Genomic DNA, 144,179 nt, shown 5'->3' on the forward strand with positions numbered 1-144,179 from the left:
GAAGTAGTTTATCCATATTGCTTTCATTACAGAAGGAAAGAGGAGATGGACAAAGTAGAAAAATACTTGAAAGTAGAAAAACATTCTCTCTTTTTCTTGTCTGAATGAGAAATACCATCCCAGTCTTTGAAGATATGACACTGAAATATTCAAAACAGTTCAGCAGCTACTCCCCTGAATTACCCACTTATCTGTAACTGTTTTGGTGAGCTCCTCAGGAACGTCTGTTCCTTCAGTAGGAATAGATGAGTTGAGCTCAGTGGGTGCATAGAGAACCACATTTTGCCACCAAACCATCAAGCTCAAGCTGTTTGATGTGTAGCTGGGTGTGAATACAGATCTTAGATGGAACTTTTTTTGTTTCCTGACAGCTCATTTTCTTGGTCACATTTAAAATAATTCCACCAATGTTCACATTAAGGTGGGATCAGTTATCCAAAACAAACAAACAAAAAATAGTGACTTTAATTAGCTTGCTTACTTGCAAATACCTATGTTTTTCCGGATACCATACCCAAAGTGAACAGAAGAAATGACTGAAAATTTGGTAACATTTACTAAGACTTCACACTTGAATGTACCTCCTGTTTTGTTAATTCTTTATAGATCTGTAAATCTGTTCTTACAGATGTTACAGATATTGTCCTTGATAGCTCTATCAAAGCCATCACTTCAGCCAGAAACATCATTTTATTAGGGTTAGCCAAAATCTTTATAGGCACTTGCCATCTACTGGACTGTGAGGCAGTTGTGTTATGGTATTAGGCAAAATGATATACAGTAAATTTAGACTCACTTGCAACAATACAATAGAAAATAAAACATAATAGTAGTAGTAGTAGTAGTAAAGGAAGATTTGCATAATACATGTTGTTATTTAATAGAGCCTGCTAATATTTAATATGTAGCTTCTGATAAACCTTTTCTTCCTTCAACAGCGGACATCACCTGTAACAGCTGTAAAGGAATAAGACCTGCATCTTTTGTACAGTTGCTTCAGTGTCAGAACTCAGACAAAGCAGGGTAAACTGGGAACCTGTATCTTGGAACTAGTATCTGAGCTGACAAACAATAAATTATGTACAAGCGCAACCTGTAAAGGTGTACCAAAAAATGGTGTTTCTGCAGATGTTATATTTATTTTATTCCTACTTATAGTAGGAATGATCTACCTATTACCACCATGAATAGGGACTACAGAAGACAGTTGAAAGATAGCACAGATCTGTTCTTGTTCCTTTGTCTCTATATATTTTATATACATAGCACTGCTGTTTTAGAGTAGATGCCTGTAGCATATTATGTCTTTACTAGATGCATAGGCAAATACTCACGTATCCCGCAGTTTCTTTTGTTCCTCCAAAGAAACAGAGAGGGCCAATCTCTCATCAGCTTCCATGCAGAGAAACAAGGAAATACAAAGGCACAGGAAAATGCAGTTTGCCACTTGTTTTTATTGCCACCTGCACTGCAAAGCCCTGAATTTCATATTGCACAGCAGTTATAAATTGGAGAGTAACACCTGGTGAATGGAGAGTGAAGTAAATGTTACAGCTCTGCGCATAGGACAACACAAGATTTATTATTAGCATGCACACAATACAATCTGCAATTACATTTAAAATGTGAATGGTGAGAAAATACTGTTAATACTCAATAAGCTGCTATTAGTGATTCTGTACGTTAATAAAGACCATAACAAAAAGAAAGGGTAGATACAGAATGAGGCACAGTCAGTATGTGGTCAGCATGTGTCAATTTATCCAGTTAGGCTGTATTGGCATGCTGATTCTTTTTTCATTTTCCTGAGCAGAAACAGGCTATGCATCTTCAGAAGAATAGTGACATAGCACCTTGGCATATTGATTGAATGAAGCGAAGCATGGACAACAAGTGGCTTTACAGACTCATGGTGCATGAGCATAAACCTTTATAAATAACCAGAGCTGCAGAAATATTCTGGGCATAGGTATCTTGCTCCCCCTTGTTGTGTGACCTGAGACTTTAGGATCTCATGAATCTGCCAAGAAATTAAACACAGATATTCATTAGCACATGCAGGGTTAATTAAAAGCACAAATAAACTGTAAGTGGCAGAACAGGAGGGTCTGAAATTCATTACCTAGGACAATGCAGACACTCTAGGAGGCACTGCATGGTGCAGTGGCATCTGAGCTGGTTCCTGTGCTCCATGAAAATATGGATCAGTGCCATGCAGAAGTAATGACTTTGCTTTTAAAGCTAATATGGGTGCAACAAGGCTTAGCCACAGCAGTGCAATGAAGGCAGCAAGACAGAATTGTTCACATTTTTCAAATGAGAAACCTGTGCAGATGTTTTTGTGCTGTTACAAATCTGAATCAAGAGTGGATGGGCAATGGCAGAGTTACAGTCTGTTAACTCTAGGAATGGCTGTATACTGTTCCTATCATCACAAACATGAGTAGCCCTGTTTCCAGAGTGACCTATACAGGACATAAGCAATCTGGCCAAGTGCATTGAGCAATACTTAGCTGTCCTCTTGAGACTATTGTGAGGCTCCTGCAGTATTCACACACACAATGTTGGAATAACGCATGCTACAGTTTTGCAAGGGCCTTCTGCACAATTAAAGGGAGAGGTATCATTTCAAACTGTTTAAAATTCCTCCCACCCCCTGCTAAGACCATGGAGAATACAACAAAACTGTACCCAGTTAGCATGGAAGGGGCAGCATTGCAACATAACACTGAATCAGACTGTACTGTACTGGAGATCTTCATCAAACTGAGACCAGAATGTTTCATAATCCATGTAACAAGAGATGTACACCAAACTCAAGGAAGCTATTGCCTTTTGCAAAGCATGAAGAACATAACACAAACTGTTGTATAAATAGATTATGGTAAGAACATTCTCAAGTTCTGCCTCTGTTATTATGACGGGATAGTTCATGTATTAAATAGCAAACGGAGAAAATAAAGTGGAAAAATGTGGAAAGAAAGAGCATAAATAAAAAATGAAAGGAAGAAAAAAAAAATGTTGCTTCAAACTCAGGGGAAGGTTGTCAATAAAAACTGAATACCTACCCAAGTCACATGTATGTCTGAAAAGCACGTATTTGGTATGAACTGTCTGCAAAAGTAGGATATGTTTCATTTTGAGGGAGAAATTCACCTTTCAGCAAAGTTTTGGGGTTTTTTTTGTTGGTTTTTTTTTTTTTTTTTTAATTCTTCTCCAAAGCTGAGTAGTAACAATCATAATTGATTCCTTACACCTGTCTATCATCTTGTCATACAATTGTCAGAAAAGAAAAATCTGCCATATATTTATAATACTTTTCACTTATAAAGCCTCCTTCAGCCAAGATTTTCAGGGGTTTTTACAATTACAGAAATACATTAGACTATGGATAGGAAAACGAAGGCATAGGAAATGATGGTTGGGACAACAGTGTCTCCCTGTGGCACCATGGCTGTTATTGTTAACATTTGTTAGTTAAATGTCACCAGTGAAAAATTCAATACCCAAGAAAGAAAAGAAGCTATCTTCCTTGCCTTTTGATTTATAGACAGTGACCTAGTTTATCAAACACATCAGAATATACAAAATATTCCACAAAGTGTTACACTTTTTAAATCAACACAGCTTGATGAGTTTTGTTATATGGAAGGTATTTGCTTTGAAGATCTTATTATATTTAAGACCTTTGGTTTATCCTCTGATTCACACAGGACAACCCGTATAGCAGCAAAGCATCTGCATAAAATCAGGGCCATACTGGTCTGTAATGGTATGTCTCAGTGTGGAACCAGTGGCACAAATTTTATTATGGTAGTGGACAGAACACTAGAGTATGTGTTTCATCAGTCTTTTTGAATGTTCAGACAATAAATTCCATTTGGGTTAAAAGTGGAGAGATTCAGACAGTGCTCAAAGCACTAAAAAATGATGAGACTGTTCCAAAATGAACAAGATTTGTAAGCCAGCACTCAATACCCCTCCCAGTTGTAAGATCTTGCCACCATGAAAAAAAAAAAAAAAAGGCATAGGAATCCCTATAAAATTCTCAGCTTAGAAAGGGCAACGAGGCCCCACCACATGCCAAACTACATAGTCAGTGAGTGGAAAAATTCAGATCTAAGAAGCAGCTGCTCCAGAGGCAGTTTTCTCTGCTGTATTTGTAGAAACTGAAGTACTCGGTAGCATCTCTAGTTTTGTTTTATTTTATTTATTTATTTATTTATTTATTAAGATAGAGCTGTTTTCTACGACTTTCAGTCTGCAAGTAGACCTATGATTATCGTCCAGATAAAACCTGGAAGACTGCACATAACCACATGCTACCTTGAGGTACTGATCTGGATGGAAATATAAGTGGCAGCAGAAAAAAAAAAAAAAAAAAAAAAAAAAAAAAAAAAAAAAGTTTAATGTTAAAATGCTTCTGTTTTACCTTAAAACTTTTTAAAACTTTGTTCTGCTCCTGGTATTAGCCAACTGCTCCAGTTGTCCATTCACCCAATATATATTACACCAACCTATACTCACTTTTCAAACTATAACTTGCACACAGACACCTTCTCTGAATTAGGGCAACAATGCATGAGTGGATGTAATTTTTCAGTTTTTATTTTCAGTGGCTGTTGTTTCTACGAAAGGTGGAATTCTTCAATGTGGAGTTGAGCAATTTCTTTTTTTTTTTTTTTTTTTTTCAGAGCATTACAATGTAGAATTATCTCTATGCAGCTATGCAAATTCAAAAATCACTTGTTTTCGGTGTAGAAGATCACACTGGTATCAGTTTTAGTAGACAGTTGTTTATTGCTTTGAGTACTGTGAGAAAAAAATGATGTTCCTAAAGTTTCCTCTTTGTTAGCATCCGTCCCTAATGCGTCCAGCTCTCATGTGCTTACTAGCAAAAGATTTCACCTTTGTCAGCACTGCATAGCCCATGCTGTTGTCAAAATGCAAACTGCAACCTATTCAGACTCTTGCACAATCAGCAAAGCATTGGGCTGGGTTCTCCTGATTGCGATTCTCAGCTATCCTGTACAGTCCCTTGCTTTAGAACATAGATTGTGTTTTCACCCATGATAGTACGAGCTCTCCAGAGTTTAACCCTTCATTACAACCATTTGCTGGAAGGCAATTTCAGCATTCAAAGGAATAATCAATAGTGAGTAATTGATCCCTTCTAGTCATCACTTGTGAGGCTGCAGCTGGTATACTGCTCCCAGTCTTGGGCTCCCCATTACAAAAGAGATGTTGATACTGGAACGAGTCCATCAGACAAACCAAAACAATAAGCTTGCCAAAGCATATGGCAATAACAAAACACTGGAAGAAATTGGCTTGTTCAGCCCTGAGATGGCAAGATTTGGAAGGGCTGAGGAGGTGAGGTGTGAAGCTGCAGCAGGAGATCTCAATGTTGTCTTCAACTACCTCATGAGAATGCAAAGGGAAACAGAGAGCCAAACCCTTTTTGAAGGGGTATAGAATAAGATGTAACAAAGATAAAGCTGAAACACTGATTAAAGTTTTTCTTCACTGATTAGATAAAAGTTTTTCTTCTTTGGTTGTTGTTGGTTGTTGCATTTGTTTGTTTGTTTGTTTGTTTGTTTTGGGGGGTTGTTTGTCAAAAGGAACCAAACATTGGAATAAGTTGCCAGGAAAACTTGTGGTTTTGCCATACTTTGATACGCTCACAACTTGATTGGAGAATACCCTGAGCAATCTCACATAGGTTAGCCCCTCTTTGAGCAGGAATGGTGTCAGATAACCTCCCCCACCTTCCTTCCAGCAAGAATTTTTGTATTTCTATAATTTTCTGATTTTAATTTAGAGATATAACTGAGATTATGAAGAGATAACTTCTTGTATTTTCATTTTCTATTAACAATTCCCAGAATGAGTCCTTACACATGAAATAAACAAAGAAAAAAAAAAAAAAAAAAGCTTACTGGCATTTAGTAATGACATCTAATGATTCTGGGAAAGAGAAAGCCTACAGATGGAAGGACATTATGCTGTGTTAATAAATAAACCCAGCCTGGCTCTTTATGGGTCAAACCTCTATACCACTATTCACCTGCTGATCTTCCTGAGAGTATTTGTCAACACCGATACACTCCTTTCAGTTTTCAGATACAGCCACATGTTTAGCAATTGCTAAATTGAGTGCTAGATCATGTTTACTAAATAGCGTCCAAGGAAATGGCAGTTCTACTCCATGGGAAGATTCATTTCCACAAATGTTGCCCTTCATTACTACTAAAGGCTGGCACCCACTACTATATTAGTTTTCAAGGTCCAGTCTCATTAGGATTGAAGAACAAGTGCCAAGAAGCTAGAGCTATATGTCTTTGTCTGCTTCTAGTGCTATTTCAAGCACCACAACAAATATAGTCAACAGTTGTTGGGTTTCCCTGGCTGCAATCTTTTGACTTCAGGAAGGAAAAAATAACTTACTTCCTTTTCCTCCCCTTTTCCTTCAGACACCTCACCTCACATATAGGCAAAGCGAAACCTAGACTTATGTTTACATTTCAAATATTTACACAGATTTTGAAAAGGTTAGGAATAAATTTATTTGCAGTAGTGTCGGCAAATACTCAATTATTTCACCAGAGATTTATGCAGCTAAAGAAAGAACTTCAGGAGAGAGAAGATACTTGCCTTTCATATCCTGTATGCAAAAGTTTAAGGTGTGTATACCAAAACCCCAAATTTTTTTTGGCTAAAATGAAGTACAATTATTTCTGGATTCAATGGCCAAGGGTAAGATATGAACTTTTCTTCTCCAGTGGTCTCCATGGCAAATCAACTGTATCAAATAGTATAAGTATTGCAAACTAATACGCAGAAAACCAATCAATTGTTCCATTTTCACCTGTCATTCCTAGATCTCATGTTAATTCTGTAATTTTATTGAGTCTACTATTTTGTTTAAAATTTATTATCTTCTCCTCAACAGAATTTTTTGTTTATTATGATATTTAATACTACTGTTTGGCTGTTGTTGCTAAACTAGCAACTGCTATGTATGAGCTGTTTGGCATTATTCGAAGGGAATACAGCAACTGTGTCATCAAACATGGGTTTTATATAAAGCCTGAAGAGGACCATCATGTATGCAAGTCTTCTGTTTGTGTTTTGATATTGTTTTGGTTTTTATTTTAATAACTAAGTCTTCTGTTCTAGACTATTTCTGTATTGCATTTATGATTTATACAAGTGTATACATTACATAATAGTACTGTTGAATAAATGAATATGTTTGAAGTGAATTACATGTATTTGCTGAAATAGAGAAAATGTAAAACAATACTTATATGCAAAATCATACGTGAAAATACATGATACATACAAAAATTAATAGTATTTGTATCCAGAAAGTGAGATTCACTCTGGTCAGCAGAGCAGGATGAGTCTATGAGACAACTGAGCAATTATCACAGAATCACAGAATTGTAGGGGTTGGAAGGGACCTCAGGAGATCATCGGGTCCAACCCCCCTCCCAAAGCAGGCTCCTGAGAGCAGGCTGCCCAGGTAGGCATCCAGGCGGGCCTTGAATATCTCCAGAGAAGGAGAGCCCACAACCTCCCTGGGCAGCCTGTTGCAGTGCTCTGTCAGCCTCACCGTGAAGAAGTTCTTTCGCACGCTGCTGCGGAACTTCCTGACATCCATGTTGTGGCCATTGCCCCTTGTCCTGTCCCCACAAACCACCCAAAAGAGGTTGGCCAAATCCCTCTGCCTCCCACGCTTAAGATATGTGTAACATTAATACCATCCCCCATTCACCTTCGGGTGAATGCTTGCAAAGTTCACACTTTATTGGCAGGCAGGAACAACCCTTGATTCAATTTCTGAGCTAACTTTTATGAAGGAGCTGAGAAACCAATGGCTTTGGAGAGTCCAAACCTGAAAAAACAGAGAACAGAGTTGAGAAGCTATGAAAAGAGACATGTTGAGCCTTTACTCTTCTAAGAGTATTATAATGGATACAAATTGGAGAAGTATTTTAAATTGTAAAACCCCATTCCTTTAACATGCCAAATACCATTGCTTTGGATCTTCTGCTGTGAGACTTGGGGAAAATCAGGTAAAGAGCTGTGCGGGTTTCAGCCAGGATAGGGTTCTTTTTCTTCCTAGGGACTGGTATGCGCATTTTGGAGGAAAGTAACTCCAAATCCCAAATAGAAACAAATTCTAGAGATAAAAATGTGAGGAGTCCAAAGTCGTGAAATCTGAAAGACAGCTTACTTTGCTAGGCTTTCTATGAAAGAGGTCATTCTTAATGCAATATTAGAGATCCTTCGATGGAAAGCAAGAACATTATTTAATCCAAAAGCCAGGTGCCACAAAGAGTAAAGAAATTTGGTGTAAGGGTATCTAACAGATTGAAATGTGGGTAAATATTTTGGTACTACCATAGCATTCAGTCATAATGAGTTGCATGCAACTTTTTGACCTCCTTTTTTTTTTCTTTTTTTTTTTTCTTTTTTTTCCCCCAGTCATTTACCCACCAACATACAGTGCAACGAAAACAGATTTAGTAATAAAAGTAAGTATTCAGATAATCTTATAAAAACGTTTTGGTTATTCCAGCTTGTTATAGAAAAGCACCAAAAGTTCAAAACATGCAAAATAGCACAGAGAAGTTGTGCAAATAAGTCTCAAAAGTGCATGACTGCTTCGCATGCAACCAAGAATCGTACAGCAGTGTTCTAGGTGTCTTTGCTGAAGTGCATTGTGTTACATCATACACGATCAGGCTGCTGGAGGCTTTGCCTTTGGTCATTCCATTGCACCAAGCATCTCATCACTTGTCTTAATGTTGGCGTTGTCCAGTGCCTGTTGGCTGTCGATTGTGAAAGGGCATGGAAGACAAGCTGTGCTAATGCAGAAATGAATGAGTTCCTCTTGATGTAGCACATTCCTAGGTGTTATTTCACAAAATAAATAAATAAATAAATAATAAAATAAAATAAAATAAAATAAAATAAAATAAAATAAATAAAATAAAATAAAATAAAATAAAATAAAATAAATAAAACTTGATTATTTAAATTCTAAAGGAGGCTAATGTTTTAATGTGTGAGATAAACAAAAACACTATGGAAACTTGCCTCATGGATATTTCTTTTCCCGTTCAGCAATGAACAAAACGGCTCCAATCATCTGGCCAAGCTTTTTGTTCGAAATGATGCTGCTACTATCTTGAGAGAGCTGGAAGCGAGTTTTCCTAGAATAAGATAGTTCAGTTGGAAGGGACCTTCAAAGATCGAGTCCAACTGTCTGAGCTCTTCGAGGAGAATCAAAAGCTAAAGCCCATTCTTGAGGGCATTGCCCAAATGCCTCTGGAACACTGGAAGTCCTGGGGTGTCAAGCACCTCTCAAGGATGCCTGTTCCAGGGTTTGATCGCCCCACAGTAAAGAATTCTTTCCTAAGGTGCAGTCTGAACTTAACCCTTGCAGCTTTTCACCATTTCCGTGCATTCTAGCATTCTTGCTTCAGAAGCCTTCAAGGCTGTAAACTACTGTTTCTCTTAGCATGGGTCCAGACGGTTCTGGATGCTAACTGGAAGTGTGTCACCCTGCCAGAGGACTTGTGTATGCCATTTTGTTACATTCTTCACTGGATTGGAGGAAAGTAAATGAGCTCTATCCAGCATGGCCATCAAGCAGATGCAGAAGACGCTTAGTCATTGGGTACTTTGTTCTCCCAAACCACTGCAGATTTAGAAGAGAGTACGCCTAGACAATGCAGTGTTTGGAAAACTGACTGAAATAGCTGGTGTATTAATCTCCTGATGTTGGTGGTTGCCACGTTTTGTCTGCCTACAATATGGTAATCAGAGAGATGAAGCTGGGGATAGAACAGCATCCTCTTCTGAATAAAGTCAAGTCAACATTGTGGAAAGACTGACTTCTAGCTTCTTTCTCATACTGTGCAAAGCGTGTCTATATTACTATGCAAATAATACTGAGTTCTACACTAGACAGAAGATCTAGACACATTTCTAGACAGAAATTATTTTCTAGGATAATCATCAAGAAAGCTGGCCAGCTGTAGGACAGCATCTTCAAAGCAGTAGTAATTCCTTACTTAATGTATGCGGTCTAAGTAGGGCTAGTACGGAAGTCTCCATTCTGATTTTAAAAAACAATAAAAATCTGAAGACTAGTTGCTTAATCTAATGAAGTCATGCACCTTACTCTCTGGCATAAGGTGACACTTGCTCCAGTTATTTTCAAGAACGTAGTGTTGTTATTACACTTTGGGGAAAAAAATACGTAAAATTGGTGTGAGATGAGTACATTCCCAGGGGAGATAAAACACTAGAATTAAACTGTAATGTAGAGATCTTGTTCGTAAGACACACATATGTGAATTCAGCTTATAGGTCTAAATTCAGGCTTCTCTCATGTTGCAGAAGCGACAGTGAAACCTCTGCACGCTGTCAAAATAGCACAGAACCAATAACAAGGATGTCCAATGTATGTTGCAGGGGAGACGTTCGGGTCTTTGTGATTTTTTTTTTCATAGATGTTTGTCGTTTTGGCTTTTAGAGAACTGACCCAGTGATGTTAATCCGCATTGCTTTCTTTTCCTACTTCATGCATTCAGCGTATCTTTAGATATAGCTTGAAATTCGGGAGCTCATACTGGACGCACAGGAAAAACCAGGAGCTGCAGTCCAGGTGAGCTGTTAGTGACCAAGATGTGTGACTGCTTTTCAAGGTCCAGCACCCTACTGCAAAAATACTTGTGAAGGCTTCCCACATGCAAGAGCAAGAAGTTGGAGATGGAACTAGCTTTGTCCTTGTTCTTGATCAAGTCCTGCAGAAATTAGCCTTCTGAGGCTGGGGTTATCAGTCTCAGAGGCAAGCTCTACTGTTCCTGCCGCTCTGGAGATTTAGTTCACACTGCCATTGGTCATAGAACTGTGACTAGTCTGCTTTCTTCCAAATGAATTTTTAGTCAGAGGTGTATGGAGAAGAGCACTGTATGTTTCTGTTGCTTGTGATTGTTTGCTTCCCTTGTAAGCTTTTCCATTTGTTTATGTTGTATGGCCCTTTTCCAAGGAGGTAGAAGCAATACGAATGCACAGCCAGGTGAAATATTTGCTCTTTGCTGCACAGGTGAGTGAAAGATATGAAAACGTTGGCAAGGAAGCCCTAGACATTCTTCCAGACGGGGTGTGCTGTTCGCAATGAACCTTGGAGATTTTGAAGTGGCATCTGTGTTGCGTCTTTCAGTGATACGCAGAAAGGATGGCACTGAAGGCTTCTTTTGTTGAAGCTTATTGCTCAGGCCTGTAGCAAGTGGATAAGAACATACCTGTGCACGCGTCTAAAGACTTCAGTGGCTTGACTAACTTCTTCATAGAAGACAAAAGTTGTGGTTAGTTTATCAGGGTAAACTGATGGAATACATCAGTCTCTGAAATTAGTATGACATTGAACTCTTTGCTGACACTGTGGCTCAGAAAAGACCTGTACTTTCTACTAAATCTTTACGGAAATAGCTTCCTGCTTTTATCTTTCAAGCAGAAAACCCGTTTTCGTAGACTTTGTTGGCATTGCGAGGATACATGAAGAGAATTCTGCAGAAGGGGGGGGGGTGTGATTTAAAAGGCTAAGAGAACACACTGAGTGTGTTGGCTTGCTTTCTCAATTGCTAACATATCCAATCAAAGCATAGGAACTGAATCAAGAAAGGAAGGGTTGCACATCTTCCGTTTATGGCATTCTCAAAATGTACGTAGTGTCTTGTTCTAGTTGGACCTACAGAGCAGCCTCTGGCAGACCACTGGCATTGCAGAGCATCACCTTGCTGAAACAGCGCTATTGAAGTCCCTAAGCATTTGCAAGGAACAGTGACAAACTGGTAAGAGATTGCTGTTTGCTTGTGTTAACCTTGCCTGCCTGGGAGCCTGATTTCCCTCCCCAGCTGGAGAAGCCGGAGGGACATCAAGGAGGCTGGAAGGGGGCTATTCAGGGGACCACACAGGGAAGGGGAAGCAACGGCCAGCTGAGGGCTGATGCCTTTTAAATGGCTTGATTTGCTTCTTGGCTCTTGAGTCAAAACACCCATAGCTACGTTGCAGGACCAGCAATATGCCTGCTCCGGCTGCTCCAGACAGAGCCACACTGTGATGTCACTGTGATGGTGACACTGGGTCGTCACGGTGACGTTTGAGCTTCCCCCACCAGAACCCCCAGACAGTCCGTTGAGCCTCACTGGCTGACTGGCAGCACCAGCAGTAGCCTCTGGCAGAAATGGCTGCAGACGGAAACTCGAGTGACAACGAGATAAATGACATCAAACAGGAGCCACTGCCAGAAGACATGTCGTACGGTTTTGCTCCAGACGAGCTGTTTGAGTCTTCGGACTCCCCTGCTCCTGAGCCTCTGGCACAGGATAAAGGAGCAGCTTGTGATGCTCCTGGAGCATCAACAAGGGGAGAAAAAGATCCCCAAGCTCTCCCTGAGGACCCTGAGACCAAACACCTTCCTCATCATTCTTCTGAGGAGGACGCTGGCCAGGACAACGTCTTCTCATCCCTCGGCTTCCCAAGGAAACTCTGGCAACTGGCTGAAAGTGAGGAATTTAAGGCCATCTGGTGGGGTCCCTCTGGAAACTGTATCGTGATCGACAAGGAAATGTTTGAAGCGGAAGTGCTGGGAAGGACAAGACCTCCGAGAGTTTTTGAGACTGAGAGAATGCAAAGTTTCATCCGTCAGCTTAATCTCTATGGATTCAGAAAACTGCAGCAGGACCCGCAAAGATCTGCCTCGCTTCCTGATCTTCCTAAAGAAGAGGATGCATTTTCTGCTCCTAGGAAGGTACCTCCATTGCTCCACGCGTGAACCAATTCTCACAGTATTCTGATAACAGCAGATGTTCTGATCTTACTTGCTTGTTCAGGCTACTTCCAGGTGTTTTAGAGCTAGCATTGCTGAGGGGTAGAAATGCAGATAACGTTCATTTGGGTGGTACCCAATGAGTTTGAACCCATGGAACACAAAGATCAATAAATCAGGCTCTGAGGAGTCTCTTTATTTTCAGCCATTTGCAACGCACCAGGACTGTATCATCAGGACTGGATCATTAAGTTGTAGGCTTAAACCGACCAATAGATCTTGCTAAGCCAGGATTGCCTTTACCAATTAAAATCCTCAGTTCTTGTCTCTTGCTGTTTCTCAGTCCCAAACACGGAGCAACTAATTCTTCTCCTTTGCATTTTTTAGCTACTCTACTACTATAACGCCAACTTCAAGAGAGCTGCTCCCCACCTGCTCAAGAACTGCAAGCGACGAGTTGCCCCCAAGAGGAAGGCCCTGCAGGCGGGGCTGGATGAGAGCTGCCCCAGCAGCAGCCTAAATTCCCAGCCTGGCTGCAGAGACGTTGATATGGAGGAGGACGACCCCATGGCAGCAGCTCCAGCAGAAACACAGCCAGCGGCACGCGCAGGGTCCCCAGTCCCCAGGCACTGGGCAAAAGCCACCCCTGAAGCCAGCGGTGCCCCGACAGCCTCGCAGGGAGCTTCTCCCACCCTGCCAGATCCTGCTGCAGCAGCAGGCAGGGCCAAGCAGCAGCGTCTGGACCCCTCCCTGCTGCTAGCAGGCAGCAGCCACACCTCAGCTGCCGCTCCTGCTCCCTCCCCACACCACGTCCTCCCTTCCCACATCCCCCTGTGCCCAAACGCAGGAGCTCCGCAGGCTCCCCCGGCTGCCCTGCCTCCGTGCCGGCAGCTACCCTTTCCACTGGCCTTGCTGGCAGTCGCCTCGGCTGCAGCCCTTTTGCAGCCATACAGCTGGCAGTGCCTGGCAGCCCCACACTGCCCGACCTGCACCTGCGAACAAGACAGGGCAGCTGCAGGCCACACAATGGCACCCAGGCATGGCACCCGCTAGACAGAGCACGGATAGCAGCACCCCCTTACACGTTCATAGTCTCTTAGTTCATAGGTTGATAGTGCTGGAGTTCATCTGTTAGAATAAGAAAACGTTCCCAGTTCCACTTAGTTAGGTCATAGATTGATTGCTCTGCAGTTAGTCTGTTTGCACAATAAAACTTTTGCCGTTCCAGTTGTCTTTTTTGTATTATTCTTAAAAGGGGAAATCTCCGATTGAATTGGTATTTTGTCTCTCAAAAGGAAGTAGAAGCAACTGTTCTAACATCAATTGGATCGTTTTCCAGAACAGACCAGCTCTCTAGGTTCTTAGCCACAGAGAGTAAAAGACTGGAAAATGTCTGCATGCCACATGCACTGCGGATGCTCTTCCTAATGATGACTTCTAACGGAAAGATAGGAGAGAGGAATTAAATAACAGCATTTGAATTATGGAAGACTCAGAAAGGGAATGTCACAGAATCACAGAATTGTAGGGGTTGGAAGGGACCTCAGGAGATCATCGGGTCCAACCCCCCTCCCAAAGCAGGCTCCTGAGAGCAGGCTGCCCAGGTAGGCATCCAGGCGGGCCTTGAATATCTCCAGAGAAGGAGAGCCCACAGCCTCCCTGGGCAGCCTGTTGCAGTGCTCTGTCAGCCTCACCGTGAAGAAGTTCTTTCGCACGCTGCTGCGGAACTTCCTGTCATCCATGTTGTGGCCATTGCCCCTTGTCCTGTCCCCACAAACCACCCAAAAGAGGTTGGCCAAATCCCTCTGCCTCCCACGCTTAAGATATGTGTAACATTAATACCATCCCCCATTCACCTTCGGGTGAATGCTTGCAAAGTTCACACTTTATTGGCAGGCAGGAACAACCCTTGATTCAATTTCTGAGCTAACTTTTATGAAGGAGCTGAGAAACCAATGGCTTTGGAGAGTCCAAACCTGAAAAAACAGAGAACAGAGTTGAGAAGCTATGAAAAGAGACATGTTGAGCCTTTACTCTTCTAAGAGTATTATAATGGATACAAATTGGAGAAGTATTTTAAATTGTAAAACCCCATTCCTTTAACATGCCAAATACCATTGCTTTGGATCTTCTGCTGTGAGACTTGGGGAAAATCAGGTAAAGAGCTGTGCGGGTTTCAGCCAGGATAGGGTTCTTTTTCTTCCTAGGGACTGGTATGCGCATTTTGGAGGAAAGTAACTCCAAATCCCAAATAGAAACAAATTCTAGAGATAAAAATGTGAGGAGTCCAAAGTCGTGAAATCTGAAAGACAGCTTACTTTGCTAGGCTTTCTATGAAAGAGGTCATTCTTAATGCAATATTAGAGATCCTTCGATGGAAAGCAAGAACATTATTTAATCCAAAAGCCAGGTGCCACAAAGAGTAAAGAAATTTGGTGTAAGGGTATCTAACAGATTGAAATGTGGGTAAATATTTTGGTACTACCATAGCATCCAGTCATAATGAGTTGCATGCAACTTTTTGACCTCCTTTTTTTTTTCTTTTTTTTTTTTTCTTTTTTTTCCCCCAGTCATTTACCCACCAACATACAGTGCAACGAAAACAGATTTAGTAATAAAAGTAAGTATTCAGATAATCTTATAAAAACGTTTTGGTTATTCCAGCTTGTTATAGAAAAGCACCAAAAGTTCAAAACATGCAAAATAGCACAGAGAAGTTGTGCAAATAAGTCTCAAAAGTGCATGACTGCTTCGCATGCAACCAAGAATCGTACAGCAGTGTTCTAGGTGTCTTTGCTGAAGTGCATTGTGTTACATCATACACGATCAGGCTGCTGGAGGCTTTGCCTTTGGTCATTCCATTGCACCAAGCATCTCATCACTTGTCTTAATGTTGGCGTTGTCCAGTGCCTGTTGGCTGTCGATTGTGAAAGGGCATGGAAGACAAGCTGTGCTAATGCAGAAATGAATGAGTTCCTCTTGATGTAGCACATTCCTAGGTGTTATTTCACAAAATAAATAAATAAATAAATAATAAAATAAAATAAAATAAAATAAAATAAAATAAAATAAAATAAAATAAAATAAAAAAATAAAACTTGATTATTTAAATTCTAAAGGAGGCTAATGTTTTAATGTGTGAGATAAACAAAAACACTATGGAAACTTGCCTCATGGATATTTCTTTTCCCGTTCAGCAATGAACAAAACGGCTCCAATCATCTGGCCAAGCTTTTTGTTCGAAATGATGCTGCTACTATCTTGAGAGAGCTGGAAGCGAGTTTTCCTAGAATAAGATAGTTCAGTTGGAAGGGACCTTCAAAGATCGAGTCCAGCTGTCTGACCTCTTCAAGGAGAATCAAAAGCTAAAGCCCATTCTTGAGGGCATTGCCCAAATGCCTCCGGAACACTGGAAGTCCTGGGGTGTCAAGCACCTCTCAAGGATGCCTGTTCCAGGGTTTGATCGCCCCACAGTAAAGAATTCTTTCCTAATGTGCAGTCTGAACTTAACCCTTGCAGCTTTTCACCATTTCCGTGCATTCTAGCATTCTTGCTTCAGAAGCCTTCAAGGCTGTAAACTACTGTTTCTCTTAGCATGGGTCCAGACGGTTCTGGATGCTAACTGGAAGTGTGTCACCCTGCCAGAGGACTTGTGTATGCCATTTTGTTACATTCTTCACTGGATTGGAGGAAAGTAAATGAGCTCTATCCAGCATGGCCATCAAGCAGATGCAGAAGACGCTTAGTCATTGGGTACTTTGTTCTCCCAAACCACTGCAGATTTAGAAGAGAGTACGCCTAGACAATGCAGTGTTTGGAAAACTGACTGAAATAGCTGGTGTATTAATCTCCTGATGTTGGTGGTTGCCACGTTTTGTCTGCCTACAATATGGTAATCAGAGAGATGAAGCTGGGGATAGAACAGCATCCTCTTCTGAATAAAGTCAAGTCAACATTGTGGAAAGACTGACTTCTAGCTTCTTTCTCATACTGTGCAAAGCGTGTCTATATTACTATGCAAATAATACTGAGTTCTACACTAGACAGAAGATCTAGACACATTTCTAGACAGAAATTATTTTCTAGGATAATCATCAAGAAAGCTGGCCAGCTGTAGGACAGCATCTTCAAAGCAGTAGTAATTCCTTACTTAATGTATGCGGTCTAAGTAGGGCTAGTACGGAAGTCTCCATTCTGATTTTAAAAAACAATAAAAATCTGAAGACTAGTTGCTTAATCTAATGAAGTCATGCACCTTACTCTCTGGCATAAGGTGACACTTGCTCCAGTTATTTTCAAGAACGTAGTGTTGTTATTACACTTTGGGGAAAAAAATACGTAAAATTGGTGTGAGATGAGTACATTCCCAGGGGAGATAAAACACTAGAATTAAACTGTAATGTAGAGATCTTGTTCGTAAGACACACATATGTGAATTCAGCTTATAGGTCTAAATTCAGGCTTCTCTCATGTTGCAGAAGCGACAGTGAAACCTCTGCACGCTGTCAAAATAGCACAGAACCAATAACAAGGATGTCCAATGTATGTTGCAGGGGAGACGTTCGGGTCTTTGTGATTTTTTTTTTTCATAGATGTTTGTCGTTTTGGCTTTTAGAGAACTGACCCAGTGATGTTAATCCGCATTGCTTTCTTTTCCTACTTCATGCATTCAGCGTATCTTTAGATATAGCTTGAAATTCGGGAGCTCATACTGGACGCACAGGAAAAACCAGGAGCTGCAGTCCAGGTGAGCTGTTAGTGACCAAGATGTGTGACTGCTTTTCAAGGTCCAGCACCCTACTGCAAAAATACTTGTGAAGGCTTCCCACATGCAAGAGCAAGAAGTTGGAGATGGAACTAGCTTTGTCCTTGTTCTTGATCAAGTCCTGCAGAAATTAGCCTTCTGAGGCTGGGGTTATCAGTCTCAGAGGCAAGCTCTACTGTTCCTGCCGCTCTGGAGATTTAGTTCACACTGCCATTGGTCATAGAACTGTGACTAGTCTGCTTTCTTCCAAATGAATTTTTAGTCAGAGGTGTATGGAGAAGAGCACTGTATGTTTCTGTTGCTTGTGATTGTTTGCTTCCCTTGTAAGCTTTTCCATTTGTTTATGTTGTATGGCCCTTTTCCAAGGAGGTAGAAGCAATACGAATGCACAGCCAGGTGAAATATTTGCTCTTTGCTGCACAGGTGAGTGAAAGATATGAAAACGTTGGCAAGGAAGCCCTAGACATTCTTCCAGACGGGGTGTGCTGTTCGCAATGAACCTTGGAGATTTTGAAGTGGCATCTGTGTTGCGTCTTTCAGTGATACGCAGAAAGGATGGCACTGAAGGCTTCTTTTGTTGAAGCTTATTGCTCAGGCCTGTAGCAAGTGGATAAGAGCATACCTGTGCACGCGTCTAAAGACTTCAGTGGCTTGACTAACTTCTTCATAGAAGACAAAAGTTGTGGTTAGTTTATCAGGGTAAACTGATGGAATACATCAGTCTCTGAAATTAGTATGACATTGAACTCTTTGCTGACACTGTGGCTCAGAAAAGACCTGTACTTTCTACTAAATCTTTACGGAAATAGCTTCCTGCTTTTATCTTTCAAGCAGAAAACCCGTTTTCGTAGACTTTGTTGGCATTGCGAGGATACATGAAGAGAATTCTGCAGAAGGGGGGGGGGTGTGATTTAAAAGGCTAAGAGAACACACTGAGTGTGTTGGCTTGCTTTCTCAATTGCTAACATATCCAATCAAAGCATAGGAACTGAATCAAGAAAGGAAGGGTTGCACATCTTCCGTTTATGGCATTCTCAAAATGTACGTAGTGTCTTGTTCTAGTTGGACCTACAGAGCAGCCTCTGGCAGACCACTGGCATTGCAGAGCATCACCTTGCTGAAACAGCGCTATTGAAGTCCCTAAGCATTTGCAAGGAACAGTGAGAAACTGGTAAGAGATTGCTGTTTGCTTGTGTTAACCTTGCCTGCCTGGGAGCCTGATTTCCCTCCCCAGCTGGAGAAGCCGGAGGGACATCAAGGAGGCTGGAAGGGGGCTATTCAGGGGACCACACAGGGAAGGGGAAGCAACGGCCAGCTGAGGGCTGATCCCTTTTAAATGGCTTGATTTGCTTCTTGGCTCTTGAGTCAAAACACCCATAGCTACGTTGCAGGACCAGCAATATGCCTGCTCCGGCTGCTCCAGACAGAGCCACACTGTGATGTCACTGTGATGGTGACACTGGGTCGTCACGGTGACGTTTGAGCTTCCCCCACCAGAACCCCCAGACAGTCCGTTGAGCCTCACTGGCTGACTGGCAGCACCAGCAGTAGCCTCTGGCAGAAATGGCTGCAAATGGAAACTCGAGTGACAACGAGATAAATGACATCAAACAGGAGCCACTGCCAGAAGACATGTCGTACGGTTTTGCTCCAGACGAGCTGTTTGAGACTTCGGACTCCCCTGCTCCTGAGCCTCTGGCACAGGATAAAGGAGCAGCTTGTGATGCTCCTGGAGCATCAACAAGGGGAGAAAAAGATCCCCAAGCTCTCCCTGAGGACCCTGAGACCAAACACCTTCCTCATCATTCTTCTGAGGAGGACGCTGGCCAGGACAACGTCTTCTCATCCCTCGGCTTCCCAAGGAAACTCTGGCAACTGGCTGAAAGTGAGGAATTTAAGGCCATCTGGTGGGGTCCCTCTGGAAACTGTATCGTGATCGACAAGGAAATGTTTGAAGCGGAAGTGCTGGGAAGGACAAGACCTCCGAGAGTTTTTGAGACTGAGAGAATGCAAAGTTTCATCCGTCAGCTTAATCTCTATGGATTCAGAAAACTGCAGCAGGACCCGCAAAGATCTGCCTCGCTTCCTGATCTTCCTAAAGAAGAGGATGCATTTTCTGCTCCTAGGAAGGTACCTCCATTGCTCCACGCGTGAACCAATTCTCACAGTATTCTGATAACAGCAGATGTTCTGATCTTACTTGCTTGTTCAGGCTACTTCCAGGTGTTTTAGAGCTAGCATTGCTGAGGGGTAGAAATGCAGATAACGTTCATTTGGGTGGTACCCAATGAGTTTGAACCCATGGAACACAAAGATCAATAAATCAGGCTCTGAGGAGTCTCTTTATTTTCAGCCATTTGCAACGCACCAGGACTGTATCATCAGGACTGGATCATTAAGTTGTAGGCTTAAACCGACCAATAGATCTTGCTAAGCCAGGATTGCCTTTACCAATTAAAATCCTCAGTTCTTGTCTCTTGCTGTTTCTCAGTCCCAAACACGGAGCAACTAATTCTTCTCCTTTGCATTTTTTAGCTACTCTACTACTATAACGCCAACTTCAAGAGAGCTGCTCCCCACCTGCTCAAGAACTGCAAGCGACGAGTTGCCCCCAAGAGGAAGGCCCTGCAGGCGGGGCTGGATGAGAGCTGCCCCAGCAGCAGCCTAAATTCCCAGCCTGGCTGCAGAGACGTTGATATGGAGGAGGACGACCCCATGGCAGCAGCTCCAGCAGAAACACAGCCAGCGGCACGCGCAGGGTCCCCAGTCCCCAGGCACTGGGCAAAAGCCACCCCTGAAGCCAGCGGTGCCCCGACAGCCTCGCAGGGAGCTTCTCCCACCCTGCCAGATCCTGCTGCAGCAGCAGGCAGGGCCAAGCAGCAGCGTCTGGACCCCTCCCTGCTGCTAGCAGGCAGCAGCCACACCTCAGCTGCCGCTCCTGCTCCCTCCCCACACCACGTCCTCCCTTCCCACATCCCCCTGTGCCCAAACGCAGGAGCTCCGCAGGCTCCCCCGGCTGCCCTGCCTCCGTGCCGGCAGCTACCCTTTCCACTGGCCTTGCTGGCAGTCGCCTCGGCTGCAGCCCTTTTGCAGCCATACAGCTGGCAGTGCCTGGCAGCCCCACACTGCCCGACCTGCACCTGCGAACAAGACAGGGCAGCTGCAGGCCACACAATGGCACCCAGGCATGGCACCCGCTAGACAGAGCACGGATAGCAGCACCCCCTTACACGTTCATAGTCTCTTAGTTCATAGGTTGATAGTGCTGGAGTTCATCTGTTAGAATAAGAAAACGTTCCCAGTTCCACTTAGTTAGGTCATAGATTGATTGCTCTGCAGTTAGTCTGTTTGCACAATAAAACTTTTGCCGTTCCAGTTGTCTTTTTTGTATTATTCTTAAAAGGGGAAATCTCCGATTGAATTGGTATTTTGTCTCTCAAAAGGAAGTAGAAGCAACTGTTCTAACATCAATTGGATCGTTTTCCAGAACAGACCAGCTCTCTAGGTTCTTAGCCACAGAGAGTAAAAGACTGGAAAATGTCTGCATGCCACATGCACTGCGGATGCTCTTCCTAATGATGACTTCTAACGGAAAGATAGGAGAGAGGAATTAAATAACAGCATTTGAATTATGGAAGACTCAGAAAGGGAATGTCACAGAATCACAGAATTGTAGGGGTTGGAAGGGACCTCAGGAGATCATCGGGTCCAACCCCCCTCCCAAAGCAGGCTCCTGAGAGCAGGCTGCCCAGGTAGGCATCCAGGCGGGCCTTGAATATCTCCAGAGAAGGAGAGCCCACAGCCTCCCTGGGCAGCCTGTTGCAGTGCTCTGTCACCCTCACCGTGAAGAAGTTCTTTCGCATGTCAGTGCGGAACTTCCTGTGCTCTAACTTGCCGCCATTGCCCCTTGCCCTATTCCCACAAACCACTGAGAAGAGGCTGGAAATGTATGTTTCCAATCAAGCCTTAACTTGTAAGTGAGAGCAGAGATATTAATTTCATCTCAACAGGAATAACTGAGCTAGAGAATGCATAGTTTCTAGTTCAATGATCTAGCACTTTTCCTACACCTTAACTTCCTGTCTACTCCAGCCATTCAAATGATGGGATGAAGCATCTTGTGCTTCTTCTTGAGCTTTTGGTAGGATGCAGAATATAAAATAAATAATCATCTTTAATTCTGCTGAAGCACACATTCATAGCAAACATACAAAGCTGCTGACTGGAAAGAATGTTTGTTCTTGTAATACATTTGGATTATATCTTTACTTAATTACAAATGCTATTTTATTTAATGGTCCTCATTATAGTATAACCTCAGGAGCATGACTTGCACATTGTATTGACACTCATTTTGGTAAGACTGAAAATACTGTTTTGAAGAAGGAGTGTCACCAAGTGAAGGCTTATATCCAAGAAGCCAGCATAAATTCTATGGCTAACAATCATGACTCTCTTGGCAATGAACTAATTCTCTGGATGGTGAACTTACAACCCACTTAGAGCTTTGCCTCGTATGGTTCAATACAGTATGAAGAGTAGTTCTACAAATGCAAAGTGATTCCACTACTGATTACAAGGAGGACAAAGAAAACAGCGAGAAGTTTAAAATTACTAGTTTAAGCAATTCATATTTTAAGACTTCCAGTCAAACCCAAGTCTCACAGACTTTATATGTTTAGCTACATTTATTTTCAAATGTAACTTTTCAGTGATTTCAGGAGAAAAATGTATATGTTTAAGAAATTCCTGTGCTAAATGTGTATTGAATGTATTTCTCTCATTTTTTTATGATTAATATGTCTAAAAAACAAAGTTCTTACATGCATACAGGCTTCTAGGAGTTGGAATTAAACCTGAAAAATGTAAAAGAAAATTAATGAGGGCTAACACAGTCCATACAGCTTTTAAGGTACATATTATAGCATAGCTAGAAAATGGTATGAGGTATGTTTTTCTATTCCTGGATGCATGACTGAGAGATCTGGTATTAGTCACTAATCAGATAAAAAGCATTCATAATTTGGGCCTGAAGCTAACCAGTGAGTAGGCATCTAGTAAAGACATGTATCAGGTAGAAGGGGAGAAAAGTCTGAGTAAACCATGCACTTTACGTAACAGGGCCTGTAGAGAAAGAGGTAAGTGTGAAAGCTTTTCTGCTTTAGTGATAAGGTAGGAGTAGGGAAAACATAGGCAAATTGAAAGACTGGATTTAGGTAGTACAAATATGGCAACTGAAGTGTCTGGTAACATTTAAAAGAAAAAAGGTGGTCACAAATTGGCTCCTTGATGCATATTCAAATATTTAAGTAAGTAACCAGAATATAAAAAATGTTTCACCAGATGCATTAACTATTTAGTCTGCCTAAATAAGGAAGATATTGGATTTAACTTTTATTTAAAAAATCCAAACCTCCTTACCATTTTTGCCGACTGAAAATTAAGCATTGAAAAATTTTACACATATACTGGGAGCACTTACAAAGCAATGCAATAACACTTGACAATTTGTGTCTCTCAGAGAATTTTTCTTTTATTGCATTAGGAGAAGGAACATCGACAAAACCATATATATTTCAAAGCATCTCAATTTATATGTGAAATCAATAAGGATTCTGACTTGAAAGAGTATAGATTTTTATTTCCTTGCAAATAATATCCTAGCTATTTCATTTAAATACCATTTAATCCCTATTCAAACTCTGCAGATCATAGAATCATAGAATCATTAAGGTTAGAAAAGACCTTCAAGATCATCTGGTCTTCTTGGCCAAGTGGGCACAATGCTGGCTCATGTTCAGGTGAGTAACAACCAACACAGAATCACAGAACAGTTGAGGTTGGAAGGGACCTCAGAAGGTCACTTGGACCAACCCCCCTGCCAAGCAGGATCACCTAGAGCACATTGCGTAGAATGGCATTCAGGTGGGTTTTGAATATTTCCACAACCTCTCTGGGCAACCTATTCCAGTGCTTTGTCACCCTCACAGTAAAGAAATTGTCTCTCGTATGGAACCTCCCAGATGGAACTTCCTGTGCTTCAGTTTGTGCCCGTTGCATCTTGTCCTCTTACTGGGCACAACTGAAGAGAGACTGGCTCCATCCTCTTGACACCCTCCCCTCGGATAGTTATACACGTTGATGAGGTCTCCCCTCAGTTTTCTCTTCTCCAGGCTAAACACGCCCTGTTCTCTCAGCCTGTCCTTGTACAACAGCTGCTCCAGTCCTCTAATCATCTTCATAGCCCTCCTCTGGATTCACTCAAGTAGTTTTATGTCCCTCCTGTACTGAGGAGCCCAGAACTGGACACAATACTCCAGGTGTGGCCTCACCATGGCTGAGTAGAGAGAGAGGATCACCTACCCCCCGATCCTGTTCCTCTGGACAGCTTTCTAGCCACTCTGCCCCAAACCTGTGGCGCTGCATGAGATTGTTGTGGCCAAAGTGCGGGATCCAGCACTTAGCCATGTTGAACCTCATCCCATTGGATCAATTCCTCTGCAGGGTCTTCCTACCCTCTGGCAGATCCCCACATATTTAACATTTCAGTGTTCAGAAGTATAAAGAAAACACAGAAACATCATGAGCTTTATAGCAAGCTCATAAATTTCCTTTGGCCATGGAGTGCCTCCTCTTTGCCATTAGTGACACCATTACTACCTTCAAACACTGTTGTGCTTTTGCCTACTGTTGCCAGACTGGGTACACTCATACCAGCTCTAGCTACAAGGGTGTTTGGGCCGATGCTTGCCAGCGGGGGTTAGAAAGAGCGGCTGCCTGTTAACAGTCAAGCCTGACTCACATAACAGGCCGCACGCTCCATACGCAAAACATGCGGTTTCAAAAAAACAACCCAGATGCAACCACCAAGTGCCAGCCTACTAATTAATTATCACACACTTCCTTTAATGTCTCGCCGCTCATGTTTTGGAAGTATTATGGTAATTATTCACACAATGTTTCAGTGCCTGGGGCATTGAAGAAGAGGCATGTTGAAGAAGACGCTCGGTTGGGTGAGCACAGACACTCAGACACGCTGCTCCTCGGGCAGCAGGGATGGAGGAACCCAGGACACGAGCCCCAGGGCTCAGCAGTGCCGCGGGCGTTGGGTGCGGTAAGCGCAGCGCTGCCCGCGCCTCCATTTCTCGCCCCAAGGCCCGCGGCTGCTGGGGCGCGGCGCAGGCCCCGTTACCATGGCAACCACCGGGCCGCCGAGGGCGGGGCGAGGCTTCGGGGATGCAGTGCGCATGCGCAGTGCCGCTTCCGCCCTCATCCCGTCCCCCTGCCCGGTATCTCCGGGCCCGAGGGGGGGCGGGGTGCTGCGCATGCGCCCCGCGCCTCCCTCCCCCCCCCCCATTCCCACTCCCGCGTGGGTGTAGCGGAGGGGTGGGCAGGGGACCGGGGGGGCTCGGCTGCAAACCGGAAGCGGAAGCGCCGCGCGCCAGTAACCCGCTGCTCGCTCCCTGCCTCCCTCTGGCCGGGCGGCTGCTGCTGGCCCAACCGCCGCCGGGCCCCATCCGCCAACGGCCCCAACCGCCCCAACCGCCACCGGGCCCCGGCCCTGCCTGGCCCAGCCCAGCCCAGCCCAGCCCCGCCCGCCCGGGGGAGGGGCTCCCGCCCGCCGCCGCCGCCGCCCTCGTTGCTGCCTGGAGGCGCTGCCGGCCCCTCGCCGCCTCGCCCGCGTCTCTTCCCTGCCCGGCGGCCGCGATGTCCGACAAAGAGTTCATGTGGGCCCTCAAAAACGGGGACCTGGATGAGGTGAAGGACTACGTGGCCAAGGTAGGGAGGCCCGGGCCGGCGGCGGGCTGCTGAGGGGCGGAGGAAGGGGAGCGCTGGGAGCCTTCAGGGGCCTCCCCGCGGCTGCCCGGGGTCCGGCTGTGGCGGGCGGCGGCCGCAGCCCGTGCGGAGCTCGGTCTCTACGCGGATTTCCTGCGGGGCCGGGCATCCAGGCCGGGCTTCCCCTCCCCCTGCCGGCGGCCCGCTCCGTGTCTCTGCTTCCTCCTTTCCACACCCGCAGCCCTGCGCCCGCCACCGACCCCTGGGCCTGCTCCCCGGGGGGCTTGCTGCGAGTACGGGCAGCGTCGTGACTTGACAGGCAGTGCCTCGGTCCTGCCTCGCTGAGCTCATGTGGCTATGCATATGTGTGGCCTCGGCTTGGTTATCCTCTGTGTGCCTCAGGGCTCGTCCTTAATAGGGTGATGCTAAGCTGCCAGGTGTGTTGGGGCTTAATTCATTAACCTTCTGTCAAGTGTTTTGATATCTAGCTAGGGCAAGGGCTACAGGAACAGCAGACACCTGTGTAATGGCTGAAATAATCTTCACACGCATCCTCATATTTGGAGTCTGGATTCCATCCTCGCTTGCTTGCAGTTGTCAGTGAGTTCTGGGGGAAAAGAGCTTCTATATAAAGACAAAATGCTGCTTCAGTCAGTCTGTAGTGTTCAGGAATATTTTGTCTACAAGCTTACATCAGAGCAGATGTCCACAGGCTCTTTGGTTTACATGTAATTTAGCTGTAATTATTTAGATCTCTGAACACACAAATGGTTGTCTTTGGGAACTCTACGCATGCTGACATACCTTCTGATGACTGAAGTTCTTCCTACTCCACTTGTCAGCTTTGGTTGAAAGTTACCCAAACTTGTAGCACTCTTGGCAGAAAGAAACATGTGCAAGTACTTCCAGCTGCTTTAGTGCAAAGTCCAACAGCTTAGCTTGGATAGTCTTCTCTGACAATTTCAGCTAAGCTCCTGGACTTTGCATCGAAGTGGCTGTGTGCTCACATGCTCTGCTCTATCTGCAAAGTGCTAGAGGTAGTAATGAGGAGTAATATTATTATCCTGCTTCAGCCACTTGTTAATGATCACGTAGCTCTTTCTTTGTAATAAAGTTGAATGCTACATTGACGTGTTCTTATTTCCTCTCAGCTTTGAAGGCCTCCAAAATGTTTCAGTAGGAGATTTGGATTCCTGCTACAGCTCTTACAGGAATTACATATATGCATACCTAGAGAAATTGCTGCATGCTCGTTGGTAATGGATTCTTCTGTGTTTGTTGCTCACACAAAGAGTCTGGCAGTAGTCATCTTGAGTCAGTTTATATCCACAAGGTTGTTGCAATACTAGTTAATAAGACGGTTTGTTTGAACGTTCTGACCCTTCCCAAATGGCTCTGCAGCTGATACAGCAAATGGATCACTCTTCATCTACTTCAGTATGAAGTCAAATATGGAAAGTTGTTTGAGCCAGGGTGGTGGATGCTGTAGTGAAGATAAAGGGCATCTTCTGCCTGTGCTAATAAGTTAGAAACCTTTAAAAGGGAAATTTGGTTTAAGGTTAAATGATTACAATAAAAAACGCCTACAGTCCTTGAAACTTACATTTTGGAATGGTTTCTAATGTAGAAGGTGAATAAACTATGGGAATTTCTTTGTGGTCAAATCTCATTCATTCTTTTCCCTCACTTGCAAATAAGTCCTTTTTCCTCAGCTGTTAAGCATCCTACTTTCCAGTAAAACAAGAAATATAATGTTTTATTTTTCAGGCGCTATGTTTTCCTGACAGATGGTGGACAGGTAAACCTTTAGTGTGATTTCTTGTGGAAACTTAAAGAGCAAATTTTGGCTGACCTCATTCCTTGCTAATGGTTTGTTAATCTTTTTTTGGTCAATTTCTCATAAGTTTCACAGGGCAGTTGTTTCCAAAGGTGTTTTTTTTTTTTTTTTTTTTTTTTTATGAAACTGAATGAAGTAAAGGGAGATCCTGTAGGGAGGAAAAGAGTGCAAGGGTGACAAAAGGGAGTTAAGGGAGTACAGGAAAACTCTAGAAGCCTTCTGACTGTAAGAAAAGCGTCAGTTATTTCACCTTAGTTCCTAAATTAATGAACTATGTGAGGTCAAATCATGCTTTGATAGCTACAGTTCTCAGAAAAATATCTTCTCCATTCTGTGTGTTCTCTTTTTGAGTGTCTTGCTTAGCAGTTATGTAGCTTCTTCCTGCTGCTTTCCTGTTTTAAGTATGATTTAATGTTTTGGAATTTTGCTAGAATTATAAGCTTTGTAGTGGTAGAATTTCCTCTCCCAGCAATGTGGGAGGCAGTCTTACATCTTACAGTCTTTACCTTCCTAAATTTCTAACTTTCCTATCTGTTTTCCTGGACCTTTAGACTTCCAACTTTTTTTTTAAGTTCTTGTTCTAGTGTTATTTTCCCATTACTTGAATGGATACAAAACAGCTTAGAATTGTGTGGTTTTGCTGCCAATTACATCATAAAGTTTTTTGACCTTTGATTTTGTTCAGTATCTGAGTGGCAGGTCTTGAAGTGGTAACCAAATGACCACTTGTGATTTAAAAATAATAGTATAAAAGGGCGTCATCAGTGAGGTTTTGAGGGTTGAACTCCTAATAATCATGTATTTTCTTCACTTGTGTGTTTTAAGCTACAAAGGTTTTGTATTTGGAATTATTAGCATTTCTTTTATTTCATCTCAGGTATGATTAGTAGGTATGGAGAAAACCGTAATCATTCAGATTCAGACATAAGTGAAACTCAAGATATGATGTGAAAACCTTTATTTTCAGTGGCATGGTTTGTTCTCTAGAGAAATTTTCTGTGACTTCAATGGTTCTTAGACAAGCAAAGGGTACAGAGGCAAAAGGAAGAGTCTCCATTTTCATTTTATGTGTTGTTTTTTTGTTGTTTTTTTTTTTTTTTTTTCTGTGTGAAGAGATCTTGTGTTCTCTTAAGGATATTTTCTTCAGAAAGAACATGTTCTCACAAACAGTAGTTCTCATGGACGACGATGAAACAGGCAAATGCCACCTAATATTTCCTTGTAACTTTGCAAAGAAGTTCTTAGTGGTTCCTATCTGTGTGTTTTGGAAGACAGCTTGCTTCTACTTGATAAAAATATGAAAGATGATTTGTATGGTTTTAAGAGTTCTGTGAGACTTCATTCTTTTATGTAGGAAATATTAGTCTCATCGTTTCTAAACTTGTAATCATGTTAACTTTTTATGGTAAATGTTAATTTCTACTGAAGTACAGCAGTTAGTGTGTTATGCTAGCTGATAAGTATAATGTCATCTATGTTTATGATGACTAGATTAAAAAGTATTTTTTACTGTTTGCTTTCTTTGATGTCTTCCTTCTGAATATAGCCAGCATATGTTGCCTTCAGAAGTATCTTTGTAGGGCTAGAATTGAAGGAATTCTGCGCTCTTCCCACATACATCCACTCAAATTTTTAAAATTCCACAAGAAAGCAGAAGCTTTCATATGAACAGATGAATCAAATGTGCACTCAAATGGGTGAGGAGGACCCACGCAGATTAGAGAAATTTGATTCCCTCAGGGGAGGGAACAGAGGGTAAAAAAGTACCGGTTAGAAGAAGAGCAGTCTATATTAAGCCTGCAGAACTTTTTATCGTGAGTGGTATTTGCGCTTTTCCCTTTCTTTATTCTCCTTCCCCATTAAAATGAAGTAAGTTATATAATTGCTTAAAAAGACTCCTCTTTTAACATGTACCTGTAAGTTTTCCAATTAGCAATAAGACTTCTCAGACTAAGTAGAATTTTCTCAAGATAAACTTGTATTTAGAAGAAAGAGGCTACAATAAATGTTGTTTTCCTGGAGTAATTTCACTTTCCATGGCTTACCTGAGAATTCCTCAATTCACAAGCTGCTGTAATCCCCTACATTGTTGCTTCTTAAACATAGCACTGCTTACAGATGAATTTGACCAATCAACTAACCTAATACTATAAGAAGATAGGACAGTCCCGGACTGGAAGTACCAGATTTTTGCTGCTAAGAGTACAGGGAGGTTGAAATGGCAGTAGGCTGAGAGTAGAATGTGTTTGGAAAACACATGCTATGCTATGCTGGCCTAGTGGGCATTTCTGATGGGGAGTCTTCACTTTAACTTCTTAAAGAAAAGAGAGAAAAAAAAAAAAAGCTAGGAGACCCTCAATAATTCAAATGGTTGGAAAACAGAGCAACCACCTATACATCCTTCACAAAGTTGTTATGCTATAAAAATTCTTGCACTTTGGGATATAAAGATGTTTGATTGGATATTTTGTGAGAAATGGAGAGAAGTTGACTGCTGCAAAATTAACTGGAAACACTAAAGCAAAAAAAACATAGTTCAGAAATTAGAAATACTCTTTTGTAAAAAGGACAGCAGTCAGAGGTATATTTAAAGTCTGAGTGTTGTGGAGGGGCAAGAGAAGAGGCTTAAATATGTCTGGAAGAAAAATGATTAGCAAGGAGAAATAGTTTTTTTTTAACTTTTGATGAGTAGCTTCTATTCTTTTGAGTGTCAGTTGGTATTTCTACTCCTTCAGGAGCGAACTAAATGAAAACAAACACTTAAATAGCCACTACACATGGGTGGATTACTTCAATTTGTTTAACCCTATTGCTAATGCACTGAAATCTACCTTAGTTGAATATATACAGAATGCTAAAGTGTACTTTGTTATTATGGCTATATTGACAGCCAGTTTGTATCTAGTATGGAAACAGTTGCTTGGCTTGAAAGTCTTGCTGTTTTAGAGTGAAGTGTAAATGCTCTGCAATACTTGAGCAAGAACGCATCAGGACTAGCACTGACCTGAAGCTGCTGGTCTGGGGCTATCCCCTGTAGAGCTGTTCAGATGCTTCTGTGATGTAGCTCCCCAGTGTTGTGCTAATACTTGCACTGTGTGGGTTTGTCTCTGTGGAGTATGCTAGGCCTTCTGTTCGTTTTCTCATGATTACTTTTGAGTGTGCTGGAGTGTGATCACTTAAGATAGTGTAACTAAGCAGTAAAACAAAACTGAAATTCGGTGTTCAGTTTGCTTTGTCAATTTGAATATAATAATCTAAATCTTTCATTAGTGAAACAAGACCATCATGCACTACTGAATGGTATAGAAGAGAGGCTGTTAGCAGGCTGCATGTTCGTGATAGTTCTTAACTAAATTGCCATGAATATACTAGAACAATTTTCTGAAATACATAGCGTGGCTGCTACTTTTTGGTAGTGAGTACAGTGAGATGTATGAGGTCAATGAAAACACCGTCCCTGGGTGGCTGATTAGCATCCCCAGTGGGATTCAAAAGAGTCTGAAGACATGTGACATGTCACAAATATTATTGGTTCATGCATTGGTTCTTTAAGTACTTGTATAGGAACATCAAGGAGTAACAAACTCACCTGGTACAAAGTGCATCTGTTTAGGAACGTGTGCAGTGGGCTTTGGTTGCAAACTGATTTTCAAACTGGTCAATTTTTGAATGTCTAGTTCTTAATTCTTTTGGGCTACAGGTCAGAATCGTAGAATATCTCAAGTTGGAAGGGACCTATAAGGATCATTGAGTCCAACTGGTCAGCGCTTACTGTTCATGTGTAGGAAACAGTTCTGGAGAACTAGCATTAAGATATCTGAAGTTTAGCAAAAGGGACGTTTTTGAAGTTGAATGTGTTGTCCCCACTGAATCTTACCAATTAAGATAACATTAAAAGGAAAAATAGGACAAGTATGAGGAAAGTCATACCGACTTAACAGAGAGTGAATCAGCCAAGAATAATATTTTCCAGGGGAAAATAGGGTCTATTAAAATATAAACTTGGCATTGTAGTGGAATGTATGACTCACTGACAGGATGGATGTCCCAGAATTCTCTGATCTGTCCATTTCATGAAGATATGGGTATAACTGATTCTGAAGCAATTTTCACCTGAAATATAAATGGAGATTTTAAGAATCTTAACATGTCTGGAACAGCTAATTATAGCGGTATCATTGATGTCAGGGCCTGTGATTGTTCTGTTCAATCAGCTGGGTTCTGCACCCTGAAGCTCTTGGTCACTTTAAGAGATTGCCAAAGTACGTGACCTATGTAAGAGTGTTTTTTCCCTGCACAAATTAAAAAATTCAGCTCTTTCTCATTTGTTTGTGTGGGCTATTATTATGTTGATGTGCTCATCCTGTATCTAATTGCTCTTTGAAAAAAAAAAAAAAAAGACATCAAGACCAGTTTTTAATAAAGCATTGAATTTAAATGTTTGCTGCTGGAAATTTTTGTTAATATATTCAATTCCACAAATGAAAGAAAATTGCCTCTGCTGTGGATAAAATATCTTTTGTCTGAGGTAGTCTCTAGCACATATATCACTAACTACAACACTATAAATTAGGAATATGTTATGAATAACAACCAGAGAATTCTGTGGTGTTCAGAAAATATTTACTTCTGGTACCACTGTATTTCTTCTTATCCTTCCTCATTCTAAGCCCATTTTTCCCTCCTCTATTCTTTTTTTTTCCCCTTTAAATCCATGTTTTTCAAGCCTAGGTCTTGTACTCTGATTTTGTTAGTTGTTGACTGCAACAGGAGGGCATATGGAAGATGAGCTAAGCTTTCTTAAAACCAAAGAGAAGAGTTTTGCAGTGGTCTGTATTATGTCTGCATTTGGAAGAATGGGTGGAAAGTTGTGTTAGCTGTGAAGGTTAGGCACTTGAATGTTGACTTGGATACCATGGAATTGGTGAGTCATGCAAGGCTCATGAGTAAAAATACTGAATGAGTAGAGCTTGTAGTAGTGTCAGAAAGCATAGGTAAGGAATCAGGACGTGAAGGTCAAATAAACTACCCAAGTTTAAGGAGAACGTACTGGACTCATAAATACAGGCTTTGCAAGTACAAGAATTCTTATGAGACTAAAAGTCTCTGTAAAGATGCATATAAAAGTCAGAAGAGAAAGTGGAGGAAAGATAAAGAAAGCGGGGGGATGTATCAAATTATATTGCTTAAGTCGCATATTTATTTCTGTATGTGTCCCTGTGTTCTTAACATTTATGTTTTTTAATATTATGCTCGTTTCAGCTTCTGGATATGTGCCCAGACAGAAGTGTGAACGAAGTTACTTTTGCCTAATCTGCACACTTCCAAAGTTGAAGGTTTATATTAAGTTGTTCTTAACTTATCTTATTCTCCTAGCAAGAACTTTATCTGGGACATTATTTTTACCTGCCAACACCTTTCTGTGGAAAGAGGTAGTTGTTGCTTGGATATGAAGATCTGTTACTAAGACAAAAGTGTTAACTGGAATTAAGTGCCAATAAGTGATCAGCTAGTTATATAATGATTGTTTTTCTTCAAACTGCTGCTTCAGCAGTTTTAACTAATTATTTTTTTTCTCCCTTAGCTTGTGAGGATGGGCAGGTACAAATTAGCACAGCTCGTATTGAAGAGTTTGCAATTATTGCATGCTTGAGATGCTAGTAGTGGCTGAAGCCGATGCTAAAGCCTGTGTTGACTGCAGCCACCAATGGTAAATTCTGCAATCATACGGCAGAGAGGAGAGGGAAACAATGGTTTCCTTTCAGTGTTTAGCGGATTATTCTGGGGTGCTGTTCCATGCAGTGAAGGTCTGTAGCTCTCTGACTTGGAAAGTAATCAGTATTAATGAGTCCTGTTGAACAAGGTACTGTTCTTGTTCAATTGTTGGTTAGATTGGAAGGTACTTGTGTTTTCTTGTTGGATTTTTTTCCTTAAAAAAAGTTTGTTCTGAAAGCAGCTGACCTCCTGATGAGGTAGAGCAGGAGGGGAAAGAGAAACATTATATTGTAAATTCACTATTATAATGTATATGCACTTGAATGTGACTTTAAATTAGTTCATGGGACTTGGATTTTAGTACTTTTTGACGCTTTGGCTGCTTTTATGGTCTTTGTGTTCTTTTATTAGTGTTTTATAGTTTGATGCAGATGTATAGTACGACACGGGTCATTGCATTTCTCTGAGTAAAGTATTTTTGTAGCTGCAACAAGAATTATAGTACAGTCTAGCTTTTTGTCTTTGCTTATATACATTTGCTGCAGCTTTTAGTGGTTACAGGCCAAAAGGGAAATGGTGAAATCATTTTACTTAGCCTCCAGCTACACTTTGAAAATCAAATAGAGTAATTGCATGGAGTGGCTAATAAGCTGAACAGACCAAAACATCAGTAGAAAGGTTTTCTGGAGATTTGCCTGTCATACTTCCAGATGAAGTTCAAAGAATATTCAGATGTGTATCTAATTACAGAGTCAGTATATAAAACAGAATCGTGTGCTCAAAGTTTCTTATGAGCTGAGATAAAGTCTTTATAATTATTGTTGAATGACTGATACTTTGTTTGCTCAAACTCCAGTAATTTATGAAGATTTTTTTTAACACACTTGTGGCCTATAAATTAGTGATTAGCTTCAGGGAGGAAAGTTGAGCTAGAAGGCCATTTGAGACAAAAGAGAGAGCTGTCTATAGAACAGTTATCATCAGCATCTCTCTTCTAAACGGATTTCTTAACAATGCGATGAATATAAATACTGTAATACTGTAGGCAGCAAGTGTTTAAAAAAGGTATTTGTTCAAAAGCACTTCCAATACTCAATTCAGGTAATGTAATTAGGAGGAGGAAGTTTCAAGTCCTATTTACCAAAAAAAAAAAAAAAAAAAAAAAAGGAAGGGGAGGGGGCGTGGGCCAGGAGAGTTCCTTCCTGTGAAGTGAGATCTGCATTTCTGTTTGAGCACACCCTGTATAAAGAATTTTGCAGGATCCTTCATATTCAAGTAAGGCTTGGGATTATCGCTTCCTTGGATTCTTAACTTTTCAATACCTTCAATAGTATTACCTATCTCTTTAGGTAAGGAAGAGCTGTTATCATGGCTTACAAAAAAAAAAAAAATTTAGATTTGACCTGTAGTAAAGCATTATTTATGTTAGCTAAATTTACCTTGGGCATAGCAGCTCAACAAACAGTATATACACTTACGTTCAAGGTTTTTATTTTAGGAAACCTAATTCATGAAAAAGATCAAAGGTTTCTTTAACAAGTGTAATATCTCTATTGGTATATTTTAATAAAAAAAAAAACAAACATTGCCATAAAGTTTAATACCCCAAGTATAAGTGGTTTACAAAGGCATTCTGTGAATGTTATACACGTTTTCATGCTGCATAGCATGTATTTCATGGATTTATGGTTCAGCATTTATTTCATGCACTTAAAAATAGCTTTTCTGATCAAATTTTTACTTCCATTGCATTGTGTTTTTTCATGATTTCATTTCATGAATTATTTAACCAAAAGTCAGTGTTAATTATCAGAGCTTTTGAAACTCTATTATTAATACTGCTTTTTATATTTTATGTATTTTTATACATTTCTGTATGAAGGCAATGTAAACTCAACATGTAGGCATTATTTTTCTCTGCTAATGAGATACAAATACTTGTAAATAAGCTAAGCTAAACTTTGTTGCTTTGGGTTTGACAGAACATTTGATCTCGCTTTGGACATATCCTTTGTTTATATTCTGGAGAAGGAAGTCATGCATTTGATGTCTAGCCCCAATTATAAAGATTAAATTTGGTACCTTTTAAACTACAGCAATTAATTCTGGAAGATGTACTTGTTTCCCCACTTAGCCTGTCATATCTTCATGGTGGAGTATGACCTTAACTTTGAGAACTCAGGATTGTTGTCATGTTCTTTTTTCTTAAATTATTGATAGTAGGTTTTAGATCAGACAGAAATCAAAATACTAAGCTGGCATCAATGGAACCTGAAACTCAGTAGCTGGCCACCCCTACTGTTCTACAAGGAAAACGGTAATTTCCTTTGCATTCTTTGGACAACATCATCAAAAACTTAAATACAGATGCTGATGTTGGTGCTCGTACAACAACTGAAAATGGTTTAATTCAGGGGTAGAAACTAAGTGGAAATTGGATAATTGCTTTTAGACTTTCATGACCTGGTTAACTTCTAGAGCAATGGTCTAATGATGGAAACTTCTTGAATGCTCTTATTGAATCTCTAAATGGTTTTATATTTTAACTTTGTGGTATCAGGAAAGGAGGTGAAGCATGTTATGCTGTTTTTTATCTGTCCAAGCTTGCTTTCAGAATACCATGACTAGATGATCTGATGTATTAAGCTTGAGTTAAAGTCATGTGAAACTACGTAACTGGGTATTTTGTAGGAGATTGTTCTGATTTGATAATGTCATCCTTTGTCAATCTGATAGTATAGTAGTGAATTACCTGCTTTCTGATTCAAATGTGGTTCCTGTCTTCTGTTTAGCAATCACCCTGGCACCCATGTGAGCTGGAATATTTTTCTTCTTGATACACCATTGAAATGGTAAATCTTCCAAATCAGATCAAAGTGCAGCAGTGTTAAAATATGGACTCCGGCCAATCACTTCTGGAGGGGAAAAAAAATATTTTTTTTTAAGGCCAGCTCAGCATTGCCTGTGAAAATGGACACTGCACTGTATTCCATGGATGCATAATTAACACATCTTTTCAGAGCAGACACTGGTTTTATGCCAAGTGAAGGCATACGGTGATAAGTTTTGGTTGTAATACCTTACAGATTGTTAAATGTTTTTATTTTGAGTTGTGTTCCCTGTATTCCAAATCAGGTCTGATAGAAAAGCCCTGGTTCTGTAACTAAAGCACTTTAATTTTAATTCCAAATTCTAACAATTTTTCTAAGCAAAGAAAAAGACTTACTCAGTCATTCGTAGTTCATAGTTCTTTTCTATGGTTGGCATCCTGTAGACCTCTGCACCAAATCTTTTGTTAGGAGCAATAATACCTCTGTCTGCAGCAGCTTGTTCTGTCAGGATTAGTTGCTGCCATTACCCAGAGCTGTTACCTAACTAAAAGACAAGTACTTTTGGACAAAAAGTTTTAATAGGAATTCATAAAAGCTAAGAGTATGCAAAACTTTCCCTTATATTCTTGTTTCATCTTGCTTACTAATGCAAATATTGAGTAGTTTCCACTGTTTTTAACTCAAGTCCTAAACAGTTAAGGATTGAGGGGAGAGCAACTACTTTCAACAATGCAAATAGCTGATACACATCTACAAGGCTGGGATTGTAGCACATTTCTAGAAGCTCTTACTAGAAAACAGTAGGTTCATTTTTGTTCTGCAGAACAACTCTTTTATCAGGTTTGTTTGTCTTTAAAAATGCTGATAAAACAACAAATACAGATGGCTCAGTAGAGCAGTTTGTTTCTGGAGTTGTCATTTTGACTGAGAGAAAGAGCTCCAGATTGCATTTGAATAAAGTGGATAAGCTAGATATTTGTTTACCACTAACAAAACCTGAAAAGTAGATTAGTATACAACCTTTTTGTTGCCTTAATCAAAAATAAATGGAAGAGTGCTTATAAAAGCGTCACTGAGTATTTTAAATACCATATAAAGATAGGCCAAGTCCAGCATCATGTTCAGAATTCATTTTCTTAACTTGTGTGGACCAAGTATTGGTTGTGCCATCAGCAGCTGAGGCATCTATTAAATCAGAACTACATACATCAGTGATAAAGTAGATACCTGTTCTAAACATTTGGACATCTACATTTGTTTGCTCTGGTCGTAGCACTTGCGGCAAAATGTCTACAGGAGAGCAGCTACCTCTCTTGATAAACCAGTGACTTTTATAGGGAACGTTATGCTGAAATTCTTTGAGTTGCAGTTTTCAGCTTGTTAAATACTGAAGCACAGATGGATGTTGTAAGGAAAACTAATAGGGAAAAAAAAGACTGGGTTAGATCCAGAGCAGCAATGAAAACTTCACTTGCTACTGATGTCTGCAGTTTCTTCCACAGATTTAACTTTCTGTATTTAAAAAGTCCACTTCTGAATACCTATTAACAGAATTTCGCTTTTTGATAATTTTCTATGGGTTTTTGTGGAGACGCTTTTGCTGTTTATGTTGGTAAGATGCAAAAGATGGAGGTAAAGACGGTTTGTCCTAGATATTCCCCAAAGTGAACAGGGAAGTAAAACAGCAGCTGGGAGAGAATTACTTGTTGTTCCAGGTTATGACATTTTGAAGCAGAGAAATGAAAAATACAGCAGTAGCAAAAAGGCATTTTAAAATCTCCTATCATGAACACGAAGATTACCAGTAGAAAGGCTTAGCTAATGCATCTGCTTCCAGTCTTTAAACAAAACAACAACAAGCTTCTAGATCTTAAATTCTCTGAGTGGAAGCCAGTATCCCACACAATAAATCTAGGTCACTTGCTTCTGTCTGACCACAGTTGTGTGTGGACCACTGCGACCACAACTGGAAAACTACTGGAATGATCAGCATTTGCTTAACCACTGAGCAGAAGCAGAAGTCTTCCTGTTGCAGGCTGAATGAGACAAGATTACATTAATTTATTTAGTGGACTGAAAATAGGTAATTTCTGAAGATATGAACATGTTAATGAAAATTTGGATCCTACACAAAATTGTTGCAGTTGCCATGGTAAACTGCCTACTTGCAGTTCCAATGAGTTGATTCCTTAGCCTTGGCAGGAACTTAATACTGGTTTTTAACTGAAGAAGTCTGCTTTAAAATCATAAACAAATCACAACACTTACTGTTTTTTACCCCTTCCCTTTTTCTCAAACTTTGAATTATCTGTTACTTAAATATTCACTATTTCTACTCTTAGGCTAAATATTGGCCGGAGCAACAAGGTTATTTTTCCTTGTGAACCAGAAGATAGAGATAAGAAAACTTGAGACTCGGTAATTTTGTTGAGTAGAATATAGGAAACTAGTTCCTCTTTAGGCCTTCTCTTTTGATAAGCTGTTTGCTATGTAGTTTTTGAACACAAGTCTGAGTGAATATGGGGACTTCATATCTTTTTGTCTGCTCTGCCCAGTTCTTAGTTCTACAATCCCAAAGTCATTGTATGTCAAGATTTTCTCTTATGGAATAAATGTATAAAAGTTTAAACAATATTCTGCACTGACTTGTGTTATGAGCTGGTTGTTTTATTTTTCTTTCTAATAACAGTTGACAAGCTTGTGGAAACTGCATTAGGGTATGATTGTGATGAAATATAGAGCAGCTTACGAAATAGTTCTTGTCTGAAGTGCTAGACTAGTGATTCAGTTAGCTTCAGGCTTCTATTAGGACAGCTGATGTGAGGATATGCTTGCTGTAGCAATTCTGAACAGAGTTTCAGTAATAGATGCAGATATGCAACCTCTCTGCTTTACCCAGCAGAAACTGCTTCAGCCTCGTACTCCATTCCAGTTACTATGACAAAATCTCTAGAGAAAATGGTATAAACAGCTCAGGAGAAGAGACTAATTTGTTGTCCCTGCTGCTTCAAAGTGTTTTGAGGCAGGAAGTCATTTTAATTATAACACTTGAAAACTAGAAATAAGGCTTTGGGAAAAAGTCATTAGTCCTAAGTTATTGAATTCATTTTAAGGGTATTTCTATTGGTGATCTCCAAGGACCTCTGAAAGTGCTTGTGGATTTTGGCCAAATCGGTTTATATCGTGGCAGGAATGAAAATTGCTGTTTTAGACTATTCTGTAAGAGGAAAACATTCAGTTGAACTGCAGTGCTACTTGCAAAAACTTGAATGTTGTAGGGTCGCTGAACTGAAGGCCTACAACACAGACCAGGTGAATATTTTATATAGTGTAGTGAGCTCTGTACTTGATCTGGTGAGATCTGGTATTCTGTAAAAAAAAAAAAAAAAAAAAAAAGGCGAAGAAGCCTGACAGCATTATAGAAATATGCATTTTGGAACAATAGATGTCTGCAAATGCAGCTTTGAGTTGAGGTTAGCAGCATGTGAATCAGCTCAGTGGCAGTCATTAGGTGAGAACAAGGGTTACAAAATGGAAGGCCTCTCTCATGAGGGAGCCTGAAAGAAGAGCTTTCTCCATGTGGTTACGTGAGGAATCGGGGCTTTCTGTATGTAAGCCCCAGGAATGCTTCAGTAGTGAGGAAACTGAGGTAGTAGCTCTTGAGTTTTCAGTGATAAACCTCAGATTTTATGCTGGTAAATGGTAAAAGTGAATCCTCTTTGTTTGAATTCAGTGTTGAGTTTTAGTTTTGAATCTTTAGAGGAAGTTAATTGAAAACCAGGGTATTTGAGGCTTGCGTTCTGTGCTTAAGCAACTGAAAGCTGGAGGAAGTCATTAGAGAAGAGCTATAAAACTTTATTCCAGTCAAACAAGATGAGACTTCTGTTTTTGGTGGTGTTTGAGTATAGATGAGGCAATACTGCAGCCTGCACAAGTACAGAAGGTTAACATGCTTCAGGGGCCTTTCTTTGCATTCTGAGACCAACTGGTGACAGCATGAGAAACATTGAGTTGAGAGAGCCCTTTCCAGGGCTGTTACTTAGAAACAGCAAACACCTCTCTGGTCGGATAGTTGGAGGAATCTGTAACAGATAAGAGTTACATAGAAGGTGAAAATGAAATGGTCTACTGGAAGGAATGCAGAAACATTGCACAAATGTGCGGGGGGTGGAGGTATGAAAACTGAAGTTCAGCTGTAGTTGAAACTATCAAGGAGTTTGAAGGGCACTAGTAGTATATCGATAACAAAAGGAAGATGTGGACCTACAGCTTAGTGGGGCCGAAAGCCTAGCAATAAAATACTAGAATGTGTTCAGAGGCAAGCGTTTGGGGGAAGTTTGTCTTTTTGTACCAAGGGACAGAGAAGGTTGAGTAGAGGTGCACACAAAGTGTGAGAGATAACAGTTCAGCTGAGATGTGAAAAATTCCTGTTAGGTATAAGGGGAAAAATAGTTCAATATGAAGATGATCAAGCCCTGGAAAGGGCTGTGTAGAGAGCTTGTGGAATTCTTTATCCTCAGGGAGATGCATGGGTCTCAGCTGGGCAGTGTCCTGAGCAACCTGATCCTATTGGACCGATTTTGAGAAGATGTTGGATTAGATAACTCCCTGAGTTCTATTTCGGCCTTAAATAGTCTGTGATTCAATGAGTTAGTAAACTCACAAGCGTGTAATATTGAACTGTCCTTATATTTTTAGATTATTAGTCATGTCTCAGGAAGCGTGGTGTTTGAGTTTCCTCTCACTACCTCAAGTATTTATGACCTGTGGGTTAGTATAGCATCTTATGTTTTTAAGGGTAAAGCACGTAGAATAAGGACAAAAGCTTTTGCTTCACTTAATGATGTTTTTGAACTCATAGTGACTTCAGAACTTGTAGGATGATTGAAGAAAAAAAAAAGAATTTTTTTGGAGTTGTATTTGCCTTATACTTTGCCTTCTCCTTGAAGACCTTTAATCAAGGGGTTGACATCTGTGTTGCTGGAGAGGAAACTTTTGGATTAAATCAGTCACAGCTGAAAAATAACAGCAGTAAACATTTGAAAATACTATGAACATACAACTGAAATACAGGTTAGGCAGTGAACTTTGGCTTAAATTCTTAAAATACAGTTATGTTCTAAATAGAATTACAAAGATAGCTAAATGTATTTTTTATCTTCAGAGTAATGTGGGGATATTTTTTCAAAAAAGCCTTTTCCTATATGAATGAATTTGGGGGGGAAAAAAGTTATACTGGGGAATGAGTCAGTTTACACCCCGTTATTCAAACTTTGAGGAAAAGGAAGGAGAGTAGTGGAGGAAGATGAATACACAGGAGTTACCTCATTGTGAGAAAGCAAGACTGTCAGCTAAACTCTGAAAATATGGCTAATGGTTTTTTTCCAAGGTTTGGTTTGTAGAAACTTATTTTCCCTTCAGAAGATTGAGGACTGTGTCACTATTACGTGTTTTTAAAGCTTATGTTATCTATATTCTACCTAAAAGCATAAAACTTAGTCTTTCAGGCAATGGGTTAGGTGTGACTTCTGGTTGTAAGGAAAGACACTTCACTCATTGGATACCAGCGTAACTTCTTTTGATGTGAAATGTGTCTTCAGATTGTATTCAAGAGCATAAATTACAGTTTAGTTCTGTTAGTTCCATTTTACAAAGTGTAAGTGAAATTGGGACACCTGACCATGGTATTCTTATTTAGAAGAGGATTTCTGGATTCAAAATATCACAAAATAAGAAGGATTTTACCTTTCAGTTAGAGGTCACCTCCATCACTTTTATTGGGAGTGTTAGAGCTTATTTAGTTACCTGATAGGAGTTTTCTTTAAAGACATATCATGAAGAACATAAAAAGCAGATGCTGTATGAAAACTCTCCAGTTTTCAATTTATTTTTTTTCCTGCATAAAATTTCTGGATGATTTTGTTTGTTGACACTATGCACTTGAAATTGCAAAATCTCACTAACATTGCATAAAGGAATGTTACATGTGATCCTTCCAATAATGTCACACACAACGATGTGGCAAGGGAACAAAAATGTAAAATATCCACATTTTTCTGTTCTCTTTTAGTATTTGCCTGTTGTTCCTACACCTGGAGAAAATAAATATTCAATAAATATTCAAAGCTTGAGATGCTGTTTTTCATAAATTGAAATCTAAATATGTTTTGCTACAGATATGTACAGTGAGATTGTTTTTGAAATGTTTGAAATTAAAAAAAAAATAAATCTAGTCAATGGAACAAAGGCCTGTGGGAAAGATAGAAAAATATCACATGCTTGAAAGTAGTGTTTGCAATATTCAATAAGATTTTTTTCTAAATTTCATCTAGAGGATTTAAACTTCTCTTTGAAGTTATTGCTTTATATAAAACGTCAGTTATCTAACACTCTTAAGTATGGCCATCCTTTGTATGCAAAGAGATTGGGGTAATGAAATGGCTTGTATAGTCCATCTTTTACAAGGATAATCGAGTCTGGCATTACTCAGCAGTGCATTACCTGTAGGGTGCTTTCCTGTATTTAAAGGACATCTGAGTGCGTGGAATCAGGTTTTCTTCATTAAAATTTCAAGGAAGGGAATGTGTGAAGTGGGGAGACAGTTATTTCTGCACGGTAGGGTAAGTACAGATGGGGATATGGAGTTGTTTCTAAATCTGAAAGAGCATTTTAATGCCATCAGAATTGCAGATACTGCTCTACTAATCCAGTTAACCTATGCAACAGGATTTAATGAGGTCACCAGTTTCAGTTTCTATTCCCGTAAAAGAACTGCAGTGTAAATCCAAGCGACTTATTTCTGTTGTGTTCAAGTGCCAAGTGGTGAATCAGATAAAGAAACAGATTCATTTGGAAAGATGAAATGATAAAGTTAATTCTAAGATTGATTAGTTGCTACACTGGATTCATTCTTCAGCTACTAATTTTGATGCAGGAGTGGAAAGCATCAAACTGTGACAACAAGTAGTGGTACTGTAACTGTTACACAAGAAGAAATGAGTGCTAAACTAATTGATGAGCTGAGATATTAAGAGCATGGCAGTAATGTTCTAGAGCAAAATTACTGGCAAACCACAATGCCCACATGAATAGCTGGTTCAGCCTCAGCTGGAGTGCCACTGCAAAGTAAGCCTGTGGTTGAAGCATTTGGAGTATGCTGTAGGGATGCTTGAGTGGCACTAGATAAATTTGTTCTAGCTGAGCTGGCCTTAGGTATTGATGCTTTTGAAGCTGACAGGAACTGGGACAGGAGGGAGTTAGTGGGCAGAGCTAGATCAAGGGAGGTGTGGGAATGCAGTCTGTGTATCAGAGCCTACAGAAAATGTAAGGGCTGTTCTAGAGGGTAGCGTCAGTTTGTGGTTAAATAATTTGCCTGGAAAATAACGAGCATTAGAATATAATTTATGACTAAACTTGCTCATTTGTTGTTTCAATGAGCTAATGCCATAATATTCATTAGAGGCAGGCAGTGAAATTTAAGTCATTATTATCACTTGGACTGCAAAAGCATAAAGAAACTTAGCAGAACTTATTCAAGGCAGCTGCTAAGGTGCAGACCCTTGCAGGTTATTCTGAAACATCCAGCAGGTATGATAGGAGAGCAGTGTGGTTGTACAGTGTACTCATCTCTGAAGTCTTAAATACAAAGAGTATGAAAAGTAGAAGTATGGGTGTTGAAACCCAAGAATAATGCAGAAGCTTTCCCAGGGTATGCAGGGATGGAACTAGAAAAGCCAAAGCTTCGCTGCACTTAAAGTGGAAAGGGGCATGAGACAGCCAGGGCTTTTGTGTAAGTACATGTATAGTGGCAAGAAAAGATGGAACAAGGAATGTGCTGGCTTGCAGATGACCTAGTTATGATATGATATGGGGGGGGATGGGGGAAATAAGAAAAAAGCTTAGATATTCCATGCAGTTCTTGCCTCTTTCTTTATAAGTAAGCTCTGCTGTCAGGCCTTGTGGGCTCCTATACCTAGCTTGGAGTCTGGGTTAGAAGCAGTCTTCTCTGTTTTGGTTAGAGTTAGGGATCACTTAAACTGGGCATCTACAAATCCGTGTGACTGACTGGTGGTGTGCAACCAGAAGCACTGACATCATTGAGGCCTTTTTGTCATCTTTCAACCGTGACCTGTCAGTCATGGCAAGGAATGATGCATTTTGTATGTTCCCATGCAAAAAAAAAAAAAAAGCATGTCATACTTATTTCCCAAAAGGGCAAGAAAGGAAGGCTGGTCAACCTCACTTCAGTCCTTGGTAAGTCTGTGTAGCACATCCTCCTGGATGGCTTTTTCAGACCCATTATAGTGGTTAGGAGCAGCCAGTACAGATTAACAAGGCCAAAACATGCCTGACCAACCTGATTGCTTTCTGTAATTTTTCTGATTTTTTTTTTTGTCATTCTTGATGGACATAGGGGAGGCTTCATTTGTATAAAATACAAAACTTTCACTATAGATAATTAAGCACTGGAACAGGGGTTTCAACCAATATCCTATGGATTTTAAGGCCTAACTAGACAGAGGTTTGGCAGCCTGGTTTTAATTCAGTGTGGACCCTACTTTAAGCAGGAATCTAGACAGGGACCTGAGTTCATTTCAACCTAAATGGTTCTGTCACTCTGGTTCAAGGGCTGCTGTACTTTTTGGGGGTTGGTCCGGAGTCTGATGCTATGTGATATTTTCATCAATGACTGAAATGATGGAATGAAACGCCACTTGGGTCAGCAGATGACACCAGACTGAGGGGGAATTGGCTGATAACATGGGAAGTACAGATGCTGTTCAAAGGCAACCTCAAGAAGTTAGAGGAACATGTTGACAAAGCCTCAGATTTTAGCAAAGAGAAATACAGAGCCATTCTCTAGGAATGGAATAACTTTCATGTGCTAGTGCAAGTTTAGGATTAATTCACTCAGAAACAGCTTCCCAGGAAGAACACAGGCTGCATGCACTAAGTTTGCAGTGTGCCCTTTCATTGTTGAAGGCCACCTGCACACTGTACTGAGTAACAAGTCCAGTGCGTTTGAGAGAAGAGTCCAGCAAGTTTGACAGAAGCAGTTGTTTCCTTCTTGTCAGCACCTCTGAGCCCACATCTGGAGTAGTGTGTTCAGCATGGTGTTCTTTGCAAGAGACACAAACTGGAGTGAGGACAGAGAAGAGCCATGTATTGGTGTTGAAGGGGGGTTGGATTTTATGATATGAGGACAGCATTTCTTTAGCTTTAAGGGATGTTAGAAAATGGATTAATATCAGCTTTCTAGTATTAAATGGCAGGGATATAAAGAAGATGGAACTTGGCTCAGAGGTGCTCAGCTATGGGACAGGATGCAGTGGTCACAAAAGAAATTGATTGGACACAAGGGAGAAGATCCTTCACAGCAGCAGTGGTTAAGCACTGGAAAAGGTGGTGTAAAAGTCTCGAGTGCTTTTGTGTTTCAGCATTGAAGTGAACCAGGCCCCAAGCAATCTGATTAAACTTAAAGGATAGTTCTGCTTGGAGCAGGAAGGTTGTACTAAACGATCTCCTATGATCGCTGCTGACCTTACTTTTCCTGTGATTCTATTCTGTTACTTCTGACATCTAAGACTGTCATTCAATATCTTGCACTAAACTGAGATTTTGCATTAAGCATGTTTCCTGAGTCCTTTGATAGAGGTTAGTGGGAGAACTAAGTTCAAGAGTAATTTGGACAGTACTCAATAAATTAGTTTGAACAGATCTTTGAGGATTTGATTCCACCATTACAGGAAGTTAACGTGATACTTGCTTTCATGATGAACCCTACTGTAAGCTATTTCAAAAGCAGAGAAGACTTTTTAAGTGTTAAGAACTGAGCTTTGAATTTTTATTTTCCTGTATTTTATTGAATGTTGGTAGATAGATTTCAATTAAAGCTGTTACTTAGTCTTTCTAAATGAATATTCTGTAGTTATAAGTGTATGTGAGTTTTCTAAGTAGGAGGTAAGATGACTGTGTTGTAAACATCTCTTATTCTGTCTTGTGTAGTAACTGGAGATTCACAGAGAGGCTTTTCTTAACCTGTAATCAGATTTTAGTAGAAGGGATTAAAGTAGATACCTGTTAACTGCTGGTTCTCATGTTTCATGTGTTGAACCAGTTTTTAATGTTAGTAAGTAGTTGGTGCCTTAGGTCTTTGATCAGCAAAGAAAAACATTATTGATGTGGCTTACGCCAGACTTAATCTCAAACGTCTGACTAAGTGAACTCAATGTATTCTGGGAAGTTATTAAAAGAAGTGATTGTTTCCCTTTGCAAGGGCACATTCCTTTCCCCAAATTTGCACAAGCATTTGCACAATTGTCAGTGAATTTGTAGGTCCACTACAGAAAGTGGAAATAATTTTCCTTCAGGAGCAGTGTGGCCTTTGAGGGAAGGTATATTTTATTTTGAAGTCACTATGGCTCTTTTTCATTTTGATTTGTGTCCTTCAAAGTACCCTTATAACTATTAATCTTGTTTCTGCTGTGTTAAGAGTCCAGAAGATGACAAAAATAATCTTATAAAGCTTCCTGCGAGAGCTGTTGGGATGCTTTTTGGCTAACATACATAAGAGATTACTTTCTGTGCTATTTCCAGTCTTGGCCTGTTAGCAGGGCTTGGCTGAGCTCTTCATCTCATTCTGTTGACATAATTAGCCATGTCTTCACCAGAGCTGCCTTAGAGAGGAGACCCAAGTCTTGACCTTACACTCCAACTTTCTTCATACCCTATGAAGATGTGAATTGGGATTTGGAGCTTGTTGCTATAGCTACAATACATAATTTCTTTGCAGTTATGAATATTTGAATTTTCTAGTACCCATTCATGCAATTTGTAGACAATACTGTATAGATAAAACATGTTAGCTGTGCAAAATATGGTCTGTCATGGCTGACCTCTCTGAAACTGAGAACCCATCTCCCTACAAGTCAACATCTCTACCTGGCTTACTAACCAGGATATTTCAAATGGAAGAAGAAGAAAATTCAATGTGGAGTGCTCATCGACTGAAGACAAAAATCAATACTCACAGGGCTGTATGTTTGAAGTTTAAAGGAGAACAGCATCTTGTTTAGATGATCTTTGACAACATTATCTAGGATGTTAGATATGTTCCACATCACTGTCTAGCCAAGTAAAAAGCTTATTGTTGCAGCTGTGGTGACTGCTGTCTTTGGCAGCAGCCTACTGCCAGTTTGAATCATGAGGGTTCAAGCAGTCTTTTGATGTTCCCATTTTATTGGTGATCTTATATGAAACTTACATGTGCAGACCTATTTAAGCACATAAATGTCAGCTGGTGTACATTAAGGTGGAAACTTTATATCTTTAATTGAAATTCTGTTAAAAGCCATCATTTCCATGCCTAAAGGCACTTTCTCTGCGAAAGTGGAACTATAATGATATTTTTGAGTTTTCTAACAGTTGGTCTTTAATCCTAATAATTCTTGGGGGGTAAGGTTAACGTTTTTTTTTTATTTAGCCTGTAAAACTTTCATTGGAATGGTTTAATCACCTCCTGAAAGAGTTCACTTATTGTTTCCATGTGTATGGATAGAACTCTAGACCAGTTGTATCCACAGTGTTTTGATTATGCACTCCACAGTGTTTTGATTATGCACCCCATCAGTGGAAAAAAATAAATAAATAAAATTGAACAAACACCACTAAGAGATTATAAGTTATATAAATGTACTACTTTTTTATTTATAAGTTATATACATGTACTACTGTGCTAATATATTATGCATGTAAGACCCAAAATAGAAATTAAAGGATGCGATAAGGATGAAATAAACAGTTTTTACACCTCAGTTATGGTGCAAAAAATGTCCTCCCCCCCCCCCCCATTAGATTATCTTGCACACCCCTCCAGGCATGTGCGCCCCGCTTCAGAGACTGTTGCTCTGTATCAATTGTGTGCTTTCTGATGTTCACATTCTATTAGCTGGGAATGCAGTATAAGCAGGTGATCTAAAAGCCAGAAATAAATTACCTAAGAAGAGTCCTGCAATTTTTGACGTTATAAACTGCATTTAGAACTACTAAATTTAAAACTACTTGTTACAGGATTTGATCCTTGTGTGTGAAGTGGATTGATTTGTTTTGTTTTTCTTTCCTACTTCTATATGTCTTAGACTAGGGATGGGGAAGGCCAAATGAAGCTTAATAATATCCAGTGAGCTTTTCACAGTATGGTGGCTTTTCACAAAGATGAGAAAAAAAAAAAGGATATTTGGCTTTGTTTATTACAGAACCTAGGAGTACGTTTTTGTTCTTCAGTTTATTATTGTAAATGATAGTGTATCTTGGTTACATTAATTCAGGCTGAAACATTTTAGTGCTATAGTTTGTGTTCAGGTGCTGCTAATACACTTCCTTAGTGCTCGTATTCAAATCCACATCATGTCTTTTGGGGATATCTTTGGAGACTACTTGCAAAGTACTCTACCTATAAGCAAGCTTTAACAATCTCTAAAGGAATCCTAGAAAATTTGGTGTTTGAGTGATTAAGTTCATTGTCCAGCAGGATTTTTTCCTGCAACTGGCTTAGAAGAGCGCAGAAGAATCTGTTGTATGTTCTTTCAAAAGAAAGATATCCTACAGTGTAAGCCAAGCAGCTGAATGTTTAGATGCTTAAAGGGGAGCTTTGGACTGTCTTAATCTTAACACAGTATGATTCTAAGGTACAAAACATCATTTTTGACCATGAACTTCCTGAATGTGAAGCTTTGCTATGTGATGTCCCAAGAGTTAACATTCATGACCCTCTCCCTTATCCCCTTATTTACCCTGTCTTCCCATGTGGCAGACATTAGATGCTTTAGAGCCTGTTTTTGGTGGTATCTGCATGCACGTGCTGTTCAAATTCCAGTTGTTTTTAAACTGATGAAAAGTGGTGTGGTGCAAATAAAAATCAGTAGAGCTTAACTCCCTATTCAAGCAAAGTATGCAGATTCCTTATGTGCTTTTCAGACTGATGAGAGGCTATTTGTATGCTGTTAGTGTACTGTGATCTGGATGAGTGTGGGGTTCTTTTGTTTTGTTTTGTTTTTTTTTAATTGGAACACAATTGTTAACATATCACAGCCAATGATCTGTACTGAAAATTGGCAAAGTAAGGGAGAAGTTGCATAACAGGACTTGCATGGCAGTGAAGTTGTCAAAGATAATTAGACTTTCAGTAGCCTTACTAGTATCTTACATATTGTACTGTGAGTATCCACAGCTAAAGTAAAGCTGTGGTGGACTCTGTTTAGAGGTACATTCTTGCTGTTTTGAAAATTATAAATAATAGTTAAAGCTATGTAAAGTTAGTTAAAACTCTTCTAATGTCCAACGTGCTTCCTAAGCCCTAGTCACGTGTCTCAGGTCAGTAACAATACCACCTACAGGGATTTTTCTTTCATACTGCTTTGAAGCTCTCATGCTACTGAATGTTCTTGCAAAGTCCTGATTTCTGAAACCAGAAAATGCAGAGTATTCTATTTAAGCATGTTAAGTTAAACACTGTTGGGCTGCTTTTACTTTCTTTGGGATTTATTATTGAAAGAGTCAAATAGTCTATTGGCAAGGAGAGGAGAATTCTGAACACCAGGCAAGGTGTTCTTGTTGACTGGCCTGTAGTACAAAGCTGTGACAATATAGAACATCAAGCACAGAATAAGATTTCCTTTTAATAGTCTACCCTTCCACTCTCAGAGCTGAGACGGGAGTAAGTGGACTGCAAACGTCCTATAGAGAAATATGAATTGGTGCTGCAGCTGAAATTGTTTTGATTGTTTTTCTGTGGAGACACAAAACTTGAGGTAGGATGCTAAATTTAGCTGTGACCTGAAATACTAAGCTCACTTGCATAAACAAACAAGAGATTACCATATGGCCTGTCTGTATTTGGTGTTTAGTAACTTCTTATCATTGCTGAAGTGCATTAAATCAGTTTATCCTTAGTTGCACAACCTAAGATGAAGAAACAAAGCTAATTAAGCATTCACTGAATTAAATTTAATTTGTACCTTAAGGGATGCCTCAATCTACTATTATGAGGGGCATTAGAATATAACTTCCTGTGTCCTGATTTGATTAACTGCCTTCAGACCTTTTTGTGTCATATTACAGATTTGGTGGATGCTATTTATAAAAGAGTGAAGTTTTGTAATTGTGTTTTAGATTATGGATGGTCTGTGTTCACTTGCTAGTAGTTACGATGCTGACTTATTTCTGTACATGTAGCTTCTTAGCATGCAGCACCTCAGCATGTGTAAAAGCAGGGAAAGTAACTTACAGTAGCCAGATAACTAAGTTCCCAGTTAGGGGTAGGAGAAGCGAAACAAGCAAACATGGGCATTTTCCACATACTATAATGACTTCTTGTTGTCAAGTTGCCTACTGCGCTTGGGCACTCACTAAACCTGAAATTCAATGTGGAAGGAGAAACTGAGGCTGTCATGTAGTTTTAAATGTGTAGGTGAAGAGAAAAATGAAATCAAGCACCTTAATTTTGATTTTTATTAGGCAATAACTTAAATATTTGGATGGAAGATTCTTCGATGTATTCGAAGTTGTTAGATTTTTTTTTCAAGCTTTTTTGGTGTGATAACTTTAAATTTTGCTTATGTGTTTGTTTACACTGAAGGGTGAAGATGTCAATCGGACACTTGAAGGTGGGAGGAAGCCTCTTCACTATGCAGCAGACTGTGGACAGCTTGAGATTCTGGAATTTCTGCTATTGAAAGGAGCTGATATTAATGTACGTACATCAATTTACAAACAGTTTAGGGTCTCTTTTTCTCCCACATACGAGATAGGTATAAGTGCTTAAATGGTTACTGGAAGAATTGGATGGAACAGCAATTTGATTCATTTAAGAATGCCTGACAGGTATTCTCCTAAAGGTTAGAAACTTAAAATTACATTTGTTAAATGTTCTAACACTTTGAAACACATTAGAAAAAGCTGTTATGTACAAAAATTAAATGTTATTTGATGATGATGATTAGAAAAATAGAACCAGCAATTATATCTGAAGGGTGACATGAAATGCATGTTAAATTTGTTGAAAGGGACTTCATAAGACATTTCAATGCATCCTTAGCTGGGGCAGGATCAACTGTCTAAATGGGTGTGCTTGTCTTTTTATTTTATTGATTTGAGACATTTTTATTGCACAAACTGTCATTTTGCTGTAGCTTGACATGCATGGCTTTGTGTCATGAAAAGATTTGGCTGAGCAGTATTGGCACTTCAAAACAGTCTTCCATGAAGTTTCTGTATACTTTAACCATATACCCCAGATGCCATGCTTCAGAATACCTGCCTAAAATTAATGTATGAAACATCTTAGCTTCAGACCTTAACAAAACGGCTTGAATTTTCTCATCAGTGCCTAGAAAGATTAGTAGTTGCTCAGGATTTTTACTAATTCAGCACAAAATGGAGGAAAAAATAAGAATTTTTCAGTCGCTACACTTCTTACTCTTTCCAGGGTCATAGGTTAGAGAGAAGAAAGCACAGAGAATGTTTCCAGCCATAACAGGTTTCTAAAGCCAGACTGTCTGAAAAATGGGAGAATTGGGAATACTGTTCTTAAACTGGGCAAAACTTTTCAGCTGAAACCTTGCAAATGTTATCATTGGCCTATAAAAAAAAAAAAAGATGAATTTTGGAATACCAAGTAGATTGATGGAAGAGCTATCATTCTGTTCCCTTGACCGATTTTTAAATACACTTCTTTTTAAAAGGCAGAGCAAAAAAATCTGAAGGAATGCATTTCTGGAAAATACCCTTAAATCCTTAACTTCACTCTGGTTGACAAAAACAAAATGAAGTTAAGCGAAACCTTTTAATGCTGTCTGAAATTGTGTTTCAAATAACTGTGTCTCAATTTACAGGCTCCAGACAAACATAATATTACACCACTCTTATCAGCAGTCTATGAGGGCCATGTTTCCTGTGTGAAATTGCTTCTGTCAAAGGTGAGATACAAATGTTTAGAACAAGTTACCCATTAGTGAATTATGTTACTATGATTTTTAATAGGATTTGCTGCTCCAGCTAAGATCAAAACATCAAACAAATGCTGTTTATGTTACTAAAAGAGAAAGGGTATGCTTGTAAATGAAAAGATAGTTGAATGAAAATGTTCTAGGACTGCAGTGTAGCAAAAGTAATGGCAACCACTAAAGGTATTTATTGTGAGCTCTGACTGAAAAGTTAACAGCAGATCAGGCTAGATTACAAGTGTTTGTTCAGCAGACAGAACAGTGGGGTTTTGCTGGAGTAGCTGTTTAGGTGTCTCTATGTCCACTGTGAAGTTGGTCAGAGGTGTGGTTTCCTTCTGTTTCTCTGAGATGAATGAAAACCCATCAGGGTTAAGAAATGTAGATTGAGGGCAATAAAGGTAGGAAGGTGGCAAGCTTTCTCTTCTATAGAGCTTGTAAATTTTGTCCAGAGCAGAATAAACTTACCTAATTTTGGTCTCCTTTTGATTTATATTGCAAAGGCGATCAATTTTACAAAGCAGTAGTTAATTCAAGCAGTGTTTTGTCTCCGTAAGTGCTCCTTCTTGTTATACCTCATTTCCTTTGAAGAGAGAAGATTAACAGTGAATTTGCAGTACATCAACCCACTTAAATTATTCAGACAAAGGAATATATATTTCCTGCTATGCATAACATTAGTTTCCAAGGTAAAACGGCTTTCCTTAACTGCCTTAGCACTGCATGGATTTTATCTCTACTTCACAGAAAGATAACTAACATCAGACTGAGTCAGAGAAGTGAAGAAATGCTGTGACTCTTAATTTAGGACTCAAATGATATATTGGTCTTTTACATCTGTTGAAAGGACTGGTCCCTCATTTAGGACTAAATAAACTAAACATATGTACAGAAAATAATTTTTTTGTAACTAGTGTAGAATTCTTACATTTCTCAACATTTGTCTTCATGGCATGTATGGGAATTTTAGTTTATTTTACTGGTGAAGTATATAATAATTTAAGAGAGAGACTTAGGCTCTTGTTTTCTGAGCTGCTATTCTTACACAGTTCAGAGCTGTGGTATATAATGCTTGCTTAAATACAGACTATTGTCCTTATGTCCTGTTGTCTGATTCAATGTAATTTCTGATACAAGTTCAGTTCTGGGAATTTAGTTTGTTCAGAAGCACACTTGTAAATTTTCAGTTTTGATATTTTTTTCTATGATGTTGGACATATTGCTAGCTTAGAAAGCTTATTTTTATATTTTGTAGTGAGGACTTCCTTTGAGATATTCTCAAATGTAAAAATCTGTTGTTACTTGCAACAGATTGCCACATGTGGTCCATAACTAGAAAGATTTTAATGTCTTGGAAGTGCATCTACCATGTAAATCCTTCATTCTTCAAGACAGAACGAGTCCAATTCAAAGACAGTAACTTTTTCTCTGCCTTATATGCCAGTGGCCAAGACAAATGTTTAATTTTCTGCATATTGCTGTAATACTATCTCCATCTTACAGCCTAGGGTGACTTACAGATGTTTGGTACCATGCCTCTATGAGCAATAAACTGCTAACATAAAGTAACATCTAGTGATTCAGTTAAACACGCTTGGTACAGTACTAAAAAGTTCTGATTCAGGGAGAGTGTATTATGAGAGCGCTTTTAGAGGTGAAGTTTTTCAATATATAAAACTTAAATTCTTTGTATGGTATTGTCAGATACAGTACGTTACTGTGACCACTACTTTTTAACCGTTAATGAAGTTAATAGCTAATATTCCCGTGACTGTTTTTACTTGTTGATTAATCTACTGTGACAGTAATTCCCGGAGTTAAGACGAACTTGCCAAGTTTTTAGAGAGCCAAGAGGTTTTATTTTAAAGGATATCTTAGTGTCAGTGAGTTTACCTCATGATTTCTATGTTGTTTTTGTTTACTGTATGGTTTAATACAAAATTGGATTTGCAGCAGTGTTCATGTGGCTCTCTGTGATTGTATCTTGTGATGAAATTGGAAATACAGGCCTTGAGGGTAGGGCTAATCCTAAATTTTGAGATTTTTAAAAATGTTATTTATATATCTACTCATATTATTGACATATATGCATTACAAAAGATCTCCTCTATCATACAGTGTATTTATTGCCATTTCTGTTTTGAAGTGCTTTGCATTCTAAAGTTGCTCTGAACTTGTTTCCTGTGAATGCCTCAAAATTTGAGTTCACGCATGAATTTTCTGGCATCTAATAACAATTATGCATGGATTGCAGTTAGTGATGGCATTAAAGTCCTTCCTGAATCAGCCTTTTTTTTTTCCCCACACAGTTTTTGAGAATGTATTGATCTCTATCATTGCTGTAAATTGATTGGAATTGGTGAAGTCCAATGGTCATAAATACGAGGTAATCATAGAAAGATATGCAGAACGTGAACTTAGTCTAGGACAAGAAATTAGAAAAATGCTATTGAAACTAAATAGCTTGGGAAAGCTTGTATTAGTTTTCATATTTCTTCATGGAGGCCTAGATCTGCTAGTTTCCATTGACATGGACTGGCTGATGAAGTATTTATATTTTTGATCTTTTATCACCACCTCTCAAATTGGCATGGTTTGAGTGGCCTCTTGATTTTAAGCTGACGTAGCCTGGGTTGCTTCAAGGTTGCTTCAAACATGTACTGCTTGTTGTTGAATCTTGTGATCATGCAGTTCTACAAGGAATTTATTCAGGCTGCTAAGCTCTTAATAGAAACCGTTTACACTACTAAGAACTTAATCTAAGAAGTAATGGGGGACCTACACTGACTCTGAATTTGTTAGCTCAGTTTCCACAAAAGTTTTTAATGTATGTGTCACTTACCAGTAACACAACTTCCTGTAGACAGTGCTAATAGTTGAAGTCACTGCATTAACTGTTGTCCTTTAAAGAAGCAGTTTTGTGGAATTGCAAGTCATTTTCAAAAAGGCTTTCCTGTGATAAAGCACTGTTTGTTACTATTTTTATTCCTCAGTAAGGGCTGTTTTGGTGTTCTTAGTTAATACTTATTGCACATATGTAAGCTGAATGTGTGAGACATTCTAAAATGCAAATGATTTCTTTGATTAGTGAAATCTGGTTGTTTACCCAGGAATCATTAGCAGCCCATATTCAGTTAGACTGCTGGCTCCACACAGCTCAGAATTTGAAACATATTGGAATATAGTATGACAAGGGAAAACATTGAGTTGCATAAGCAGTCTGCACTATCACCAACAGTAGAATTATTTCAGTAGATCAGTAGAATTATTTTACATGGTAGCATTTAGAAATGGACGAAGAATCCAGCCAGATCTTACAAAATGCAGCCTAATTGGTAGCCTTGTCAGGATCAATATGGGTCTGTGGAGATAGGGAGAGATGAAAAAAAGAACTGACTAAGCAGGTATTGTTACGGAATGTATTGTAGCATACAGCTAAAATTAAGTCACATTTTGCACAACCAGATAACTAAGTTGTTATTTAGATGTTCAATTTTTGATGTCCTGTAGTAGTTTCAGTCACATGAGACTGAAGGAATGTTTATATGTTTCTTTTCATGGCATAATATCTCTTCTAAAGGGTAAGAGGGAATAACGAGCTTGTTTAGATATACAGTCTCATTGCCCGGGTATTGAACTTGCGTTGAGATATTTACATCTTTTAACAGTAAGAAAGCTTTTGATTGCTTCATTTTAGCAAAGAATAACAAGGGAATAATGTCTACCAGCATTCACCATTGAAGGTGAAGCTGCAGTCCTGTGTTACAGCTCAGCCAATGTAAATATTAGTTACCAGCAGAACAGGTGATCCTGTTTAGTCATGTAATGTTATTACTTGTGTATTCTAACTGCTTCCTTACAATAGCCCTGGCATCGACACTCTTCATTTTTCTGTACTGCAAGTTAATTTCCTGTAGTTAGTTTTCTGCAAATTGAGGTTTCCAAATTTGTTGTTTTAAATTTAGTTCCTTGCATTAGTTTATGGGATTAGGGAAACACTGATGCCAAATCAAGATGGAATGGAAATACCTTCTGTTTCAATTCTGTTGCATTTTCAGTGGTCTTGTGATGGTGGAATACCTGTTCCAGAGGGTGGCCTTCTGGGTTTTGTTGCAGTCGTTGCAAATGTGCAACAGAACCCATTTTTTTTGTCTTACTGCTCACCTTGTATCTGTGTTGCCTTGTAAAAGTGGCAGATGTTTGCTTGTTGTCATATACTAACTGCTTACTTAGTTGTCTATGTGTTTTTCTAGCTGAAACTTGAGAATAGGAGATGTGGAACAGATGAGAGGAATGAAGCTATAGACTGTCTAGCTGGCTCATTAGTATATTTTATACCCATACTTGCCTCATCCTATCACTTACAGTGGCTCAAGTTCTGTCTGTTGCCACTATTCATATTTATTCTTGAAGAACTATGTGGAAAATTTTATTAGTTTTGGTAACGTGTATAAAACACAGCTCTTGCTGTTTTTCCATGTCTGAAGAGTGATGCATCTGTTCTAAGAAAAAAAAAGTTACTTAAGGCTAAAGGTTACTTATCCCTTGCATGTTTTTTGACACACGTGTATTTTTTTTTTGTTTTTGTATTAATCTGCTTCTTGACTGTGCGGTATAAGATTTACGTTTGGCTAGCAGCTTATGTAGGGAGGACTCTGGAAGTACCTGATCACAGGAAATCATGCTGTTTGGATATACGGTCTCATTGCCTGGGTATTGAACTTGCATTGAAATATTTACATCTTTTAACAGTAAGAAAGCTTCTGATTGCTTCATTTTAGCAAAGAAAATAAAAAAAAAAAAATTGAAAATCTTTATGAAAAAGTAGGGTAGGCAGAAATAATCCAAATATACAATAATTTGGGTTAATAAGTTTTTGGCCTTTGTATAGGAAGTAACAGTTGTAATATTGTGTGGGGTGAGACTTCAAGGAGGTGAAAAGTGAAATAGATACTTGAAAAAGAAGCTGTAGCTGCATGCTCAATGCGAGGGGATTTCACTGGTAGGAAAAAGTCTAGAATATTCCTGCTAAAAACACAGTATGCCATGCTGCTACCTCTCTTCTAGTACCATTTCAGGAAACTCGAACTGATTGCTTCTGGATAAATTTACAATTCCTAGATTTTTTTTTTCCTGCCTCTTCCTTCCTATTACAAATGCATTAAGTTGTTTTGTCAGCCACAACTTCAAGTTATGAAATAGCTAACATTTTCATAACTACCTTGAGGTCCTGCCTGCAGCACTCTGTTATATACTAGAACTGGAATACATGAAAACTGCAGCGTAGAGCTCCTTCCTTAATCTTGTGTGTTATAATTCTTTGCCAGTTACTGTTATGGGTAAAACAGACTCAGCATAAGGGAGCGTAATGTAATCTATTGCTTACTGATAACATACTAGAGCAGTGAGAAACTAAAAGCACCTTCACTCTCAATCCACCCTTTTCTGTCTCTTCCATTAGAGCAGGGGTGTGAGGGTTGCAGTCAGTCCATAAAATTTAATCTCTGCCCCTACTCCAGTGTCGTGTCCCTCCCATTGGATGCTGTCCTTCCCGAACTGGATGTCCTGCATGGACTTCTCACAGATTGAAACTCTTCAAGAACTGTTTCAGTATGGGCCCGTACCAAATGGTCAATACTTCAGAAGCAAACCGCTCCAGCACAGGTCCCCCACAGGTGGGCGGCAGCTCCCCCAGACCCCCTGCTCCTGCGGGGGCTCTTCATGGGCTGCAGCCTCCTCCAGGCCACATCCACCTGCTCCAGTGGGGGCTCCTCCACCCATGGGGGGAGCTGCAGTGTGGAGATCTGCTCCATGTGGGACCCATGGGCTGCAGGGGGGACAGCCTGCTCCACCAGGGGCCTCTCCACAGGCCACAGGGGAACTGCTGCTGCCTGCCTGGAGCACCTCCCGCTGCACACACCTTGGGTTCTGCGGGGCTGATTCTCAGGCTGTTTCTCACTCCTCAGTCTCTCAGCTGCTGTTGCACAGCAGTTTTTTTTCCCTTTCTTAAATCTGCCTCTCCCAGAGGTACAACCGATGCCACTCATGGCTAAGCTATGGCCAGCAGCAGGTCCCTTTTGAAGCTGGCTGGAACTAGCACTTACCTGACATGAGGCAGCTGGGCCGCACTCTCACAGTCCACCCTTGCAACCTCCCTGTTACCAAAACCTTGCCATGTAACCCTTGTATACGCAGACACTTCAGAAATTGTAGGATGATTGAAGGATAAAAGTATTCAAATTCCTTCCTGTCTTTGGAAGGGTATTAAAGGCTGCCTAAACCCAGAAATATAGCTCCAAATTTCTTCTTAGAATCCCTTGAAGAATTTAAAGAGTGGTGATATGTGAAAGGGAGGTAACCCCATAACATTTGATTTGACCTTGGAAAGAACAATCATCAAAAGCAGTGAAGTATACTATAAGGAGAAATCATGCAATGGAATTTCCTGGTAGATTTTATAGGAAGTATTTGAAATGTGATTTAATATTAATTAGTGGTTACAAATGACTATTCTAGCAGGTTGTCACTAATTTTTTCAGCTTCAGAAAGCCACAACTCTATAAACTGCTTTTACCCTTTGGTAAATCCTTTGTTCAGTACTGAAGTTGATTACAAGGATTGATTTTTTTTTTCAAGCTTTGTTCTGATGTGGTGGTTTAATATGCTTAACCACCACCATTTTATTTTTATAGTGTTTTCTTCTACTCGTGAAACAGCAAAAACATTATTAGGTTGTTCTTTTATGATGAATCTACTTTGCACTGTAGCTTCATACATTACCGTAATTGATGTTGATATTCAAATTCAGACATTTTTTCCTATATGAGAAATCAGATATAGCCAACATATGGTTATTTTGTATAAACGACATGACTTGCATTGTTTAAAACAAAAAAGTTACCTGACTTTGCTCTTACAATTGCAGTGCACGTATAGTATATACATGCATATATATGGTACTGGTAAATACCTAACATGGCTTAAGGGTAGACGTATTATACTAATCTAAAGGCACTTCCTCGAAAGTGCCTGTGTTTACATACAGTATTCTGAAGTTATCGTTTCAGTGAGGACTTCCTGATACCTTGTTCAGATGCTTTGATTTTGGAATCTTGAGCACTCAGTTTAAATTATACTATAAGAAACTTAAATACAGTTTGAAAGCTTCAAAACTGAAGATAGTGTTTGAGTGTGTTCAAGCTCTGCTGTTGTGCTAATTGTAGTGATCAGCCATATTCAATTACTGTGATGATTTAGATGGATTGGATTCGTTAATTGTTTTTTACCAGAGCACAGTTGTGGCCTTTGATGGTTTAAGCTTGTCCAATATCAGCTAAACCAAAACATTGATAATATGGTAATTTAAACTTAAAGATAAATGTTTTTGTTAGCATGTATACAATATTCAAATAGTGTCATCCTTCCAGACATTTAAGGATTAAAGCTCTAATGCTAGTCTGAAATCATCATTTCATCATAGAACTGTAAAATGTACTTAAGTACATGTGCATGGAGGGAATGTTTTGTACTTGAAACTTTTCTGTACATTAGAAAGGACTTTATCTTCCATTTGGGAACAAGAGTTTAATGTTTGTTCTCTAAATTGCTGCTACATGTATGCTTGATAAGCCTACAAAAAGCTTAATTAACCTACTGTTACTGGTAGCTAATAGTACATGTACAGTGTCATTGATTCTCAAGTTTGAAAGACTCCAAGCACTGAAATACACAATTCATAAAGCAGGGTTTTGTTGCCCTCAGTAAGGGATGGTTGAATTTACTAAAGTAAATGAGTTAATCTTTAAGAGTTAATTTCTAAGTTAATTTTTAAATTTGTCAGCAGTAGCATAAACCTTCTAGGTCAGAACTGAGGCACGCTTTTCTAACAATCACTTATTTTGGTTACAGTATTTTGACCTCTGATATATCCCTAAAACATGCTTTTTGATGAATCCATTTATCAGATTCCCACAAAACTGCTCTTCTGTATAATCAATCACTTCTGAACTATTAAGCCTCAGTTATACAGTATGTATGTAGCCCAAAACCAGTTTGGGGAATTCTTGGTATATCTTTGAAGTTTGTGAAAAACGGTGGAATATCATTCCATAGACCTGCTGAAGAAGAGACCTGTAGAGGTTTGTAGAGTGATACCAGAAACTGATCTGAGTTTGCCCAAAATATACTACAGTAAATGAGGGCAAAGCAACATGAAAGTAATTAGCTTTAGTCTAAAGAGCAATTTGTTTTTAATTCTAAGATAGTGCTTGATGCTACCTTAACAGTAGCTTTTTTATTATTAATTTTAACATATTTCTTTCAGGACTTTAAAAAATATTCCTGGTCATTTTAAACAGTGGAGTGGTTTGCAGCATATAGTGACTCTGAAGTAGAGCTGTTATATATTGTGTTCAGTTCTATCACTTCTGCCTTTTTCAGTATTATTAATGTTAAATAAGATTAAGGAAGTTCTACTCCTAGCAAAGTGAATTATCAGTAGTTTTTGACAAAGTTGGAAATGAATTGTCTTAAGTACCAAGAATTTAGTTTATGAGGTAAAGATGCAAGCATTCTACAAACAAAATAACAGATAAAATGTGCACTAATAGCTAACATAAGTCATTGTGCTTCAGTTTGCTTTTAGTTTTTGCCAAGATAGCAGAGGTATTTATTTAAAAAGCAGAAATTTATAAAAATTGTTTCATGTTTTTCTTCAATATGAGTTTTATATTTGAGTTTTAAATGTGAGAAGACTTCTTCTTCTACATTACAAAAGATAAAAGTTTCGTGTTACAATAGATGTTATTTGATCAGTTTTGACTACTTCTAATAGAGGTTGCCATTTGTGGCACAGTTATTTTAGAATACCTCTACCGTTTTTGTAAAATACCTAATACAACTTGATCTTTGCTTACTACTAAAAATGTGTCACCTAATTCAATAGCATACTTTTAATTTAGCACCTTTTTTCTCTGACACTGACAGGATCAATGCCATTTGAGAAAAGTTGTGGGCTTGACCACTTTTGCTCATTTATTCCTTTCGTATTGGGGATTTTAGAGGCTTGCAAGCCTCTTTAGAGGTTCAGAAGTCTTCTGAAGTCACTTCCAAAAACATTCTCCAAGAATTCACTTGCATCCTTTTTGAACCAGCTGATGTCTGTCTCTGTAACTTCAACGGGAAACTGATTCTGAAAGTCCACTGCTTGCTGTGTAAACCAGTTTTCTATTAGCTAGGTTCATCAAGCATTACCAGTTCAAGTTTCACAGGGTTTAAAGAGCTCTGCATTGACTACCTGTCACCTTCAAGATTCTTCTGAACTGCAACTGTACTATAGTAACTATTCTGCTCCCTTCAAAGCATTTTTAACACTTCTGCTTTGGATAGTGTCTTAACAACAAACAAGAATGTTTGCTCTGTTTCACGGTGCCAAAGAGTGTGTGTCTGTGTGTCTATATTTTAATGTGTATAAGTAGGGAAACATAAGAGAACATAAAACAGAAGATGTTAATACCTTTTTACATTGGGGAAGTAGAGAATGCTGTGGAATCACTTTCTTGTATGAATTTTTCATTAAATTTGCTTCCTGGCAGTGTTGTACTTCTGAAAATTGAAGTCCTCTTGACCTGAACTTTATTATTTTCTTATTATTGAATGCAGGCAGGAATCTTTCTGCATAGTGAAGAGCTGTTCTCCCAATTTATGAACATTGACTCTAGTGTGTTTATGAACACTGTTCTCCTAATTTATGAACACTGACTTTATTAAACTTTATTAAATCTAAACTTTATTAAACCACATCATTCTTAGGTGGTCGTGACCTTCTTTATCCTACATTCAGTAAAGCTGCTTTAGAAATTCAAGTCTACCACGTCTAGCTGTTTTGAAGTACAAACATACCTGTGGGAGAAAAGCAGTCCTAAGTCTATACTAAAGTTCTGTTAAAAGTTACTTCAGTTAAGTTGTCTTTTATGCTATAAATGCTGTACACTGGTGGAGAGTTGGTGTTTTTAGTGGAAAATCTTTCACAAACATTGGGTTTCAATGATTTCAGCCAAAGGGTGTATTTGTGTTGACCAAATGGTCTGTCCCCAGAAAATGACTAAGTCAGCTCACGTTCAGACCTAAAAGAACGGTGATACTGCAGCATATAGAGTGTACCATTCTGTCCAAGGATGTTGCATAGCAAGAGGAGAAAGGTAAATGTTATCACTCTTGTCATTGCAGTGATTTATTGCTTACGTACAAAACATATGCCTGAGTTCTGCAGTCTGAAAAGTGTGGAGAACATGAGCAGCCTCAAAAGAGTTACTGCAATTATTAGTAACCTCCATGGAATTCTATGCTGGAGTTCAAGACAATTTTATTTTCACAGGCTCTTTCTCTGATAGCAGAAACCTGTCTCCCTGCCCAAGAGCTGACTGCCACCAGTCTGTTCAGTTGATGTCTTGTGTTAAGGGTCTGTAGGGGCTGCAAAGGAGGTAAATGGCTGTAAGCAGGGTCAGTTTGGGCAGTGGACTACAGGATGAGCACTAGTGTGTTTTAAAAGTACTGCAAAGACATCTCCTTAGAATGGCAGGTAGAATATTTCCTTCTTTGGCAGCAAGTTACAGTAAGGTGAGATCCGAAGTACGAGGAACAATTACAGTGGGAAGTATAGTGGCAAGGGTTGTCTTGGGAACAAACAAGGTATTACATGTAGAAGTTCAACTGGTTTTCGTGTGTGTAACCTTTTTTCAATAAAGAAGCCCTTGAAATTCTAGATCCAGTATGTTCTTAGAAAATTGTGTGTCCTTTACAATTAATCTATGCACTTTCTTCCCTTTAGTGTACTGGAAAATAAATTTGTATTTTATAGACAGATTATACATGAAACTCAAGGCAGAATTCTTACATGTTCTTGCCAAAGCATGTCTGTACCCACAGTGTTCTTCCTGTCATTTGATTGAGCTAATACAGGCATTTTAAAGTGAGAATTGAACATGTTTTCATGAGGAGTTATTTTGGAATCTAACTTATTTTCAGGAAACATCTTGGTCTTGATTTCTGTAGTTCTATGTTCTCTAACTTTTATCCTTTTATTTAATTTATTTAACTACCCTATTTATGATCTACTCTGGGTTTTTATTTTTACATATATATGACCAGTGCTCAAAACAAACATGACTAATCACTCTTTGCTTTTGTGTTTTTTTTCTTCCATATTTCTGGCACTGGGGCTGCTTCTGTGGTTACTATTCTCCTACTGCCCATTTGGTACCCTACTGCCCATTTGATATATTTGTTATCATCTGTGAAGTAATGCCATATCTGTAAATAAAATGCCTCCCTCTTCTGTTTTGTTATTTTTAAGGTAGGCTTAGCTTATTCAGAAACTTATTCAGAAAAGTTGTTCAATTTTTCATTTAGAATGACTTCATTTTTTTTTCCATGTAGTAATAAGGTTTTTTTCCTTCCAAAATGGAAGAGAAGCAGAATGCTAGATGGATGTAATCTGTTATGATATAGAAAAAGAAAACATTTCATGTAAGCTCTGAAAGATCTTATTAACTACTTTAGAATGTGGAAAAAGATGCTGCACCATAGATTTCATAGAAATGTATGAGACTGAATTTTTACATTCATATGAATAGTTACTGAATACAAATCCTTATAGTTCTGTTCTACGTTAATTGATAAATTGTTGATCTTGAAATTTGCTCTGTGACAGGTTACTTGGCTTTTTTTTCTAGCTATAAAGTTTGAAGTTTAGCTGCATGCTGAATAGTTTGATAAATAAGTGTGGCCTGTTCATTTCCTAAATGAAAACATGCACTGGACTGAAAAGGTATAATTTAATCAGTGTAATTATCCAAGTTAAGTGTTGTGATGTTCTTTATACTTCCACAGCCTAACTTTATGAATTGACAGTCCTTCTCAATGTCTTTACAGGGTGCTGATAAGACTGTGAAAGGCCCAGATGGACTAACTGCCTTTGAAGCCACTGACAACCAGGCAATCAAAACTCTTCTTCAGTGACGGATGGACTGATATCTTAAATGTCTCTCCTGTGGCCTCACACTGCTGCCTGTCTGTCACTCTTTGCATCTTCCAGCTTCTTCAGCTAAATACTTTGGGGGGAGGGAAATTCTTTATGAATCAGACTAGTTAGGGGCCTGTATCGAAGATAACCTGTTTGGAGAGGGTTGAAAACAATTATGAGCAGTGTCCCTCTAGGACTTCTTTTCAGTGCACAATCTCTTCCCATTTCTAGTGAAAACAGAAGAAGAGAGACCATGATCTTGAATTTTTGGCTTGTAAACCTTCTAGGTTAGTACTAAGATTTTTGTTGGAAGATTCCTTTAGATGGAAAGTACTGTGCTATGTACCTGAAACTAATTGTGAAGGGGACAATAGTCCCATGCTCTTAGTGTCTGCTATAATCTGAAGTGTAGTAATATAGGTGGCTGGGTTGCTTTTCTCTCATTTCTCTGTGGGTAGCTTTATTCTTCCTCTGCCTAAAGCTTACGTTGCAGTTTTGAGGACTTTTGATACTAGTTATTGGAGCTGGTCTTTTTATTGACTAATTGGATGTCACACTAATGTTTTTTTCTGACTCTTGAGTAAACCAGAAAAGATGAGTTGAGGCATGGTGTTACACTCCAGAATATCTGCCAACATAGTTTTGGATGCTTGAATATTTTTTTCCTTTGCATGTTAGTCCAAGACAGGTTTAAAACAACTGTTTCTGAGAAAGTTAAAAACATCATTGCACTTATTTCTAAAAATGATTGTAAGATAGAATTTATTCTTTATTCACCATGTCAGCATAAAATTAATCCACATGTGAAAGCTCCAGGCTGTTTTGTATGCAAAGATAATCAAGTCGTGCAAAATGAACAGTAATTATTTAGACATAAATGTCAGGTGAATATAGTTGCTAAACTTCTCTGGTAATTTAAATACTTGGGAGTTCTCTAAGTTGAGATATTAAGAACAGAAAGACTTAAAAGTTGAAAGCTTCACTTGCTCTTATTGCTAGAGAAGGCAAAGTAATTGTGGGTATCCTTGATTTGGTGCTTCGTTATTGGCTGAACAAATCTCTTAAATTTCGTTACTAAAGCATGGGGCTTGTTCTGAAAGTTCCCACTACAACCAAACCACATTAACCATTGAATTCTAGATATGACTTTTTGTACCAGTAAATATGGCAGTGCTATTGAAAGCCTTGACAACTCATGAGAAGGTACTTAAGAAATTTAGAGATTCCTGTCACATCCTATAGTCCTCAGGAATGCCTGAGCTTCTGGCTTTCATCTTGAGAATTTTCATTAGAATGCTGATTCACCCAAGACTGAACAACAGGTTTTATTGAACAGAATTGAGTACCGCAAACTATAAATATTTTCTTTTTTTAACAGATTTCACACTTTCTGATAACATATACAGAATACAGAAAACAATGTATATAGTATCTCATGCTGAATTCATTAAAGTAGCTGATACTACTTTGATATCACTGTTGAAATTGAGAGGATATGTAGAAATAGGTTGGTGACTACAACTCATAAATATTTAATGGAGACTTAGTTTTACTTGAATCATGTTGCATATTATTGAATGTTTCAGCTATAAAAAGCCTTGCATTTAGATTGTAAAATGAGAACAGACTGATTTACACATACATGTACATCTATATCCCATAAAGAATGCAATGGAGCAAACAATCAACTCTGGCCATCAACAGTACAGTGCAATTACTTCTTGCTTCTTGGATATGGGTGTCGAGGAAGAGCAGAAAGATTGGAAATCAGTGATAAATCAATTGGTGAGCTGCTGATAAAAGATGAAGCATGTTTGGTGAACAGTGTGTTTAATGACTATTTAAAGAGAACTCTTTAATCTTATCTCTGATCAGTGCTGAATTGTCATGTCATTGTAATAGTGTTTGAACACAGACTATAGGTTTAACTCTATTCAGCTATAAAAGTAACCATTTTTGGCATAAATTTACCTCCATATTATGCTAGTCAACTCTTAGCTATTAAAGTACTAGTCTAGAAAACTGCAATCTGTTTTTATGTGGAAAATTTGATTATTCAAGTTTGTATTGATTAGTGTCAAGTTGTCTGGCCATAGTGTTTGTTTTTTTTTCTCCCTGTATTCTTTACTGCACTTCCCTTAAACTAGCTTCAGTGAGCATTATAATAGTAAAGAAACATCATCTTTGTACTAACCCTTGTGGTGATTCACTGAGGTAATTTTGCCTCCCTTTTTCTACAGTTACGTGAACACCTTATCTTTTTTTTCTTACTTCACTTGAGGGAAAAAATGCAAACAAACTTCAGTGAGACAAGTATTAATTTGGCTGTAATATACACCCAAGCTGCCTTTCCAGTTCGTTAAAAGATGGCATTTAATGTTTGATTTGTAAAGAAGAAATACTCTTTTTTTTTTTTTTTTTTTTTTTGCTTTTTGCACTACATGAGAGGTGATTGATCATTTTGTTCAGGATTAAAAAAAAAAAAAAGCTAAATTCTTTTGTAATTCTCTAGAAACTGGGCTTGTTCATTAATTCCCTTCTTGATAACTATATTGTGGGGAAAAAGTAATGGGTGGGTGCCTGTATCTTTGAGTAGGTCCTAACTAGATGAAAATACCAAACTGTAAATTATTTTACATTCTTTAAAGAACATTTAAATACTTTATCAGACTGGAATCATACACACTTGGAAATCCACTCTGTTCTTAAACCTTTTCCTTTGAAACTTGTGCTGAATAACTTATAACCTAAAGTGTATTTTGAATTTTGTACCCTCCTTTGTTAGGGGGAAGCAAATTGGAAAAGTAATGTAATAGTTAAATGGAACTTATCCTTGAATATAACATTGAATTATTAGTAGAAGAGGCTGGCAAGAGTGGAGTGTCCTAGGTCAAGCAATTGCAGTGTTGCATGCAAAATTTCAAAATGAACTTGTCTTAATTATATTTTGTAAATGGATAAACAATCATCTTTCTACGCAGTGATGGAAGAATAGTGCTCTGTGCATTTTGATATTTGACTTCCTCTTTTCACCATCGTTAACTGTTTTGACACAGTTGGGTTCATTATCATGGTTCATAGACATCAGAATGCTAAATGATACTGTATTTTTAAGTTTGTGTTGCAAGAATGAATGGAATAAACTTGAATTGTGCGATATGGGAATCTGGAGTCTTACTTCTTTTGCTTCTGTTTTATTAATCTGGCTACAACTTTGTATTTGCTTAAAAGGCATTTAAGCTTCATCTCCCTTTTACAGTGATTAAAATACTCAGGTACTTAAGATTTAAATGTGGAATAGAAGCTCCCTTGAGAACTAAGTATATAAAGCTTTTGATTAATTCTGTGGTCTTGTAGTCTGCATTTCTCAGTTAAATGGTAATGCATAATATTAAAGATCTGTTATTCATCTTAAATTTTAAGAGACATTCTGTAGTGGAGGGATGTCCCTCTTATTACCTGTTAGGGAGACTATGAATTACTTTAGTCTTTATCACAGAAAGTAAACCAGTTGTTTACAGAGAACACAGATGATATGTAAATAAAATTATATTCAAATGTATATTTGTTATGCTTCCTGACTCATCAGGGCTACGTGCAGTAGTGATTTATATCCAATTGTTTGATATGGTTTATTTCTAAAATACAAACTTTTGAATTAAAAAAAAAAGTATTGAAGTGGGAAAATTGTATGAATATGAAAAAAGTGAGTATTTCTAAAGAAAATTAGTATCTGTGCAAAATTTTGGAAACAGGGACTTAATGCTGTATGCACAACCTTTCAGTCGACATTGGAAAACAGAAGAGGGGGTTGTGTTCATCATAAATAGTTTTCCAAAGCAGTTCAAATAAGTGATAGCAGGTGGCAACTGATTTGTGCTTGGATTCCTGTGTCCATCCTGTTTTATTGTTTGTTTTTGATGGATAGATAGCTTTTCTGCAGGACAAAGTACAAGCTAAGCTTTAGAATGTAGATTTCCTTCATTTTTTTCTGGCTAACCAAATTCATCTATACGTGTAAGCACTTATCTTCATATTTGTTTGTCCAATCTTCCAGAAAAAATGGATTTCTTAGCGCAAAAGGAAGTTGGCCTGAAAAAGCAATTTTTTTCAATTGGATGACTTGATTGTTTCTCTGTTTTGAGAACAGTATATTCTCCTCAAAGCTCTCCTCAAAATATTTTTGTTTTACTCGAAAGCTGTTCCAAGATGCCAGTTTATAACTGTTATTCTGTAAACTTTGAGACATAAAAACCTGCATTGATTGGAAAGCACTTTGTTTCTTTAGTACTTTGAAAGGCTTCAAAAGCATACAGTATTACCCCACTTGGGAAGTGACTGATAATTCCTAGGAGTAGCACTTTTTTTCTCCCTGCCTCAGCAGTCAAAATAATATTTCTAGTAACTCAAAACCATTAAAAAAAAATAAATCCAATGAAATACTGTAGTTGGCTGTTGTGATCGAATGTTAATGTCTGAAAGCCCTTCTTTAAATAGGATAAGTCCTGGAATCTTTGCTCCTCAGATTGTACCTGGAGAGCACCTGTATGCATACCTCTATTCTCCTGCTAGAGAATACACAGCTACTAGTCTTGAAGTAAAGAGATGATTTTGAAAAAGGAAGTGTGTCTGTCTAGCTGATGTCCCACGCAGTGGTAAGCATGACTGTGCAGATTAAACTTCTTCACTCTAACTATGCCTCTCTTACTGGGCTGTGATTCTGTTACCTAGACACTGATTTGGTGGAGATGGCTGCTCTGCAGACACTTAATCTGTTTCTAAATCATTGTTATCTGTGATATCATGTGATGTGAGGGAGATCAGCAGATGAAAGGAAATTAAAGGTAATTACAAATAATATTCACATCTAGCTCTATAGTTGTTACATAGCAAATTTAAACTTTTTTTTAAAAAAAGATGTAAAAGCAGTATAACCAAATGTTTTTAAACAATTCATTTTGCCTTCAGTAGTTCAGTATCTTAAATAGTAGAAAGTAACACCAATTTGAAATAAAAACAGAAGTGTTCTCTATTCTTTACCCCAACTGTATATATATGTGTGTGTGTGTGTATACATGTCCTTGTAAGAGGAAGAGAGCTTCAGTCTTAATACCAGATCAATTCATGCTGCTCATTTGACTATATACTTAACACATGTTGATGCTTTTTATAGGTATTTAAGATTTTTGAGGAGAACCACCCATAATATGGATCATAGGTATTTTTTGGTGAAGAAAGTTTCAGTTTTATCACAACTTTTTAGAAAAATCTGTCCTTAAAAGCAAGTCTCTTTTCTAGTAAGAACAGTTATTTAGTTTTTCTCTAAGACTTCATTCAAGCTACCCTTTAAAGGAGCCTAATGAATCCTAATGACTATGTAAAATATAGGTTGCAGTGTGTCCTTCGTATTAAAGAAAAAAAAAAAAAAAACTGACAGAGCTCTACAGGAAAGGTCAGCACTACTTAAAAATAGATGTGTTCCAAGTCTTCAGAATAAGGGGATGCTTTGCTAAATCTAAATGTGTGAAACAGCAGTATTTCATTCCTGTTGTCAGCACTATCTAGGAACATGTTTATATATAGATATAAGTAAATTTTGCAGGAGCTCCTTTCTGCACATTAGTAACAGAGTACCATGAATTTTAGTCTTTTGTAGAGTGACATTAAACCAAATATCGTCACTACAGGCAATTTAAATAAAAAAAAGTTCCATAAGCTCCATCCACTACTTCTAGTGTTTTGCTAGTACTGCAAAATCAAACAATAACGTGAAAATAGTATGAAAACTGCATTAGAGAAACTTCAGGAAGTAGTAGAGGAGGAATCAATGATGACTATGAAGGGTTTGCATTTTCCCAAGCCTGAAGGTAAAAACTAGTCTTCAGTAAATATAAACGGGATGTGCTTTCATAAAGATAACTATCCCTATATAGCTGAGAAATGTGCTGAGGTTTTAACTGTAGACAGTTTGTCTTCACCAGACAAAGTTAGCATGTTTTTAAATGTACAGAATAGAAGGAATTATCAGATCAATTATGTGTAGATGAAGGAAAGTTACAGGCATATTTTAGCTCAGTCAGGAATAGTGGGCATGCTGCTGACCACAGCTTCCACAGTGTCTCTGATGACCAGGCTGTTGAGTGCTTGCATTATTTCATTTAGCTTTCATGGCAGCTTTTTGCAGCTGTCAGCAGTTGCACACACACAATGTTTCCAAACTTTTAAAGAAACAACCTGAATTTGCTTTTCTGGCAATACTTGCTTCCTTCAATATGGTGAAAACTTTCCTGAGGGGAAAAGTTAAGTTTTAATCTGCTTTTATATCGGGGTTTGAGGAGGGTAAGCTGTTTCCACTTAAAGATTTTCTCTAAGAATAAAGTTAATTCTAAGAGCAAAGATCTAGTTTGATAAAGGAATGCAGTATTTACCAATAAATGTGGATGTAAAGGGAAACAACGTACATCAGTATCACAGTGCTAGCTATTACTTGAGAAGAGAGCTAAATTTAAAAAATAAAAATAAAAGTAATAAAAAAATGCTCTAAGATGGTAAGTAAAAAAAGCTTCAGTTTTCTAAACTATAATTAGGTAGGTAGTTCTCATTAAAGCTGTGTAAAGATATTTAGAGAGAGAATTATTGTTTTTAATTGCCAAATTTGTCATTTAAAGTTTCAGGGGACTTCAGTTTCACCTAAATTGAGAACTACCAGCTTAGGATTTATAGTTTTGTGGGGTTTGGTTTTCCTGCTTTACTGATGAGATGAATCTAAGAGCTGAATGAGAAGAGTAGTAATGGTAGTGAATGCATATGTACGTATAGTGTGTGTGATGTGTATTTATATAAGACTGTGATTCTTCTGAAATGCTGAAGCTGAGAACAGGAAGATTTTTAAAAGAAAGTAAGGCCCTATCTCTGTTTAGTGCTTTGTGTTATCTATTATTATGATGTAAGTAAAAGATGAAGAAGCTCTGCTTCTACCTTGAAATATTCATCACTTTTTTGCTATCTTTGTTTGCTGGTCATGAATAATGCTTTAAAAAAAAAAAAAATTTGCAAAGCCTTTTTTTGGAAAAAAGCCTTTCCAGCAAAGTCTTTGTTCTGTTGAGAAGGTAAATTTTGGAGAAGGAAATGAGAATCAGTGTTGTCTAAATAGGTTAATCTGAATTTAAAACCCAGGAGTTCTGCACCAGTGGAATCCACCACCAACAGGGAATGTCCACAAACAATGGAAAATCAATCCACGTAACCTGTGTGATTAAAGTACAAAGTAAAGAATTAGTGTAAAAAATATATATGAATTGATTTCCTCTAATAATAACAGATTAAATCACTGCTCTAGTGGCTGTGAACTGAGTGAAGATACTGATCTTGTCCTTCTAATTTAAAGACCCTAAAGCTTTATATGATTACTTGATAAGACAGTTTGATATTAAAGGGCAGTCTCATAGAAGCATAAACTTTGATTATCTGGAGTGTTTCCAGTGATGCACCATGTATAAAAGCAGCTTCTCTAGAATTACTTGAAGTCATTAATTGAAGAAATAATGTCACTGATAATAGGACCTGCTTTTGACAAGTCAGGATGGGAGGGACATGTATGCATTAGCATTTTGGGGCTTTTATTCAAGGGGATATTCCTTGATATTACAAAGTTGAGAGTCAGGACAATGAGTCAAAACCACTAGGTAGCATATCTCAATTAATCTACCAAATTTACAATTAAAAAGAAGAAAAAATACCAAGCTAAACACAAATTTATTGTGCTACAATAAATTCAAGTTTGCTGTATGTATAAAAATTGCTTGCCTTCAAAACATTCCTTCATATGTTTCTCATAAACTTCCTCTAACTGAAAATATTTTCTCAGTACATTTATCAGAAACTTGTCTGTTCACCAAAGTTTTTGTTTCAAAATAAAAGAAACCACTTTCTAGTTCATATCAATGTTTAACTATTTTGCTTCAAAAGTGTTTTGGAGGTGGGAAGTCTTGAAAATTATGTAGCTGTTCATGGAAACAAAGTGAAACACTTCCTCTTTAAAATAGCCTTTTTTTTTTTTTTTTTTTTTTTTTTTTTTTTTTTTTAGAAATATAGCCTTTAATTTAAAAAGAGGCAGAATACTGTGGCAAAAATCCAACCACCCATTTGTCTTCATCTTCAGTAGGAAAACCAACAGCTATATTCAAAGTTGACTCTACTGAAGCTGTTTTTTGTTTGTTTGTTTGTTTTTCTCCCAAACTCATCAGTACAGCCACAAAACCAGATCATTAGGACTCAGCCTGTTTTCTGCTTAGAATTGTGATATGTCTGGGATATCACCTGAACAATGCCCTGGAGTTTTATAGTGTGACCTAATTGAGCTTCATGCTACAGTCCATTATAGTGCAAGGCAGAGGAAGAAGGTTATTTAGGACAAAGTTCTGAGTGGAGTTATTACCTGACTCAGTTTCTGTATTGTAGACTTCCCAGTATACACCTTTCAACAGGTAGGGAATACAGATAGCTACCAAAGTTGCTGTTAAACAGCAGTTTGTCATTACCATGTTATGATGGCCATAGCCCATCTGCTACAGTCTGTTAGAAAAAGCAAATTATTTCTAATGTTTTAGTTTCTATAAAGTCCTCCCAAACATTGATTCTTTTTGTGCATGTGCATATATTTCCTTTTTTGTTGTCTTGCATATTCTTTAGGAAGAAGGCTTCCTAAAACAAGAATTCCATTGAGTTTTCATTGCTCCCTTTCATAAAGGAAAGCTGCAACTTTACATTTTACAGTAGAAATGTATCTTTTTTTGTATCTTTTTTTTTTGAAAAAAAGTATCATAATTATATCCAATGGTCGTTTTCTTCTCTATTATATAAGTAGTGTAAGGACTCTTGTGCCAAAGAATACTTCTCAAATATAACTTTGTCAAATTGCTATGAAAAACTATTCCTACACCTGATATCAATGCCTACACATCGATAAATCCTGAACAGTTAGTGTAAATAGAATACAGGAGGGAAATGTTGAGATGCCATTAGAACTAGGTTCAATACAACAATAACAAATTTGTTTTGTGACCATGCCCAAACCTCTCTGTATATCACCTGTTGATTGAAAAGCTCTTTTCTTTCCTTCATTTTTTATTTGTGCATTTGGCCTGTAAACTGACTGAAGCATTATCTCTGAGGACCTGACACATCTTAAAGTTTTTTATGTGTTCTCAGTCAGTAACCTTCTCAAGAGCATGAAAGAGCTTATTTAATGAGAGAAATGAAACAGATGGGAAGCACACCAACTTCTAATGTCAGAGGTTTAAATGGTAAGAACAAAACTCAACCTTATTAATTAATGAAATTTCTGAAGATAGATTTAAATATTTACAAAGCCATATTAAATGGTAACTTGAAAGAAAAGAGATCCTACACAATAAGTTTGTATAACCTGTACACTTAAGGAGGTGCTTCTAAGGCTGTGTTCTCACTATAAACAGCTGGGTGTAAATTGGCTGTTCTCTCATCTGATTAAAAATAAATAAATAAAACTGGCATTTAACTGATGGTTGCTTTGGGGGAATGGAATTCCCTTGATCCCAATTTGCAAAACTTGGAGGTTGAGGGTTTTTTGTTTGGTTGTTTGGTTTTGTTTTTTTGTTTATTTGGTTGTGTTTTTTTTTTATTTGCTGTCAGAAGTGAAATTTAATGAGGTATACAAAGTGAAACATACTGTAAATTAATGTTAGTCTCTCTGAGTAGTTTCTAAAGATCACATTTGGCTAGGCTCATTCATTCCCCACGTGTCCAATTTGTAATATGTGCTTTCATCTTCACCTTACCTTCCTTACTGTACAGCTTTCTAAAGCTGTAGTTTGACCCCATAAAAGATGCCATGTGGCATCTTTACTTCCAGAAATGGAAGTATCAAAATCATGGGATAAAAGACTTGGGAGAAATTAAGTGAAATAAAGACTGTTTCAATCCTATCTCCTTGCTACTACAGACTAATTCTTCCCATTAAATGTTTCTGTAATTTGTCCCATTTATTTTTTATCAGATGCTTCATTTACTTGCTGTTCTTCCTCTTTGCATCAGGTGCACAGCAAAGAGTTGTTATAACATTGGAACAAATTGATTTACTTTCCACTTGTTTTTCCCCAACACTACTGAAAGACCAGGTGGTTTTAAAATGCAGCAGTATTGGTGGTGCCAGAGATCCTTGGTGCCACCCTGAAGCAGTTTGTTTGTAATACAGATGTTTTCACCTGCATATTGTTTGAGACCTGGATGGCCTTTTGACTACTTTTCTCCTAACCCTACAAGTCAATAGGCAGCTCTTCGTAAAAGAGGAGAGGGAGGAAAAAAAAAAAAAGAGGGAGAAAGAAAGCTGTTGATAATCAACAGTTCACTGTTCAACTCTTGTCTTTTTCAAAGCCATCACAAACATGAATTTTCAATGTTTTTTTGACAATGTTAGTAGAGGCATTTTTTCCTGTTTATAGAAAAGTTTACAGAAAGTTTAAAGCTTTCTACTAAAATATTTATTTTGTCTAGGAATGTAGCAGGCACTGTTGTATGGGAAAGACTGAAGGAAATAAAAATTTGAAGTCATAAATGAGAAAGTGATTGGCCAGTTTAAAAAGAGTCTATAGTTTGGAGATACATGGAATCATCTGTATTACCAAATACAGAGAAGAAGAAGAAAGAAAAAAAAAAAGAAACAGAATGAACTTTTTAGAAGGTTATGAAATATCGCGTTGGTGGTATAGTGGTGAGCATAGCTGCCTTCCAAGCAGTTGACCCGGGTTCGATTCCCGGCCAACGCATGTCAGTTTTTATGGCTGGGGGATTGGATTTAGATGATCTCTAAGGTCCTTCCAACTCCAGCCATTCTATGATTGTATGAAATAACTGCTGAACCTTGTGTGCAAGAAGTGCTTGTTTAAAAAAAAAAAAAAAAAAAAAAAAAGGTTGCCATGTCACATCTAAACCCCCAAATACTGGCATCATTTGAATTTATCTTTGATGGTAAATGCTGCTTAGCTTCTACATGTGGACCCAACTCTCACTCAGTTTAAGGAGTGTTCTGGACCATCCTTACTGATTGATACAAGGAAATGCTAAAGCTTTTCTTTCTGCTTTGCTCTGCTACTTGCAAAGCTATCTCATGTTACTGGAGGGAAAGGTGGGACATAGTATAATGGAGTTCTATGTTATGGAAAAACACATGCAAAGCATTATGAGCAATTTCACTGTTCAGTCTTGGGTTAGCACTGAAATCAGAAATAACTTTATTGTGAGCTGACCCTCTTTTCCAGGCATATATGTTTGCTCAATTCCACTTTGAAACCAGCCTAATTCACTGGGGCTCAGAGCTTGGTGCTCTCTTACAATTCTATCAGCTGCTTTTATAAAAGATACTGCTCCTTCTTTACAAACTTGGATTCACTTGTAGCCATAATGGCTTAAAGATACATTACATGGTGTAAATTAAAAAGTCATCTCAGCCCTTCCTCCTGAGCTTTAATAAATATGATTAGTACTGATGTGATTCCTGCTACTGCAGGTCACTGTTTTAAGTCTAGGATTTAAAATAAGGATATAAGACATGTCCCATGCTACTAACTGTATTATCCTGACATTCATTAAATGTCATTGTCGCAAAAACTGTCAGGATCCTATGCATCTGCCACATCTGTGTGAAAGAGCCTTCCCTGCATAACTACAGTTAATGCACAACCTATTTTGCCATTGTTCACAACACTTCAGAAAAAATATGCAGTTTTTCTAAATTTTCCCCAATATTCAAAGGATCACCATATTCATTCTGTGCTTCAGTTGAGCTTTGTGCTACTGTGCCTGTTTTCTGAAACAGAGAAATTGTAGCTTTGTCTGCTTTAGTAATCATGCTTCAAATTCATAATTGCAAACAGTTTTTGTTAATCTTAGCTCGATGAACTTCGAGTAAATCTTGTAGAACAAGTATGACATGCTTATTTATAGAATCATCTACGTTGAAAAAGAACTTAATCATCAAGTCCAACTATCCACCTTACTTACTGAGTCCCATCATTAAAATGTGTCCCTTAGTGCCATGTCCCACATACCTCTTAAATACCTCCGGGGTGGGGTTTCCACTACTTCCATGGGTAGTCTGATCCAATGCTTGACTACCTTCTCTGTAAAGACATTCTTCCTAAAGTCTAGTCTAAACTTCCTCTGACTCAACTTGAGACCATTAAAAGATTTCAAAATATGATTTAATTCAAAAATACCTGGGCAGATGCAGGCCTCCAAGACCAGACATTTTAATAAGCAGGATGAGTCAGCAATGGATATCTTATTTTTAATTAACTAGGCAAAATAGCATAGTAAAATGAAAACTGTATTTAAAAGACCGTCCATGAAGCAGAAGGTTAAAATGATAGACTTAGAAGCCAGGCAGACGTGTGAGTAGGCTTGGCAGTATTTTAGCACTTTGTACCAGCAGACTAGAGAGGCAAGTGAAGGATAGAAAAATGACACAATAATTAAGTAGTTTTTCACAGTCTATTTTCTATTTAGAGTTCAGTTCCTCACAATTATCATTATTCATAAACACCTGAGCTTTGGGAAGGTGTGTGGGGAGTGAAGGAGGTGTAGAGGGGAATAAGGCAGAATAAAGAATTACAATAAGTTTTTGTGTTTAACAAGCCATCTTATTTTCCAGAACATTTAGAATTTTAATGAGCAAGCTTTGCTTGTGCGTTTGTGAGATATAGTCCCATTATCCCAGTAAATGAAACATCTTGTTTTTTCTTATCGTTAATATTTTGACTTAAAGTGTTCTGTAACACATTTTTATGCTCATGTTGAAGGCAGTTTTTATTGCATTCCTGTTCTGAAATGATAGATGAAAGATGCTATATACATTTTTTATTTTTTTTTTTCCCAGAAAAGCTTAGGTGTCCTTTGTTCCTCCACCATTTAGACTGAGAATTGTTGCTCTGTTGAGATGGAGGTCTGCTACAAAGTAGAGGCCCATGTAAGCAGAGAGCTGTCTGATGCATGTACAAGCATTTTCACTGCAGAGAGCAGCTGCAATGAATTGTGGAATTCCAATTACATTTTTCCCCACTGGTGGCTGTGAAAACCAATCACTAGGTGAAACCAGTCATTAGGCAGAAATGTGTCACATAATGAATACATAATTAAATAAATTAAATAATTAAAAAAAAAAAAAAGTAGTGGCCACTCGCTAGAATGAAGTAATGATGATTTGAAAGAGGTAATATGAGCTTGACCTGTCCAATATAAACACTTCTATAGAAAACAGTGTGTTCTTCTGGATCCTCTCCCAATGAAATGTTAAAACCATTACCAGGCAGGTGGTATATGTGCTAGGATGCACCTGCCAACTAGTCATATTATCTCATCTATTTGCTGAGGATTCAGAATGTCTGTTCAAATGTTCTACATTTCACTGTTAAACTGATGAGTGAAACCAGAAGTCTAAACCTACCTTTGTCACTTGACAGCAGTGGTATTAAGAAAAGGAATAGTACTCAATGAGGGATGCTGGAGTAGTAGGGTTTAAATTTTATTTAATGTAAGAACAGCAGTAAGAAAGACTAATAGCTAGTATGGGAGTTGACCTATTAAGGTATTTGACAAAATAAAAATAAAAAGCTTTTCTTATAGAGGACTTGAAATTTCATTGAACTTATTGTCAGAACAAGTTAATAGTAGGGACCATGGATGTCCCTTTTTAATGTGTTATTAACACTTGCTTTTTTCTAGGCTTACCTTTGTCTTAATGATAAGTTCAGTCAGCCTTCTCCTTGTGTTCACAATTTCATCTACCTATAAGGGTAGTTTATTGGTTATTCTGTCTTTCAGTTCTCTTATTGGGGTATATGTTTTATATGCTATTTGGATTAAAAATAATAATAAATAAAAAATCGTGGTAACCTGGGGAAATATATGTGTGTGTGTGTATGTATATATACATCTTTATACATTATATATACACATATATTTATATATGTATGTATTAAATATAATAAATAATATATATATATTCATATGTGTGTATTTATATATACATTATGTGTATATATATATATACACATCATATATATACACATTTTTAAATGTACAGAGTAATATTCATCATAGAAACTTGTTTTGTTGGTGGTGTTTTGTTTGGTCTTTTTGTTTGTTTGGTATTTGTTTGTTGTTTGTTTGTTTTTAAGTTACTTTGCTTTCTTTTCAGAGAGGGAGAGAGAGAGTAATTTTTCTTACTCAAGGACCATTGATCACAAAGTAAAGGATAGGAATTTCCCTGATCTCCGGACTTTGGTACTGTTTTCTGATCAAAAATTGATACCTTCTTCATCAAGATGTCTTTGGCAGGATTAGTGTATCAACAAGACCTAATGAATTTTTTCAGTTTAATTCTATATAAATGGATCATGTCATGGATCGGTTTGTTATAACATCTGCTACCTAATATGTAAGAATTTTCTCTTGAGAGTTGAAAAATTCAGGGCAATTTGTTCCAAGCACTTTCTTTATAATGAGGAGTTAAATTAATGTATCTGGTTTTGAGTGGCAGCTAATAAGCAGGTATGGAAATACCTGTGGGAATCTTCCACTTCCTTTGCAAATGACTAGAAGTGTTGCTAGAAAACTTAAAAAGCAGAACAACTGAACAACTAAACAGAAAGATGTAGTTCTGTGCTCCTGTCTGGGCTAGCTGGAAGATTAGTATTTTGTTCACCAACATTACAGATCTCGTCTCTCTACCTGTGCCAAGAGTGGCAGCATCTTAAAGAAGTTACCATAACATTATGTGACTACACAAGAAAAACATGGAATATCAGTCCTTAAAGGTCTGTATATTAGTCATCTGCTTGCCATTTCCAGAGTGTCTTCAGACAAAAGTATTCATATAGCATTGTTTCAGTTGTTAGCCAGGCCAAGAGTCTACAGGGAGGCCAGGCCTTCTCAAAAACTGATGAGAGATGCTGGAGTAGCAGTATTTTGTTACTGTGAGATGTGGGGCTTCCCTTTCTCGAGAAATATTAGGAAAAAAAAATATTAGGGGTAGAGCTGAATATTTTATTTCTTTTCATCTGAGTTTAGTTTTTGCAAAGCCAAAATTGGGCTTTGAATATTGTTCCAATGTAATTAATTCATTACAGGAACTTGTATTCAAATAAAATAGATAAGAGTATGGCAAACTAGGAAGAAAGTGTTGAATTTTGTTGTTTTTTGGTTTTCCAAATAAACTATGCCACCAGAAAGTACTTTCTGCCTTCTGGATCATAGTTATTTAGCAAATTAATCCTTTAAAACATTGTTTTGGTCTTGTCAGTCATAAGTTTTCCTCTGGATTTAGTTGACTGAAAGTAGTTTAAGCACAGTTAACATGTGTAAAGCTGCACAAAGATGCCTCTTCCAAGCTGGAGAACTGTGAATTTACCCTGTCTGCATAACAAGAAAAGGTATTTGTATGGGGGGAAAATAAAAAATAAAAAAAATAAATAAAAATAAAGAAAAAAAGTGAAACAGTGGAGCAGGGTGGGGAATATTTTGTATTGATGAATTTGAATCCTTACCTTTAAACTGATTAATTTTGGAGAAAATTACACTGGAATATGACGGCTTCAGCATTATCTTATAAGGAACATGAAGTATGTATCACAACAGCAGCTGGGGGAAAAAAAAAAAAAAAAAAGAGAATGGCAAAATATAGCCAGCATAGTAGAGGAAAGCAATGAGTATCAATCCTGTTTATTGCAGTACATTAAATAATAAACTTCAGGTTTACACAGTCCAAAGGGTTATGCTCCAGACGATATTAGCTCAGTATGGTGAGACAAGAGTTGAAAACAATTTTTTATGCTATAATTTGGGGGAGAGAAAGAAAGAAGTCTAAACTTGAGGGCAGTCATTAGAATCCATTTTCAAATGGAATAATTATGTCTTTTCATTTATTTTCCATTTTGTTTTCTCTTAGTTGTGACTTTAAATAAATACATGAAAGCTGAGTAAGTGAAAGTTGCAGCTTTTGAAGTTCTTTGGCTCAATGTTTAATTTCTAAACGGTGTTATTATTTAGTCCTAAACTGTAAAGGCCACTGTATTCTACAGTGTTGAAATTGTGAAATACGCTGTTGCAAGAAGCACAGGAAAGCAGTTGTAATGTTTATTGCTGAAATGGACAAAACCAGCAACCTCTCTAAAATGCAAGTGTGTTTAAATGTGCGGTTTGTAAGTGAATAACCCTTTCCAAGCTTTGCTTTCTATAGGTTTTCTATACACACATACTGTGACTCTCTTCTCATTGGGAATGACCAAGCTCCAGTTATTTATTTGTAGCTGGTTGGAAGCTGTGAAACTTTCTTCTGTTTTAATACAGATTCTTACACATTAAAGTTTGAGGACCGTCACCAATCCAATAATCCTTAATAGAGAAATAATGAAGATAAATGTATATTTCAACAGAACAAACCCACACTGAACTTTTCTCTTTTGTAATAAGCAGTCCCAATAGACATTGGGAAGTACAAATCTATTTGTCAGTCTGGCATGACAAAGCTTTGGTTCTCCTGCCAGGGTCCTGTCCTTGGTGCAACTCCCTCTCTTCTAGCTAGCAGTGGCATGAGTACTGGTGTATGTTGGCTGCAAATTACTTCATTTTTCACAGCCATCACCTCCAGGCTTTCTGTAAGCAGTGTTAAATGCCTTGTTAGTATATAATATTGCAGACCTTGGCTGATGTGTTTCCATGAACTATAGCGGAGGAAGAAGAAAATCACTACTCAAAAGGTGATTAGGGACTTGCATTAAAGATTCTTATGCAACTGGTAAGAGAGAGAGTGCTGTGAGTTGTCACAGATTTTACAGGTGTGTTGTCATCATTGCAGCAGTGGTGGGAGAATTACAGATACCAGAGTACAGAAAGACAAAGTGGACAGCCTGATGTTGCTGGTCATTGCCTTCCTCTACTGAGATGGATGTTCCAAGTGACAAAGTGGCTGTCCCAGATTCAGGAGGGCTGACTTCCTCATATAACAGATTTTGCTTGATCTTTGGACAGATAATTTGTGGTGCAGTTTGATGGAGCAGTTAAAGTAACAAATGCTGCTGAACAGGCAAATCTTGTCCCCTGCCTTAGGCCAAACCCCAGACTCTTTTTCTGCATTAGCACTAATGTTCACCTGGTCCTGAGGAGAGCTGAAACAGCAGAAAATATTGCCTAACAGCAATAACAAAAATATGATAAGCCTAAAACAATATTTCAGCTGTCATTAGGGAGCAGAAGCGAATTTTCTTTCTTAATTTATAGCAGTGACAAAAATCGTATATAGCTATCTGTGGATTCATTGCATCTGGCACATTCCCCAGACATACTACGTCTTTCTAAAGTTTCTTCTAATTCTCACTGGCCACAATAATCTACCGTAATCCAGGGGATATAGTCACCTTGCTGCTTACCTCTTCCAGCTCATTAATACATCGGTGGAATGTCCTCGGTCCAGTCCTCATCGTGGTGCCAAGGTCACTCTAGTATTAACCTCTGTCAACGGTGAGAAATAGCTACTGACATGTATATCTACTTCTCTGTCACATTTTACACTACCTTAAGACTTTAGCCCATGCTGGTTGCTGAATTTCTCCAATAACTTCTTGTGAAGGAGGTTTTAAAAAATCTTTGGAAAGTTTAAACATTTTCTATCTACAGGTTGGTGTATTTTAAAATCAATCAGATAATGTGTAGGGAGTGGCAATAGAGAAGGAATAGCATGGGCTTTTTTTTTTTTTTTCTTAATATGGTTCCTTAACAATCAATAATTATCTTGCAACTTTAAAGTTCTCCAGCTCCTACAACTCTAACTTCAAAGGAAATAGGGGATGCAAGTATCCTTAACAAGTGGATAGAAGAGCAATTAAAATCTGGCCAGAAGTTCGATTTTTCCCCAAAGGCCTATTTTCCCGCAGAGTAAGCATTGTAGTCTTTAAACTGTTCTTTACAAGGGTAAACTTTATGCTTAGGGTAGTGATCGATACCTCTTCTAAATGAATGAATTGATTCCCTTCCCCCTACCTCTTGTAGCAAGAAACAAATGATCAGCTGCTGTTGAGGCAACTTCAATACAAGACTTCTCACCTAAGTTTGGACAGATCATTGATATTGCAAACCCAGGAACAGAGTGAACTAGCATCTCTGCAATATTTTCAAGTTCTTTGCAATTGAAAATCCAAGTTTTGCCAACAGCCTGACAGTTCAAACAGCACAGCACAAGCCACCAGGCTGTCTTATATATCAATAATTTATCATTATTCTGTGAATATACTAGACAGTCATTTAAAAGTTAAACATACACTTTGAATGATGTGTAATCACTTGCGTTCACCACTACCTTGATATCATGGGCAAACAGCTGAAAGTTATAATTAGTAATGCATGGTTCTTGTACACCATTTTGCGAGTGGGAGGTTTATAGAGGAAGCAGACACTTAGAGATAAAAATCTCATGGTCAAGGACAGAAATAAGTTCACATCCCCAAATTCTCAGCCTGATTTGCTGTTACCAAATCAAGTTAACACTTTATGGTGGAGTCCAGAAGCCCCAGTTAAAGGCTGATATCTCTCTTATTTTGTGATACAGTACAAAAAGGTAAAATAAATCTATAACAAGACATTGTTTTACACGTATTGCTATTTCAGATAACTCTGACAGACCAAAAAGTCCTGAATTTTGGTAAGAGCTCTGAACATGCCTTCACACATAGAAGAAAGCAGCAAGAGTGATCAGGGCTCAAGAAAACATGAGAGATACAGACAGACTTTCAGATATGTAAAACATGCCCATGACAGTGGTGGATAAGATAAAACAGATATAAATTTCAATGAAGAATCTGACATCAAGAAGTAGATAATGAAGTTCTGAAACTGGTATTTGAGAAAGGTTTCTGGATGTTTTATTTCAATATTTGAATTTTAAATAATGTAGCGATTAATGATGTCAATAATGATAAACAATAAAACAATATAAAAAAGTTAATCCACATACCACTCCTTTTCTGATACATATACCAGACTTTTAACAAGTTTAAAATATATAGAGAGATAGATACACTTACATACAGATTTGAGAATACTTGGAAACATATTAAGACTTTCCTTCTCTAATATTTTTAAGCGTAGTTAATTTTAAAGTTCTTCCCTTGCTTGTCAACTGATAACACAAAATAGTTGTTTCCACACTTAACAGCATTATTACCATAACATATTCTTCCTAGAATAATGATCCTCTGGGCTGTGCTTGCCTCTGACAACCACAATCTCTGGATGCGATAAAATGCAGCTTCTCAATGTACGTGTCCCATGCCACACACGATTCCGAGTGAGTGATCTGAATCATGTAGCTCTCAGTGTCATTTTTATAACATATTTTGTCTCATTCTGAGGCTGACAGAAGACATGAGAATCAATAGAAATACAGGAAAATAGAGAGGAAACTAGAACTAGGAAAAATGGGTATGAAGCACTAGAGATATACATAATCTTCAGTGAGATGAGAACATTTTGGCAAGATAATTTTGACAGATAGCACACCCCCAGCCAGTGGTTGATCTGTGTAAGAGAATGCTTGCTGCTGTTATTTTCTTGTTTGTTATCCCCTAGAGTTCTTGTACTGGTATCTTGAGAAGTTATTTTATCATTTATTGAAATGTTCCATATATCCTAACAATAAATAGTTAATGCTGTGATATTAAATGTCTGATGTCTGACATGAAAGGTCTCAGTTGCAGTTGTTAAGAGATGTGCACTTCACTTTTCATTTTTAGTGTCCGTTTAAAGATATATATAGAAATTCACGAAGGTACTATATGTGTCTTGTTTACCCTAAGCTTTTTTTTTTTCTTTTTCTTTTTTCCCTCCTGTTATTTTCGATATATTTAGTTGTTTTGTTTTGTTTTCATACAAACTGGTTGCCTGTATTTCAAGGAGAAAAAAATTTATCTGGTTAACAGGTTTAACAAAGGAACATAACAAGAGGATAAACAGTCCAACCTGATGAAATGTACGTTTCTGATATAACCAACATTAAAATAAACAAGATTAAAAAAAAAAAAAAAAAAGAGAGAGAAAACCTTAGAGTACCTCAAAGCTTTAGGACTTCTTGCCGTTAAAAGGATAAAATATTAAAATTGCTGTTGTTCCTGTTTGTTATTTTCTGGGCATTCCTCTAATTACTTTTACATGTATTCCTGTATGTAAAGGAAATCTTTTTTCTTTTTTTTCTCCCCAACATTCAGAGAGATCTCAGGTCCTAGGCTACCAAACTTAGAGAAACAAAGGCTGGCTTTGAGATTTGACTTTATTTCTACAACTTTTTTAGGTGTCTGAAAAAAAAAAAGTGTGGGGTCTATTAATAGCTTACATTTAAATCAACCCATATTGTGGTTTGGAGAGGAATCAATATTTACAGTCCCAGATATTATGTAAGGTAGATCTTGGTTTATCCTTTACTGCTGGTAAGGTTTTCAGCTGAGTATCTGACAATGAGAAAACTTAGTTAGATTTGGAGATTTCATTTAAATGAAGTTCCCAAAAGTTAAATCTGATATTAAGCTGTATCTGAACTTACTGAAAACAGTGTTCCTTGGTAAGCTCTGATTTACAGGTAGTTCTAGCTTACCTAGAAATGAAAGTAGCTTATTTTGTGCCAGCCAATGCTGGAAATAAGCAGCACAGGAGACAACAGCAATGGTCACAGAATTATGTAAAAACAAATCAGCTTTATTTTGATTTGCTTTTTGTAATAGTGGAGAAAGTTCCTTTTGAGTGTAGCCAGTGTCATCAGTTACAATAGTAAACGTAAATTACTTAAAAGCCAGTTTCAACACATTTTAGGTAGCCTGACTACTCCATTCCATGAGTCAGTAACATTAGGACATATCATGCCCATATCATATCACTTAAATTGGAGAAGGCAGAACTTTCTAAGGTAAAACCCTAAAGTAGGTCTCCAGTAATTCTCCTCCTCTCCCTGCCCTGAGTTTTCTAGCCCTGCTCCCTTTTCTGGCCAGACATTGTGTGACTGACTGAGGAGGGACAAGAAAGGAGCTGAGCCCATGAAAATTCTTGAATTCTGGGGGAGAGTGCCAGGCAGAACTGATGGCCTCTGATGGCCCAGACAAAAGGGCTAATGCAAAGGAGTGGGTGAGAATATGTGTCTGTGGGTCACAGCTAAAAATGGATCATGTGAAGCCTCCATGCAGCTGCACAATTATTTAAGTGTTATTATTAAAGTGGTTGCAAGCTGAGTATGGGCAGGAGACAACGTTTGGACTCAACAAACAGGCATGACACTGAGCTTCTGAATCAGACTGCCTAAACTTACACTTAAAGAACATTTTTACAACACTCAAAATTTAGGAAAAATAAGGATTAAAATGCAACTTGTAATCAGTTTCTTCTTGCATTATTTTGTTTGCCTAAAATAATCAGTCTAGAGTACTAGAAGGAACAGCTCTCTAACACAAAATCCTGGAGTAGTTCAGACAACAGCTACAACCATGTGATCTAATTCAGTTATCATTCAGGGGATTTTTTTTTCTTCCTTTTTTTTTTTTTTTTTCCCTAATCCCATTTGATTGGGCACCAAACTCTTATTTATTTATTTATTTTTTGCAAAGAGAGCCTTAGTCTTAACAAAACCTTCCCTTGGACAGCTCTGTGAATGACACCATTTATTTCTCTGGTGAAGATTTCCCCAAGTGGAACACTTTTCAAAGGCAGGGGCCCTCAGGCAGAATCCCAGCACAGGTTGCATGCTCTTTTTATGGTTCTGTGGCTGACAGCATGTGCCTTCTCCACAGTGAATCATCAATGATAAAGAAAGGCAAGAGGGTGAGTATATGTGCACTTTATATCTGATGTTTGGAAGGACCATGACTAGGGAGCTAATACACTGGCTGCTGGAGAGCTCTAGTCACTTCATTGTGAATTATAGACCGGGAAAGTGAATCACATTAAAGACCTAACCTGCAGATGAATACAAATTTGGTTTTTCATTATAAATGACGTTTGTGAAATGCAGCTTTGCTTCCTAGCAGGAGAAGGAACAATCAAACTAAATGCTAATGCAGCAGCCCTATCCTGTCCTGTGACGCATGGTGATCAATTGCTTGTTCTTCTGCTGTGGACGTAACACATCTTCAAGCAGGGAAACACTTTAGTCTAAGGTGTGGATTTAATTTGGCTATATTTCTTGCTGCTCTGTAGAGCGTTTCTGAGCTATGGCAAAGAATATATTTATTTATTTATTAGTTTGTCTGTTTGTTTCCAGAGACGTTGGTTGAAAGTAATTTTTTTTATAAGTGTACAGCTTTAAAGAGCTCATAACATTAATTGTTTTATGTCTTGTTCAAGCTGTTCTTTCTGATGGTCAGTGACATATCAGATTTGTTTCTATGTTATGAAGTCATAGGCTGGGTGCAACATTAAATATCCTTTTTTCTCTTGATTTGGAATGTTTTATGTACAGACTGGAATTAGTGGGGATTAGATCAAACTATGACTGCCAAATTTCCTTTTTCCTTCAGGATAGCTGCTTCCTCCCTAACATGCAGATTTGGTAAATTATGAGTCACATTTGCCTGTTACTCTCTCTGCAGATGGCTTTGTTAGTGTGTTTTTTTGTTGTTGTTTTCTTTTTGAAAATGCCAGACAAGAGTTTCTCTACTGTACAAGTAAACAGCTCTGTGATTTGGTTAGTTAGGGTCATCTGAAGGAAAGAGAGAAATAAATGCGTTGAAAAGCACAGCTCTACTAATTGAGTTTTATGAGGACCAACGAAAGCTTGCTTCTAAACTTCTAAACTAAAGTTTCAGTATTACTCAGAAGAGAGTTTGCACAGGCTTGCAGAGGGCAGCATGACTTTCTGAAAGCCTGTCAAAATTGCCTTACACAGGGGAGTGGTGCCTTTTAAGAGAGAAAAAAAAATGTCCTCAGCCTTAGAAGTGAAGCATGCAGGTGGGGTTTCCTTTGTGGTCACATATCTTGCTCATTTGATCTAAAAATAAGAAATCTAACAGTAGATTTTATTGCAGTTTCCAACTTGTGCTCAAGTTCAGGCAATTTGCTTAAGTTTTGGAAGTGATGGGACAATTTGAACTGGAGCAACTAGCATCTGTCTTGCAAGCACATTCTCTGTTTGGGATGAAAAGATGAGCAGAAATTGAAAGCAAGGGTTAATTATGAACAAATGGGTAATTACCTGGATGTGGGGGTTTCTTTTTCTTTTTTGTTTTCCTGTTGCAACCTTCACTGTCATATAGCTACTGTTAGTTCACTTTCCATTCTGCACTGATACCTCTATGCATTCAAATGGATTTCCCCACTGTCTTTCTGATTAAATAAAATCCTGGGGATTCTTCACACATTAAATATAATTACAAAAGCCTTTGCATATTGTGCAATTACCTCTTCTTTTGTTTTCCTAAAAAATACAGTAGACAGCTCCCTGTCAGGACACTATAATTATCAGGTGAGTATCACGGCATCACTCTATGGGAGAAATCTCCATATATAACGTCGCAGTCCAAGGTTATATGTTGATAGGCAAAGCCACATCAAAAAGAGTTGTTTGCACCAGTATCTTCAGGGGATGTAAACAGGTAGTAGTCTGTTCATTCCTATCATGACTTCAGAATCTATTACAAGCAGAAAAACATTTGTGATTTAGATCAAGAGGTTTCAGAGTAGACAACCTCATTTCCTGTCCTGCACCCCACACACTCCTTCCCATCCCCAAAGTCCTTCCACATAAGAGACAACCTCATCTGCACATTGCCATTGCCTGGAAACTGATATCCCTCTTCCAGCCTGGCTTTAAACAGTGGAGCTCTAATTATGGCATTAACCACTCATTTTTTATCATGTCCATCTTCACTAATGAATATTTTTCCTGTCATACCTAAGGTGCAGATAGTGAACCCCTTCTGAGAAAACAAATAAATACACATATATATGACTTCAAAAACAGATGTAATTCTGGGAAATTAAGTCTTTTATGTGATGATGTTTATGAAGGTTAAATATTCTAATTCAAACCCATCTTTAGTTCTGGAACAACTAATTTGCTCTAGAAATCAGAAATGTATCTGTATTTTTAAGTTGTATACCAGAAAGGGGAAAAAAAAAAAAAGAGAGAGAGAAAGAGAAAAAAAACACTTTTTAAAAGCTCTGATCCTCCTTATACATCTACACTTATATATCTACATCTACTGCCAGAGTAGATTGCAGTAGATAAGAGGTAGATGAAACCAAACAGCCAGTATAAGAGGGATCAGCAATACCCGGAGTCTGGTGAAAGAGGTTTTCACTAAGAGGCCTTCCACCTCCAACCTCCCCACCATGACTCTGCAGAAAAGTCAGGGCAAGCCTGGGAATTCCTAAATTCATAACACTGCTGCAGACTGAAATCATGGACAAGACAAAAACACCTTGCCTTCCATTCTTTTTGCAATCATAACAGGTAACTCTTAGCAGCGTTGTGCTCTGCCCCTTCTCAGCTGTTGTAAAAGCATTGGTCCTGTCTGTTTCTGACCAGGCTGAAAATTTGTATGTCCCAGGCCTTACCTTTTTTTCTTTTTTCAATGCACTCAATTGATTTTATAAAGCATTTGACCTGTCCCTTCAAATCTCACTTCTCTGGAAAGATTAGCAGTACTGAGGACATTGCAGTTTTTGATGCTGACAAGCCATTTGAAGGGAGCTGAGAATGTATGTGCCTAATCCTGAGCAGCAGAAGTCTCTCTTTGGTTTGCGTGACAGAACAGATGTAGTTTGGGCATAATTACAGCTGGATGGGGCTGCATCTTCCTCATGTTCCTTCAGTGCCGTCATGCTCAGTCAGAACTGGATACAAACTTCAGTAGAACAAGATAAATGCATGAAGGTTAGAGTGGATAAAAGTGCCAGACTGGAATACACCTGCAGTCTTGGCCCAGTCATCCCTCCCTCTTGCACCTTAGTTTCCTCATCTGTAAATTGTGAATAGTAATGTTAACCTTCTCTTCACAGAAACATGAAGAAAAAAATTACAGAGGGCTACTAAGATCACCGTGGTCTGTAGGAGAAATTCTAGCACCTGGTTCAGTATTCTACTCAGGGAGCACCACAGTTACTTTTTGGTACCCCAACCATTCTTCTTGGCCTAGATTTGCAGGTTATTAGGAGATCTCAGTATTTTGTCTACCTCAGGTGATCTTGATCCACTTGTTCCTTTCTTTTCTTCTTGTGAAGATTGTGAAGATGTGAACTTGTGAAGATGAAAGACCATTTATTCCTAAATATGTGTGGTTTTGTTTGCTTGTTTGTTTGTTTTTTCCTGCGTATAAGCAATATTCTGCTGCTGCAGCTGCTGCACTTTCTGCTACTGCTGCTAAAGGGAATCAGAATATTCAAACAAATATGTACTAATGTAGTTACAGTAGAGAGAGAGGGCCTCTGACTGTTGCTAGACATGAATCATGTGCAGAATGAGAGCATGGATGTCTCTGCTCCTAGACATTTACAGCCTATCCAGGCAAATGAAATCACATGAAGAAAGAAGTGTGCTAGTAACCATCTCCAGAGAGCAGACAGAGCAGAATAAAAATAAAGGGATTTGCCAAAAACAGAGATGCGAAATGGAGGAAGAGCCTGGGACTTGGTTTGGGTTCCCGAGGAGCAGCCCAGCTCCCTGCCTCGCTCTGGCTTTCTGCCCTGCTTCTCTTTGCAGTATTGTTTGAGTATATCCAGTCATAACATCATACCTCCCGGGGAGGAGCTGTTTATGTGCAGACAGAAGAATCATGTAAGTTATTTCTGGATGAACAGATAATTGGATTCTGAAGTGAATAAAGGTTGCTTATGGTTGTTGTTGTTTTTGTTTGTTTGCTTTTATTTTATTTATTTAATTTAGTCTCATCCCCACCCCCCTTTCAGTCTCTCTATCTTATTCTGTCTTTCTGTTTATTTTTTCAGGTCTGACTTTCATATCCTTGTATTTGATTAGGATCTCCAGGGGTAAGTGTTTCTTCTTTGCACAACACCTTCTGCTTTTTTTGGGGAAATGAGTGGAAGATAGGAAGTTAGCAAGGCAGAAACATGAGACAACCAAGCCCCAAGGAATTACAACCAAGCTCACAAACAGGGCTCAGGCACGTGCACACCTTGCACCTTCCTGGTTTTCCTCTGCTGCTTTCAAAGTACATTTTGCACTCTCTATCTCCTGTGAAGTTATCAGGTGAAATCTGCCACCAGCTAGCTGAACACTGGTTACCTTGCAAAAGTGCTTGCAGGGTGTTGGTGCCAATTCTTTTTTCTACAGTGATAAGTGATTCCCTGTGATACAGTCTGCCTGAGCTGTAATTTTGCTCTTGCCAGAATAACTTGACACTGCTAGTAGATGGAAACAAAACCTACATGTTCACATCTGCATGCCTCCTCTCAGTGTTTGCTGCTGTTTGCTGCTCCCCCTGTTCTCACTTGTCTGGCAGTGCTCTGGCCACTTGATAAGCCTTCCTGCCCTGCACCCCAGAGGCTGCACATTTCCCAGAGAAGAAGTAATCCTGAACAGAGAGATAAGGTGTGGGAGTTTGGGCAGTGGTGCCAAGCAATTTATCAACAGCACTATCCCTGCTGGAAACAAGTCATCAACAATAAGAAAAGGGCATGATAGTCCCTTCTCCAGAGCAGTCAGATAGCCCAGTGCTGAATGCTAATGGCTTCATGAAGGTCTCCTTGTCCTCTGGTTTTGCTCTGAAGCATAAGAAGAAAGATGCTTCCACAAGGAAGCACTTTCAGCAAGGCCCATACAGGTGTTGTTACATCCCCACTAAGGGTCTACATAACCCCTTCAGCATTTTATTGAGGGGTTTCCACCAGAACACCAGCCAAAAAAAAAATGCCTTCATGTACCAGCAGGCAGCTGTTTCAGTCTCACTGTGTTGTGCAGTCATAGGTTCACTCTAGCTGTGGCCAAACACCTCTTTGCTGTTGCAGTACTGAGGACCACAGAACATGTGTTTGTGCACTACATCTCTGAGCCTGCATTTGAATCACAGATGTCCAGGTTTCTGTTTTAGTCATAAAATAAACAGAGTTTAGTTAAGATACTGTCTCTGCAAAGGGTGTGGGAGTGGAAGAATCTGCTTCTATCCTCTTGCTAGAAGTGCATTTCTGCAGAATTTTGCTGATGATACATTGTCACTACAGGTCTTTTAATCCATGCTACTCCTCTCCCATAAATCCCACACATACATGTTAGAATCTTCCACTCCACTGCAGTGTGGGGCCCAGAGACCTTTCCTGTAAGTTGAGTCCTATGCTTTGGTGGATACATTGGCTTTACGTAACACTTGCTACTAAATGACTTTTCTTGATTCACCAAATCTCTAATTGACTGGACTTGAGCTGTCTCAGAGACATGCACCGCATCAATGGCCAAAACCCACCTTATTGACTACAAGCCAGAACAACATACATGTATATACATGTATATATACACATTTTATTTTTTCAGAGAGAGAAAAGTGTGTGGGACTGCAATGCTTCAAACCCTATTATCTGTGGCCAAAGAGCTAAAAACAATCTCAAACATTTCAATGAAAATTTGCAGCTCATCTTGCAACTGTTTCTTCTTTAGCAGTAAGAAAAACAGTCACTTTTAACAGGGCTTATCTATCTAAATTTTTCTCTGCCTGTAACAGGGAAGAAGCTAAAAAACCTCAGTGGGATCACAGATTTAGAGTAGCTACCACATTTACAGTCCTGAGAAATGTTCTCATAACCAAGTGATGTATCACTCAAATATGTAAATAAGTTTTCCATGGGGAGCTCTCAGTCTCTGCCTCAGAGGAAGTTTTGCTTAAATAAGCACAGAACAGCTCTGTTGTTGCAACTTTATGGAGCTTATCCCTTCAGGCTGCTAGTCCCAGAAGCTGTGCAAGTCCTGGCCAGGCTCTCTGACAATCTAGCAGATGTGTTCAGCTGCAGACACTACCTTTCTAGCTCTGCCAGCACTCCTCTCCCAACTTTGTCAGAGGCTGCTGCTGCTGTGCTTTGCAAGTAATGTAAAGGTGTTAAATGTGGTTTGTGTTTTTTTTTTCTTTTTTTTTTTCTTTTTTTTTTCTTTTTTTCTTTTCCCACAGAAGGACATCTGGGCTGTGCACAGTGAGAGACATTCTCAAAGAAAGTTTTCATGGGACTAAATTATAATAATTCAGCCTTTGGTTTGCTTTGAAGTTGTGCACTCACACTAACAGTTGTGGTTCATTTTCTTACTGAAAATACAATGAGAGTTGTCCCTTAAAATGTCAGTACTTGCATGGTCCCCTTTCCTGACAAAGAACAGTGGCATTGTTTTGCCATTATGTATCATAGAATTCCCACTTCTCCCTTTGGTTTTAAAACAGAGAGATTTTGGAGACCTCCTGTGCCAGCATCAAGAAATAGATTCAAAGGTAGAATTCAAAATTGCACATAAATTGTTTTCAGAAGACTTTGGAGGCAGATTCTGCTCAAGAGATGCAGAGAAAACAGGACAGAAAAGTTATTCATGCATGGAAGAAAAAGGAGGAGAAGGCAGCAGAGCAGCAAGAGGAGATAGAAGCCAAAGAGATGGAACAGAAACTGAATCAAACCTGGGTTTAAGAAAAAAATTTACATCTCTTTATTTTAGTGTACATAAGTACCAAATCCCAAAATAGGACACTTTAATGACAATGATCACATTATTACGTTTAGATGTAGAGCTTAGGGATATAGTTTAGTGGGGACTGTTAGTGTTAGGTTAGAGGTCGGACTCGATGATCTTGAGGTCTCTTCCAACCTAGAAATTCTGTGATTCTGTGATTCTGTGATTATGAAACTTGTCTTTGGGGCGAAAGGGATGAATATGTTCAGTGGCATTATTCCAGCCTTGTACTTGAGATAGCTTTTCTTCTACTCCCATTTCAAGCAAGTGCTATCACAAGCCACATTTAGGCACAAACAAAGCAACTAAGAAAATAGAAATACACATTATTTCAGGCCATGAAAACAGAACAAGATGCAGATGGCCTTCTTCGAAATCTGGCTTTCTTTCAATGCGTGTCAGCACAGCTATATATCTCTCTGAGCTACTGTGACAAGAACAGAGAATAGATGGATGACTGTTTTACTGCAGGTTTTGATAGCAATTTTGAGAGATTAGGGCTGTTTTGGAAAGACAAGTTTCAGAGTCTTCTTTCTGAAGGTGTTTGAGATTAGCAAGTAACTTTAGCAACTCTGATATCTCCTTCAGAGACAATAGAGGTTGAAGGAAAATCAGTCATAAAAGAGAATTTAACTAAGTTTCTTATCCCCATGTTTGTTTAGGGAGGGCATTTTCAGAGGACTGGCAGAGCCAACTTCATAGGATGCATTTCAACAATGAGAAAGGGCTGTGATCAAAGGGAATTAATATACTCTTGAACATGAAACATCTAAACATCTACACTGACATAGCATGTGGCCTCTTGCAGAAAGAAACGGAATCAGCAGCCAATAAAGCAGGCAATTTTTCTTTGATTGTTCTTATACTTTTTTTTTTTTCATTGAACCTTGTGTGGTTTTTGTTGGGTTGCTGGTGTCCTAGGTTTACCTTCTACTCTCAGTCATCAGTCTCCCTGTCTTGATGGCAGTCACTTCATTCAGCCAATGTGGTAAATTTTGTGGGGGTGATTTCACAGAATAATTATGACGAATGTTGTTAGTATTAATCACTGTCTTCCTGAATTAAGGCACTTGAAGTAAAGCACTGTCTGGTGAAAGGAGAAGAATAATATCCATGCGATAAACTGCTAATGCTCTATCAATGTCGAGAGAGAGGAGCTGCTTAGTTCTGTAATGACTGGAGTCTCTTATTTCATTTAAGAATGTATTTCTCTTCCTTCTGACATTCATGTCTGCTTATTGATATTTATATACTAAGTAAAATCATGTTGTCAAATTTGCATCACATCAGCTGAATACAGTGGTAAAAGAGGGTGTCAGATTATAAAATATGTGTTCCTTAAACACTGCTGAGAAGGGAAATATTAATGTGTCCATCAGCGGTTATTCTTTTTCACTTGTGCTATTCATGAGTGATACAGAAACTTCCCCTGGCCTCACTCTTCAGATAATTAAATTGTGCTGTAACTCCTTATGGTGGATGACTACAGAACTATACTTCTGGGAAATCAACTGGTAGGGAAAGGCACCATCTTTTTCTAGACTTGCTGATATATTTGGGAAAAAATAATAATAATAATAAAAAAATATATATAGATATGCTATCAGGTTCCTCTAGCTGACTCTGTGCTTGAAATATTCTAGATCCAGCCTGGTAATGGATGTGAGCTGTGCTCTAAGTCCTACTTTCTCTGACTGTCACACCTACAACAACACTATTATAAAGCACACAGAAAATTGTGCTTTCCTTCCTGGATTTCCATAGGCCAGAAGAATGATGATTCTGTGTCCCATAAGATGTTGGGAGAGAACAATCAATGGATTTTGTATCAATGGGCAATGATTTTTCTCCAGCTGCTGCCTGGCATTGTCTTCTGATCACTCCAGTTCCCACTTGCTTCTGGGTACTGCCCCCACACAACCCACCATCAGGCCAACAGCTTCAGCTCTATTAAGACCAACAACTTAGACACACATTTTATAGCCATCAGCTTCTGGTATCAATTTTATAGACATGCAAAATAGCTTTCCTTCCCCCAGCAACCATATGCTGAACTGCCAGATTATACTGATTTTTTTTTTTATATATATTTTTTTTAAGTTTTAATTTGCAAAGTCTCACTAAATTGAGAATTAATTGTAAGTTTTGAATTAAATCACTTCTCTGGAATCAATGGTACTCTGCTAAATAAACCCCTAAAATACCTAAATGCAATTTCAGAGAAACCATTGCACTTCCCATCTGTACCTCTGTAATCAACCTTACATGTTAAAAAGAAACAGAAGTCAGGAGAGAAAATGGAGGCCATCAAAAGAAAACAGGTCAAGCAGAGGATTGGAGCTGGGGCAGAGCTGTCCCAGCCCAGCTCAGGTCTTGTGCCCCAGATGTTGCTCATGAGCTGCCTCACTCTTTCATATTTTCAGACAGCAATTTATTATGGCCTCACAAGTTGGTTTCCTGTGCTTCTGTGAGACAAGGGTATTGGAAAACAAGAATACAGGACCATGTGATTTTCTCACTGTAAATTAGAAGAATAGAGTTTGTGCTTGGACTTATATTTTTTCATGACAATTTTGCCAGTATGATGTAACATACTAAATGTAAGTATTTATACTAATGCACTTTCATAGTCCCACTTGGACCATGAAGATGAAGGATGTTTAACAAATCCGTTAGCTGTTTATGGCTGCTATTTTTCTCTAAAGGTTATTGTAGTGATTTGTAATGTTCATTTAAATAACAACTTCCCATCTAAGACAGGCTGGCACCCTGACTTCAGTGACCTCTAGTTCACACAGTTGTGTTATATAGGCTTTGCTATATTTGCACTTAACCTAAATACACTTACAATGTTGGAAGAGAACTGTGACACAGCTTAAAATGTTTTGGGCCCAAGTTATAAAAGCTATTTCAGAAACCATACCATATACATATGCCTTCCTAATGTTTTGGTCAGTATGCTTATAGCTACTCCAGATCTTTTTTTAGCAAAAAAAAAAAAATCATACAAAAAAATTACACCTGTAAGTACAAAATTACCTGAACTGATAACTGTAAGAAACAGGTTTCACGTTGAGTTTTAAGGGTTTTTTTTTTTTTGTTTGTTTGTTTATTTTTTGTTGTTGTTGTCTGTTTGTTTTGTTTTTTGGCTGTTTGTATTCTCAGAAGAAAAAGTAGGTAGCAACTATGAACAACCCATTGTTTTTCTAACTTTGTCTTCATCCCAAATTTAGGAGCTTTTCAAGCAACTGGCCACCATAGTTCTATGTTTGGATTTAATACATTTAGTTAGGGCAGAGTCATAGCCTTAATCAAGAGTGTCTCCTGATAGTCTTCTCTTTTCAGGTTAAAAGATTTCAAAAGTTAAAATGTATTCATGTCTGAGTACTCCTTGGATGCCATTTTGTGGTAGCTTTATAAAAAGCATGACTCAGAGCATATAATTAATCCCTAAAGCATTTCAGACTTTTTCAAGTTATTCAACAAATGAGACTTCGCAATAATGGTGAAATAATTTTGTTTCCAAAATGTAAGACTGAGTTCAGCTCTAACAATTCTTCTGGGTGTATAGAAATTTATTTATTTCTTTGATCAGGAAAGAACACAATAAAGATGGATAAATTCCACTTTAAAACAAGGAAAAAATATGAGATATAAGAATATGTATGTATATAGTTTATTATACACTTCTATAGTTAAGTTAATTTTATTGTAATTTGTTAAACAGGGAGAAGAGCTGAAGATCTTACTAAAGACCTTAAACTGAGCATTAATGATTTCTTAATAGAAAAAGACTGTTAAAGTTCTGGGACAGTGGTCACATAATCACCTACCCTGCTTGAAGGTAACTATCCATATTGCTTTCAAAGTCTTGTTCACTGAGCATAAGAATGGCAGTGCAGTACCAGAATAAAGATTAATCTAGGTAATTTGCTGTCTGGGATAGTAGCAGATGCATAGAGATGAGCATGAGCTTATGGTTTCATAATACATAGAGCCAAGGTAACAGCTAGGTACTGCCAAGAGAGAAAGGTCCTGCTCTTTCAGCTTCTGCAACCCCAGACCCTGGATTCATAAACTTGCCTGTGCAGTTCTGATGCACACAACACACCAATTCACTCCAACTCACTGAAAGGGTAGAAAATGCACTTAAAAACAGAAGAGAGAAAAAAAAAAAAAAAGTGCATTTGTATTTGGTGCGTTGAGCTTGCTAGCCCTATGATCAATCAGTACCAGAGCCAGACTGAGGTGTCAGGCATCTGGGGTCAGCTGATGTGGGAGGAAAGAGCAAGGAAGGCTGGACAGGAGGAGGAATTGAAGTAAATCTCTTTCCTGAACAGAAATAGCTAATTTAGAATTTATAATCCATACTATATATATCTTTTATTATTATTATTTACTTAAACGTGCATTACTTACAAAGTATTGCACTTGATTTTCATTGGCCATTTTATTATTTGGTCACTCAATGTCATGCAGTCTTTCTGTGGCAATTCACCATACTTGGCACTGTAGGCAGCATTAGGTCTTAGTATTCAGAACCTAGGAGGATCATGACAGTAACTGCTTTCTATTGTCAAAACTGACCATATAGTTGAATGCTCTCTTTCCTACTTTTTAAGCAGTCATCAGTCTTTGAGAGAAACTTTCTATCCAGCCTGAGAGGTCTGAAGGGCTTTTGATAATGAGAGCTGTTGCCACCTTTTCTGGAAGGTGGTAGATTGACCACTTGGGCATTGATTTCTGTCCATATGATGGATGACTTGCCTGAGCAAAAGTCATGTTGATAAACATAGTTACAATGCATTCACTTCTTTGTTTATATCACTGTCTCTCACAGCAGTTGGGATTTTATTTTATTTTATTTTATTTTATTTTATTTTATTTTATTTTATTTTATTTTATTTTATTTTATTTTATTATTTTTTTTTTTTTTCTGTGAGTTTCATGCAGGGACAGAGAGCCTTTGTTAAAGATTGGTGCCATACTGCCACCTTCCACTCCTCTAGCACTTTGTTGGTGCTATGCTATAGATCACACCTCATGGCAATTCCATAGCTGAGATGCTTTAAGCTCTTGAATAAATATCATCTGTTCCTGGTAATTTTTCATTGTTCAGTTTCTCAATTTGTTCCGAGCCACCTATTGATTCTTTAAGCTGAGGCCATTCTTTCTAGTGAAAAATGTCTCCATTGTAGGAAATTGAGACATGGACACTTTTTAGTGTCCATGGACACTAAATTCATGGACACTTTTAGGGCCATTAGATACTTCTTAAAATCTTAAAGGTTCTTTTATAGCTTAGCGATATGTCCAAATTTAAACATTAAAAAAATAGTCATTGTGGTAGGCAAAAAACTGCTCTAAACTGGCAGCAGATAATTGCATGTATGCATACATGTGCAGGGTGAATATCCAAACATCCTGACTGCAGGAATATCTTGGAAATAGGTGAGATTTACAGCTTGAGAACTGGCACCGCCTGAACCTGATGAGGTTCAACAAGTCAGAATGAAAATTGCTGCCCCTTGGCTGGGGCAATCCCAGACATGAGTACAGACCGGGAGAAAAACTCTTTGAGAGAAGCCCTGCTGAGAAGGACTCAGGGGTTTTGATGGATGAAAAGCTTGACATGAGCCATCAGTATGTGAGCCATCAGTGCAGAAGGCCAACTGCATCCTGGGCTGCATCAAAACAGTGGACAGCAGGACAAGGGAGGTGATTGTCCCCCTCTGCTCTGCTCTTGTGAGGCCCCACCTGGAGTACTGCGTGAAGGCCTGGGGCCCCCAGCACAAGAAGGGTGTGGACCTGTTAGGGCCACAAAGGTGATCAAGAGGCTGGAGTACCTCTCCTACAAAGAAAAGCTGAGATAGCTGGGGTTGTTCAGCCTAAAGAAGAGAAGGCTCTGGGGTGACCTTTTCAGTACTTAAAGGTACTGAAGTATTTAAAGTACTTATAAAAAAGATGGAGAGCGATGTTTTGCTTAATCAGATAATGGCAGAACAAGGGGAAATGGATTTAAACGAGAAGAGGGGATATTTAGATTAGAGGTTAGGAGGAAATTCTTCACTCAGAGGGTAAATCAGAGAGTAGTGAGGCACTGAACCCAGAGAGATTGTGGATGCCCCGCCTGGAGGTATTAAAGACCAGGTTGGATGGAGCTTTGGGCAACCTGATCTAGTGGGTGACATCCCTGTCTATGGCAGGCGCATGGAACTAGATGATCTTTAAGGTCCCTTCTAACCTGAGCCATTCTATGATTCTATGATATAGAGACAAATGACAAGAAATGCCCAGGAACCTTAGCTAATAACACTGGAGACTGACACTGGAAGCAGCTGTTCAGCAGGCCTGACTTGCTGCCTGACCTCCCCAGACTAGGAAGATCTGAGCAGGGAAACTAAGAAACTAAGAAACTAGGGAAGATGATGCAGGTGGGACAGCAAACGAGTATGTAAAATAACAAATTAGGGCAAAAACATGTTGGTTCTTAAATAGACCCCAGTGTCTAAATCCAAGAGTTGCTGTTTACTCTGTCTCATTAGTCAGATCCACTACATCTTTCTATTTATTTATTTATCTTGTATTTGCTTTACAACAGAAAACAGTAAGTTGAGGCTTCTTTTTGACCTTTATGTTCCAAGTCTTGAAGTGCGCTTTCAATGTTTTGAAATATTGCTTTTAAATTAGAAATACAAGAAACCTCCTATATAAATATCCTATTTACCTGATTCCCATAACTGGATAATAAATGAAAACCTTCATTAACCCATATCTTGCCCTAAAAGTTGAAAAATTGTCAGTACTGGACAATGAATACAACTGTGAACGTAATCAGAGTTGCTGTAGCAATTATTTAAGCTGAAAAAGATTTCCTAGGGTATGAATACATCTAATTGAGCTGTATTTAAATTCAGTATGTTTTATTCTGTTCCATTAACTCACAGTTTGTAAGCCAAACTTATATTTATTCTACTGCAAAATTAATCTTTAGAAAACCAGTACGGCTTTTTCCAGACCAGAACTATATAACAGACTACAGATTGAAGTTTAATATACTGTCTTGTTTATTTTTGTGTGTGTGTTTTTGTTTGTTTGTTTTTTAACCAAGATTTCATCTCGTGGAATGGTTAAAAAAACATTATTCATGGTCTTTTTCATATGCCACATATTAGATTCCCTAGTCAATGTTTTTTCCTATTAAAAAAAAGAAAAAAATAAAAAGAAAAAAAAAAAAACACATCTCTGAAAATTGGGACCCTCAATGTTTTAGGTACAAAACTAGGCTACATGACATTCAACAGTGATGAACATTTTCAGCTTTTTTGCTGTCACTCAAGGTCTATTTCTTGTACTAGAACAGACGGGCAGTCTCTTGTTTTACTCTATCATATTTTTGACTCTCCTGTCCTGAAAGCAGGATAGGAGCTATTTCATTACACCTGCATTGGGTGCTGGCAGTGTTCAGTCCTTAACCCTTCTATCCAGCATATCAGTGAAGGTAGGTTCTGTTCCCTAGCCAGCCTACTTCAATGCAAGGAGTTTCATACCCAAAAAGCCTTCATTTTGAACTCAGTTCCTGGGGCTGACTGATAGGCATCTGACTTTCTTGTGGGCACACAGAGCTATAGGCAGATTCAGAACATCAGCTATTTGTTATGATAAAGCTAAACTGATTTGTTTAAGCCAATTTGATTTGTTAGTTAATTACCAACTTCTGTGTTTTTTTGTTTTTTTGTTTTTTTTTTTCTTGGAGTTTTGTTCACACTGAGCTGCAGAAACTGCCTACTTACTCATTTATCTCTTCCAGTCAGCAACATAATGAATAGCAGCCAACATCATTGTAAAGGTATTGCAGATATTTTCAAACTTTATACCAAGCCTTATACTGAGATTTTTCAGCCGAATTCGGAAGTTGATAAGAATTACAATCTTCAGTTTTATAGACTGAAATGCCGTAATACATACCTGGGATTTAAATCCAGGCTAGTGATAACATAGTGATTTTAATAGTGAGAATGCTTGATCATTGAAACAAATTATCTGTTGATTAGAATGGATTCCTTGTGAACTAAAAATGCTCAAATCAAGATTGCAGAGGCTTTTAGAAGTATGTACTTGCTTCAGTCTCAACAAAATATTTATAGGAAAGAGTGGCGGTAGAAATCAGATTATTTTATTGCAGGGTGTTGTGTGGTTTGTTTTTTTTTTTTTTCGTCTTAAAACTGAATTTTATTTCTTAGAATGGAAATGTTTATCTTCTAAATTATTTACCAGTTTACCTTTTAATAATCTTTCTTCATGTCTTTACAAGCATAATAAGAGAATAAATAAACAAAAGTTTTGTACTTTTGTATCCAGAGGGCAGAAAAAATCCCCATTGTTCAATCCCTACTCAACCTCCCCCTTTCTTTCACCTCGTATGAATCGCTGATGAGCATAGATGTATGTTCCTCTCCTCCCTAAACACGTGCTGAGCTCAAATAGTCCATGTCTCAATGTGTCATAGTTACTTCTGGAGATAACTGTTATATGCCTGAGTGCTTGAGAGAAAGGACTGGGTTTATATTGGATTGGATATATATGTATTTTTTTTTTCTGCCTAGAAGGACTGGTAGGAAGGGTAGCAAATCAAACAAAATTAGTATGAACCCTACGGTGGAAAAAACTTCATCCAGCATACTGAACATCTTTGCCATAACAGAAAGATTTTCTTGCCAAAGTCCAAATAAGAGTTCTGGGATTTTTATCATGCTCAGACGGTTTTACCTCTTTGTCATTTATTTGAACCTGTGATTAGTTCAGCAATTCACTTAAGGAAATGTTAATTTCTGTTCAGTTCCTCATAAAAGGAGGGTATTTACCTCACACCACCAGCTACCACAATGGGTTAGCACCTTCACCTTTAATCTTTCCAAAGCCACTGAACTCTTGCGGTTCTGTTGAAAGCTTTGACTTCTCACAGAAAAGTGACCTTTACATGATTTACATGAACATACAGGATACTGCTTCTGCACTTTTTCTTTGATTATTTTTTTTTTTTAATTTTTTCATAACATCAAATGTTGCACACTAATTTTATGTTCATAGTTGTTAACATTTTCCCTTCCAGCCAAAGTTCCTGGAAGGAAGCACACAATATGGTGAATATCACCTTAACACTTTAGCTTGGTCAAGTGAAGAGGGTCTAGGTTACCACCAGAATTCTCTAAAGAGCTGTAGTTTTCTTTAACAGCAATAATTATTGTCATTTGATTCACTCTAATTAAAATTACACCTTAAAACTTTATTATTTCAAGTAAATGTTCCTGGTCAGAATGCAAGATTTAATCAATAGTTTCAGTGTTAAAAAGATGCAGCCTTTTGCCCTAGGAGACTAAAAAGAAGACATGCCCCTCTGTGCTTCCAATGGCAATGGATTTTTTTTTCTTATGTTGAATAAAAAGTGAGGAAATGTGTACTCACATTTTCTTGCAGGTAGTTTCCAACAGCCTATTTATCTAACCAGCTGTTTTCTCAGTTCCCCCCTCATGGCTTTTGTAGCAAATATGTTATTTTGAAGATTAAGATTTTGATGAGGGAAAATAGGAAGTTCCTAAGTCATTGTTTTCCATCAGTCTGCACTGCTGTCTAGGGAGCATAAGATGTGCTTATTTGACAATTTAGTGTAAAGGGTTAGAACCAACCAATTTATTTTCCACTGACAGCTGAAAACTACTACTTTCTCTCTCTTTCCTGCCTTCCTTGTCTTTGCGTCTGATTGCAAGAATCACTGCAAACTATCTAATAGCTGTGCTGTTAATTACTTTGTTGGCTATCCCAAACTACCCCAGTAGATAACATTTTTGCTTGATTTCCCACCTCTTCTTTATGTTTCCCCTTGTCCCTCAAGTGGGAATCAACAACTTTCCCAATGCAAGAGGTGAATGTTTAAATAATAAATATATGTATATTTAATTGCAAAGGGAGGTTTGAAGTGAAAAAAAGTACACTGATCTCACAAATACTTTAGTACTTCCTCTTTTTGATTTACAGCCTGAAATAAGTCATTTCTCCACCTATGACCTCTATAAGGCATCATAGTCAGGGAATGAGATCATGGTGTCTCCTGAAATTGTCAGTTGTATCCTGATTACTGTCTTCCATCCCTTAGAAAGCCAAAATTTATAGGGCTATATGACAATAAAGTCAAATATTACAGGCTTGTTATAGGGATGCATTTATGAATTATATACAGTATAAAAGCAAATACAAAGTAAGATTGTAGTTTTAAGAATTCCATTCACTCAAATGGATCTGATAAAATACAGAACTGTTAGGGCTTGAACTAAACAAGCCTACACTGTGTGGTTAGACCAAATACCACACTGATTTTCTCCCCAGTTCTACTACCTATACAAAAATATCTTGTGCCTACGAGTCAATTCATTCCCCTCCAGGAAGGCCTGGGGGTGGCTACCTTCTGGGTGGATGCTCACTAGAAACTGATTACAAAGCAAGAAGGACACAATTCTTCAATGCTCTTCCTGTAAGTTCCCCAGAAATACAGAAAGCTTTTCATCCAATTAGTAAGCACTATATCTGCACCTGGGGTTGTAGGAGCCATCTTTGGAGGCAGAAAGGACAGCTATTTTTTCAGGATTTTGCTGAGTGTGTTTCTTTCCTGTATTCTACTACAGAGGCTGCTGAACATCTATGTTAACACAGGTATTAGGTTTTTGCTTGAGATACCAACCCTTTCCTAAAGGTTTTGTTCTGTTCTCTAGAAGCATGTAATCTTTTAACTTAGACAATAGTTGGCAAAATAAAGCAAAGAAAACTTTAGAATTAAATTAAACTTAAAAGTGAAAGAGAGAGAAGTACTAAATTCATCAGTAAATAACTGAAACCAATGTTTCAGAGTGGCTTTCATCCTCTTCTGGTAAAACTCTTTCCCAAAGAAAAGAAGAAAGAAAGAAAGAAAAAAAAAAGAGTACCAATGAGGAAACAAAGAGAGCCCCCTGGTATTCCCACGCCCTTGTGAAGTCAAGTTCATTTTGTAGAAAAGACAAAGGGGAAGTGAAATTATATTTCATGAGTGAGAGGGTTTCTTAAATTTAACTTTAATTGCACTGAGAAGAATAATTATAAAGATTCTGACTTCTTTATTGCTGAAATATATATGTATTGTTAAAAAGTTTAATAAAACATAGGAATAATTTGCCTGGGGGAAGTTGTGCTGTGTCCATTATCAGTGGCTTTTAATAATACATTAGACTCACATAAACCATCTGTCAATGTTGCTGTAATACAGTAGATCCTGCCTTGGGGCAGATGAACAAACTGGTTGATTTACTGAGGTCACTCCCAACCCTAATTTTCTATGATTGCACAACATCCCAAGGAAAATGCTTGCTGAGCTCATCACCCAGGTGAAGTACTTGGGGCTCTTCTACATGTCTGAAGCCTTTTTAATGTGCCTAATACAACGGGACGGTACGGAGCTGAATGCTGTTTCTGCCCTGCTAGTTGTAGTGGTTGACAAAACTTATGCAATTCTGTCCCCAGCAACTGGCTAAGCTTAGGCTGCACTGTAGGTGGTAACCCCCTGACAACTTCTTGATAGGCAGGGAATTTGAGAAGGCAGACGTTTGGTGGGACATCCTTAGTAGCAATTTCACTGTTCTGTGGAAAAGAGCCACAAACTTGGGGGAATATATCTGTATATCCTGCTGCACTTCCTATTTATTTGTCTGGTATCACAGAATTGCTCAGAGACTTAATTCATATTTTTAACTTTGTGGTAGTTACCAACAGGTCCAAGAAAATCCATTTGTTTTCTGTTTAAAAACACTGTAGTCTGTAGAATGTAAAATCATTTAAAAAAATAATCTTTTAAATAGTTAAAATAGAAAGTAAGTTAGATTTTCATAGGGTGTTACTTTTATCTTCTATTTTAAATTTGACTGATTTTTGAATTCCCCATATACATTGCATATGTATACTAAAAGCTTCTTAAGTGTGTGAAATGCTCTGCCTACATTTCTGAGATGAAGAATGAGTAGATGCTGCTAGCAGCTGATAAAGAACATCTCACTTAAGTTTCATTTGTATTGTTTTGTGTCATTCTACCAAATTGCTTGGCATTCATTTCAAAATTTGTACTGACAAATTACAAGATAAATTTAGTACAAATGTAGCAGTAATGAGAATTAGGCTTTCTTAGTATATAAAACTTTGTGTGTCAAAAAATAAATAAATCTGTAACTGGATGGATTCAAAGCAGAAATTTCTTCATGTAATTCTTTCAAATGCAACATTTTACTGAAAAAAAGTGGAGTCAAATGAAATTTAATTTAAAAAGCGTTTCAGTTTTGGATTTTAAAATAAAATGTAAATTCCCATGTGCTTTAGCAATAAGTTATCTGGGCTAGAGAAAATTACTGTAATTCCCTACTTTTACATAGGACTGTTCATCTGGAAGAATTGTATGTGGATGTGGTCTACCTTGACTTCAGCAAGGCTTTTGACACCGTCTCCCACAGTATTCTCCTCAAGAAACTGGCTGCTCTTGGCTTGGACTGGCGCACGCTTCGTTGGGTTAGAAACTGGCTGGATAGCCGGGCCCAAAGAGTCCTGGTAAATGGAGTCAAGTCCAGTTGGAGGCCAGTCACTAGTGGCGTCCCCCAGGGCTCGGTGCTGGGGCCGGTCCTCTTTAATATCTTCATCAATGATCTGGACGACGGCATTGAGTGCACCCTCAGTAAGTTCGCAGATGACACCAAGTTAGGTGCGTGTGTCGATCTGCTCGAGGGTAGGAAAGCTCTGCAGGAGGATCTGGATAGGCTGCACCGATGGGCTGAGGTCAACTGCATGAAGTTCAACAAGGCCAAGTGCCGGGTCCTGCACCTGGGGCACAATAACCCCAAGCAGAGCTACAGGCTGGGAGATGAGTGGTTGGAGAGCTGCCAGGCAGAGAAGGACCTGGGAGTGATGGTGGACAGTCGGCTGAATATGAGCCAGCAGTGTGCTCAGGTGGCCAAGAAGGCCAACGGCATCCTGGCTTGTATCAGAAATAGTGTGACCAGCAGGGCTAGGGAGGTGATCGTCCCCCTGTACTCGGCTCTGGTGAGGCTGCACCTCGAGTACTGTGTTCAGTTTTGGGCCCCTCGCTACAAGAAGGACATGGAGGTGCTTGAGCGGGTCCAGAGAAGGGCGACAAAGCTGGTGAGGGGCCTGGAGAACAAGTCCTACGAGGAGCGGCTGAAGGAGCTGGGCTTGTTCAGCCTGAGGAAGAGGAGGCTCAGGGGCGACCTTATCGCTCTCTACAGATACCTTAAAGGAGGCTGTAGTGAGGTGGGGGTTGGCCTGTTCTCCCATGTGCCTGGTGACAGGACGAGGGGGAATGGGCTTAAGTTGCACCAGGGGAGTTTTAGGTTAGATGTTAGGAAGAACTTCTTTACTGAAAGGGTTGTTAGGCACTGGAACAGGCTGCCCAGGGAGGTGGTGGAGTCACCATCCCTGGAAGTCTTCAAAAGACGTTTAGATGTAGAGCTTAGGGATATGGTTTAGTGGGGACTGTTAGTGTTAGGTTAGAGGTTGGACTCAATGATCTTGAGGTCTCTTCCAACCTAGAGATTCTGTGATTCTGTGATTCTGTGATTCTGTATCCCATATTGGTTTGCATTCTATTCACTTTGCATACATACCAAAATGCTAATATAAGTTGCAGATAAAATGTTTTAAGAGTTAGCTTTTTACTACTGCACAAAAGGACTAGAAAGCTAAAGAACTACCTGGAAAATAATTGTGGGTACATGAAATTTATTGATAGTCTTCTGTTGTCAGTTAGGATCTCCTTGTGTCCATTGCTTGAGATTAATGTCCCTTTACTCTAGCTGTTTAGCACTAGTCATTCAGGGACCCTCTGTAGTATACAGAAGGTCAGGGATACGTTTGGGAGGTGATGTACCTCAGGTGTCTGGACAGCTATCACAGAATAAAGTATGGTCCAGGAGAACCTCTCTTCCCTCCCCACTGATGGTTATTCATGACTTAGACCAGACCACCTAGAATTTGGAGGGCCAAGAGGTAGTCAAAGTGACCCAAATCCTGACTAGTTCACAGATAAATAAATCTTATCTATTTCCACACTTTTAATTAAGACTCTTAATATAGTTGAAAGCCTTTATCTATGTAGGGAAAATCAGAGCATGTGGAATTTGCATTGGTTGAAGTAGCTCCTAGAAGCTTATTACGGGGGGGGGAGGGGGGAGGGGATATGGAATTCTAAAAATACAGGTATAAATTCTAGTGCCCAGTGGGCCTATTTTCAAGAGCAGCAGAACTTAAGGATAAAACTTCCTTATGGACTTTTCTTGGTTTTACTGCAAATGTCAGCTACCAGACACTGACACATAAATAAAGGAGAAAAAAAAAAAAAAAAAAAAAAAAAAGTGAGGTACGTTGCCTGATGTGCTTGTATTTCCTGCTGATGTAGGTGAACCATTTAACAACCACAATCTGTGCTGGCTCCTTTTCTTCCTTAGGGAAATAGTTACTGAAACCAGTCATTTGCTAGAAAAATGAGATGATTGAGCTTTGAAGTCTGTCTTCTCTGCTTCCCTCTCACTTGCTTTTCTGCTCTTCTCTTCTTCCCTCTCACTGTGCTTTTCTATTAAGTGCACATAGAGCTTTGTGTTGGAGAGTCCATGCAAACCAGAAAAGGAAATAAGGAAGCATATTGATAGCATCTCTCAAGGCATGAAGACCATTGGAGGAACAGAGAGGACAGTCATTCTCTTTTTAAATTTAATTTTACTAGGTACTTTAAAAAATATTGAACTTCAGATGTGAAATAGCCCATTTAAGCCAAAGTAGAATCCTGAAATGGGACCTTTGTCAACAGTGTTGTTTATGGAAGAAAACTTCCAGAGAGTGCAGTGAATTACTGCATGTACTAAAACAGATGAGCTGGTAGCCTCTGGCTCCCAGAGGGGAATAACTTACAATCATTGCATGAGTCATGGAGACAGGCAGATACAAATATTCTTGTTAGCTCAAATGAAAAAAGAAGTTCTGCACTGGAGATCAGCGTTCCCATCAGACCACCACCTTGCCACATCTTGTATACATTCCTTACTCAATGTCGATAAATAGGTCATTTGGGAACAATGCATTCCAAAGAATTAGAAAACTGTAGTAAAAGGTATGCACTGCCACACTAACTATTTTTCTAATTATTTTCAAAGATACTGTTCAAAGGTTTGGGTTTATATTTAAATATAGTATGTCTAATTCAAAGTAGAAATTCTAAGGTAATGTGATTGCAACTTTGAAAAGGTTTGCACATCCTTTCACAGATGACTTAGAATAGAGAGCCCTTTAGAATAGAAGCTGGTTGCTTATTTTTTCTGTTCTCTAAAATGAAGTCTTTTGGCTTCTCAGAATGGAGGTTTATAATCCCACTAGGGGCAAGAGCAGAGAGAAGGAACAGGAAAAGACTGACAGACCTTTCTTCCATGAATTTGTCTCCTTGCTTCTGAACTCTACACATTTCTTTGACCTCCCGAGATTTCAAGCCAAAGATTGCTACAGTGTAAAAGTTCTTCCTTTTGTGGTTCTTCCTTTATCTGTTGTCATTTTACTGCCTGTCCCAACCCCCCCCCCTCCCCCCCCCCAAAAAAAAAAAGACCTTTTAAAGCCTGGGGAGATGTGTTTTTGCTAATGTTCATGCATGTTACATAGCTGTTGTTTAAAAATGGATGGATTCAACTTTTTGGACACTTGAAATGATAAGTAATGAATCATTCTGGCTGATTACCTGAGTAATCCACGAACAATTGAAATATGCATGCAAAGAGGAATGATATAAAACACAATAGTACAGCCAGAGGCAGGCAAATTGGAGGAAAAAAATAAAAATAAAAAATGAAAGGGGTTCTTTTTCCAGAGTTTTATTTCCTGGAATGTTTTTGTCAGGTTATGGTCTCAAAACTGCATGGAGGTTGTCCTATGATTCCTCTTTGGGTGACATCACCTCTCTCTACAGCTGTTCAAATAGGATTTGACTGTCTGGCAGAAGTAGCCAGATGCTCCTATGTCTGCTCTGCTTGCAGGTCACAAGTATCATAGGGAAATCACTCTATGCTAAAATCAGAAACAAGTTAGCAATAACAGTCTCAGCATGGACAGGTTGCTTTTATTGCAAGCAGCAGTTCATGAATGTGTCAGTAGCACCCAACATCTTTCCTTTCTTCACCACTGTATCTTCTGCTGTAGAGAACAGCTTTAATATTTTATTTTATCTTATTTATTTTATGTTGTTATGTTATTTTTTTACATTTATTATTATTATCATCATCATTATTATCATTATTATCATTATTTATTTATTTATTCATTTTCTCTCCTAATGAGAGAGAAATTAATCACATCAGAAGCTTTTCAAAGTCATGAGATATGGTGAGTATGTTTGAGTACCCACCACAGTGTTACCAGACCTATAGATTTGTTTGAAATAAGAGTCTAGGTACTGAAATATCTATTTGTTACTCACATTATGATCATCATATTCACATGCTCATATGTTAAAAAGCTTGCGTGATATTGTGGCACTACATCCAAGACAGCTTAAGAGGTTCATAAGAAATTCATTTAAGTTTATTCTCTGAGGTTTTGTCTAACTGCTTTGCAAGTATTTAAGTAAAAACATAGAAATAACAAGCTACAAGCTACAATAGTAACTTGAACTAAGTGGTTGTCTTTCTCTTTTCATGTTTCTCTTTCTTTGGTTGTTTACATGTTTGAAACTTAGAGACATAAAATTAGATCTCTTTCAAGAACCAGAATACTGCCCTTTTCTTCCAATCCCTTTGTTCTTTAGGGACAAAGGCACTGACTGATTGCAGATTCAGATCAAACAAAAACAAGGTACTGTAACATAACAGAAACAGCCTCTTTTACTGTGTAGTTTACTATGTAATCCCTTGAGTACCATGCAGAATATCTCAACTAGGCTGGCTTGCATTCTCACTCTTCCAGTATGCCCCATATGCCCTACAAACGTTATTATGAGACTTATACCACTGATGATGAGAAATTCACCAGAAACTTGACTTCTGGAGACTAAATATTACTGAACTGATCTTTCTCTTTATAACATTTCCTATCTTTTTAAGGGATCTTCACATTTCAGACTTCTCAAAAAATGTGTGGCACCTTCTTGACTGAAATAACCAAGATTTCTGTCACTGATGATGGCAAAATGAAATAAAAATACAACAGAACCTGGATTTATGGCCACCCTGAGTGAAAACTTTCTTTGTACTATTTTCATGTGTTTTTTATGAAACATATTGAAGAAGTGACAGTCAAAAAAACATAGTAGCATTGACTGTCATTAAATTCTAAAGAAAAAAATATCCCCATTTCCTTATCCTTACCAATAAGTTTTAAATCTCACCAGTGTTCATTTGTCTTTGTCTTTGGTGAACTGGCTATAAGGAGGAGTGGATTTTTGAGACTTATTGAGACACTTATCTCAGCCTGAGCCAGTCAGAGGTTACTGTCTCTTTGAAATACCTTCTGTCAGACATGAATTCTAATCAACCACAGATGTTTATTTTCATTCACTGAAGACTTGAAACCAAAAGCTAGAGGTGACTTTAGCTCATTCTTGCTAATCCCCTAGGTCCTCACTTTGCTAAATTTAATCAGTGGCTACTGGTACTGACTTTCTTTCCCTGACATCAAGAAGAAGACGGACCTACTGAATTCATCTCATCCAGCCTGATGAGGAGGCCTACAGTTCCAGGAGAGTGTAGGATGTAGATAATGACATTAATTACTTCTCAAATGATCAAACACAAATGACTCCATTGGTACTGGTTTTGAGGGGGACAAAAATCCACAATGCTGGAGTAGAAACAGAGTGAATGCAGCACTAGTGCAGATCCTTCCCTGCCCCTGAAGAAAAGTGGAAAAAAAAATTGTGCGTGTATACAGAAAAAAAATTATATTCTGGAAGTTATGGAGTTTTATTTTCTCTTTTTTGAGACTAACTGGGATGCATACATTTTTACACATGAGTAATACGGAATGTTACAGTATAAGTGTATATTAAAAATAAATTAGAACATGATACAAAAGTCTGAGGTCCATATTCATTCATACGAGACTTATTCTCAAATAAACATGAAAATATTTTGTTTCCCTTCTCTTAGATGACTGACAACTACACAAAAAGACCACAACATTTGATGACTATGGAAGGAATAAGGAAGAGGAACAAAAGAGAGAAAAAGCTGAAATAGGCTTTGAAATATGTTTGTGTTCTAGGGGAAGCAAATTACTTCCAAAATATGGAAATGAAGACACAGGGGTAAGATTTCTCTCTTTAAGGATGTATCTTGGAGAAACAGTACTTCTGCTTGGGAGCTGGATCTGAATCCAGCTCAGTCTCTCTCTTCTTCACCTATCCTCCCTCCCCCCCTTCCTCCCCAAGATATAAAAGCAAGCCGGGTAGGGATTTGAACTATGTTCTGTATATGATTGTTAGTGTTTGTTGGTTTTTATTTGTTTCTCTGTTTCCTTTTAAATGCAGTTTTATCTTTTTAAACAAGAACATCGAGATTATGACTTCATAGTGACAACAACTCTAAACAAAAACTTATTACACAAAATATTTGAGAAGCTTAGCAAGTCAAGACAGCTTTTGTGATCCCAGTGATTACAAACCATTATCTTCATCTTGGTTTGGTAGCTGGTTTTACCAGGACCTGGGAACAGTTTTTCTGACAAGCAGTATTCATATCCCTTCGGCCCATGAGAAGCAGAAACAAGGTACCAATAGCTGCAGGAATAATGCTTATTGATGCATCATGTTTCTGTCAGGTCCAGATAGCTGTTGTAGGGTTTCACTTAACTTGAGTTGTTTTTTCCATGGACACTTATGTCTGTGTTCTTTTGTATAACTTCCCTGTGAATAAGAGAAAAAGACATCAACTAATTCACTTAAACTCAAAGGGGCATGACAATCAAATCATGACAATTTAACCATTAAAAATGTTTGGTTTTGTTCTTCAAGTACAAAGAGAGCCTAGACAGACATCTAGAGCTAAGCAAAATTAATCTCAGCCTTCAGCAGGAGGTACATAAATTAATAGATGACAGACAACATTAATCAGATCATATGGCCCATACACCTCCAAACACGCTTGAGTGGCAAAACAGTGAAAACTACTGAATTTTTCACATTTAAGCCAAAAATACCCTTCTGCAGATGTAGCTATAATATGGCTTTCTGCTTCTCCAGAAGAAGAATTCAGTGGTTGCTGGGTGTTAGCTGCCTGCTGTATTCTTTGCTTGTGGCAGCTAACCAAATGGAATGCACAAAACCTAACAGGCCTTTTTAGCCTGGTGTCAGGGTATGAAATGACCCTATAAACTGTGGCTAACTCTTCTCATGCCAGGGTGAAGAAATCAATCTGGTAATTATTTTTTTATATTTTTTTTCTTAGCTATTCTCATCCTCATCCTCTCTGACCAAGATGCTGCCCTGCTAGTGTTCTCTTTCCCATAAATATACATGTCCTTTCTCAAACATAGCAATCTGAGTATTATTAGCATAGAAATGATATCAAGAAGTATATGTAAAAGCCATTTCCTTTATTCTCTCCTTGAAATTGTGATTTAACCACTTCAATAAACAGCAAAATCATTTATTGCACACATCATTACCATTGAAAAGATTAAGATAGTCTGGAGATCAGAAAGAAATAAATCTCCCACGAAGAGGAGCAACTTCTGCTTGCACCCATCCATCCCAAATTCCTACACGTTGCTACTCCTTACTAAGAAATGTCTATAGCTTTCCAGAAGCTGTCTTCTGGATGGTGTCTCCCTGCTTCTGGCCAAGCAGTCCTGGAGGTTTTGAAGGATGAGCAAGGAAAGGCAATAACAGGTCATTAAAAACCCACCATCAACATACACAACTGGGAAAGTGCTCTGCCTGTAACCTGCCCAGAGATCAAGAAAATCAAGCAGTCTCTAATATGACTTCCACAACCATGGAAGAGGCTGGGAAGGGCCAATATTTCAGTACCTTCTCCATTTTTTATTTCAGCTGTGCCTGTTTTATTACACAGAAGAATGTGTTATGATTTGCAACGGGTACTGATAGTTTATTATCCTGAAGAATGTGTTGGACAGCTTCATTACACAGACAATAGATTCATTTAGCTGGTGCCTATCTTTTGTGAGACAAGTTTTAAGAGCACTCTATTGCTTCCTGTGCATTTGATGAAAATACGTTTAGACTGTTTTCTCTAAACACAAGTTTGTTTGATAGGTTCCATGTCCTAATTATAACATTTCACTGCACATAATATTGAACTCAAGAAAGAGCTATTATCCCTTGTCTGCTCAGCACTCAGTACAGGGAGGTCATTTTCCTGATTGAGGTCTCACCATTCTATTATGATGCAAATTATTTTAGAATAATAATAGAAAAAGTATTTCTCATTGATTATGAAGTTTAAGCTACTTTGTAAGGAATATATGGTAGTTTGCATTATGTTTTATACAGTTATGCAGAGCAAAATAAGAATGGTCCCTATCTTATGCATAATGCTATATATGAGGCATACTGTTTTTCTCGAGCCTGCTGTGTCTTTGTCTGTAAGTCCACATTGCATTACAAACACTCATTTGCTAAAATAACTTTAGGTATGTCATCCAGAGCTATGTACTTGGCAATCTCACATTACTGCTGAAAGCTCTGAGTCCATTCTGGCAATCTTTGATTTCACTTAGTGAGCTCCTCAACTTGCAGTGATGTTGGTAGCTAGTTGGCAAATGAGCTCCAGCAGTATTAACCAGAAAAAACAGGCTGCACACAAATACACTTCAACTGTGCACATCTGACCTTCACTGGTCAAAGCCACACACTGTTGGGTAATCTCTGCTGTTTCTCACATTTTGCCTCTCTCTCTCTCTCTTTTTTTTTTTTTTTTTTCCCTTTAAAGGCAGGAAAGTAGTGCAAAGAGAAGGCATTTTTCCCTGACCTCATTTGGATATCAAGGACAACTCCTATATCCTTAGGGAACAGATAAGTATGTGGGTTGAACATGCTGCTTCACACAATTTTTGTTCATGAAAACACTTGACTTGTCAAAAGTAAACACCTGCAAAAAAAAAAACCCTGTTTGGGCCTACTATAATTCCATTGCTCAATTGGCCTTATTAAGTGCATTTTAAGAAATTCATTTTGTCTCTCATAACTGCACACTGCTTTGTTTTTGTAATTTATATCTTAAGCTATAGTCCCAGTGTAGTCACAAAACCTGCAGTATTTAAAAACCCAACTATTACTGTGCTAAGCTAGGGTAGAAGACAAGTTTCAAGGCTGCTTGAATTAGCTGGTAGTTTCTTTAGACTTGGAGGTTTGAGGGTTTCTTTTTTCAGCATGTTGGTAACTTGACACCTTTTTCTATATTCAGAATGGGCTTGGAAAGTGATGAGCCACAAACAAATTGAAAGATTTGTTTCCCAGCTTAAACTGCATGATCAGATTTGTTTACTCTTGTGACTACAGTGTCTCCTATTATGGGTGTGTACACCAGAATGCTATTTGAAGTTTTTATCCCAGGATAACTAGGGAGACAATAACTGCACAATGCTTTGTTTTTGTTGTTGTGTAGCTTTAGATATGTTGGATTGATATGAAAGACAGAGAATATAATTGGATCATTCAGAATTTAAAGTTATCATTTATCATCAAAGTGCTCATAAACACCACCAATTATGATGAAAGAGGTTTATTATTTGTGCTTCCACAGGATAGAAAAATATTTTCATAAAAATAATTCCTGGAAAATATGTATTTTCCCTGGATAATAGTTCTATACAGTTGTTTGAGTTAAAGTTTAAATGTCTTACTTATATTTCTTTATCATAATATGCTTACTCTCTGACTTCCATGGGCCTGAGGAGAACTACAACAATGGTGTAATGATTTACTTCTTAGTATTTTGTTACTAGTCCACACATTCAATTTTAAGTGAAATGTTATTCCATCAGTTTTTAAGAATAAATTATTCATATTTAAGCACTCTAAATAGTGTGGCACTATACATTTAATGTGTTAAATACGACAGATACTTTTCAGTATTTCTAAGGACCTGTTGATAGTAATATTCATTTTTAAATCTTTTAATTAATCATTTTTAATTCTTTTAAATTCTCTCCTAAGAGAATTTAAATTGTCTTCTAATTCTCTTCTCTTCCCAAGGTAGTGCAAGGACAACAGCACGTGGTGGACAGTGAAAGCAAGTTCCCAGCAATATCAAGTCACTTGGGAAACATGATGCAGCCAGTGGTGAAGCCCTTGTGTAATTTACAGTTTCTTTGCTGTCTGGGATGAGTAGGGTATGTTGTGGGGTGTGATAACAGAGTCATTTCAGGAACACCTGCAGAGATGTAAGAAGTGACCCTGTCTGTGCTCTTTAGCCACTCAAAATGAAGTTACCTCCTCCTTCACAAAAAAGGTCTCTAATCCAATTCACTGTAAAGTCATCTGGGTTATGACTTACCCTTGCTCATGATCTACCTGCTATTACTGTGAATTGGAATGGGAGTGTGTGTGTGATTCTTTGCAGTGTCTTGCAATCTCCAGCCTGGTAATGTCTTAAACCATTCTATCTAGACCCAGAAAAGCTCCATTACTGAGACTATACTATATAAAAGATGTCAAAAGAACCCATGTCCCAAACAACTCTGTACTTAAAAACTTCACAGTTCCTAACTTATTTCTGGCAATTCTACCTTATGCAACCAAATACCAGTTACTGGAAAACCTGTGGTAGAATTGCAAAAGCTACCAGACCTCTGAGATGAGCTTTTGCACTGGTAAGAATGAACAACATTGACAATGAACATTTCTTCTTCTTGTTTGGGAAAAAATAACATCTCAGCATAGACAATTTTGGAAAGAACAAGCCTCCTCTGCGTCTAGCTTGGGGCAATCAAAGTGTTTATGTGCCCTCTCTGTCCTGGCCTAGGAGGCAGATGCATCAAAACAGTGAATCCTCTTCTGCATCACTTTTCTTAGTGCTTCCTGGTTCTGTTAGATCTGGAAGATGGAGGGGAGACATGAGTACAGGTGTGTTCATAGGGTCTCAAAGGTCAGAGACTTGTCCTGTGAGTGCATGTTTATGTTTTGGTAAGGACAAATCTCAATTTATCATTATATTATCAACCAATTCACTGATAAATACTTTCTTGCAATCTTACCTTCAGCCTCTGCAAGAACTGAGGACAGGGCAATAGATATCTAAGTATGATATATCATCAGCATGCCTATGGAATTTGAGTAAAAGCTTTTAAGATGTTCCCAAGATCTAATAATTCTTCAGTCTCTTCTGCCATGAAGACTGAGAGACAAACCAGTAATCACAACATGAAATATTGCATGCCTTAGAAGGTTCATTTGCTTAGACTTGGTATCCTCAAATGTTAATGTAACATCACTACAAAACAAAGCCTTCTATATACCCAGGTACTGGACTGGCAGAAGAATATAGTTGGGAAATGTGACTTCCTTCTCTCTCCAGCCCTTAACTTGACAAAAGCAATCAGGACAGCTATAAGCAGCCTTCCAAGAGTAAGACAAAACAAAATGCCAGCTATACCTAAGATCTTGAAATATATGTCCTGGTTCCCAAAGATTCATCTGGCTTTAAAGTCAACTGCTACTGCTGTGACAATTGGTGAGTGACCAGCAGCCTTGGAATGTGTGGTGCTGTTAGCTCAGGACAGTGACTGAAAGTCTTGTGTCTCAAAGAAGAAATGGCTATGGTTCTTAAGGTTAGTTTGTCCCTATCCCATCTTCTCCCCAGTGAAGATCCAGCAATATGGAGGCTGGCTCTCCCCATCTCTTTTATTTTCATATTGGCTATACATAAGCATTTGGTTTTTTGGGGGGAGGTGGAGGGGGGAGAAGATGGGAACATCCCATCTCCACTGCTGTGGAGACAACAATGAGGAAAGGTAATTGCAGGTTGGAAGTTTCCTGGAGCTTCTCACCTTCCATCTCTCCAATGTCCTGAATGCATTTTGGACTGCTCTTCTGGCTTATTTTACAAATGCTGATCCATCCTTCCTGCCCCCTGACTTAATGCTTCCAATTTATTTAAAGATAAGCTCTCTCAGAAGTTTGAGTCTCACGGTGGATTCCCCTCTGACAATGCCTGTAAGTTAGGTTTTCTCTGCCTTTCTGCTATCCCACTCCTCTTATATGTACCATATATCAACATTGAGCCCGCAAAAAAAAAACATAAGGTGATAAGAGAAGGAAAAAAGATTAAACTAACACTAATAAATAAATAAATAATAAAAAATAGGGTTTATCTATTCCTTTAAATAGCTCGACTTCCTAAGACCTCCTGGTATGTAATTACCACAAGATAAGCTCTGCAGAAATCCACTCAAGCCTCATCCCAGGAACATATTGGTTTGCCTGCAACTGCTCACTCTAGCAGATTCTGGCTTTGTTTACCTCTGGGCAGGATGACTGGACAGATTGATGGACTGAAGATGTGTGACTGAGATACAAATCAGCTTATATAGCACATCCTAACATTCTGCTACCTTCAAGGAGCAGATGTTATATGTCACAGCGAGATAGGATTTTGGTGTAAAAACAGACTCCTGGCCTCTGCCCTTTGTAGAAGAGGGATTTTCCTTAACCAAGTTTGGAAATAACAAGTGCAATGAGGCAGTGCTCTTTCACCCTCCCAAAAGTAAGAGAGAAACAGAGAATTGTGACTTTGCATCCTTCCTTTCTAATTTAACCACTTTTTTTTTTTTGAAATTACTGTAATGATTTTCATATATTGGGTTGTGTCTGTTAATTGTATATTGTTTTCAAGTCTACTGCCTTTAAGTCACTGTGCATATTCTCAGCTGTGTGTACGTGTATTGGGAGACTTACCCAATAAATAGGTAAAATAATAGGCTCACTAGATATGCTACACAATTCATACCTACATCAGTGTATTCACAATTTTCTTTGCGTTTCCCAGTGCAGCTAGTTTCTTCTTTAGTTTATAATAGTGTGATAGTGATTGCTGAAGTTCAAAGTCCTATGCACTTTTTCTCCTGCGTCAGCCAATCTATCACTCATTTTTTAAGGTATGAGAATAACAGAAGTTAAAATCAAATCATTTTTAATGCTCACTGATAGCAGATTGAATCTTATTTCCTTTTAGTGACAGAAGCGTAAAGGTCATACAGTAAAACATTCTAGAAACAGCTAGAAGAATCTTTTGTTTGTCTTTGTAGACCTAATTGTGTGATTTCTTTTCTTATTCAGACCAATAACTTAAGAGAAAAAAAAATAAGAATAATAATGATTAAAAACAAACAAACAAACAAACAAAAACACACAGCTCTGTGGCATGGGATTCTCTTCTACTGCAGAGGCTGAGACCTCATTGAAAACGTTCATTCTCATTGGTAGCACCATAGGAAGATATCACCAACAAAGAGCCAGAAATTCTTACCCCTGTGAATAACAACACCTCAACTAGCATTTGATTTTCCCACTGTTAATTTGCTGTAGGTCCTTAGAACAGCTTCTGTCTATGTTCATCATCATTTCGTTTATCTCCACCCATGTAGAGCTGTGTCAGCTGTGTCTTACAGTCAGGACAGGCTGTAGAAATTTGAATAGCCATTTCATAGTATTTATATATGTGGTTTTTGTTTGTTTGTTTGTTTGTTTTTTCTATGAGATACTTAACATGTGACAAATGATTTAAATAAAATTATTGTAAAACATTTCTGTCTGTAGGTCCCATTTGAGTTACTAGATTAATATTGATAGTTGGTATGGAAAGACATAGTTTAAACCAGCCTATTAATTTTTGTGGGAATTATACAATGATTTGTCTTCATCTGGACTTTTATCTAATGTTAATTCCCATAGTACAGGTAAGAAGATTGTTCAGATCTTGTTTCTTCTCTTTCTTTCTGAGAAGAAGACCTTATATTCTCCTTGAAGAATTGTATGAGGCCATCTGTGCATTAGGTCAACAACAAAGTTAGAGGTTATTCTTCTTGATTTCTTCTGGAATATTCACCAGACTCGCTCAAAACATATTAAAATGGGCAGCTTCTCTTTTAGAGATATAAGATCAGAGAGCAATCTGTACAAGCTAGAGAGTGATCAAGCCATTGGGTGGTGGCAGATGGCCTTCCTGATTCCTGAAACCTCAGTGACTGCTGGTTTCTGCAGTGGTCTCATGCATTGTGCTTACTACCCACTCTCTTCACCTTGTATCTGTTTGCTCAGCACCCTTTTCCTATAGGCTGCTGACTCCAAAACATCCAAACTCTTATGCACTGGGGTAGCTTGCTTATTTCGGGAAAAACATCTCTGTTCTGTAAGTTATGACTCTACTTGACAGCTTTACCAGATTGAGACCAAAATACTCAACCCTTTTGAGAGTGGGATTGTCCTGTTGTAATCCATGTGGTTGCCAATTAAATTAAGGTTCTGTTGCATTTATAATTAAGAATCAAATCCTGATTTTGTACATGGAAAGGTGGGAGTTGAACAATTATATCATAAAAAATAAGGAGTCACAAACTTGCCTTGGGACTAATTCCTGTTTTAAGTAAATTCTTTAAAATGCCGGCTTTCAGTTCCAGTTTATACATCTCCAAGAAGTACAACTGTTGCTGTCAATACCACAGAGCTAGAAGAAGTTCTGTTTCCCCTCCTGCCCTATTACTCAGCAAAGGACTATTCATAACTGCCCAAAATAAATATGACTTTATAACATAAGGCTTTTACTATGTATTGCCATCCATCCATCTTTTTGAAATATTTCACTATTTATGTTTATGCATTTATACTCTTTCTTCTGGTATACTGCTTTTTAAGTAACATTGTCTAGGGTTATGAATTCATGTGGAAAGGAAAACACTTAAGGACTTCTTATTTTCTTCAAGTGAATGAGGAAATGCACAGTTAATGCAAGCAAAAAACATCACCAAGACAAAACAAAACAACAAACAGACCAAAACACTGCTATGCTTTTTCATCTCTTGGTAACAGCACCATTATTAGTGTTTGACCATAATGGTAAAAGAAGGTAAGGGGTACATCAAAGAACAAGAAAATACAGTCCTGTAGGTCAAACGTTGGCTTTCAGGAATGGTGTCAGAGGCAAACTGCAGTAGCTGTTCTCTTTCCTCTAGTATTTGCTCTGCAACAGAGCTCAGACCTTGAGTTCAATCCTATTCCAAAACAAAAAACATTGATTATTTCTCTATAACTAAAAGAAATTTCCTTTTCACACAAAAATGTCAGGATGAATTTCATATTGTTATGTAGCTTTGTATGCTCATTTAAAAAAAAACTTTTTTTTTTTTTCACCGTTTATAAATTATGAAACATAACAATATTCATTTCTTTCTTATTCTCAGACATAGTACTGACCTGAGTTCAGGAACAAGAGAGTTGCAGGCAGGGTATTGATATATTTTGATATTGCAGCTTACAGCAACAAGGAGAGAGAAACTGTTGCATTATTTTGGATATTTCTAATAAAAAATAAAATATAAAAAATAAATAAAATAAAAATAAAAATAAAAAAATAAAAAATAAAAAATAAAATAAACATAAAAATAAAAATAAAAATAAATAAAAACAGAGAGCAACAATTTCTAAGAACAGAGAAACCTTACCTTCCTCAGCATATGTGATATTCTTCCTTGCATAAAATTTCTAATATTTTCTGCAATATATATATATTTTTTTTCTTTCCATTGAGGAGTAAAAGACTGGATTAACATTTGGGCTGTGCTCTAGGTTACTACATTAGTAAAGTTACAATGCAATGCATTTGATTCTACATGCTACACAAAACCATTTTTTAGTTTCGTTTAGTTGTAAAAAGATAAACTGGAAAAACAAACACACACACACACACAAAAAAACAAAAACAAAAAAAAAAAAACACAGATGGAATATATTCTCCAATGTAAAACTTAATTTAACTCTACTATAACTCTAGTTAGAGCACCTCTCTGATTATATTCCTCATCTCAGAGGGAAAGAGAAATCAGAATTGTGTACTCTTTAAAGGTAAAATCCACAGAGAGAAATGTTAACATTTATATTGTTCCAGTGCCCTTTAATTCAGATCCAGATTTAACATCCTAAATTACCATCTTTAGGTGATCTATTCTCTGAAAGTCAAAAAGTCCTATTTTTTATGCTCATTTCAATGTTGTTCAGCCATTAATGCTCACAACAGTGTCATGAAGTTATGGTATGGTTCTTTATTTGCCAAGATTTTAGCCTTCTTCTACTCAAAGTTGGAGTCACACTGGAAAAATCAACATGGCACTTGGGTGTGGTTTCCTTCAGTATTTAAATTCCCAATAATAAACTTTTTTTAATGTCAGCTATACAGAACTACATGCAGCACAACTGGCTTTTGTAAAAATTCCTTGACCATGTATAACAACATGTTCTTTCCAGAGAAACAGTATTTATAATAACCAACAACCAGCAGTGTGACATAGTACTCTAAATGTGGATCAACATTTCAGTGCTCCAATCAAATTTGATTTGCCTCTAAGGTGTTGCTGTGTCAGTGGGGATCCGGAGCTTTTCCCTTGGCATAGGAGTTCCTGCCTTGGCAAGTGAACACTCATCCACTACATCCATTCTTTTCCAACAGCATTTCCCAAATGTGCCTACAAATGATTTGTCTGGGTGAATGGTGCTTGTAGATACCTGAAAGTCAGGCAAAGGGAGGTCATCCAGTAAGGTCTTCCCAACTGTAAAATGAAGTTATTAATCTAGTCACCATATTGGATGATGTTTGGTGATACCTGAAACCAGGTCTTGCATTCCTTTCTGCCCTGGAAATGTCCCCTACCATCCACCGAGTTGGATGGGACCATATAGCCCTGTGTTTTGTATCCCTGCATGCAGAGGTTAGTGGCTCCTCTCATCACATTCCTCCCCTCAATCTCACTGGCTCATTTCACCCTCTGTTTCCTCTTCCTGCTCAAGCTGGCATTAGTGATTTGTCAGGAAAAGGTTTAGACTAGCTCTGCTTCCCTGAATATGGTGCGAACGAACCCATTGAGGTGAAACAGACTCTCAAGTGATGGTGAGGGGCTTCCTCTTGTAGACACCTTGGATGGTCACGTGTTCACTGGAGAGGATTAGGTGTGCCTGTGAAAGAAAATGAAATCTCTCCCTATCTTTCCCCACCCTGAAGACGATAACCTTGCACAGGAGGAAACTCAATGCTTATGCTTGAGACATAGGACACAATATTGCAATCATATTTATTCTTTTAATTCTCCACAAATTGAATACAATTTGAATCCCATATGATTAGAATAAAGAAAAGCAGGAAGGAAAGACTGTAGAAGAAGACTAAATAATGGAAGAAAAAAATAAAAGTGCACACACACACTGTTAAAAACAAACAAAAAAACAAGGAAACAAACACCTCTCCCTTAAATTTAGATACTTAAAAGGAATCTTAAAATGACATCTATCCCCTCCACAGACACATTTCTTCTCTAGGGCTTGCTGGGAAAAATGTAGTGGCAGGAAGGTAACTACTGATTCACATAGAATTGCCATGGATGTCAAGCAGGTCACCAGTTGTTTTACTGATGCCTGTATTAGGAGTTTTATTCCACTGTTTAAATTTCATTACAGAGAAGAAAGAAATAAAAAGTTATTTGGTGGTATAGAGGTGGCTTTACATGCTCTGGTTTCCATAACATGGCACTGCTTATTCACATACCTCTCTGTGGGTCTTGAAATAGGGTGGGATTGAAGCAGTAGGTGAGGGGTGAAAGTGTTCCTGAAAATACCTGTACAGTAGATACAAAAGCATTATTTGAAATGCCCTTTTATTTAACTGACAGCAAAAAGTAGTTTTAAAGGGACCTTTTCTCACCCCTACCTCTCTCCATCTGGCAGTGAAGCCTGGAAAATGAAGTAGTCTGAGGACTCTGACCTCTGGAGACCTGATTTGAATATGTATCTTTGACTAAGAGTGTTCTGGGGTATGCTCATGATGTTTCATCTGAGGATCTTTGTTCCATGCTCAGCCATACTGCATACAAACTTGTTCTCTCCATGGGTAACAGCTAAACTGAGCCAACTTGCGTCTTTCAGAAAGAAAGCAAGCTGCGAGCAGCAGGATCATTTGCTTCTGGTCCTTTCCAGATTAGAAAGATCAGCCATGATCCAGAACAAGTTTGTTTCCCTCCCCCAGCTCCTTCCCCATAGATATCTGTGTCCTTACATATGCCATAACATACATCAAGATAGACTACACACCTTCAGCATTCTGTAGCAAGGAACCTGTTGGAGGCTGCATTACCACTCTTTCATCATTTTGGACACAGAAAACTTACAAGCACACAAGGTCAACAGGGGCACCAAAGAGTAGAGGGCAATGTAGACCAAGGCTTAGGCTGTAAGCACATTGCCGTTGCACTCTAGAGGCTGTGAGCTTCTAGTCCTCAACAGCTTGGAAATGAACCATTTCACAGTATTGTTTTAGGATCTGTGGTCATCCTCAGATGGCCAGGCCCAGTTTGGTGATGTTCCCCTGTCTACAAAGATATCTCTGCTCTCCTAAAGAAAAAAAGCATGGTTGGCCTGTGAATGAAATAGCATTGCTGGGTCTGCTACAGTCACCCAAAGACTAAAGACAAATGCATCAACAAACCAAGATAGGAAAATCTATAAAATCCATAAAATCCACTGCCCACAAAAAAAAAAAAAAAAAAAAAAAAAAATAGCCAATGTAGCAAGAACAAGGGTTAGACTGTTCTATCCGTAGAAGCCAACACTTCCCTGTCTGACTGACTTCTGCCTGACAGACGTGAGGCTAAAGGTGGGATGTGTGCGTCTCTCTTAGGCTGCTCAATAATTTAATAATTACCACTCACATGAGAAAGAATATTCAGAGGGTTGTATGTTGGTGGGTCATGGTCATGCTTAAGTAAGTGACAGAAATTATTAAAACCTGGACTCCTGACAGCATCTTGCCATGTGGCTTTATGTGCAATCAGTTGGTGGTTTTGATATTGTCTTGTGTGTTTCACTATCAGTAGTTGATGGCTTGAAGAGCAGGGTTATTTAAATATTCACAGAATCACAGAATCACAGAATCTCTAGGTTGGAAGAGACCTCAAGATCATCGAGTCCAACCTCTGACCTAACACTAACAGTCCCCACTAAACCATATCCCTAAGTTCTACATCTAAACGTCTTTTGAAGACTTCCAGGGATGGTGACTCAACCACCTCCCTGGGCAGCCTGTTCCAATGTCTAACAACCCTTTCAGTAAAGAAATTCTTCCTAACATCTAACCTAAAACTCCCCTGGCGCAACTTTAGCCCATTCCCCCTCGTCCTGTCACCAGGCACATGGGAGAACAGGCCAACCCCCATCTCGCTAGAGCCTCCTTTAATATACTTATACAGAGTGATAAGGTCACCCCTGAGCCTCCTTTTCTCTAGGCTGAACAAGCCCAGCTCCTTCAGCCGCTCCTCATAGGACTTGCTCTCCAGGCCCCTCACCAGCTTCGTCGCCCTTCTCTGGACCCGCCTTCCTTTAATTTTGCTCATTCACATAGTGATTCCTCTTGCCCATAGACAAGACTAGGCCGTGAATCTGTGAATCAGAATTTCTATCCCAGAGGGATTTCTGATATCTAATCTTTTTTTTTTCTTTCTTTTTTTTTTTTTTTTTTTTTTTTTATTTTTAATAATAATATTTTGGAAAGTTAAAATGTTTTGTTTTGACATTTTTGACTGAAATGAACAGTTTTTGTGTTCCCAAATTAGAATGTTTTATTTGTTGAACTCAGATGAAGCTTTTTTATTTGAAGTTCATTCAAAATTAACATACCTCTGCCAATGGTGCTGCAGATTGCTGGCTTGCCACTTGTTTTGAGAGGAAGCTGCAATGTGTGAAGGGAAATAGAGTGTGGGATAAAGGAGATTGGCCTGTAATGGTGCATGAGAAATAAATCATGTGAATTCTGACATAACAGAATTTAAAGTGTTCAAGATGAACATGTTTCTGAACAAAGTATTATGCCCTACAGTCTGTAATGTCTTGGAGACAGGATCCAATGGCATAGCAGAAGCAAATAAATGGGACATTCTAACCCAGCCAGGAACAGCACTAAGTATCCAGGGGTGCTGTCTTCACAGAGGTAAAACTTCTTGCAGTAGGTCATCATGTGTTTTGTGCCAAAAGGCAGTCATAGCAACCTTTAAGAAAGAAAAGGTAATTTTATGGTGTGGGAAAATGGAAGGGAAGGGAAGGGAAGGGAAGGGAAGGGAAGGGAAGGGAAGGGAAGGGAAGGGAAGGGAAGGGAAGGGAAGGGAAGGGAAGGGAAGGGAAGGGAAGGGAAGGGAAGGGAAGGGAAGGGAAGGGAAGGGAAGGGAAGGGAAGGGAAGGGAAGGGAAGGGAAGGGAAGGGAAGGGAAGGGAAGGGAAGGGAAGGGAAGGGAAGGGAAGGGAAGGGAAGGGAAGGGAAGGGAATTTTTTTGATGCTGTTGCAGGGTTCTCTATTTACCATAATAGAAAAACCTCAATACATAAGGCTTTGGTTACTAACTTGTCCAAATCACTGGCAAATGCTCTTCATCCTATGAGACACTCAGACTATTTTTTATCCTATTCCAACAGGAAAAATCATTTTTGAAATTTCCTGTAGGCATTTCCTTGTTAATAGCACAATGCTTATTTTTGACATTTTTTAAACAAAGCTAAGTCCCAGATTTCAGGCTGTTAAATTCCTTCCTTGACCATAACCCCTAGGACCTCTAAGTTGTCTTGCAACTGGAGCACTGGGAGTTGAGATTCCCAGGCTCTGTGGCTCTGCAGCCTAGCAGCTAATTGAGTCTGTTACAACTTTCACTTCCTCTCTGTATTGACAAACTCTTCTTTTTACTGTATTTAGCCTGAATTTTCTGAGTGTTTTGACTCACACTGGAGTTTCTGAGTGATTTGACTCACACAGGGCATCTCAGTGTTCCAAGCCTCTGCTGTGGAGCTTGGAGACCAGCAATGACTAAAATCTCTTCTGAAACCCTCTACCAAGAAGGTACAAACAGTCCAACAGATTAAAAACCCTATTTAATTGGTGGAGAACTAAGACACCTAGCAGAGAGTCTCAAGCGATACTGAAAGCCTTTGGAGGAGCTTAGACTTCAATGTGACCTGTGAGGTAGAGCACTGTAGGACAGTGGCTCTTTGAGATAACTACTAGCTATGTGTCAAAAAATTCCATACATAAATTACTCCTTATACTGTAAGAATAATATCATCTGTCACTGGAAGGAGGTGTTCAATACCTTTATGCAGTATGAAATTCTCATGATCAAAACCAGCAAATCACATAGAATAGAGAGCAAGTTTCATCATTCCATTAACTTATCCTAAATATGTTTCATACTAAAATGAGATTTTCCCTCTGTCTTTGAAGAACACATTTGATAATTGTTTTTATTAAAGAACAGGCCACAGAGAACCTTTCAAGTCTCTAGGTGTATCTATGAATCAAGGATGGTCACTCAAATCTAGGATGACAGTGGAAATATTTATGGATACTCATCAGCAAAATATTCTTTATTCTTTATTCTTTGATAATAATATTATTTATTATGTCTGGCAAACTTCTAAAGACTAGATTCTAAGTCATGCTGCTCACACACAGTACAGACTAGAGTTAGGTGATATAAAGAGCTCAACATTGAGAATGTAATTTGAGCCATTAACCAAGGAAAATTGACTAAATATTTGGTACATTTATCCACAGTATCCGAACATTTATGTAGGACCATACATTAAAAATTTTGTTCTTGGGGTGGTTCAGAGAGTACGATGCCAGAAAGAAACAACTGCAATGGATGCTTAACATCAGAAACTAAAAGACATTTCAAAACTACTTTTGCTTGATGTAGAGCCTACCTTGAAATAAATAAATAAATAAATAAATCCAGTCCTGTCAACCAAACCGTGCACAGATCATTAGCAAAAATATTGGATGACAGCCACTTTCTATGCAGTTTGTAACTAGCTTGTCAGTAAGCCTGGAGTATGTCAAATACATTGTCACAGAGGGAAATAAGGGATAGCTGGTGGCATGTTTTGGACACACCCAAAAAAAGACAGACTTAAAATTTTCCAGACATATTTTGATGAGGATCTCCCTTGTCCCTGCTTTTCTCCCCGAGCTCAGGATGTAGATCAGAGTATTCATCTAACTGATCAGCAAAACATAGTTTGTCCTTTACATATAGGATGAAGTGCTCACCAAACTAAGGAACACAGTTCCCAAAATATGTTCTTCAAGCATCACACAATAAGCCCATAGAAACCCTACCTAATGTTGACATGGACACGGGTTCTCTGAGGGCTGGGAAAGCGATGGAGCAAGTACAGGAAGTTATGCAATTTCTTCTAAGGGTAAATCCAGGTAAATCAATTAATTAAGAGTGAAATAAAACAACGGACTTCTACAAAGTAAATTAATATGCTGTATTATTGTCACATGGTGAAGGGTTTATGCGTTTTAGCATACAGTGTACAGTTATCATATGAAAAGTGTGCCATCTTGTGGGAAAATACAAAAAATATCAAACAATGCCCTCATATGCATTCTGCATACATTATGCAAAATAAAGATTGTGAACACATGTTTGAAGGAATATTCAGGCTGAACACTAAAGGAACAAAACCTTCAATAGACAGGTTCAGCTTTCTGACCTAAAGACTTACTTGGGTTTTGTAATTTTCAGATTAAGATGATGAACTCAAACAGTATATTTATTACTGAAAATTCCAGACTAGCATATTTTTCCCAGTCAGCTGTGGATTCCTACAACAGGGTAATTCTTACCTAAAATAAATCAGCATAACCCAGCTAACTCATACCATCGTAAGCTGTCAACTTTTTAAGAAAGGAGTATGTATACATGTTGATCAAAAGAGACAGAAATAAAAGTTAAGGGAAAAGGAGAAAACCACTTGCAGAAAAAAACTTATATCACCAGGACCTCAGTCTCTGTGATTCTTGGCAAAAAAACAATCTGGAAAGACTTCACATTCAAAAGAATCTAAAGATATTAGCAGTAAAAAAATGAAAACTAAACAATAGCAATGAATGTCTTGGTCAAAGATCAAATGCTCTACATCTTATCCTTGGATTTGTGTAGTTTGGAAAAGTAATGCTTTTCAAAAATATGTTTGGATCTAAGTATTGCTGGACTGCTGTTGCTAAGGAGTCCTGCTGTGAGAAGCATCATGAGGCAGTGAAGATGAGAGAAGAGCAACATCCATGTGTGGGGTCAGGGCAAAGAGGCGAAGAAGAAAGGTAGGGGAGGTTGTTCTTTAGCAAAGAAAATAACAAATAGTCGACATCTGTGAGGAAAAAAAAAAAAGTCCATGTTGCATTCTTTTTCATCCCAGTTGCTAGAGTGAGTGTTTTCTCCTGTGGCAGAGTTTGCCCAAGGCCCATGCTTGCATGGAGGGAACTCCAGGCCACTGCTTATCTCCTCTCCTCACAGCTGGCTCAATAGCTGTGGCACAGAGCTTCTAAAATATGAGGTTAATCAGCATTTTTATGACTCAGGCTGCTCAAGCCTCCAAGTGGGACTTACCCTTTGACGAGAAAAAGTGTCAGAAGGGTCTCATTAGCTGTTCTACACTCTCATGCCCTTTAAAAAATATATGAAAGAAAATTCCACTGGATTGAATACAAAAGGAAAATAAAACAACAAACAAAAGCACAAATTAGGGTAAAAAGCATTGTTATAAAATCATATTTGGACATGCATGCTTCAAACTGAAACATGACTGAGAGATGCTAAATAGTGGAAAGAAAAAAAAGATATTACTAATGACTGTCAGAAAACAAGACTGTCAGAAGTGTTAACAATGAACAGAAAAGGTTATTTATTTATTTATTTATTTATTTTGGTTTTCTATTTTGTTACTTGGAACTCTTCCTTTATTCTTAAGTATCTTCAGATACTTAAGTACTCTGATGTACCAAGAGAGAATTTTTGGTCTGTGTTTTTTTTGTTTTTGTTTGTTTGTTTGTTTTTTACATTAAGCATGCTAATTACAAAATAAGGAGAAGGTCCAGCATCAAAACAATCAGAGAATTCACGTGATATGTCCATGGTATTGGCAGAACTTAATCTAAGTGAGTGTAGATCCATAAAGTGGAGCAAGATTCACAGAAATGTACTTTAAGTCCAGTACTTTAAGTATGGAGCTTAATTGTTCTCGGTTCCCTCCCTGGAAGTCAATAGAGATGGGCTCCAGAGCCCTCCAAAGAATTTTAGTTAGTTTGAATTGCTCTTAAAGGAGCCTAACTCTCCTGACAAATTACAGATATAAATTAGGCATTTCATTTACATGCCTGAAGTTAAGCAGATTGAATCAGGACTTCCCTGTGTCCATGTTCATAGTAGGGATGTTTTGTTCAGGTAACAAGACTATATCTAGACCAAAGTAAAAATGTGTAGCACTGTTAGAGGGCATCCAGCAACATAGTCTTTAACCTATTGATCTGCCCTGATTATGAACAGTTATCATCCATGTAGATGTTAGCATGTGTTTGCTGATACAGCCACTCAACAGAGAAAGTCAGCCTGGACCAAAAGCTGAGTAGGCACAGTTATACCGTCCCCAGGCTGAATCATGCAGAGAAAGTTCTGAAAATATTTTTTGTAAAGAACAGCATCTTTTGTGCCTGGGATTGCTAAGAAGAGCATCGAGTGTCAAACATCACACTGTCCCCTCAGCTTAACTAAAATATCTGTCTAACACTTTGCTGTGTGTCATGTGGGCTTACCCACTGGCTGACATGCAGGAAAAGCTGGACCAGCACTGACAATAAAGCTATCCACAGATGTAAACTTTTTACTTAAGGCACCTGTGAAGAATGTTGCTTTTGCTGGTACAGAAGAATGTTAGTCTCTAGCAGCAACACAGCTGTTTGCATCAAAGTACAGGTGAGCTTTGGTAAAGCAAACAGAAGAGAAAATGAGCCATGAAGATGGTGTCTGGCCTTAGTGTTTAGCACAAAATAGAATAGAACAGAACAGGATTTTTCAGTTAGAAGGAACCTTCAAAGATCATGTAGTCCAACTGCCTGATCATTTCAGGGTTAATAAAAAGTCAAAATGTATTAATGAGAGCATTGTCCAAATGTCTCTGGAACATTGACAGGCATGGGACATCAACCACCTTGCTAGAAAGTCTGCTCCAGTGTTTGACCACCCTCGGTCAATAACATTTTTCTGGTGTCAAGACTTAACATCCATTGAGTTTTTTTCTTCTCTATTGAGAAGAAAGACAGAATTAGCAATGAATCAATGTCAGCTCCATGCTGGAGGAGTTTTTTTACATGTAACAGTGGATTATGTAGGCATAGGCTGATCACGTCATGCCATTGGTGAGCTTCACTTAGGAAGGCTCAATCTCTTAGTTATATTAATTGGGTCTTCCTTTGATGACAGAATCAATTCCAACGAAGAGAGAGGGACTGTATTTGAGTAAAGGCCTAATTAGGCTAGTAGCAACTTCATATTCCCACTGCTGAATGGCCTCTTTGTCAGTTCAGCACAGATGTTTGATTGTATCCTGATTTCTTTTTTTTTTATGCACAGCCTCATTGGTTCTTAACAAAACAAAACAAAGGAAAAAAAGTGCAAAAACATTGTTGCATATTTACTCTAAATTTCTGTCAGTTGGTTTTAACCTTTCTAAAAATGTAGCTTACATTGAGTTTTGACTAAAGATTACTTTTTCTGCCTGTAGTCTGTGACTAGAACAGGACACTGTAATCATTCACTGACACTAGGGAGCCCATGGCAAGTTCTGGCAATGCTGGGGAAGAGACAGAAATCTCTTTAGAAGAAGAATATTAAAAGATGTGAACTTATCTTTCCTTGAATTAACATAGCCTACCATGGGCCATTAGGTGATGTGCACTGGCTGTACGATATACCTCTAGTTCTTTGTTTCTCCTGGCAATTGACACTATGCTGGCCCCTTTCCCGGGCCAAGCTATTCAACTTGAGACAGTTACAAACCACAAAATTGGATCTAATTTTAATTTCCCAAAGCCCAGGACAGGGTTTTAGTCCCACATCTAGTTAGAATGCTACTTCTCATAACAAAATAATTTCTTTCAAAAACGTATCTTACTTTGATGACATGTCCACATATGACATAATTTCAGTGATTTATGTATCTATTTATTTATCTATTTATTTATTTTCAGTCTTGTCCAGGCTCCCAAGAAGAGCTGACATAGCTGCACTAATACCTGCTTCCTTGGACTTTCAATTGGGTTTTGTATTAAATTTTCTCAGCAGCCTTAGAAACTTACAGTCATATGATTTTTAAAAGGCTCATGCCTAAGGCAGATTGCCTTTCTTTCCTTCCCCGTCTCTTTAGGAAATCTCCCACCTGCACTTTCTAGTGTTGAGCTCTGCTTGAATAACTGATTTCTTAAAAACAAACAAACAAACCATAAAATCCTGCAGCCCTTTTACATGAGATATACCATATTTTCCTCCTTGCACACACACAGAATGAGGTGGAGGAGTATGTTCGTCTCTTCCTAACCCACACATACATTACAGGAAAACTAATTAGGAACCCAGAGAATCACTAAAAGTGTGTTATCAATCTACTTGGGCCAGTAAGAGCCTAAGGCAACCACCAGCCAATGAAGGAAAGAAGTTATTGAATGGTTTAAAACAAGTTCCTGGAGATTTTAGATCAGAACTTCAAAACCCTGGCTGGAAATATTTTCTCCTTTTTATTCTGTTCCAGAAAGAAAAACTAGGTGACCTTATTTCAGTTCCTAAAAGTTTTTGTAAGCCACAGAAAATTGTGTAAGAAAGCTTTTCCCTACTCTGTCTGATGACAGCATCTGTTTTCTGAACCTGGGTCTTGTTTGTTCTAGGCAGTGTTATGGATGAATTGCACAGGCAGTTTCTGTCTCTGTCCTTTAAACCACATCATTTTTAAGAAGTAACCCACAGTATTTTTTTTGGCAGTTTTTTCCAGACTGTCTTGAGATTTCAATTTTGCCAAATTTTGTAATCACAATAAGTAAAATTTTTCAATACGTTTATTCCCTCTGTGAGGAAAGTAAGCCCTATCCATCTGTAGGAGAGTGCAGGAAAGTACAGGCTGCACAGCAGTTCTGTCACTGTTGCCATAAAAAGCCCTAAGAGAGTAAAGCTAATGGAAGATCACTCTTCCCCTTCATCTCATCACCCCAGGGACTGCAGTAACTCTCAGTAACCCTTTCAATTTCCAGAGCCTTAGTTAGATTCTGAGGTTTTATCAAGATTTGGCATCATGGCTGATGACTCAGGTATGGTTGAGCTGTGAACCTCTTTGAGGGAGACAGCAAATAAATATTGTGTGTAACCAACTGAGAAGAAACTACTAGAGGCATTATTTTGGAGCACATGCTGCAAAACTCTAAGAAGTAGGGATGCAAACTGGGAAACCCAGTGACCGGGCATTTAGCATGGTCACTGATGGACAGCTGTCTTTTAAAACCAGGCCAATTCCACTATAGCTCCTCATTTGTTATTCTTCCTATGCTTCCCAAGAGTTCAGGTCAGTCTCACTTATAAGAGTAAATGTTTTCAACTGTGCCTCTACTCTCACATATTCAGCAAGGAGAGAAGAAGTGTTATAAAAATTCCCTTTCTGACTAATGACAAGAGTCAGGATGTCTGAACCCTAACAGCCAGTCCAGATTAGGAGCCAGGGTAAGGGATGAATCTGATGAAATCTGCAAATAAGCTACGTATTTAACTGCAACTAACTTCAGTGGGAATCTGATCCAAGGAAGAGCTGCTGGATTTGGCCTGAGCAATTTAAAATAATGTGAGACAACTTGGTCAGTTTCTTAATTTTCATCTAGACCATCCCTTTAGATTTAACTCAATTTCATCAAAAAAGCGTCTTTCTCTTTACTGAGAAGCCTGATATTGTGCAATAGGACTGTGAAAAAGCATTTGGGGGATGTTCTGTAGTCAGAATGATCCATGATTGTGATACTGATTAAAAAGACCTCTAACAGACACTCAAAGAAATGTCTATTCTTGGATAACCTTGTTTAGACAAGACTTTGAGTCACCTTCTCTTGCAGCTGGCCCTGTTTTGAGCAGGGGGGTGAACTAAGTGATCTCTAAAGGTCCCTTCCAAACTTCATTTTATTTTCAGTTCTATGAATCTAGTGTTACAAGAAGACTCTAGTACACTATTAGGCATTCTTTATTCATGAATTTTAAATGATGATTACATCACCTCAGCTCCCATTCCAGGTTTCAGTACTTGTATGACTTCATCGGTTTCTGGAGAATCACTAAATGAGTGAGACAGTAAAGAGTACATGATACTCCTGCTCAGACTTCACTAAGATGAAAGAATAGACCAAGTGCATATGATAGTAAATACCTGTTTCACATAAACAGTTTGGAATTTAACTAACATGGGCACATGGTTTAAAGAATATGGTTACATTTAAAGCCTTTCTGATGCTTGCCTGGCTTCAGCTGTTCTGTATACACATTAGTTGTGACAAGCAGATGAGGCAAGCTAAGGGACTGTTTAGTGTCTTGACACAATATCCCTTTCACCAACAATGAGACAAGCTAAGATAAAAATGATTTTGTTCATACAGAGATGATATTATGTCTTCTTACCCTAAGACAGCCCTAAGCGTCCTGATCTTATAAGTGTTTATTAATGTTTATGCATGTGTAGTTCTCCATTTTCCATTGCAATGTCAATATACTGAATGCTCAGTCTACAGGATTAAAGACTTGGGGCAGTTGTGAGTTCTGTGACTAATGAGAGTGTCAAAACTGTTTATGTGACTTCAGGCTGAACTCGCTAAGTTATTTAGACATCTAAACATGGAGAGGAAGACCAAAGCGAATTTTTGAGAGCCCCTCTTCTGACTGGGAACAAGCATCCACATTTTTAAAGGTTCAAACCTGTGAGAGGATGTTCATATCTAAAGTGAAATTTAGGTGCCTTGTTCCAAAATTTATGTCCTGATCATCTGCTACTTGTTTGAAGAACAAGTATATAGTGTCCTGACAAGTAGGTGTTAAGGTACATACTAAGGAATAGGTTTTGTATGTTCTTTCTGTTGAAGGGGTGATTTTGTTTGGAAAAACGGAACTACTCCAGGCCTAGAGAAAGATAGCAAACTTGATTCCCCCATTGAGTGAAAGATAAGACAAATAAATACACTGAGGAAAAAAAATGAATTTATTTCCTGAAAGTGTGAGTGCTGAGTCCTTTTGATTATTTTACAAAGGAACAACCACCTCGTCAAATGTGCCTTAGGACTAGTGTGAAAGTATAAGCAGTCAGCTAGAAGGGTCAAGGCTCTAGTTCCTAACCTCAGGATTACTTCCGCTCCCATTAAAAGGTTAAAATAATGCTGCCTACCTCTTGAGTTTTAGCTGGGCTATCCAAAGCAAGCCTTGTCTGCCTGTGAGAGGGGGAGGTCACCCGCTGTTCAGCCTCTTGTGTCACTGGTCAGCTGTTGTGCCTCAGGCATGATGGAGCTTTGCACCCAGGCTCTGAATAACTACCCATAGCATAGGCAGTAAGCCTGACTCTTCCCAGAAGCGTTGCTCTTTGACATGACTGCAATAAATCAGAAGTCCTCCCTTTGGGGATTTGTTTATGAAAATGTTACCAAGAGCATTTTTACTGGTTTTATATTTAGTTATTTATTGGTATTATATTTAGATCCTGAGGGGATGAAGTTTATTTTCTCACAGCTTAGTGGCACTGAGAAAAACACCATTGTTGAAATACTTATTAATTTTTTTTCATATCTTTCTGTTTCTCTTTATATCAATATTTACTGTACCAGTTAATAAACATGTTTTCTTAATGTTAGGGGCTCTTTTTTATTGCTCCTTTTTAAGCTGCTACCAGGTTAGCAATCCACCTTTAACATCCAGTGCCTATTATCCTGATCTCAGTTACCACAGAGAATGAGAAGCCCTTGCCACAGAGATCTCAGGTCCTTTGCATTATTCACAGACTTACATGAAGTTGGTAAAGACCAGATGCAACAGGGAGGGGAAGTTGTTTGTTTCAGTTGTTGTTTTTTGTTTGTTTAATTTGTGTTTGTTTAATTTGTTAATTTGTTTAATTGTTGGTGAGGTGCTATGAAGGAAGGAGCAAGGGCCTATTATCAGTGAACATCCACGAGGTAGGTTGCTGAGAAATGCGTGTGCTTTTTCTTTGATTGTTTTTAAGAGGAAGCAGATGTAAAGTTCAAATGTTAATTTCCAGTATAATCTGTGCCTGGAAGTGAGATAGCAGGCTGCTGGCCTACTTTATTGCTCTGCTCGTTGAAACCTTACTCTTGCTCCTTTTCCTGAGAGAAGTAGGGAGAGCTGTGTGGGACATAGCTAGGCGGGACAGGGCATATAGCAGGAGTAACTAGTAAGTAACTGGTAAGTAACACTACTGCTTGAGGAGAAGGGTGACCTGAGTTCTCCTGTCCTTCTGCAGTTTTGACCAATATTCATGAGCCGCAGATGGGAGGGATAATTTTGCAATCATGTGAAAAAAACAGCAGATTAAATACAATCATGTTGTTTCAGGATTTAAATAGGTTAATGCAATATAATGTGGTCACTGGGCCAATCATGTTGTTTCAGGATTTAAATAGGTTAATGCAATATAATGTGGTCACTGGGCCAATCATGTTGTTTCAGGATTTAAATAGGTTAATGCAATATAATGTGGTCACTGGGCTGGCTAACTGGCCTTCCTAGCTCACCCTTCTTAACCTTCCCTTCACTTAAATGACCATGTGAGAGGGGGGGAGGCATCATAATTTTCTCTATCAGCTGCAGTTATCTCACCAGGTCCAACTAAGGCTGAGGTAATTCATTTCTCTTCCATCCAAGAGCATTGAGAAATTTTCTATAGACAAATGTCTTCCCCAAACCATTTTTTTTAATGAATCCCTTAAAACTAGTTGGTCTATAGGCTTAGTTGATACGCAATGACTTACTGTTTCCTTCTTTTTGGAGAACTCAGGCCCTCCAGGCTAATTCTGACTCAAAGCAGACCACTGCAAATCTTGAATCCTCCTCACCCACTTTCAACAAAACCTCTCAGCTGCATGACCTTTTTGATGGCTGACTTTGGTACTAGCAGAGCAGATCGTGTGGTACCTGAAAACAGGGTATTATCCTGAAACTATTCCCAGTCCCACCTTTTCCCCAAGTTGCTGACAGAGAACTTTTCTATAGCATTCAATTTTTCCAGTTTATGTCTTTCTAATGCTCCATTAAGACAGAACAGCATGTTCACGCATTGGTTTAATAATCCTTTATGACTTTATTGACCAAAGCTGTTGCACAGTATTATTAATTATCACTCAGGCTATTCCATAATGACATCATGTCTATTATGGTAAAAACGGATATATTTGCTTTTCTAAATAGATCACATCAGTCCTTTGACTTGAAGTATTGTCCTGTCTAGTAGGTGGCTCTGCTTAGGTAAGAACTTCTGTCACTCATACTATTCAAGAAGCTATTCTTATTTGAAGCATCAAGAAACTTTTGTGTGTGAAGTATAGAAGTACTCCTTTCTGGATGTGAAAATATGTGTTCAGTTTCATTTACAATTCTATGAAAAAAAAATAATCTAATCTCACAGGAGTCTCTCTGTTCTCCATCTGTCCCTTCAAAATACATGTACACATTATTCGTTTGTATCTTTTTATATGAAACATCTATGGGGTAAGATTTCTGGATTTATTAGTTTAGCCAAAATAAATGATTTTATTATATTCTTGTTCAAATGTCATTCTAGTATTTTGTTTTCCAGATACTGGGCTTTCAGAGTCCATTTGATCTGTAGCAGGTAGATTCAGTGTTCTGTAGTTTGTTCCCATTAATTCAGTTAGTTTGAGTTAGTGACCTCTCAGCAAAATATAGCAATTTTTATTAACTGTACTTTGATTAGAAGAGTGACTGGCTTCACTACTTTATGAACATTTGTAATTTCAGCTTAATTACCAGCATGTGTTTCAGCATGACTTGAATGTCAGCCTACATCCTCAGGCAGGTGAGAAAGACCTGGGAAAAAGCCTCTCTGAGCCCAGGTCTTCACCTGAGGCTCAGTGCAAATTAATATTACAACAAAGACAAGCTCTCCAAGCTCTCCATAAGACACCAATGCAATGAAGCTTGTCCAGCCCATTAATTTCAGTGCATTTGTCTGTCAGGCAACAAGGCACTGATTATAGACTAATAAATACTAAATGACTAAACAATTTCATATATAGCAATATATGCACATATACCAATATAATAATCTACAGAACTATTACTATAGTGAATTATTTCTATATGTATAAAATAAATCACTAAGTACAACAGGGTAACAACAGAGATCAGGCTTCCATTCTTGCATACACAGAATGAAGGTACTAAATCTAGTTTCTTGTAAAAAGCTCATGTTTAAATTCCCAGTGTAAAAGTCAAAAAGTTATTGCAGAATAGGAATGTGTGTATGTGTGTATGATTATTAAAACCAAGGCCCTATCTGAAGCCTTGTGCTTCCTTATTTTTCAGCGCTGTTTTAGAGAAGCAACATGTAAACATTTTGATAGTCACTTCAGGAAAAGAAAGGGAGTCCTATGTTATTATTGCAACATAGCTTACAGATGTATAAAGCCACATGACAGATGTTTTCTCTCTTTTCATTGTTTCACTTATCAAAACACGATTTTAATGAGAATTTGATACTCTTGTCATTGGCCTTTTATCCTGAAAACATTTTCTACAACATCCACCATCATTATTCCTTTCATATATGTATAAGGCACATATGTATAAGGAAATATAAGTCTTTTACTTAAGCTCTTTATATACTGATTTTTTTCTTGTTATTTTTTGACTTCAGAAGAGACACTTTAAAATGATCAGTAAACAAAGCATGTGAACTATATCACCAGGGAGCAGAAACAGTCCTGGAATGCAGATTTTTAAAAGAGAAAAAAAAGGAGAAATATTTTACAACCCAAAATCCCCACCCCTGAAAATAAAATGAAAGAAAACATACCAAGAGAAAACAGAAACAAATGATCAGGTATTTTGTTTTGAATCACAGATTTTCGTTCTACTAAATCAGACAGGAAAAAAAAATAGTCCTAGGACAGGGGTAGCTGTTTTCTATTAGATGACAGACCAGAGGAAGAGCTGAAGATGACACCACACCAGTGTAAGACAAATAGCCATTTCCCTGTCAAATTTTGGGTTTGTTTTCCATACTGCATCTGTGTTTCGTTCTAAACTTGTTGTGGAGTTTGTGTCAGAGAAGGTTTCCCAATAAGATGCTTCTTTAAGACAACATTGTCTAGGGGCTTGAATCACTTGAAAAAGCAATAAAATGGTTTTCAACAAATGGCTTACAGGCTAAAACAACAGCAGCTTTGAGAATAAAATTATACATAAGGCTTAAGTTGGTCTAATGATTTCCTACCACTGAAAGGGAAATGTCTGTCCTCCCAGCCTCTTAAGCTGCAGCCTTTGAGCTAGCTGCACACTCCCAGTGTTGCACCAGGGGGTTTGGCATGCCTGTTGGTGACTCAAGTTACCAGAGGTCTCATTTGGCTAAGCAAAGGGTGAAATAGGCACCAGAAGTGGCAGAAGAAAGGACAAGGTCATTCAGTTAGAAGCAGTTATCACAGGAGAGAGAGACAGTCCTCCCCTCATTTCAGTCTGGAGTGAGCTGCTGGATTAACAGTTATTCATACTGTCTAACTTAACATCAGTTATGATGTAGGAAATACTCAACATTTTTGTGATTTAGGTGCAAAATAAAAAAACACTCTTATTTAGAAATAAATAAAAGAATTTAATCCCAGGCTATGAGCTGTGGTAGTGATAGGAAGGTTTTATTTTTGTTTCTGCATTTATGGTGTTGTTTTTACATCACTGTAATAGAAATATTAGGCTACCAACACAACAGTGGCAGACAACAAAAATATGCTTGGAATACGAAAGGACTATGGGGAATAAAAAGACGACACACAAGATCTTAACATCCCCAATACCTGTCCAGATCTGTTGTATCAAGAGACACTCCTTAAGAGGGTACATATTTATTGCTTTGCTATATTCTACTCCTATTAAAGTCTAGGACTTCTGAAAATATTCTTAACCCTCCAGCCCCCCTTCTTCAAAATTTATTTCTATCAGTGAAAGACAGCCATCCTTGACATGGAACAGTGTCCTGCTGTAATAACAGAGTTAATTTTCTTCCTAGTAATTGGTAGAATGTTATGTTTTGGCTTAGGATGAGAAGAGTGATGGTTTAACTGTTGCAGAGCAGTGCTTCCACCAAGCCAAGGACGTCTCAGCTTCTTGCTCTGTCCTGCCAACAGGCAGGCTGGGGGTGCAGTAAGAGCTGGGAGGGGACAGACCCAGGACAGGTGACCCAAACTGGCCAAAGGAGTATTCCATAGCATCTGACATCAGGCTAAACAATACCTAGGGGTGGCTAGCCGGGGGAGGGGGGCCAGGACTGCTTGGGGTTAGGCTGGGCATCGGTCAGCGGGTGGTGAGCAATTGCATTGTGCATTACTTGATTGTACACAGTAGTAATAGTAGTAGTAGTACTATTATCGTCATTGTTGTCATTATTATTGTTGTTATTATTGGTGACAGTAAGAACTGCACAGCAAGAACATGTTATGGCCCTTTCACTTTAAAGAGAGATGATCTTCTGATTGTTCTTCACCAGGGATACTGAGGCAACCTGGCCCAGGCTGGGGCCCCAACCTCTTGGGTTCTTTCTGTACAGATGCAGAATGAAAGCAGCTCTTGAGCGCACAACTTTTCCAATACAAAAGAGTAAGATGAACATTTGCCCTCTTTACAAATTGCTCCCAGCTCTCCTAAAGGGCTGCACACATTTTCTTTGTAGGTGCAAAGTGCCTCCCTGCCCTGCTTGTGGGGATCACAGAATCAATCCCAGAACTGTAGGGGTGGGAAGGGACCTCGAAAGATCATCGGGTCCAACTCCCCTGCCAAAGCAGGTTCCTCAGAGGGCAGGCAGCACAGCCCCAGCCAGACCCCAGCATGCTCGCACAGCTTCCTGGCACTGCCCTGCAGCCCTGCCCAAACACCTGGGCACCTTTTCCACTGCCCGGCCTGGGCCTGGGCTCCGCATCACCTGCTGCCACCCCCCGCGGATGGGGATGCAGCGCCCATGGCACAGCAGGCAGGGCGTGCCCCATGTCACAAAGGGGCAGGGACAGCCTTGGCCCCAGAAGCTGGCCCCAACGGCCACGCAGCCCTGCCATGGCTGCCTGTGCTGACGGGGAGGCTGCTCAGCTGCCTGCTCCTGCTTCAGCCTCAGCTCTGGACACAAAGTCCACCAGAGGAACTCAGCTCCTCTCTCCTCTCTCTTCAGGCCCTCACCTCAAATGGCTCTCAGCGCCCTACAGCACACGGACCCAACTAAACCATGACACGCTCCTGGCCGCTCCTTGCCAGCACTGGCCCAGACAATTCTCCACGCCCTACAGGACAGGTAAGATCACCCCAACCCACACCCACCTTGGTCCACAGCAAGCAGGTTGGTGACAGAATCGGGCCAGGACGGGAGTCAACCGTTGCATCAGGATGATGGGGCACGGACAGCCTTGGTGAGTCACTGGAGACCCTTGGGCACAGAGGCAGGGGCTGCCCGTGGTCACAGGGGATGCTGCTTCCTTTGGTGCTTCTCCTCTTTCAGCCAGAAACACACAGCGATGGGACCAGACCGCGACACAATCCTGGCCTCTCTCCCCTTGAGAACTAAGCTGGAAAATGAGTCAACGCTCTACAGGACAGATAAGCTACCCCCAACCTATTCCCACCATGGTCTCAAGGCCAGTGGAGTTGGTAAAACATGGATAATTCTAGGCCCACGGGGAGAAACCGGATGGACGGCACTGTTGTGAGGCTGGGAGAGCCTCGCACAGGGAGGAAGGGGTGGCTTCCCGTGTTGGAAGGGGTGGCTGCTCTGTTTGTCACCTACTCTATTACAGCTGGACACACACTGGCAGTGAGGGAATGAAGCCATGGCACACTCCTGGCCTCTCTCTTCCAGCCCTCCGACGGAGAACTCGCCCCGCTCTCCAGGACAGATAAGATCGCCCCAACCCTTTCCCCACCACGGACTCAATGCCTGCGGGAAGGTGATGGGCCTGGCCCAACACGGCTGACTCTTGCCCATGAGGGAGACGCGGGATGGACAGCCTTGCTGTCAGGCTCACAGAGCCTCTCCCGGGGATACAGGGGCTGACCCTGGCAACAGGCTGGGGCTGCTCTTTTGGATCATTTCCCTTTCTCACCCCATCACAGTGCTCCGAGCACACCAACGTCTGCCACCGTCCTCTCCCTCCGCGGCCGCTGACCTGAAGGCTGGTGCAGCGTTCTACAAGCACAGCCACCAAAGGAGCAGGAAGCACACAAGGATCCTGTCCTACCCGGCCATGGTCCTACAAGCACACCAGCGGGCCCCGCAATTATGGACGAAGAGAGCTCAGCACGCCTCCGCGCCACCCTACCCCACCCCACGTCTCTCAAACCAGGCTCAAATAAAGGTTCTGATTCACAACCTCTTTGGCTGCTTTTTCCTGACCTTCTTCCTTACAGGTCTGCGTCTTAACTGTGGAGAAACTTTCTGAAGAGTTCCACCAACTCAAAGAGAACTTATCTTCCTCCCAACCTGAACAAACCAGTTTCCACCATCTAAAAGAGAACACCTGGGAGAAACTTTCTGAAAAGTTTCACCATCTCAAAGAGAGATTATTTTCCTCCCCACCTGTACAAACAGTGTCTCAGCTATCAGTGGTAAGCGTTCATCTGCACAAGGAAGATGATATGGTGGGTACTCACCCTGTGCCACCCTGTGGTTTTATTTACGAGACCATGGAGAGGACATGACAAAATGGGATGGAAAATCTACCGAGACCCTAGAGGCATGGGTACATGAGTTGCAAAATAAAACAATCGGAAAAAAGGGATTCTCTAAATAGTTTGCTGCTCCAACTTCCAGCAGACAGTCTTTCAAACACAGAAACGAAGAAGATTCTGACCAGGATTAGGGGGGCCCTGCCTCCAGCCAGGGGGAGGAAAGGGACAATCGAGTTCATTGGACTGTGTGGATTTGATGGCCTGGCATGTCAGATGCACAGAAGTATAAGGCTTTAGTAGACACCGGTGCACAATGTACTGTAACGCCGTCGAGCTATAAAGGGCCAGAGCCCATCTGTATTTATGGAGTGATGGGGGGAATCTCAGCAGTTAACTGTATTGGAGGCTGAAGTGAGCCTGACTGGGAATGAGTGGCAAAAGCACTGTATTGTGACTAGCCCGGATGCTCCGTGTATCCGGATAGATATAGGATATAGATATTAGAATAGGATATTTCAAGGACCCAAAAGGGTTCCAGTGGGCTTTTTGGTATAGCTGCCTTAGAGACAGAGGGCATTAAACAATTGTCTACCTTGTCTTGTCTCTCAGAGGACCCCTCTGTTGTGGGGTTGCTGAGGGTCGAAGAACAGCAAGTGCCAATCGCTACCACAACTGTGCACTGGCGGCAATATCGCACTAACCGAGACTCCCTGATTCCCATCCATAAGCTAATTCATCAATTGGAGAGCCCAGGAGTGATCAGCAAGACTCATTCACCTTTCAATAGTCCCATATGGCCAGTGCGGAAGTCTAATGGCGAGTGGAGACTAACAGTGGACTATCGTGGCCTGAACGAAGTCATGCCACCACTGAGTGCTGCAGTGCCGGACATGCTGGAACTCCAGTAGGAACTGCAATTGAAGGCAGCCAAGTGGTACACCACAACTGATATAGCTAATACATTTGTTTCCAACCCTCTAGCAGCAGAGTGCAGGCCACCGTTTGCTTTCACTTGGAGGGGAGTCCAATATACTTGGAATCGGCTGCCCCAGGGGTGGAAACACAGCCCTACCATTTGCCATGGGCTGATCCAGTCTGCTCTGGAGCAGGGGGAAGCTCCTGAACACCTGCAGTACATCGATGACATTATTGTGTGGGGTGACACAGCAGAGGAAGTTTTCGAGAAAGGGAAGAAAATAGTCCAAATCCTTCTGAAAGCCGGTTTTGCCATAAAACAAAATAAAGTCAAAGGACCTGCACGAGAGATCCAGTTTTTAGGAATAAAATGGCAAGATGGACGTCGTCAAATCCCAATGGATGTGATCAACAAAATAACAGCTATGTCTCCACCAACTAACAAAAAAGAAACACAGACTTTCCTAGGTGTTGTGGGGTTTTCGAGAATGCACATCCCAAATTACAGTCTGATTGTAAACCCGCTCTACCAAGTAACCCGTAAGAAGAATGAGTTTGAATGGGGCCCTGAACAACGACAAGCCTTTGAACAAATCAAGCAGGAAATAGTCCATGCAGTCTGGCCAGTTTGAACAGGACCAGATGTAAAGAATGTGCTCTACACTGCAGCCGGGGAGAACGGCCCCACCTGGAGCCTCTGGCAGAAAGAACCTAGGGAAACTCGAGGTCGGCCTCTGGGGTTTTGGAGTCGGGGATACAGAGGATCTGAGGCCCGCTATACTCCAACTGAAAAGGAGATATTGGAAGCATATGAAGGAGTTCGATCTGCTTCGGAGGTGGTCGGTACTGAAGCGCAGCTCCGCCTAGCACCCCGACTGCCAGTACTAGGCTGGATGTTCAAAGGAAGGGTCCCCTCTACGCATCATGCAACTGATGCTACATGGAGCAAGTAGGTTGCACTGATTACTCAGCGGGCTCGAATAGGAAACCCCAGTCGCCCAGGAATATTGAAAGTGATCATGGACTGGCCAGAAGGCAAATACTTTGGGATATCATCAGAGAAGGAGGTGGGTCGTGCTGAAGAAGCCCCACTGTACAACCAGTTACCAGAGAATGAAAAGAAATATGCCCTGTTCACTGATGGGTCCTGTCGTATTGGGGAAGCATCGGAGATGGAAGGCTGCTGTATGGAGTGCTACACGACGAGTTGCAGAAGCTGCTGAGGGAGAAGGTAAATCGAGTCAGTTTGCAGAAGTGAAAGCCATTCAGCTGGCTTTAGACATTGCTGAACGAGAAAAATGGCCAGTTCTCTATCCCTACACCGATTCATGGATGGTAGCAAATGCCCTGTGGGGATGGTTACAGCAATGGAAGCAAAACAACTGGCAGCGTAGGGGCAAACGCATCTGGGCTGCTGCACTGTGGCAAGATATTGCTGCTCGGGTAGAGAACCTGGCTGTGAAAGTACGCCACGTAGATGCTCATGTGCCCAAGAATCGGGCTACTGAAGAACATCAAAACAACCAGCAGGTAGATCAGGCTGCCAAGATTGAAGTAGCTCAGGTGGACCTGGATTGGCAGCATAAAGGTGAATTATTTATAGCCCGATGGGCCCATGACACCTCAGGCCATCAAGGTAGAGATGCAACATACAGATGGGCTCGTGATAGAGGGGTGGACCTGACCATGGACGCT

The 144,179-nt window shown here is 38.8% G+C and overlaps 3 protein-coding genes, 1 long non-coding RNA gene and 1 other non-coding gene across 6 annotated transcripts; all 5 read left to right on the forward strand.

Moving 5' to 3' along the window:
* Positions 1-10,991: 10,991 nt before the first annotated feature.
* On the forward strand, positions 10,992-14,017 carry LOC140002661 (uncharacterized). Its single transcript, XM_072039112.1, has 2 exons — positions 10,992-12,832; positions 13,238-14,017. Exons 1-2 carry the CDS (start codon positions 12,266-12,268, stop codon positions 13,901-13,903), a joined length of 1,233 nt encoding a protein of 410 aa, XP_071895213.1. The 5' UTR covers positions 10,992-12,265; the 3' UTR covers positions 13,904-14,017.
* A 4,777-nt stretch (positions 14,018-18,794) lies between these two features.
* Positions 18,795-20,930, forward strand: LOC140001433 (uncharacterized). The gene is made up of 2 exons (XM_072033054.1): positions 18,795-19,745; positions 20,151-20,930. The coding sequence occupies exons 1-2, from the start codon at positions 19,179-19,181 to the stop codon at positions 20,814-20,816; spliced, it is 1,233 nt and encodes a 410-aa protein (XP_071889155.1). The 5' UTR covers positions 18,795-19,178; the 3' UTR covers positions 20,817-20,930.
* A 4,085-nt stretch (positions 20,931-25,015) lies between these two features.
* MTPN (myotrophin) lies at positions 25,016-66,951 on the forward strand. Its single transcript, XM_027444364.3, has 4 exons — positions 25,016-25,394; positions 50,410-50,523; positions 51,665-51,748; positions 63,704-66,951. The coding sequence occupies exons 1-4, from the start codon at positions 25,323-25,325 to the stop codon at positions 63,788-63,790; spliced, it is 357 nt and encodes a 118-aa protein (XP_027300165.1). The 5' UTR covers positions 25,016-25,322; the 3' UTR covers positions 63,791-66,951.
* Positions 66,952-74,527: 7,576 nt separating this feature from the next.
* TRNAG-UCC (transfer RNA glycine (anticodon UCC)) lies at positions 74,528-74,599 on the forward strand. Its single transcript has one exon. It is a non-coding gene; the product is annotated as a tRNA-Gly (tRNA).
* A 13,422-nt stretch (positions 74,600-88,021) lies between these two features.
* Positions 88,022-119,603, forward strand: LOC101790744 (uncharacterized). 2 transcript variants are annotated; one of them, XR_217495.6, is made up of 6 exons: positions 88,022-89,634; positions 89,805-89,846; positions 96,245-96,361; positions 110,721-110,878; positions 113,523-113,609; positions 114,788-119,603. It is a non-coding gene; the product is annotated as an uncharacterized lncRNA (long non-coding RNA). The 2 variants fall into 2 exon arrangements; XR_005262637.2 differs by lacking the exon at positions 96,245-96,361 and having other exon boundaries at positions 88,028-89,634.
* Positions 119,604-144,179: the final 24,576 nt, after the last annotated feature.

Source organism: Anas platyrhynchos, chromosome 1 (assembly GCF_047663525.1).
Source record: "Anas platyrhynchos isolate ZD024472 breed Pekin duck chromosome 1, IASCAAS_PekinDuck_T2T, whole genome shotgun sequence".
NCBI classification, from domain to species: domain Eukaryota; kingdom Metazoa; phylum Chordata; class Aves; order Anseriformes; family Anatidae; genus Anas; species Anas platyrhynchos.

Excerpts from the sequence above, each read along its gene's own strand:
- LOC140002661 (XM_072039112.1), top strand. The coding sequence starts at position 12,266 with ATGGCTGCAGACGGAAACTCGAGTGACAACGAGATAAATGACATCAAA. Across the intron at positions 12,833-13,237 it reads CATTTTCTGCTCCTAGGAAG|CTACTCTACTACTATAACGC; the intron begins GTACCTCCATTG and ends TGCATTTTTTAG.
- LOC140001433 (XM_072033054.1), top strand. The coding sequence starts at position 19,179 with ATGGCTGCAAATGGAAACTCGAGTGACAACGAGATAAATGACATCAAA. Across the intron at positions 19,746-20,150 it reads CATTTTCTGCTCCTAGGAAG|CTACTCTACTACTATAACGC; the intron begins GTACCTCCATTG and ends TGCATTTTTTAG.
- MTPN (XM_027444364.3), top strand. The coding sequence starts at position 25,323 with ATGTCCGACAAAGAGTTCATGTGGGCCCTCAAAAACGGGGACCTGGAT. Across the intron at positions 25,395-50,409 it reads TGAAGGACTACGTGGCCAAG|GGTGAAGATGTCAATCGGAC; the intron begins GTAGGGAGGCCC and ends TTTACACTGAAG. Across the intron at positions 51,749-63,703 it reads TGAAATTGCTTCTGTCAAAG|GGTGCTGATAAGACTGTGAA; the intron begins GTGAGATACAAA and ends ATGTCTTTACAG.